This window comes from Cetorhinus maximus, unplaced genomic scaffold (genome assembly GCF_964194155.1).
Source record: "Cetorhinus maximus unplaced genomic scaffold, sCetMax3.hap1.1 HAP1_SCAFFOLD_798, whole genome shotgun sequence".
NCBI lineage: Eukaryota > Metazoa > Chordata > Chondrichthyes > Lamniformes > Cetorhinidae > Cetorhinus > Cetorhinus maximus.
In genome coordinates this window covers 1-125,000 of record NW_027596740.1, presented here as the reverse complement: position 1 = coordinate 125,000, position 125,000 = coordinate 1, and the positions used below count along the sequence as shown (strand labels likewise).

General features: G+C 52.7%; 3 protein-coding genes across 3 annotated transcripts in view; all 3 read left to right on the top strand.

Annotated features, from left to right (window-relative positions):
- LOC144674787 (alanine--glyoxylate aminotransferase 2, mitochondrial-like) overlaps positions 1-19,736 on the top strand; it is a gene marked incomplete at its 5' end in the record, with an annotated part of 48,650 nt that extends 28,914 nt beyond the window's left edge. Inside the window, 6 exons of the mRNA XM_078535986.1 lie at positions 4,501-4,593; positions 6,307-6,439; positions 12,277-12,365; positions 17,319-17,468; positions 18,218-18,316; positions 19,547-19,736. Coding sequence (XP_078392112.1) covers positions 4,501-4,593; positions 6,307-6,439; positions 12,277-12,365; positions 17,319-17,468; positions 18,218-18,316; positions 19,547-19,648 — 666 coding nt within the window. The remainder of the gene's footprint in view (positions 1-4,500; positions 4,594-6,306; positions 6,440-12,276; positions 12,366-17,318; positions 17,469-18,217; positions 18,317-19,546) is intronic.
- Positions 19,737-84,774: 65,038 nt separating this feature from the next.
- bxdc2 (brix domain containing 2) lies at positions 84,775-107,192 on the top strand. The gene is made up of 10 exons (XM_078535988.1): positions 84,775-84,992; positions 85,845-85,956; positions 89,011-89,054; positions 89,562-89,632; positions 92,883-92,932; positions 94,516-94,589; positions 94,678-94,728; positions 102,260-102,361; positions 104,351-104,479; positions 106,645-107,192. The coding sequence occupies exons 1-10, from the start codon at positions 84,852-84,854 to the stop codon at positions 106,891-106,893; spliced, it is 1,023 nt and encodes a 340-aa protein (XP_078392114.1). The 5' UTR covers positions 84,775-84,851; the 3' UTR covers positions 106,894-107,192.
- A 951-nt stretch (positions 107,193-108,143) lies between these two features.
- LOC144674788 (dnaJ homolog subfamily C member 21-like) lies at positions 108,144-123,888 on the top strand (the record flags this gene model as incomplete). The annotated part of the gene is made up of 4 exons (XM_078535987.1): positions 108,144-108,265; positions 113,861-113,954; positions 119,070-119,193; positions 123,740-123,888. Coding segments are annotated over exons 1-4 (464 nt in total), but the record flags the coding sequence as incomplete, so codon positions are not given.
- Positions 123,889-125,000: the final 1,112 nt, after the last annotated feature.

The following is a 125,000-nucleotide window of genomic DNA, read 5'->3' as shown; positions in this document are numbered from 1 at the left end:
GTTGGAGGTCAGTCATCTCAGCTCTAGGACATCACTGCAGGAGTTGCTCAGGGTAGTGTCCTCAGCCCAACCATCTTCAGCTGCTTCATCAATGACCTTCCTTCTATCATAAGGTCAGAAGTGGGGATGTTCGCTGATGATTGCACAATGTTCAGCACCATTTGCAACTCCTCAGATACTGAAGCAGTCCATGTCCAAATGCACCAAGACCTGGACAATATCCAGGCTTGGGCTGACAAGTGGCAAGTAACATTCACACCACACAAGTGCCAGGCAATGACCATCTCCAACAACAGAGAATCTAACCATCGCCCCTTGATGTTCAATGACATTACCATCACTGAATCCCCCACTATCAACATTCTGGGGTTTACCATTGACCAGAAACTGAACTGGACTAGCCATATAAATACTGTGGCTACAAGAGCAGGTCAGAGACTAGGGATCCTGTTGGAAGTAATTCACCTCCTGACTCCCCAAAGCCTGTCCACCATCTACAAGGCACAAGTCAGGAGTGTGATGGAATACTCCCCACTTGCCTGGATGAGTGCAGCTCCCACAACACTCAAGAAACTTGACACCGTCCAGGACAAAGCAGCCGCTTGATCGGCACTACATCCACAAACATTCACTCCCTCCACCACCGACACACAGTAGCAGCAGTGTGTACCATCTACAAGATGCTCTGCAGGAATTTAGCAAGGCTCCTTAGACAGCACTTTCCAAACCCACGACCACTACCATCTAGAAGGACAAGGGCAGCAGATAGATGGGAACACCACCACCTGGAATTTCCCCTCCAAGTCACTCACCACCCTGACTTGGAAATATATCGCCGTTCCTTCACTGTCGCTGGGTCAAAAGCCTGGAACTCCCTCCCTAACAGCACTGTGGGTGTACCTACACCACATGGACTGCAGCGGTTCAAGAAGGCAGCTCACTACCACCTTCTCAAGGGCAATTAGGGATGGGCAATAAATGCTGGCCCAGCCAGTGAAGCCCACATCCCATGAATGAATTAAACAAATCTTGTCTCCTGAGACTGCATTCCTCAAGATTCTGGAGACCACTGGCAAGCGACTAATTACCGATATAATTTCAGGTTTTTACCAAGTGGCTAGCTTCACCGAGCTATCACTGCCCCTGAATTTCACTGAGCTCCATCTTTCTCAGCTGTCCCAAGTAAATATTGCTTGTGGGCTCCATTGCCCACACTCTCAGCTGCACTGAACTATCAGTGGCTCCGAGGGTTTCTCGTAGCACAAACCTTTGCCACAGTGTAGAGCCACCAAACAGCTCCTGGGCCCCAGCTGCACAGCCAACACACAGCACTGCCGCTGCCTGGAATCTCTTCCCTGACTGACTCCACTGACTGACCCTTGTACGACTCTTCACTGACCCTTGAACTGCGCTGGGGAATCTACCTACACCCTCTCAGTGGGTCCCACCCCTGGTGTTAAGCAGGGACCACTGTAACAGCATTGGAACATCCTGTCCCTTAACTATTACAATCTCCACAGAGACACACAGATCAATGGATTTCTTAAAAATCGGGATTGTGTACAGTGGGAGTGAACGGGAAGGGGTTTGGGTCCATTGGGATTGTGTACAGTGGGAGTGAACGGGAAGGGGTTTGGGATTGGGATTGTGTACAGTGGGAGTGAACGGGAAGGGATTTGGGTCGATTGGGATTGTGTACAGTGGGAGTAAATGGGGAGGGGTTTGGGTCCATTGGGATTGTGTACAGTGGGAGTGAACGGGAAGGGGTTTGGGTCCATTGGGATTGTGTACAGTGGGAGTGAACAGGAAGAGGCTTGAGTTCATTGGGATTGTGTACAGTGGGAGTGAACGGGAAGGGGTTTGTTTCCATTGGGATTGTGTATAGTGGGAGTGAACAGGAAGAGACTTGAGTTCATTGGGATTGTGTACAGCGGGAGTGAACGGGAAGGGGTTTGGGATTGGGATTCTGTACAGTGGGAGTGAACGGGAAGGGGTTTGGTTCCATTGGGATTGTGTACAGTGGGAGCGAACGATAAGGGGATTGGGATTGTGTACAGTGGGAGTCAATGGGAAGGGGATTGGGTCCATTGGGATTGTGTACAGTCGGAGTGAACGGGAAGGGGTTTTGGTCCATTAGGATTGTGTAAAGTGGGAGTGAACGGGAACGGGTTTGGGCCCATTGGGATTGTGTACGATGGGGGTGAACGGGAAGGGGTTTGGGTCCATTAGGATTGTGTACAGTGAGAGTGAACAGAAAGGGGTTCGGGTCCATTGGGATTGTGCACAAAGGGAGTGAATGGGAAGGGGTTTGGGTCCATTGGGATTGTGTACAGTGGGAGTGAACGGGAAGAGGTTTGGGTCTGTTGGGATTGTGTACAGTGGGAGTGAACGGGAAGGGGTTTGGATCCATTGGGATTGTCCACAATGGGAGTGAACGGGAAGGGGTTTGGATCCATTGGGATTGTGTATAGTGGGAGTGAATGGGAAGGGTTTTGGGTCGATTGGGATTGTGTACAGTGGGAGTAAACGGGGAGGGGTTTGGGTCCATTGGGTTTCTGTACAGTGGGAGTGAACGGGAAGGGATTTGGGTCGATTGGGATTGTGTACAGTGGGAGTAAACGGGGAGGGGTTTGGGTCCATTGGGATTGTGTACAGTGGGAGTGAACGGGAAGGGGTTTGGGTCCATTGGGATTGTGTACAGTGGGAGTGAACAGGAAGAGGCTTGAGTTCATTGGGATTGTGTACAGTGGGAGTGAACGGGAAGGGGTTTGTTTCCATTGGGATTGTGTATAGTGGGAGTGAACAGGAAGAGGCTTGAGTTCATTGGGATTGTGTACAGCGGGAGTGAACGGGAAGGGGTTTGGGATTGGGATTCTGTACAGTGGGAGTGAACGGGAAGGGGTTTGGGTCCATTAGGATTGTGTACAGTGAGAGTTAACGGAAAGGGATTTGGGTCCATTAGGATTGTGTACAGTGGGAGTGGACGGAATGGGGTTTGGGTCCATTGGGATTGTGTATGATGGGGGTGAATGGGAAGGGGTTTAGGTCCATTAGGATTGTGTATAGTGGGAGTGAGCGGGAAGAGGATTTGGTCCATTAGGATTGTGGACAGTGAGAGTGAACGGGAAGGGGTTTGGTTCCATTGGGATTGTGTACAGTGGGAGCAAACGGGAAGGGGATTGGGATTGTGTACAGTGGGAGTCAACGGGAAGGGGATTGGGTCCAATGGGATTGTGTACAGTCGGAGTGAACGGGAAGGGGTTTTGGTCCATTAGGATTGTGTACAGTGGGAGTGAACGGGAATGGGTTTGGGCCCATTGGAATTGTGTACGATGGGGGTGAACGGGAAGGGGTTTGGGTCCATTAGGATTGTGTACAGTGAGAGTGAACAGAAAGGGGTTCGGGTCCATTGGGATTGTGCACAAAGGGAGTGAATGGGAAGGGGTTTGGGTCCATTGGGATTGTGTACAGTGGGAGTGAACGGGAAGAGGTTTGGGTCTGTTGGGATTGTGTACAGTGGGAGTGAACGGGAAGGGGTTTGGGTCCATTGGGATTGTGTACAGTGGGAGTGAACAGGAAGAGGCTTGAGTTCATTGGGATTGTGTACAGTGGGAGTGAACGGGAAGGGGTTTGTTTCCATTGGGATTGTGTATAGTGGGAGTGAACAGGAAGAGGCTTGAGTTCATTGGGATTGTGTACAGCGGGAGTGAACGGGAAGGGGTTTGGGATTGGGATTCTGTACAGTGGGAGTGTATGGGAAGGGGTTTGGGTCCATTGGGATTGTGTACAATGGGAGTTTACGGGAAGGGGTTTGGGCCGATTGGGATTGTGTACAGTGGGAGTGAACGGGAACGGTCTTGGGATTGGGATTGTGTACAGTGGGAGTGAATGGGAAGAGGTTTGGGTCCATTGGGATTGTATACAGTGGGGGTGAATGGGAAGGGGTTTGGGATTGGGATTGTGTACAGTGGGACTGAACGAGAAGGGGTTTGGGTGCATTGGGATTGTGTACAGAGGGAGTGAATGGGAAGAGGTTTGGGTCCATTGGGATTGTGTACAGTGGGAGGGAATGGGAAGAGGTTTGGGTCCATTGGGATTGTGTACAGTGGGAGGGAATGGGAAGAGGTTTGGGTCCATTGGGATTGTGTACCGTGGGAGTGAATGGGAAAGGGTTTGTGCACAGTAGGATGGTCAGGAAGGTAGTGGTGAATTGGGAGTGTTTCCTGGGATCCATTGCTGTCCTTGTGGATTGGTTCTGATATTTGGGGTTTATTTTCAGTATCTAGATGGCGAGTCTGCTGTGAATTACTCTGATGACAATACTGCATGGGTCTCACATTGTTTAATATGCAGGTTTTGAGCTGGTTTTTAATGCCAGTGTTTGTCACAATGTAAGAATATCAAATAATGATGGAACTGTATTTGGAACGTGGAGCTTGTTCACAATGGGTTCTCCGAGACTGGGATATAATGAATAAGGATTGGATTGTCTCTCCACAGGGTGTCAATGGGGTTGTGCAATATCCTAAAGGATTTCTGAAGGAGGTCGCTGAGATTATTCGAGAAAGAGGAGGATTATACATATCTGACGAGGTGAGAGATACACAGGAGTCATCATGGATCTTTCATGTGATGGTAATTTATTAATTAAGGGGAACATCTCACTGTGGATATTCGATATGGATATCAACTGAAAAATTCCTGGAATTGGGAATTCTGCAGAGTATTCTGTTCCGAATTCCAAGGTTTTGTCAGGAATTTCATAATATACTAAGAATGTTGGGGAATGTGGAAAGGTTTTTAATCCCATTGGAAGAGCAGCAGCTCCCCCAGTATCATTATATTATTGTTACAATTGGGAGATTTATAAGATTATTATGTTTTAACACTGCATCTTTTTGTTTATAAGGGTGTTATAGTTCGGGACTGTATCTTTAAATGTAAATGAAAGGGGTCATGTGACATGTGTCTGACAGTAAACCTTGGTTGTTTAATTGTTCGAGATCGGAAGACCCAGACTGTTTTATTGAGAGGGAGGTGGAAGATACTTACACACATGGATAATGACAGCAGTTTCTCAATCTATAATGAGCAGACCCAAAGTCCCAGAAAGGTGTTATTGATATTAAATTATAAACAGTTGCATTGCAAACTATCCCTTTATTTATAAGATGAAAGATAGTCGGGATTAAAGATAACTGGTTAACATTTCTACTTAGATACAAGGCTGTGTTTCCCATTGCCATGGAGAAGAGGGTAGTGGAAGCCATTTTGAGATCAGGTTACAGACTTCCCTATAAAACCCAGAAATATCACAGACAGAATGAAGTTGCAATTTTGTCTTGTGGTTCCTGCTGACCCTATCACTCACCATGTGGAGTGCAGATTGAAGGCTGTGTTCACGAGGGGTTAAAGGAGGCTGGATGATTTGCCTAGATTGGAGCTAAAGGAAGAAATCTACAGTGTAACTCTGAGTGAGAGAGAGTTCAGTGATTAGAAGTTACCCAGCTGGGAAAATAAAAAGGATCAAACCCATTTGAAGCTGGGAATAACTGTGAGTTTATGGTATAAGAACTGTAACTCCACACAGTGTGATGTACCATAATTAACAAGGTGTCATTTATTCCTATAGTTTATAGTACAAGTTGTCTACAAGAGAAAATGGTGTTTGGTCAATAGTGTTTTGTCTGTTATTTGATGCTATAAAATTTCTCTTTAAAAATGAAATCTTAATACATCATCCTCTCAGTTAATAACTGGAGGTTTGAATGTCTCTAAACCATTCTCAGTCTCAATGGAGATTGGAATATTATAAATAACTCATTACAACAGGTTAACTGGTTGTTTTCCTTAATCCTGTCAGCTATCTTCAGATAAACAGAGACCACATTTCAGATCGAATCCACTGACCAGGAGGCATAGCAGTAACAGGAACAGGAGGAGGCCATTCAGCCCCTCAAGTCTATTTGCCATATATCCACTTTTGTTCCATTTCTCCTAATAGTTTTGATTAACAGAAATCTAACAATCTCTGATTTTAAATGAATAATTGCTGATTGTGAATGGTTAAGGCGAGTGGGGGAGTTGGAGGGAGCAGGAAACAGGGGGCAGGGGAGGGGACAGGGACAGGCTGGGGGAAGGGGAGAAGGATGGTGATGATGGCAGGTCATTGGAAAGGGGTCTTGGCTGACTTGGACCCCTCCTGCCGTGTTGAGAGGGAAGGATTAACACCAGCCCCTCTGATTTGTCAAATCCGGTGAAGGCAGTGTTAGCTTGACCCATGACCTTGTGCAATGTCCTTCGCAGGTTCAAACTGGATTCGGCCGCTTGGGGAGCCATTATTGGGGTTTCCAGGCACACGGAGTGAAACCAGATATTGTCACCATGGCAAAGGGAATTGGCAACGGATTTCCCATGGGCGCAGTGGTTACCACACCTGGTGAGTTAATTGGGCACATGTAGTTCAAAGGTCAGGGGTTAAGTAGACTGAAGCCACCTGTGACAGGTTGAAGAATGGCCAACCCCTCCCAGTGAGTGAGAGCCAGACCATGAGATCCAGGTTCAACCTCAATCCCACAGGATTACAGAGACGCCAACGTCTAGACAACCAGCTATGAACATCAGGCAGGGGGGATGGGGAGAGGGTTGTGAGGGGACAAGGGATGGGGGGAAATTGGGAAAGGGGGTTTATAAGTAGCCCCTCTCTCTCCCGCTGGATGTTTCATGTCAGAGGTACTGATACTGAGAATGCCCTGTCACTCAATTCTCAAATTAAATATCAACCAAATCCTGGTCGAATAGTTCAGACAGCAGGAGATCCAATCCCAGCCTGGTCAGTTTGAAAATGTAAATATAGTTTTTTTCAGTGATTGCGACCATTTCAGCTGAGGCTTCTCAACATCACAGGTTTTGTAAGTGGTGGTGTTCCCATCTGTCTGCTGCCCTTGTCCTTCTAGATGGTAGTGGTCGTGGGTTTGGAAGGTGCTGTCAAAGGAGCCTTGGTGAATTCCTACAGTGCATCTTGTAGATGGTACACACGGCAGCTACTGTGCATCGGTGGTGAAGGGAGTGAAAGTTTGTGGATGTGGTGCCAATCAAGTGGCTGCTTTGTCCTGGATGGTGTCAAGCTTCTTGAGTGTTGTGGGAGCTGCACTCATCCAGGCAAGTGGGGAGTATCCCATCACACTCCTGACTTGTGCCTTGTAGATGGTGGACAGGCTTTGGAGAGTCAGGAGGTGAGTTACTTATCACAGGATTCCCAGCCTCTGACCTGCTCTTGTAGCCACAGTATTTATATAGCTAGTCCAGTTCAGTTTCTGGTCAATGGTAACCCCCAGGATGTTGACAGTGGGGGATTCAGTGATGGTAATGCCATTGAATATCAAGGGGCGATGGTTAAATTCTTTCTTGCTGGAGATGGTCATTGCCTGACACTTGTGTGGCATGAATGTTACTTGCCACTTGTCAGCCCAAGCCTGGATATTGTCTGGGTCTTGCTGTATTTGGAAATGGAAGCATCTTTGGAAAGAGAAAAAGAGTTAATGTGTTCGAGATAACCGTTCTTTAAAGGCCCAATAAAAGGTCATCGACCTGCAACGTTAACTCTGTTCTCCTCACCACAGATGCTGCCAGACCTGCTGAATATTTCCAAAGATTTCTGTTTTTATTTTAGGTTTCCAGGATCTGCACGATTTTCCTTTTCCGTGATTTATTCAGGAGAATTGGTATACACTCGGTGGGATAGTTTGGGGAGATTGGGTGTTGTGTACACTCGGTGGGACAGTTTGGGGAGATTGGGTGTTGTGTACACTCGGTGGGACAGTTTGGGGAGATTGGGTGTTGTGTACACTCGGTGGGGTAGTTTGGGGAGATTGGGTGTGGGGTACACTCGGTGGGATAGTTTGGGGAGATTGGGTGTTGTGTACACTCGGTGGGGTAGTTTCGGGAGATTGGGTGTGGGGTACACTCGGTGTGATAGTTTGAGGAGATTGGGTGTTGTGTACACTCGGTGTGATAGTTTGGGGAGAGTGGGTGTTGTGTACACTCGGTGTAATAGATTGAGGAGATTGGGTGCTGTGTACACTTGGTGTGATAGTTTGGGGAGAGTGGGTGTTGTGTACACTCGGCGTGATAGTTCGAGGAGATTGGGTGTTGTGTACACTCGGTGTGATAGTTTGGGGAGATTGGGTGTTGTGTACACTCGGTGGGATAGTTTGGGGAGATTGGGTGTTGTGTACACTCGGTGGGATAGTTTGGGGAGATTGGGTGTTGTGTACACTCGGTGGGATAGTTTGAGGAGATTGGGTGTTGTGTACACTCGGTGGAATAGTTTGAGCAGATTGGGTGTTGTGTACACTCGGTGTGATAGTTTGGCGAGATTGGGTGTTGTGCACACTCGGTGGGATAGTTTGGGGAGATTGGGTGTTGTGTACACTCGGTGGGATAATTTGGGGAGATTGGGTGTTGTGTACACTCAGTGCGGTAGTTTGGGGAGATTGGGTGTGATGTACACTCGGTGGGATAGTTTGAGGAGATTGGGTGCGGTGTACACGCCGTGGGATAGTTTGCAGAGATTGGGTGTTGTGTACACTCGGTGGGATAGTTTGGGGAGATTGGTTGTTGTGTACACTCGGTGGGATAGTTTGAGGAGATTGGGCGTTGTGTACACTCGGTGTGATAGTTTGAGGAGATTGGGTGTGGTGTACACTCGGTGTGATAGTTTGAGGAGATTGGGTGTTGTGTACACTCGGTGGGATAGTTTGGGGAGATTGGGTGTTGTGTACACTCGGTAGGATAGTTTGGGGAGATTGGGTGTTGTGTACACTCGGTGGGATAGTTTGGGGAGATTGGGTGTTGTGTACACTCGGTGTGATAGTTTGGGGAGATTGGGTGTTGTGTACACTCGGTGGGATAGTTTGGGGAGATTGGTTGTTGTGTACACTCGGTGGGATAGTTTGAGGAGATTGGGTGTTGTGTACACTCGGTGTGATAGTTTGAGGAGATTGGGTGTGGTGTACACTCGGTGGGATAGTTTGAGGAGATTGGGTGTTGTGTACACTAGGTGGGATAGTTTGGGGAGATTGTGTGTTGTGTACTCTCGGTGGGGTAGTTTGAGGAGATTGGGTGTTGTGTACACTCGGTGGAATAGTTTGAGGAGATTGGGTGTTGTGTACACTCGGTGTGATAGTTTGGCGAGATTGGGTGTTGTGTACACTCGGTGGGATAGTTTGGGGAGATTGGGTGTTGTGTACACTCGGTGGGATAGTTTGGGGAGATTGGGTGTTGTGTACACTCGGTGGGATAGTTTGGGGAGATTGGGTGTTGTGTACACTTGGTGGGATAGTTTGAGGAGATTGGGCGTTGTGTACACTCGGTGGAATAGTTTGAGGAGATTGGGTGTTGTGTACACTCGGTGTGGTAGTTTGGCGAGATTGGGTGTTGTGTACACTCGGTGGGATAGTTTGGGGAGATTGGGTGTTGTGTACACTCGGTGGGATAGTTTGGGGAGATTGGGTGTTGTGTACACTCGGTGGGATAGTTTGGGGAGATTGGGTGTTGTGTACACTCGGTGGGATAGTTTGGGGAGATTGGGTGTTGTGTACACTCGGTGGGATAGTTTGGGGAGATTGGGTGTTGTGTACACTCGGTGGGATAGTTTGGGGAGATTGGGTGTTGTGTACACTCAGTGCGGTAGTTTGGGGAGATTGGGTGTGATGTACACTCGGTGGGATAGTTTGAGGAGATTGGGTGCGGTGTACACGCCGTGGGATAGTTTGCAGGGATTGGGTGTTGTGTATACTCATTGTGATATTTTGAGGAGATTGGGTGTTGTGTACACTCGGTGGGGTAGTTTGGGGAGATTGGGTGTTGCGTACACTCGGTGTGATAGTTTGTGAAGATTGGGTGTTGTGTACACTCGGTGGGGTAGTTTGGGGAGATTGGGTGTTGCGTACACTCGGTGTGATAGTTTGGGGAGATTGGGTGTTGCGTACACTCGGTGGGATTGTTTGAGGAGATTGGGTGTTGTGTACACTCGGTGGGGTAGTTTGGGGAGATTGGGTGTTGTGTACACTCGGTGGGATAGTTTGGGGACATTGGGTGTTCTGTACACACGGTGAGATTGTTTGAGGACTTCGGGTGTTGTGTACACTAAGTGGGGTAGTTTGGGGAGATTGGGTGTTGAGTACACTTGGCGTGATAGTTTGGGGAGATTGGGTGTTGTGTACACTCGGTGTGATAGTTTGGGGAGATTGGGTGTTGTGTACACTCGGTGGGGTAGTTTGGGGAGATTGTGTGTTGTGTACACTCGGTCTGATAGTTTGGGGAGATTGTGTGATGTGTACACTCGGTGAGATAGTTTGGGGAGATTGTGTGATGTGTACACTCGGTGTGATAGTTTGGGGAGATTGGGTGTTATGTACACTCGGTGGGATAGTTTGAGGAGATTGGGTGTTGTGTACACTCGGTGGGATAGTTTGGGGAGATTGGGTGCCGTGTACACTCGGTGTGATAGTTTGAGGAGATTGGGTGCTGTGTACACTCCGTGGGATTGTTTGCAGAGACTGGGCGTTCTGTATACACGTTGTGATATTTTGAGAAGATTGGGTGTTGTGTACACTCGGTGGGGTAGTTTGGGGAGATTGGTTGTTGTGTACAGTCGGTGTGATAGTTTGAGGAGATTGGGTGTTGTGTACACTCGGTGTGATAGTTTGAGGAGATTGGGTGTTGTGTACACTTGGTGGGGTAGTTTGGGGAGATTGGGTGTTGTGTACACTCGGTGGGATAGTTTGGGGAGATTGGGTGTTGTATACACTCGGTGTGATAGTTTGAGGAGATTGGGTGTTGTGTACACTCGGTGGGGTAGTTTGGGGAGATTGGGTGTGGTGTACTCTCGGTGGGATAGTTTGAGGAGATTGCGTGTCGTGTACACTCGGTGTGATAGTTTGGGGAGATTGGGTGTTGTGTACACTCGGTGTGATAGTTTGAGGAAATTGGGTGTTGTGTACACTCGGTGTGATAGTTTGGGGAGATTGGGTGTTGTGTACACTCGGTGGCATAGTTTGAGGAGATTGGGTGTTGTGTACACTCGGTGTGATAGTTTGGCGAGATTGGGTGTTGTGCACACTCGGTGTGATAGTTTGGGGAGATTGGGTGTTGTGTACACTCGGTGTGATAGTTTGGGGAGATTGGGTGTTGTGTACACTCGCTGGGATAGTTTGGGGAGATTCGGTGTGGTGTACACTCGGTGGGATAGTTTGAGGAGATTGGGTGTTGTGTACACTCGGTGTGATAGTTTGGGGAGATTGGGTGTTGTGTACACTCGGTGTGATAGTTTGGGGAGATTGGGTGTTGTGTACACTCGGTGTGATAGTTTGGGGAGATTGGGTGTTGTGTACACTCGCTGGGATAGTTTGGGGAGATTCGGTGTGGTGTACACTCGGTGGGATAGTTTGAGGAGATTGGGTGTTGTGTACACTCGGTGTGATAGTTTGGGGAGATTGGGTGTTGTGTACACTCGGTGGCATAGTTTGAGGAGATTGGGTGTTGTGTACACTCGGTGTGATAGTTTGGCGAGATTGGGTGTTGTGCACACTCGGTGTGATAGTTTGGGGAGATTGGGTGTTGTGTACACTCGGTGTGATAGTTTGGGGAGATTGGGTGTTGTGTACACTCGCTGGGATAGTTTGGGGAGATTCGGTGTGGTGTACACTCGGTGGGATAGTTTGAGGAGATTGGGTGTTGTGTACACTCGGTGGGGTAGTTTGGGGAGATTGGGTGTGGTGTACACTTCGTGGGATAGTTTGAGGAGATTGGGTGTTGTGTACACTCGGTGGGATAGTTTGAGGTGATTGGGTGTCGTGTACACTCGGTGGCATAGTTTGGGGAGATTGTGTGGTGTGTACACTCGGTGGGATAGTTTGAGGAGATTGGGGATTGTGTACACTCGGTGGGGTAGTTTGGGGAAATTGGGTGTGGTGTACACTTCGTGGGATAGTTTGAGGAGATTGGGGATTGTGTACACTCAGTGGGGTAGTTTGGGGAGATTGGGTGTTGTGTACACTCGGTGTGATAGTTTGGGGAGATTGTGTGTGGTGTACACTCGGTGTGATAGTTTGGGGAGATTGGGTGTTGTGTACACTCGGTGGAATAGTTTGAGGAGATTGGGTGTTGTGTACACTCGGTGTGATAGTTTGAGGATATTGGGTGTTGTGTACACTCGGTGGGATAGTTTGGGTCAAATGGAACCTTCACTCTGTTTCTATTTCTGCGTTTCAGAGATTGCTGCTTCCTTGTCTGAGGCGATGACCTTCAACACATTCGGAGGGAACCCACTGGCCTGTGCGATTGGATCCACCGTCCTCAAGGTCAGATTCTCCACAAGCAATAATTCAGATTGAAGGAGAAGCTGACACCAAATGTGTGAATTTGCGCAGCGTGAAAGTGTGAGTGTTCAGTGTACACACATGCTGTGTGAGTGTGTGCAGTGCGAGTGTTCAGTGTACACACATGCTGTGTGAGTGTGTGCAGTGCAAGTGTTCAGTGTACACACATGCTGTGTGAGCGTGTGCAGTGCGAGTGTTCAGTGTACACACATGCTGTGTGAGTGTGTGCAGTGCGAGTCTTCAGTGTACACACATGCTGTGTGTGGGTGTGCAGTGTGAGTGTTCAGTGTACACACATGCTGTGTGAGCGTGTGCAGTGCGAATGTTCAGTGTACACACATGCTGTGTGAGCGTGAAAGTGTGAGTGTTCAGTGTACACACATGCTGTGTGAGGGTGTGCAGTGCGAGTGTTCAGTGTACACACATGCTGTGTGAGTGTGTGCAGTGCGAGTGTTCACTGTACACACATGCTGTGTGAGTGTGTGCAGTGCGATTGTTCAGTGTACACACATGCTGTGTGACCATGTGCAGTGCGAGTGTTCAGTGTACACACATGCTGTGTGACCATGTGCAGTGCGAGTGTTCAGTGTACACACATGCTGTGTGAGTGTGTGCAGTGCGAGTGTTCAGTGCACACACATGCTGTGTGACCATGTGCAGTGCGAGTGTTCAGTGTACACACATGCTGTGTGAGTGTGTGCAGTGCGAGTGTTCAGTGTACACACATGCTGTGTGAGGGTGTGCAGTGCGAGTGTTCAGTGTACACACATGCTGTGTGAGCCTGTGCAGTGCGAGTGTTCAGTGTACACACATGCTGTGTGAGTGTGTGCAGTGCGAGTGTTCAGTGTACACACATGCTGTGTGAGCGTGTGCAGTGCGAGTGTTCAGTGTACACACATGCTGTGTGAGTGTGTGCAGTGCGAGTGTTCAGTGTACACATGCTGTATGAGTGTGTGCAGTGCGAGTGTTCAGTGTACACACATGCTGTGTGAGCCTGTGCAGTGCGAGTGTTCAGTGTACACATATGCTGTGTGAGCATGTGCAGTGCGAGTGTTCAGTGTACACACATGCTGTGTGAGCCTGTGCAGTGCGAGTGTTCAGTGTACACATATGCTGTGTGAGCATGTACAGTGCGAGTGTTCAGTGTACACATGCTGTGTGAGTGTGTGCAGTGCGAGTGTTCAGTGTACACACATGCTGTGTGAGTGTGTGCAGTGCGAGTGTTCAGTGTACACATGCTGTGAGAGTGTGTGCAGTGAGAGTGTTCAGTGTACACATGCTGTGTGAGTGTGTGCAGTGCGAGTGTTCAGTGTACACATGCTGTGTGAGTGTGTGCAGTGCGAGTGTTCAGTGTACACACATGCTGTGTGAGCGTGTGCAGTGCGAGTTTTCAGTGTACACATGCTGTGTGAGCGTGTGCAGTGCGAGTGTTCAGTGTACACACATGCTGTGTGACCGTGTGCAGTGCGAGTGTTCAGTGTTCACACATGCTGTGTGAGTGTGTGCAGTGCGAGTGTTCAGTGTACACACATGCTGTGAGAGTGTGTGCAGTGAGAGTGTTCAGTGTACACATGCTGTGTGAGTGTGTGCAGTGCGAGTGTTCAGTGTACACATGCTGTGTGAGCGTGTGCAGTGCGAGTGTTCAGTGTACACATGCTGTGTGAGCGTGTGCAGTGCGAGTGTTCAGTGTACACACATGCTGTGTGAGCGTGTGCAGTGCGAGTGTTCAGTGTACACATGCTGTGTGAGTGTGTGCAGTGCGAGTGTTCAGTGTACACACATGCTGTGTGAGCGTGTGCAGTGCGAGTGTTCAGTGTACACACATGCTGTGTGAGCGTGTGCAGTGCGAGTGTTCAGTGTACACATGCTGTGTGAGCGTGTGCAGTGCGAGTGTTCAGTGTACACACATGCTGTGTGAGCGTGTGCAGTGCGAGTGTTCAGTGTACACACATGCTGTGTGAGCGTGTGCAGTGCGAGTGTTCAGTGTACACACATGCTGTGTGAGCGTGTGCAGTGCGAGTGTTCAGTGTACACACATGCTGTGTGAGCGTGTGCAGTGCGAGTGTTCAGTGTACACATGCTGTGTGAGCGTGTGCAGTGCGAGTGTTCAGTGTACACACATGCTGTGTGAGCGTGTGCAGTGCGAGTGTTCAGTGTACACACATGCTGTGTGAGCGCGTGCAGTGCGAGTGTTCAGTGTACACACATGCTGTGTGAGTGTGTGCAGTGCGAGTGTTCAGTGTACACACATGCTGTGTGAGTGTGTGCAGGGCGAGTGTTCAGTATACACATGCTGTGAGAGTGTGTGCAGTGAGAGTGTTCAGTGTACACATGCTGTGTGAGTGTGTGCAGTGCGAGTGTTCAGTGTACACATGCTGTGTGAGTGTGTGCAGTGCGAGTGTTCAGTGTACACACATGCTGTGTGAGCATGTGCAGTGCGAGTGTTCAGTGTACACACATGCTGTGTGAGCGTGTGCAGTGCGAGTGTTCAGTGTACACACATGCTGTGTGAGCGTGTGCAGTGCGAGTGTTCAGTGTACACACATGCTGTGTGAGCGTGTGCAGTGCGAGTGTTCAGTGTACACGCATGCTGTGTGAGTGTGTGCAGTGCGAGTGTTCAGTGTACACACATGCTGTGTGAGTGTGTGCAGTGCGAGTGTTCAGTGTACACACATGCTGTGTGAGTGTGTGCAGTGCGAGTGTTCAGTGTACACACATGCTGTGTGAGTGTGTGCAGTGCGAGTGTTCAGTGTACACATGCTGTGTGAGCGTGTGCAGTGCGAGTGTTCAGTGTACACATATGCTGTGTGAGTGTGTGCAGTGCGAGTGTTCAGTGTACACATGCTGTGTGAGCGTGTGCAGTGCGAGTGTTCAGTGTACACATGCTGTGTGAGCGTGTGCAGTGCGAGTGTTCAGTGTACACACATGCTGTGTGAGCGTGTGCAGTGCGAGTGTTCAGTGTACACATGCTGTGTGAGTGTGTGCAGTGCGAGTGTTCAGTGTACACACATGCTGTGTGAGCGTGTGCAGTGCGAGTGTTCAGTGTACACACATGCTGTGTGAGCGTGTGCAGTGCGAGTGTTCAGTGTACACATGCTGTGTGAGCGTGTGCAGTGCGAGTGTTCAGTGTACACACATGCTGTGTGAGCGTGTGCAGTGCGAGTGTTCAGTGTACACACATGCTGTGTGAGCGCGTGCAGTGCGAGTGTTCAGTGTACACACATGCTGTGTGAGTGTGTGCAGTGCGAGTGTTCAGTGTACACACATGCTGTGTGAGTGTGTGCAGTGCGAGTGTTCAGTATACACATGCTGTGAGAGTGTGTGCAGTGAGAGTGTTCAGTGTACACATGCTGTGTGAGTGTGTGCAGTGCGAGTGTTCAGTGTACACATGCTGTGTGAGTGTGTGCAGTGCGAGTGTTCAGTGTACACACATGCTGTGTGAGCGTGTGCAGTGCGAGTGTTCAGTGTACACATGCTGTGTGAGCGTGTGCAGTGCGAGTGTTCAGTGTACACACATGCTGTGTGACCGTGTGCAGTGCGAGTGTTCAGTGTTCACACATGCTGTGTGAGTGTGTGCAGTGCGAGTGTTCAGTGTACATACATGCTGTGAGAGTGTGTGCAGTGAGAGTGTTCAGTGTACACATGCTGTGTGAGTGTGTGCAGTGCGAGTGTTCAGTGTACACATGCTGTGTGAGTGTGTGCAGTACGAGTGTTCAGTGTACACATGCTGTGTGAGCGTGTGCAGTGCGAGTGTTCAGTGTACACACATGTTGTGTGAGCGTGTGCAGTGCGAGTGTTCAGTGTACACACATGCTGTGTGAGCATGTGCAGTGCGAGTGTTCAGTGTACACACATGCTGTGTGAGCGTGTGCAGTGCGAGTGTTCAGTGTACACACATGCTGTGTGAGCGTGTGCAGTGCGAGTGTTCAGTGTACACACATGCTGTGTGAGCGTGTGCAGTGCGAGTGTTCAGTGTACACATGCTGTGTGAGCGTGTGCAGTGCGAGTGTTCAGTGTACACACATGCTGTGTGAGCGTGTGCAGTGCGAGTGTTCAGTGTACACACATGCTGTGTGAGCGCGTGCAGTGCGAGTGTTCAGTGTACACACATGCTGTGTGAGTGTGTGCAGTGCGAGTGTTCAGTGTACACACATGCTGTGTGAGTGTGTGCAGGGCGAGTGTTCAGTATACACATGCTGTGAGAGTGTGTGCAGTGAGAGTGTTCAGTGTACACATGCTGTGTGAGTGTGTGCAGTGCGAGTGTTCAGTGTACACATGCTGTGTGAGTGTGTGCAGTGCGAGTGTTCAGTGTACACACATGCTGTGTGAGCATGTGCAGTGCGAGTGTTCAGTGTACACACATGCTGTGTGAGCGTGTGCAGTGCGAGTGTTCAGTGTACACACATGCTGTGTGAGCGTGTGCAGTGCGAGTGTTCAGTGTACACACATGCTGTGTGAGCGTGTGCAGTGCGAGTGTTCAGTGTACACGCATGCTGTGTGAGTGTGTGCAGTGCGAGTGTTCAGTGTACACACATGCTGTGTGAGTGTGTGCAGTGCGAGTGTTCAGTGTACACACATGCTGTGTGAGTGTGTGCAGTGCGAGTGTTCAGTGTACACACATGCTGTGTGAGTGTGTGCAGTGCGAGTGTTCAGTGTACACATGCTGTGTGAGCGTGTGCAGTGCGAGTGTTCAGTGTACACATATGCTGTGTGAGTGTGTGCAGTGCGAGTGTTCAGTGTACACACATGCTGTGTGAGTGTGTGCAGTGCGAGTGTTCAGTGTACACATGCTGTGTGAGTGTGTGCAGTGCGAGTGTTCAGTGTACACATATGGTGTGTGCAATGCAGCCGTGTGAAGCCAGACATTGACCCTGCGGCAGTGACTTTGCTGTAATAAGGTTTTTGTGGTGCTGATAGTGTGTTTCCTCTTTGAAGGTGATAGAAGCAGACGGTTTGATGTCAAATAGTGAAACGCTCGGGACACACTTACTGCTCCAGTTAGCGAAGCTGCGAGATGAGTTTGAGATTGTTGGTGATGTGCGAGGGAAGGGACTGATGGTCGGCGTCGAGATGGTCCAAGATAAGGTGTGTGGAGCCCCACCCTCCGAGCTGGTCCAGTGGAACTGTCAGTGAGAGTGAGGAGATGGGGAGTGGGAGTGCGGGTGAAGGTTGGGGTGGGGGTTGTATTTGGGAGAGGGAGTGGGGATTCAGGCTGCAGTTTGTGTCTGAATTCTGTACTTGCCTCAGTGAGTAGAGTGTGTAAAGGTGCTGGCAGTGTCTGTGCCGAGGGTACTGCTCTTGCCTACGACTCCCTGTCACCCTCTGATCCTTCTGCATTCACACTTTGTGCCTCGGTCACTCTCAGAGCCTCCTGGCCTTGCAGTCTCACCACACACAGCATCTGTTTTAATTTAATTCCTTTTTTAATATTCTTACTACATCCTGAACACAAGCTTATTAGAAATGACATATTTTGCCATTTAACTTTAACACATTTCTCCCTTTGCATATTCAAGGAACATTTTTAATTTCATTAAAACTATTGGAGAGGTTTTCTGACCAATCCCGGGTTTGTGTGGAGGTGGGTGGGGAAGGCCGAAGATTATCCTGCAGGGGTCCCGGGGATTTGGGGAGAGGGAGGTGGGCAGAAAGTGCAGTCGGATATGGAGCCAGAGTCTCAATCAAATGGGCTTTGGAGCCAGCAGACAGTATGGCCCACTAGCCCCCTGTGCCCACAGGGTGAATCATACTCCCTGTCCTTCCCGCTCTCCCAGACTGGGAACTTGGGGGATCAACTCTTCATTTATCACAATGATTTTTCTATCCATTCACAGGCATCTCAGAAACCTCTACCTACGCAAGAAATGGACCAGATTTTGGAGGATTGCAGAGAGATGGGACTCCTTCTGGGTAAAGGCGGAATGTATGGTCAGGTAATGAATTAAAACACACAGCACACAGAAACCAGCCTAGTTGGACATTATTGCTTTACTCTGTATCTAACCCCGTGCTGTACCTGTCCTGGGAGTGTTTGATGGGGACGGTGTAGAGGGAGCTTTACTCTGTATCTAACCCCGTGCTGTACCTGTCCTGGGGAGTGTTTGATGGGGTCGGTGTAAAGGGAGCTTTACTCTGTATCTAACCCCGTGCTGTACCTGTCCTGGGAGTGTTTGATGGGGACAGTGTAGAGGGAGCTTTACTCTGTATCTAACCCCGTGCTGTACCTGTCCTGGGAGTGTTTGATGGGGACAGTGTAGAGGGAGCTTTACTCTGTATCTAACCCCGTGCTGTACCTGTCCTGGGAGTGTTTGATGGGGACAGTGTAGAGGGAGCTTTACTCTGTATCTAACCCCGTGCTGTACCTGTCCTGGGAGTGTTTGGTGGGGACGGTGTAGAGGGAGCTTTACTCTGTATCTAACCCCATGCTGTACCTGTCCTGGGAGTGTTTGATTTGGACAGTGTAGAGGGAGCTTTATCTGTATCTAACCCCGTGCTGTACCTGTCCTGGGAGTGTTTGATGGGGACAGTGTAGAGGGAGCTTTACTCTGAATCTAACCCCGTGCTGTACCTGTCCTGGGGAGTGTTTGATGGGGTCGGTGTAAAGGGAGCTTTACTCTGTATCTAACCCCGTGCTGTACCTGTCCTGGGAGTGTTTGATGGGGACGGTGTAGAGGGAGCTTTACTCTGTATCTGACCCCGTGCTGTACTTGTCCTGGGAGTGTTTGATGGGGACGGTGTAGAGGGAGCTTTACTCTGTATCTAACCCCGTGCTGTACCTGTCCTGGGAGTGTTTGATGGGGACGGTGTAGAGGGAGCTTTACTCTGTATCTGACCCCGTGCTGTACCTGTCCTGGGAGTGTTTGATGGGGACAGTGTAGAGGGAGCTTTACTCTGTATCTAACCCCGTGCTGTACCTGTCCTGGGAGTGTTTGATGGGGACAGTGTAGAGGGAGCTTTACTCTGTATCTAACCCCGTGCTGTAACTGTCCTGGGAGTGTTTGATGGGGACGGTGTAGAGGGAGCTTTACTCTGTATCTAACCCCGTGCTGTACCTGTCCTGGGAGTGTTTGATGGGGACAGTGTAGAGGGAGCTTTACTCTGTATCTGACCCCGTGCTGTACCTACTCTTTGACACTCTCTCTCTATCTCTTGTTTACCTGTAGACATTCCGGATGAATCCTCCGATGTGCATCTCGCGCCAGGACATTGATTTCGCAGTGACTGTGTTTCGAGTAGCATTGCAGAGGCAAACCAGGGGGAGATAGTCAGAGCATCGCTCCGTGTAACTGAGATCGACACTGAAACAGACTTCACTTTCCTTCCACTGCCGATTAAACGCATTCTTCAATGTTAACATGGATTCTGCTGCAAGCACTAACTCTAACGCTCTAACTCTCCAGCCCTTGTCCCACTGCAAACAAATTCACTTTGTCTCACTGGCTCTGAGCGTGGGGGTTATACTGGCTTTAACTGATTTTAAAAATCTCATCCCTGTCTTCAAATCTGGCCATGGCCCCGCCACATCTTTGTAAACACCTCCAGCCCCTACACCCCTCCCTATCTCCGTAACCTCCTCCAGCCCCTACAGCCCTCCCTATCTCCGTAACCTCCTCCAGCCCCTACACCCCTCCCTATCTCCGTAACCTCCTCCAGCCCCTACACCCCTCCCTATCCCTGTAACCTCCTCCAGCCCCTACACCCCTCCCTATCCCTGTTACCTCCTCCAGTCCCTACACCCCTCCCTATCCCTGTTACCTCCTCCAGTCCCTACACCCCTCCCTATCCCTGTTACCTCCTCCAGCATCTACACCCCTCCCTATCTCCGTAACCTCCTCCAGCCCCTACATCCCTCCCTATCCCTGTAACCTCCTCCAGCCCCTACACCCCTCCCTATCTCCGTAACCTCCTCCAGCCACTACAGCCCTCCCTATCCCTGTAACCTCCTCCAGCCCCTACAGCCCTCCCTATCTCTGTAACCTCCTCCAGCCGCTACACCCCTCCCTATCTCCGTAACCTCCTCCAGCCCCTACAACCCTCCCTATCTCTATAACCTCCTCCAGCAACTACACCACTCCTTAATCTGTAACCTCCCCCAGCACCTACACACCTTCCTATCACTGTAACCTCCTCCAGCCCCTACAACCCTCCCTATCTCTGTAACCTCCTCCAGCCCCTACACCCCTCCCTATCTCTGTAACCTCCTCCAGCCCCTACACCCCTCACTAATCTGTAACTACCTCCAGCACCGACATCCCTCTCTATCCCTGAAACCTCATCCAGACACAACAACCCTCCCTATCTCTGAATCCTCCTCCAGTCCCTACAACCCTCCCTATCTCTGTAACCTCCTCCAGCCCCTACAACCCTCCCTAATCTGTAACCTCCACCAGCCCCTGCAACCCTCCCTATCTCTGTAACCTCCTCCAGGCCCTACAACCATCCCTATCTCTGTAACCTCCTCCAGGCCCTACAACCCTCCCTATCTCTGTAACCTCCACCAGCCCCTACAACCCTCCCTATCTCTGTAACCTCCACCAGCCCCTACACCCCTCCCTATCTCTAAGCTCCTCCGGCCCCCACAACCCTCCCTATCTCTGTAACCTCCTCAAGCCCCTACACCCCTCACTAATCTGTAACCTCCTCCAGAACCAAAAATCATTCCTATTCATGTAACCACCTCCAGCCCATACAACCCTCCCTATCTCTGTAACCTCCTCCAGTCCCGGCCTCCCTCCCTAATCTGTAACCTCCTCCAGCCCCTACACCCCTCCCTATCTCTGTAACCTCATCCAGCCCCTACACACCTCCCTACCTCTGTAACCTCCTCCAGCTCCTACACCCCTCCCTATCTCTGTAACCTCCTCCAGCTCCTACACCCCTCCCTATCTCTGTAACCTCCTCCAGCCCCTACAACCCTATGTCTGTAACCCTCTCCAACCCCTACACCCCTCCCTATCGCTGTAACCTCCTCCAGCCCCTATAACCCTCCCTAACCTGTAACTGCCTCCAGCCGCTACACCCCTCCTTATTCTGTAACCTCCTCCAGCCACTACACCCCTCCCTATCTCTGTAACCTCCTCCAGGATGGAAACCCCTCCCTACCTCTGTAACCTCCTCCTGCCCCAACACAATTCCCTATCTCTGTCACCTCCTCCTGCCCCTACTCCCCTCCCTATCTCTGTATCCTCCTCCAGCCCCTATAACCCTCCCTATCTCTGTAACCTCCTCCAGCCCCAACAACCCTACCAATCTCTGTAACCTCCTCCAGCCCCTACACACCTCCCTAATCTGTAACAGCCTCCAGCACCTACACTCCTCCCTATCTCTGTAAGATCCTCCAGCCCCTCCACCCCTCCCTATCTCTGTAACCAACTCCAGCCCCTACACCACTCCCTAATCTGTAACCTCCTCCAGCCCCTACACCCCTCCCTATCTCTGTAACCAACTCCAGCCCCTACACCCCTCCCTAATCTGTAACCTCCTCCAGTACCTACTCCCCTCCCTATCTCTGTAACCACCTCCAGCCCCTCACACCCTCCCTATCTCTGTAACCTCCTGCAGCCCCTACACCCCTCCCTATCTCTGTAACCTCCTCCAGCCCATACACGCCTCCTAAATCTGTAACCTCCTCCAGGATGGAAACCCCTCCCTATCTCTGTCACCTCCTCCTGCCCCTACTCCCCTCCCTATCTCTGTAGCCTCCTCCAGCCCCTACAACCCTCCCTATCTCTATACCCTCCTCCTGCCCATAACAACCCTCCCTATCTCTATGGCCTCCTCCAGCCACTAACAACCCTCCCTATCTCTATAACCTCCTCCAGCCCCTACAACCCTCCCTATCTCTGTAACCTCCTCCAGCCCCTACACCCCTCCCTATCTCTGTAACTTCCTCCAGCCCCTACACCCCTCCCTATCTCTGTAACCTCCTCCAACGCCTACATCCCTCCCTATCTCTGTAACCTCCTCCTGACCCTACTCCCCTCCCTATCTCTGTAACCTCCTCCAGCCCCTACAACCCTCCCTATCTCTGTAACATCCTCCAGCCCCTACATCCCTCCCTAATCTGTAACCTCCTCCATCCCTCACACCCTCCCTATCTCTGTAACCTCCTCCAGCCCCTAACAACCCTCCTTATCACTGTAACCTCGTCCAGCCCCGACACCCCTCCCTATCTCTGTAACCTCCTCCAGCCCCTACAACCATCCCTATCTCTGTAACCTCCTCCAGCCCCTACACCCCTCCCTATCTCTATAACCTCCTCCAGCCCCTACACCCCTCCCTATCTCTGTAACCTCCTCCAGCCACTACACCCCTCCCTATCTCTGTAACCTCCTCCATCCCCTACACCCCTCCCTAATCTGTAACACCCTCCAGCCCCTACACCCCTCTCAATCTCGGTCAATTCCTCCAGCCCCTACACCCCTCCCTATCTCTGTAACCTCCTCCAGCCCCTACACCCCTCCCTATTCTGTAACCTCCTCCAGCGCCTACAACCCCCCTTTATCTGTAACCTCCTCCAGCCCCTACACCCCTCCCTATTCTGTAACCTCCTCCAGCCCCTGTGCCCCTCCCTATCTCTGTAACATCCTCCAGCTCCTACACCCCTCCCTGTCTCTGTAAAATCCTCCTGCCCCTACACCCCTCCCTATCTCTGTAACCTCCTCCAGCCCCTACACCCCTCACTAATCTGTAACCTCCTCCAGAACCAAAAATCATTCCTATTCATGTAACCACCTCCAGCCCATACAACCCTCCCTATCTCTGTAACCTCCTCCAGTCCCGGCCCCCCTCCCTAATCTGTAACCTCCTCCAGCCCCTACACCCCTCCCTATCTCTGTAACCTCATCCAGCCCCTACACACCTCCCTACCTCTGTAACCTCCTCCAGCTCCTACACCCCTCCCTATCTCTGTAACCTCCTCCAGCCCCTACACCCCTCCCTATCTCTGTAACCTCCTCCAGCCCCTACAACCCTATGTCTGTAACCCTCTCCAACCCCTACACCCCTCCCTATCGCTGTAACCTCCTCCAGCCCCTATAACCCTCCCTAACCTGTAACTGCCTCCAGCCGCTACACCCCTCCTTATTCTGTAACCTCCTCCAGCCACTACACCCCTCCCTATCTCTGTAACCTCCTCCAGCCCCTACACCCCTCCCTATCTCTGTAACCTCCTCCAGGATGGAAACCCCTCCCTACCTCTGTAACCTCCTCCTGCCCCAACACAATTCCCTGTCACCTCCTCCTGCCCCTACTCCCCTCCCTATCTCTGTAGCCTCCTACAGCCCCTACAACCCTCCCTATCTCTGTAACCTCCTCCAGCCCCAACAACCCTACCAATCTCTGTAACCTCCTCCAGCCCCTACACACCTCCCTAATCTGTAACAGCCTCCAGCACCTACACTCCTCCCTATCTCTGTAAGATCCTCCAGCCCCTCCACCCCTCCCTATCTCTGTAACCAACTCCAGCCCCTACACCCCTCCCTAATCTGTAACCTCCTCCAGTACCTACTCCCCTCCCTATCTCTGTAAACGCCTCCAGCCCCTCACACCCTCCCTATCTCTGTAACCTCCTGCAGCCCCTACACCCCTCCCTATCTCTGTAACCTCCTCCAGCCCATACACCCCTCCTAAATCTGTAACCTCCTCCAGGATGGAAACCCCTCCCTATCTCTGTCACCTCCTCCTGCCCCTACTCCCCTCCCTATCTCTGTAGCCTCCTCCAGCCCCTACAACCCTCCCTATCTCTATACCCTCCTCCTGCCCATAACAACCCTCCCTATCTCTATGGCCTCCTCCAGCCACTAACAACCCTCCCTATCTCTATAACCTCCTCCAGCCCCTACAACCCTCCCTATCTCTGTAACCTCCTCCAGCCCCTACACCCCTCCCTATCTCTGTAAATTCCTCCAGCCCCTACACCCCTCCCTATCTCTGTAAGCTCCTCCAGCGCCTACATCCCTCCCTATCTCTGTAACCTCCTCCTGACCCTACTCCCCTCCCTATCTCTGTAACCACTTCCAGCCCCTGAACCCCTCCCTATCTCTGTAACCTCCTCCAGCCCCTACAACCCTCCCTATCTCTGTAAACTCCTCCAGCCCCTACACCCCTCCCTAATCTGTAACCTCCTCCATCCCTCACACCCTCCCTATCTCTGTAACCTCCTCCAGACCCTACACCCCTCCCTATCTCTGTAACCTCCTCCAACCCCTACACTCCTCCCTATCTCTGTAACCTCCTCCAGCCCCTATAACCCTCCCTAACCTGTAACTGCCTCCAGCTGCTACACCCCTCCCTATCTCTGTAACCTCCTCCAGCACCTACACCCCTCCCTATCTCTGTAACCTCCTCCAGCCCCTACAACCATCCCTATCTCTGTAACCTCCTCCAGCCCCTACACCCCTCCCTATCTCTGTAACTTCCTCCAGCCCCTACACCCCTCCCTATCTCTGTAACCTCCTCCAGCCACTACACCCCTCCCTATCTCTGTAACCTCCTCCATCCCCTACACCCCTCCCTAATCTGTAACACCCTCCAGCCCCTACACCCCTCTCAATCTCTGTAACCTCCTCCAGCCCCTACAACCCCCCTTTATCTGTAACCTCCTCCAGCCCCTACACCCCTCCCTATTCTGTAACCTCCTCCAGCCCCTACAACACCCCCTTTCTCTGTAACCTCCTCCAGCCACTACACTCCTTCCCATCTCTGTCACCACCTCCAACCCTTACACCCCTCCATAATCTGTAACCTCCTCCAGCCCCTACACCCCTCCCTATCTCTGTAACCTCCTCCAGTCCCTACATCCTTCCCTAATCTGTAACCATCTCCAGCCACTGCACCCCTTCCTATCTCTGTAACCTCAGCCAGCCCCTACACCCTTCACTAATCTGTAACCTCATCCAGAACAGACACCCCTCCCTACCCCTGTCTATCCTCCAGCCACTCTACCACTCCCAAATCTGTAACCTCCTCCAGCACCTACTCCCACCCCATCTCTGTAACCACCTCCAGCCCCTACACCCCTCCCGAACTCTGTAACCTCCTCCAGCCCCTACAACCCACCCTATCTGTGTAACCTTCACCAGAACCTTACACCCTCCCTATCTTTGTAACCTCCTCCAGCCCCTACACCCCTCTCTATCTCGGTCACTTCCTCCAGCCCCTACACCCCTCCCTATCTCTGTATCCACCTGCAGCCCCTACACCACTCCCAAATCTGTAACCTCCTCCAGCCCCTACAACCCTCCCTATCTCTGTAACCACTTCCAGCCCCTACACCCCTCCCGAATCTGTAATCTCCTCCAGCCCCTACAACCCTACCTATCTCTGTAACCTCCACCAGCCCCTACAACCCTCCCTATCTCTGTAACCTCCTCCAGCCCCTACAACCCTCCCTATCTCTGTAACCACTTCCAGCCCCTACACCCCTCCCGAATCTGTAATCTCCACCAGCCCCTACAACCCTACCTATCTCTGTAACCTCCTCCAGCCCAACAACCCTCCCAATCTCTGTAACCTTCTCCTGCCCCTAGTCCCCTTCCTATCTCTGTAACCTCCTCCACCCCCTATAACCCTCCCTATCACTGTAACCTCCTCCAGCCCCTACAACCCTCCCTAATCTGTAACCTCCTCCAGCCCCTACACCCCTCCCTATCTCTGTAATCTCCTCTAGCCCCTACACCCCTCCCTATCTCTGTAATTTCCTCCAGCCCCTACAACCCTCCCTAATCTGTAACCTCCTCCAGCACCGACACCCCACCCTATCTCTGTAACCTCCTCCAGCCCGTAGTCCCTCCCTATATCTGCAACTTCCTCCAGCAACGACGCCCCTCCCTAATCTGTAACCTCCTCCAGCACCGACACCCCTCCCTATCTCTGTAACCACCTCCAGCCCCTAGTCCCCTCCCTATCTCTGTAACCACCTCCAGCCCCTACACCCCTCCCTATCTCTGTAACCTCCTCCATCCCCTGACACCCTCCCTATCTCTGTAACCTCCTCCAGTCCCTCACACCCTATCTCTGTAACCTCCTCCAGTCCCTCACACCCTATCTCTGTAACCTCCTCCAGCCCCACACCCACCCTATCTCTGTAACCTCCTCCAGCCCCTCACACCCTCCCTATCTCTGTAACCTCCTCCAGCCCCTCACACCCACCCTATCTCTGTAACCTCCTCCAGACCCTACAACCCTCCCTATCTGTGTAACCTCCACCAGCCCCTCACACCCTCCCTATCTCTGTAACCTCCTCCAGCCCCTCACACCCTCCCTATCTCTGTAACACGCTCCAGCACCTAAACCCCTCCCCAATCTGTAACCTCCTCCAGCCCCTACACCCCTCCCTATCTCAGTAACCTCCTCCAACCCTCCCTAATCTGTAACCTCCTCCAGCCCCTACACCCCTCCCTATCTCTGTAACCTCCTCCAACCCTCCCTAATCTGTAACCACCTCCAGCCCCTACACCCCTCCCGAACTCTGTAACCTCCTCCAGCCCCTCACACCCTCCCTATATCTGTAACCTCCTCCAGCACCTACACCTCGTAATCTGTAACCTCCACCAGCCCCTAAACCCCTCCTTAATCTGTAACCTCCTCCAGCACCTACTCCCCTCCCTATGACTGTCACCTCCTCCAGCCCCTACACCCCTCCCTATCTCTGTAACCTCCTCCAGCCCCTACATCCCTCCCTATTCTGTAACCTCCTCCAGCCCCTACAACCCCCCCTTTCTCTGTAACCTCCTCCAGCCCCTACACACTTCACTAATCTGTAACCTCCTCCAGAACAGACACCCCTCCCTATCCCTGTCTATCCTCCAGCCCCTCTACCACTCCCAAATCTGTAACCTCCTCCAGCACCTACTCCCCACCCTATCTCTGTAACCACCTCCAGCTCCTACACCCCTCCCGAACTCTGTAACCTCCTCCAGCCCCTACAACCCTCCCTATCTCTGTAACCTCCACCGGCCCCTACACCCCTCCCTAATCTGTAACACCCTCCAGCCCCTACACCCCTCTCAATCTCGGTCACTTCCTCCAGCCCCTACACCCCTCCCTATCTCTGTAACCTCCTCCAGCCCCTACACCCCTCCCTATTCTGTAACCTCCTCCAGCCCCTACAACCCCCCTTTATCTGTAACCTCCTCCAGCCCCTACACCCCTCCCTATTCTGTAACCTCCTCCAGCCCCTACAACACCCCCTTTCTCTGTAACCTCCTCCAGCCACTACATCCCTTCCCATCTCTGTCACCACCTCCAACCCTTACACCCCTCCCTAATCTGTAACCTCCTCCAGCCCCTACACCCCTCCCTATTCTGTAACCTCCTCCAGTCCCTACATCCTTCCCTAATCTGTAACCTCCTCCAGTCCCTACATCCTTCCCTAATCTGTAACCATCTCCAGCCACTGCACCCCTTCCTATCTCTGTAACCTCGGCCAGCCCCTACACCCTTCACTAATCTGTAACCTCATCCAGAACAGACACCCCTCCCTACCCCTGTCTATCCTCCAGCCCCTCTACCACTCCCAAATCTGTAACCTCCTCCAGCACCTACTCCCACCCCATCTCAGTAACCACCTCCAGCCCCTACACCCCTCCCGAACTCTGTAACCTCCTCCAGCCCCTACAACCCACCCTATCTGTGTAACCTTCACCAGAACCTTACACCCTCCCTATCTCTGTAACCTCCTCCAGCCCCTACACCCCTCTCTATCTCGGTCACTTCCTCCAGCCCCTACAACCCTCCCTATCTCTGTAACCACTTCCAGCCCCTACACCCCTCCCTAATCTGTAATCTCCTCCAGCCCCTACAACCCTCCCTATCTCTGTAACCTCCACCAGCCCCTACAACCCTCCCTATCTCTGTAACCTCCTCCAGCCCAACAACCCTCCCAATCTCTGTAACCTTCTCCTGCCCCTAGTCCCCTTCCTATCTCTGTAACCTCCTCCACCCCCTATAACCCTCCCTATCTCTGTAACCTCCTCCAGCCCCTACACCCCTCCCTAATCTGTAACCTCCTCCAGCCCCTACACCCCTCCCTATCTCTGTAATCTCCTCTAGCCCCGACACCCCTCCCTATCTCTGTAATTTCCTCCAGCCCCTACAACCCTCCCTAATCTGTAACCTCCTCCAGCACCGACACCCCACCCTATCTCTGTAACCTCCTTCAGCACCGACACCCCACCCTATCTCTGTAACCTCCTCCAGCCCGTAGTCCCTCCCTATATCTGCAACTTCCTCCAGCAACGACGCCCCTCCCTAATCTGTAACCTCCTCCAGCACCGACACCCCTCCCTATCTCTGTAACCTCCTCCAGTCCCTACATCCTTCCCTAATCTGTAACCATCTCCAGCCACTGCACCCCTTCCTATCTCTGTAACCTCGGCCAGCCCCTACACCCTTCACTAATCTGTAACCTCATCCAGAACAGACACCCCTCCCTACCCCTGTCTATCCTCCAGCCCCTCTACCACTCCCAAATCTGTAACCTCCTCCAGCACCTACTCCCACCCCATCTCAGTAACCACCTCCAGCCCCTACACCCCTCCCGAACTCTGTAACCTCCTCCAGCCCCTACAACCCACCCTATCTGTGTAACCTTCACCAGAACCTTACACCCTCCCTATCTCTGTAACCTCCTCCAGCCCCTACACCCCTCTCTATCTCGGTCACTTCCTCCAGCACCGACACCCCACCCTATCTCTGTAACCTCCTTCAGCACCGACACCCCTCCCTATCTCTGTAACCTCCTCCAGCCCGTAGTCCCTCCCTATATCTGCAACTTCCTCCAGCAACGACGCCCCTCCCTATCTCTGTAACCACCTCCAGCCCCTAGTCCCCTCCCTATCTCTGTAACCTCCTCCATCCCCGACACCCTCCCTATCTCTGTAACCTCCTCCAGTCCCTCACACCCTATCTCTGTAACCTCCTCCAGTCCCTCACACCCTATCTCTGTAACCTCCTCCAGCCCCACACCCACCCTATCTCTGTAACCTCCTCCAGCCCCTCACACCCTCCCTATCTCTGTAACCTCCTCCAGACCCTACAACCCTCCCTATCTGTGTAACCTCCACCAGCCCCTCACACCCTCCCTATCTCTGTAACCTCCTCCAGCCCCTCACACCCTCCCTATCTCTGTAACACGCTCCAGCACCTAAACCCCTCCCCAATCTGTAACCTCCTCCAGCCCCTACACCCATTCCTATCTCTGTACCTCCTCCAGCCCCTACACCCATTCCTATCTCTGTAACCTCCTTCAGCCCCTACAACCCTCCCTATCTCTGTAACCTCCTCCAGCCCCTAAACACCTCCCTATCTCCGTAATCTCCTCCAGCCCCAACACCCCTCCCTATCTCTGTAACCTCCTCCAGGCCCTACACCCCTCCCTAACCTGTAACCTCCTCCAGCCCCTACACCCCTCCCTAGCTCTGTAACTTCCTCCAGCCACTACACCCCTCCCTATCTCTGTCACCTCCTCCATCCCCTACAACCCTCCCTATCTCTGTCACATCCTTCAGCCCCTACACCCCTCTCTATCTCTGTCACCACCTCCAGCCCCTACACCCCTCCCTATCTCTGTAGACTCCTCCAGCCCCTACAACCCTCCCTATCTCTGTCACCTCCTTCAGCCCCTACACCCCTTGCTAATCTGTAACCTCCTCCAGCCCCTACACCCCACCCTATCTCTGTAGCCACCTCCAGCCCCTACACACCTCCCTATCTCTGTAACTGCCTCAAGCGCCTACACCCCTTCCTAATCTGTAACCTCCTCCAGCACCGACACCCCTCCCTATCTCTGTAACTTCCTCCAGCACCGACACCCCTCCCTATCTCTGTAACCTCCCCCAGCCCCTACTCCACTCCCTATCTCTGTAACCTCCTCCAGCCCGTACACCCCTCACTAATCTGCAACCTTCTCCAGCCCATACTCCCCTCCCTATCCCTGTAACCACCTCCAGACCCTAGACCCCTCCCTATCTCCGTAACCTCCTCCAGCCACTACAGCCCTCCCTATCTCTGTAACCTCCTCCAGCCCCTACACCCCTCCCTATCTCTATAACCTCCTCCAGCAACTACACCACTCCTTAATCTGTAAACTCCCCCAGCACCTACACACCTTCCTATCACTGTAACCTCCTCCAGCCCCTACACCCCTCCCTATCTCTGTAACCTCCTCCAGCCCCTACAACCCTCCCTATCTCTGTAACCTCCTCCAGCCCCTACACCCCTCACTAATCTGTAACTACCTCCAGCACCGACATCCCTCCCTATCTCTGAAACCTCATCCAGACACAACAACCCTCCCTAATCTGTAACCTCCACCAGCCCCTGCAACCCTCCCTATCTCTGTAACCTCCTCCAGGCCCTACAACCCTCCCTATCTCTGTAACCTCCTCCAGCCCCTACAACCCTCCCTAATCTGTAACCTCCTCCAGCCCCTACACCCCTCCCTATCTCTGTAATCTCCACCAGCCCCTACACCCCTCCCTATCTCTAAGCTCCTCCGGCCCCCACAACCCTCCCTATCTCTGTAACCCCCTCAAGCCCCTACACCCCTCCGTTTCTCTGTAATCTTCTCCAGCCCCTACAACCCTCACTAATCTGTAACCTCCTCCAGTCCCTACACCCCCCACTAATCTGTAACCTCCTCCAGCCCCTCCCTATCCCTGTACATCCTCCAGCCCTTCTACCTCTCCCTATCTCTGTAACCTCCTCCGGCACCTACAACCCTCCCTATCTCTGTAACCACCTCCAGCCCCTGTGCCCCTCCCTATCTCTGTAACATCCTCCAGCTCCTACACCCTTCCCAGTCTCTGTAAAATCCTCCTGCCCCTACACCCCTCCCTATATCTGTAACCTCCTCCAGCCCCTACACCCCTCCCTATCTCTGTAACCTCCTCCAGCCCCTACACCCCTCACTAATCTGTAACCTCCTCCAGAACCAAAAATCATTCCTATTCATGTAACCACCTCCAGCCCATACAACCCTCCCTATCTCTGTAACCCCCTCCAGTCCCGGCCCCCCTCCCTAATCTGTAACCTCCTCCAGCCCCTACACCCCTATCTCTGTAACCTCATCCAGCCCCTACACACCTCCCTACCTCTGTAACCTCCTCCAGCTCCTACACCCCTCCCTATCTCTGTAACCTCCTCCAACCCCTACACCCCTCCCTATCACTGTAACCTCCTCCAGCCCCTATAACCCTCACTAACCTGTAACTGCCTCCAGCCGCTACACCCCTCCTTATTCTGTAACCTCCTCCAGCCACTACACCCCTCCCTATCTCTGTAACCTCCTCCAGCCCCTACACCCCTCCCTATCTCTGTAACCTCCTCCAGGATGGAAACCCCTCCCTACCTCTGTAACCTCCTCCTGCCCCAACACAATTCCCTGTCTCTGTCACCTCCTCCTGCCCCTACTCCCCTCCCTATCTCTGTCGCCTCCTACAGCCCCTACAACCCTCCCTATCTCTGTAACCTCCTCCAGCCCCAACAACCCTACCAATCTCTGTAACCTCCTCCAGCCCCTACACACCTCCCTAATCTATAACAGCCTCCAGCACCTACACTCCTCCCTATCTCTGTAAGATCCTCCAGCCCCTCCACCCCTCCCTATCTCTGTAACCAACTCCAGCCCCTACACCACTCCCTAATCTGAAACCTCCTCCAGCCCCTACACCCCTCCCTATCTCTGTAACCAACTCCAGCCCCTACACCCCTCCCTAATCTGTAACCTCCTCCAGTACCTACTCCCCTCCCTATCTCTGTAACCACCTCCAGCCCCTCACACCCTCCCTATCTCTGTAACCTCCTGCAGCCCCTACACCCCTCCCTATCTCTGTAACCTCCTCCAGCCCATACACCCCTCCTAAATCTGTAACCTCCTCCAGGATGGAAACCCCTCCCTATCTCTGTAAACACCTCCAGCCCCAACATCCGTCCCGAACTCTGTAACTTCCTCCAGCCCCTACAACCCTCCCTATCTCTGTAACCTCTCCAGCCCCTACACCCCTCCCTATCTCTGTAACCTCCTCCAGCCCCTACAACCCTCCCTATCTCTGTAACCTCCTCCAACCCCTACACCCCTCCCTATCTCTGTAACCTCCACCAACCCTCCCTAATTTGTAACCTCCTCCAGCCCCTACAACCCTCCCTATCTCTGTAACCTCCTCCAGCCCCTACACCCCTCCCATTCTCTGTAACCTCCTCCAACCCCTACACCCCTCCCTATCTCTGTAACCTCCATCAAACCTCCCTAATTTGTAACCTCCTCCAGCCCCTACAACCCCCCTTTTCTCTGTAACCTCCTCCAGCTCCTACACCCCTTCCCATCTCTGTCACCACCTCTAACCCTTACACCCCTCCCTAATCTGTAACCTCCTCCAGCCCCTACACCCCTCCCTATCTCTGTAACCTCCTCCAGTCCCTACACCCTTCACTAATCTGTAACCTCCTCCAGAACAGACACCCCTCCCTATCCCTGTCTATCCTCCAGCCCCTCTGCCACTCCCAAATCTGTAACCTCCTCCAGCACATACTCCCCACCCTATCTCTGTAAACACCTCCAGCCCCAACATCCCTCCCGAACTCTGTAACCTCCTCCAGCCCCTACAACCCACCCTATTTGTGCAACCTCCTCCAGCCCCTACAACCCTCCCTATCTCTGTAACCTCTCCAGCCCCTAACAACCCGCCTTATCTCTGTAACCTTCTCCAGCCCCTAGTCCCCTTCCTATCTCTGTAACCTCCTCCAACCCGTATAACCCTCCCTATCTCTGTAACCTCCTCCAGCCCCTAAACCCCTCCCTATCTCTGTAACCTCCTCCAACCCCTATAACCCACCCTATCTCTGTAACCTCCTCCAGCCCCTACACCCCTCCCTAATCTGTAACCTCCTCCAGCCCCTACACCCATCCCTATCTCTGTAGCCACCTCCAGCCCCTACACCCCTCCCTATCTCTGTAACCTCCTTCAGCACCGACATCCCACCCTATCTCTGTAACCTCCTCCAGCCCCTAGTCCCCTCCCTATCTCTGCAACGTCCTCCAGCAACGACGCCCCTCCCTAATCTGTAACCTCCTCCAGCACCGACACATCTCCCTATCTCTGTAACCACCTCCAGCCCCTACACCCCTCCCTATCTCTGTAACCTCCTCCAGCCCCTCACACCCTCCCTATCTCTGTAACCTCCTCCAGCCCCTCAAACCCTCCTTATCTCTGTAACCTCCTCCAGTCCCTCACACCCTATCTCTCTAACCTCCTCCAGCGCGTACACCCCTCCCTAATCTGTAACCTCCTCCAGCCCCTCACACCCTCCCTATCTCTGTAACCTCCTCCAGCCCCTCACACCCTCCCTATCTCTGTAACCTCCTCCAGCCCCTCACACCCTCCCTATCTCTGTAACCTCCTCCAGCCCCTCACACCCTCCCTATATCTGTAACCTCCTCGAGCCCCTACACCCATCACTAATCTGTAACCTCCTCCAGCCACCACACCCTTCCCTATCTCTGTCACCTCCTCCATCCCCTTCACCCCTCCCTATCTCTGTCACCTCCTCCAGCCACTACACCCCTTCCTATCTCTGTAACCACCTCCAGCCCCTACACCCCACCCTATCTCTGTAACCACGTCCAGACCCTACAACTCTCCCTAATCTGGAACCTCCTCCAGCCCCGACACCCCTCCCTAACCTGTAACCTCCTCCAGCCCCTACACCCCTCCCTATCTCTGTAACCTCCACCAGCCCCTCACACCCTCCCTATCTCTGTCACCGCCTCCAGCACCTACAACCCTCCCTATCTCTGTCACCGCCTCCAGCTCCTACACCCCTCTCTATCTCTGTCACCTCCTCCAGCCCCTACACCCCTCCCTATCTCGGTAGGCTCCTCCAGCCAATACATCCCTTCCTATCTCTGTAACCACCTCCAGCCCCTACAACTCTCCCTAATCTGTAACCTCCTCCAGCCCCTAGTCCCCTCCCTATCTCTGCAACTTCCTCCAGCAACGACGCCCCTCCCTAATCTGTAACCTTCTCCAGCACCGACACATCTCCCTATCTCTGTAACCTCCTCCAGCCCCTAGTCCCCTCCCTATCTCTGTAACCTCCTCCAGTCCCTCACACCCTCCCTTTCTCTGTAACCTCCTCCAGCCCATAGTCCCCTCCCTATCTCTGTAACCTCCTCCAGCCCCTCACACCCTCCCTATCTCTGTAACCTCCTCCAGCCCCTAGTCCCCTCCCTATCTCTGTAACCTCCTCCAACCCCTCACACCCTCCCTATCTCTGTAACCTCCTCCAGCCCCTCAAACCCTCCTTATCTCTGTAACCCACTCCAGCACCTAAACCCCTCCTTAATCAGTAACCTCCTCCAGTCCCTACACCCCTCCCTAATCTGTAACCTCCTCCAGCCCCTACAACCCTCCCTTTCTCTGTAACCTCCTCCAGCCACTACACCCCTTCCCATCTCTGTCACCACCTCCAAGCCTAACACCCCACCCTAATCTGTAACCTCCTCCAGCCCCTACACCCCTCCCTATCTCTGTAACCTCCTCCAGCCCCTACACCCCTCCCGATTTCTGTAACATCTTCCAGCCCCTACACCCATCCCTATCTCTATAACCTCCTCCAGCCCCGACAACCCTCCCTATCTCTGTAACCTCCTCCGGCCCCTACACCCCTCCCGATTTCTGTAACATCCTCTAGCCCCTACACCCATCCCTAACTCTGTAACCTCCTCCAGCCCCTACAACCCTCCCTATCTCTGTAACCTCCTCCAGCCCCTAAACACCTCCCTATCTCTGTAATCTCCTCCAGCCCCAACACCCCTCCCTATCTCTGTAACCTCCTCCAGGCCCTACACCCCTCCCTATCTCTGTAGGCTCCTCCAGCCAATACATCCCTTCCTATCTCGGTAACCACCTACAGCCCCTACAACTCTCCCTAATCTGTAAACTCCTCCAGCACCCTACAACCCGCCCTATCTCTGCAGCCTCCTCCAGCCCCTAACACCCCTCCCTATCTCTGTAGCCACCTCCAGCCCCTACATCCCTCCCTATCTCTGTAGCCACCTCCAGGCTCTACACCCCTCCCTATCTCTGTAATCTCCTCCAGCCCGTACACCCCTCCCTATCTCTGTAACTGCCTCCAGCCCCTACACCCCTCCCTAATCTGTAACCTCCTCCAGCAACAACTCCCCTCCCTATCTCTGTAACCTCCTCCAGCCCCTACACCCCTCCCTATCTCTGTAACCTCCTCCAGCCCCTACACCCCTCCCTATCTCTGTAACCCCCTCCAGCAACGACGCCCCAACCTATCTCTGTAACCTCCTCCAGCCCGTAGTCCCCTCCCTATCTCTGCAACTTCCTCCAGCAACGACGCCCCTCCCTATCTCTGTAACCACCTGCAGCCCCTACACCCCTCCCTATCTCTGTAACCACCTGCAGCCCCTACACCCCTCCCTATCTCTGTAACCTCCTCCAGCCCCTGACACCCTCCCAATCTCTGTAACCTCCTCCAGTCCCTCACACCCTATCTCTGTAACCTCCTCCAGACCCTAAACTCCCACTAATCTGTAACCTCCTCCAGCCCCTGACACCCTCCCTATCTCTGTAACCTCCTCCAGCCCCTACACCCCTCCCTAATCTGTAACCTCCTCCAGCCCCTACACCCCGCCCTATCTCTGTAGCCACCTCCAGGCCCTACAACACTCCCTATCTCTGTAATCTCCTCCAGCTCGTACACCCCTCCCTATCTCTGTAACTGCCTCCAGCGCCTACACCCCTCCCTAATCTGTAACCTCCTCCAGCACCGACACCCCTCCCTATCTCTGTAACCCCCTCCAGCAACGACACCCCTCCCTATCTCTGTAACCTCCTCCAGCCCGTAGTCCCCTCCCTATCTCTGCAACTTCCTCCAGCAACGACGCCCCTCCCTAATCTGTAACCTCCTCCAGCACCGACACATCTCCCTATCTCTGTAACCTCCTCCAGCCCCTACACCCCTCCCTATCTCTGTAACCTCCTCCATCCCCTGACACCCTCCCAATCTCTGTAACCTCCTCCAGCCCCTATAACCCTCCCTATCTCTGTAGCCACCTTCAGGCCCTACACCCCTCCCTATCTCTGTAATCTCCTCCAGCCCGTACACCCCTCCCTATCTCTGTAACTGCCTCCAGCGCCTACACCCCTCACTAATCTGTAACCATCTCCTGCCCCTACTCCCCTCCCTATCTCTGTAGCCACCTCTAGGCCCTACACCCCTCCCTATCTCTGTAATCTCCTCCAGCCCGTACACCCCTCCCTATCTCTGTAACCTCCTCCAGCCCCTACACCCCTCCCTAATCTGTAACCTCCTCCAGCAACAACTCCCCTCCCTATCTCTGTAACCTCCTCCAGCCCCTACACACCTCCCTATCTCTGTTACCTCCTCCAGCCCATAAACCCCTCCCTAATCTGTAACCTCCTCCAGCCCCACACCCACCCTATCTCTGTAACCTCCTCCAGCCCCTCACACCCTCCCTATCTCTGTAAACTCCTCCAGCTCCTACAGCCCTTACTAATCTGTAACCTCCTCAAGCCCCTACACCCCTTCCTATCTCTGTAACCTCCTCAAGCCCCTACACCCCTCCCTAATCTGTAACCTCCTCCAGCCCCTACAACCCTCCCTATCTCTGTAACGTCCTCCAGCCCCTCACGCTCTCCCTATCTCTGTCACCTCCTCCAGCCCCTACACCCCTCCCTACCTCTGTAGCCTCCTCCAGCCACTACACCCCTCCCTATCTCTGTAACCACCTCCAGCCCCTACAACTCTCCCTAATCTGTAACCTCCTCCAGGCCCTAACAACCCTCCCTATCTCTGTAACCACCACCAGCAGCCTACAACCCACCCTATCTCTGTAGCCTCCTTGAGCCCGTAACGCCCCTCCCTATCTCTGTAATCTCCTCCAGCCTGTACACCCCTCCCTATCTCTGTAACTGTCTCCAGCCCCTACACCCCTCCCTAATCTGTAACCTCCTCCAGCACCGACACCCCTCCCTATCTCTGTAACCTCCTCCAGCCCCTCACACCCTCCCTATCTCTGTAACCCGCTCCAGCACCTAAACCCCTCCTTAATCTGTAACCTCCTCCAGTCCCTACACCCCTCCCTAATCTGTAACCTCCTCCAGACCCTACAACCCTCCCTTTCTCTGTAACCTCCTCCAGCCACTACACCCCTTCCCATCTCTGTCACCACCTCCAAGCCTAACACCCCACCCTAATCTGTAACCTCCTCCAGCCCCTACACCCCTCCCTATCTCTGTAACCTCCTCCAGCCCCTACACCCCTCCCGATTTCTGTAACATCCTCCAGCCCCTACACCCATCCCTATCTCTATAACCTCCTCCAGCCCCTACAACCCTCCCTATCTCTGTAACCTCCTCCGGCCCCTACACCCCTCCCGATTTCTGTAACATCCTCCAGCCCCTACACCCATCCCTAACTCTGTAACCTCCTCCAGCCCCTACAACCCTCCCTATCTCTGTAACCTCCTCCAGCCCCTAAACACCGCCCTATCTCTGTAATCTCCTCCAGCCCCAACACCCCTCCCTATCTCTGTAACCTCCTCCAGGCCCTACACCCCTCCTTAGCTCTGTAACCTCCTCCAGCCCCTACAACCCTCCCTATCTCTGTAACCTCCTCCAGCCCCTAAACACCGCCCTATCTCTGTAATCTCCTTCAGCCACTACACCCCTCCCTATCACTGTCACCTCCTCCATCCCCTACAACCCTCCCTATCTCTGTCACCGCCTCCAGCCCCTACATCCCTCTCTATCTCTGTCACCTCCTCCAGCCCCTACACCCCTCCCTATCTCTGTAGGCTCCTCCAGGCAATACATCCCTTCCTATCTCTGTAACCACCTCCAGCCCCTACAAGTCTTCCTAATCTGTAACCTCCTCCAGCACCCTACAACCCGCCCTATCTCTGCAGCCTCCTCCAGCCCCTAACACCCCTCCCTATCTCTGTAACCTCCTCCAGCCCCTACATCCCTCCCTATCTCTGTAACCTCCTCCAGCCCCTAAATCCCTCCCTATCTCTGTAGCCACCTCCAGCCCCTACACCCCTCCCTATCTCTGTAATCTCCTCCAGCCCGTACACCCCTCCCTATCTCTGTAACTGCCTCCAGCCCCTACACCCCTCCCTAATCTGTAACCTCCTCCAGCACCGACACCCCTCCCTATCTCTGTAACCCCCTCCAGCAACGACACCCTAACCTATCTCTGTAACCTCCTCCAGCCCGTAGTCCCCTCCCTATCTCTGCAACTTCCTCCAGCAATGACGCCCCTCCCTAATCTGTAACCTCCTCCATCCCCTGACACCCTCCCAATCTCTGTAACCTCCTCCAGTCCCTCACGCCCTCCCTATATCTGTAGCCACCTCCAGGCCCTACACCCCTCCCTATCTCTGTAATCTCCTCCAGCCCGTACACCCCTCCCTATCTCTGTAACTTCCTCCAGCACCGACACCCCTCCCTATGTCTGTAACACCCCCCAGCCCCTACTCCACTCCCTATCTCTGTAACCATCTCCTGCCCCTACACCCCTCCCTAATCTGTAACCTCCTCCAGCATCTACTACCCTCCCTACCTCTGTAACCACCTCTAGCCCCTACACCCCTCCCTATCTCTGTAACCTCCTCCAGTCCCTCACACCCTATCTCTCTAACCTCCTCCATCCCCTACACCCGCACTAATCTGTAACCTCCTCCAGCCCCTCACAGCTCCCTATCTCTGTAACCTCCTCCAGCCCCTCACACCCTCCCTATCTCTGTAACCTCCTCGAGCCCCTACACCCCTCACTAATCTGTAACCTCCTCAAGCATCTACACCCCTTCCTATCTCTGTAACCTCCTCCAGCCCCTACACCCCTCCCTAATCTGTAACCATTTCGAGCCCCTACACCCCTCCCTATCTCTGTAACCTCCTCCAGCCCCTCACATCCTCCCTATCTCTGTCACCTCCTCCAGCCCCTAACACCCCTCCCTATCTCTGTAGCCACCGCCAGGCCCTACACCCTCCCTATCTCTGTAATCTCCTCCAGCCCGTACACCCTCCCTATCTCTGTAACTGCCTCCAGCCCCTACACCCCTCCCTAATCTGTAACCCCCTCCAGCACCGACACCCCTCCCTATCTCTGTAACCCCCTCCAGCACCGACACCCCACCCTATCTCTGTAACCTCCTCCAGCCCCTACAACCCTCCCTATCTCTGTAACTTCCTCCAGCACCGACACCCCTCCCTATGTCTGTAACACCCCCCAGCCCCTACTCCACTCCCTATCTCTGTAACCATCTCCTGCCCCTACACCCCTCCCTAATCTGTAACCTCCTCCAGCATCTACTCCCCTCCCTACCTCTGTAACCACCTCTAGCCCCTACACCCCTCCCTATCTCTGTAACCTCCTCCAGTCCCTCACACCCTATCTCTCTAACCACCTCCAGCCCCTACACCCATCACTAATCTGTAACCTCCTCCAGCACCGACACCCCTCCCTAGCTCTGTCACCTCCTCCATCCCCTGCACCCCTCCCTATCTCTGTCACCTCCTCCAGCCACTACACCTCTCTCGATCTCTGTCACCTCCTCCACCCCCTACACCCCTCCCTATCTCTGTAGCCTCCCCCAGTCACTACACCCCTCCCTATCTCTGTAACCTCCTCCAGCCCCTACAACTCTCCCTAATCTGTAACCTCCTCCAGCCCCTAAACCCTCCCTAATCTGTAACCTCCTCCAGCTCCTACACCCCTCCCTATATCTGTAGCCACCTCCAGCCCCTATACCCCTCCCTATCTCTGTAATTTCCTCCAGCCCTACACCCCTTCATATCTCTGTAACCTCCTCCAGCCCCTACACCCCTCCCTAATCTGTAACCATCTCCAGCCCCTACACCCCTCACTAATCTGTAACCTCCTCCAGCCCTACACCCCTCACTAATCTGTAACTTCCTCCAGCCCCGACACCCTTCCTATCTCTGTAACCACCTCCAGCACCGACACCCCACCCTATCTCTGTAACCTCCTCCAGGCCCTACACCCCTCCCTAACCTGTAACCTCCTCCAGCCACTACACCCCTCCCTATCTCTGTCACCTCCTCCAGCCCCTAGTGCCCTCCCTATTCTCTGTAACTTCCTCCAGCACCGACACCCCTCCCTATGTCTGTAACCTCCCCCAGCCCCTACTCCACTCCCTATCTCTGTAACCATCTCCTGCCCCTACACCCCTCCCTAATCTGTAACCTCCTCTAGCATCTACTCCCCTCCCTACCTCTGTAACCACCTCTAGCCCCTACACCCCTCCCTATCTCTGTAACCTCCTCCAGTCCCTCACACCCTATCTCTCTAACCTCCTCCAGCCCCTACACCCATCACTAATCTGTAACCTCCTCTAGCACCGACACCCCTCCCTCTCTCTCTAACCTCCTCCAGCCACTACACCCATCACTAATCTGTAACCTCCTCCAGCACCGACACCCCTCCCTATCTCTGTCACCTCCTCCATCCCCTGCACCCCTCCCTATCTCTGTCACCTCTTCCAGCCCCTACACCTCTCTCTTTCTCTGTCACCTCCTCCACCCCCTACACCCCTCCCTATCTCTGTAGCCTCCCCCAGCCACTACACCCCTCCCTATCTCTGTAACCACCTCCAGCCCCTGCAACTCTCCCTAATCTGTAACCTCCTCCAGCACCGACACCCCTCCCTATCTCTGTAACCTCCTCCAGCCCCTCACACCCTCCCTATCTCTGTAACCTCCTCCAGCCCCTCACACCCTCCCTATCTCTGTAACCCGCTCCAGCACCTAAACCCCTCCTTAATCTGTAACCTCCTCCAGTCCCTACATCCCTCCCTAATCTGTAACCTCCTCCAGACCCTACAACCCTCCCTTTCTCTGTAACCTCCTCCAGCCACTACACCCCTTCCCATCTCTGTCACCACCTCCAAGCCTAACACCCCACCCTAATCTGTAACCTCCTCCAGCCCCTACACCCCTCCCTATCTCTGTAACCTCCTCCAGCCCCTACACCCCTCCCGATTTCTGTAACATCCTCCAGCCCCTACACCCATCCCTATCTCTATAACCTCCTCCAGCCCCTACAACCCTCCCTATCTCTGTAACCTCCTCCGGCCCCTACACCCCTCCCGATTTCTGTAACATCCTCCAGCCCCTACACCCATCCCTAACTCTGTAACCTCCTCCAGCCCCTACAACCCTCCCTATCTCTGTAACCTCCTCCAGCCCCTAAACACCGCCCTATCTCTGTAATCTCCTCCAGCCCCAACACCCCTCCCTATCTCTGTAACCTCCTCCAGGCCCTACACCCCTCCTTAGCTCTGTAACCTCCTCCAGCCCCTACAACCCTCCCTATCTCTGTAACCTCCTCCAGCCCCTAAACACCGCCCTATCTCTGTAACCTCCTCCAGCCACTACACCCCTCCCTATCACTGTCACCTCCTCCATCCCCTACAACCCTCCCTATCTCTGTCACCGCCTCCAGCCCCTACATCCCTCTCTATCTCTGTCACCTCCTCCAGCCCCTACACCCCTCCCTATCTCTGTAGGCTCCTCCAGGCAATACATCCCTTCCTATCTCTGTAACCACCTCCAGCCCCTACAAGTCTTCCTAATCTGTAACCTCCTCCAGCACCCTACAACCCGCCCTATCTCTGCAGCCTCCTCCAGCCCCTAACACCCCTCCCTATCTCTGTAACCTCCTCCAGCCCCTACATCCCTCCCTATCTCTGTAACCTCCTCCAGCCCCTACATCCCTCCCTATCTCTGTAGCCACCTCCAGCCCCTACACCCCTCCCTATCTCTGTAATCTCCTCCAGCCCGTACACCCCTCCCTATCTCTGTAACTGCCTCCAGCCCCTACACCCCTCCCTAATCTGTAACCTCCTCCAGCACCGACACCCCTCCCTATCTCTGTAACCCCCTCCAGCAACGACACCCCAACCTATCTCTGTAACCTCCTCCAGCCCGTAGTCCCCTCCCTATCTCTGCAACTTCCTCCAGCAATGACGCCCCTCCCTAATCTGTAACCTCCTCCATCCCCTGACACCCTCCCAATCTCTGTAACCTCCTCCAGTCCCTCACGCCCTCCCTATATCTGTAGCCACCTCCAGGCCCTACACCCCTCCCTATCTCTGTAATCTCCTCCAGCCCGTACACCCCTCCCTATCTCTGTAACTTCCTCCAGCACCGACACCCCTCCCTATGTCTGTAACACCCCCCAGCCCCTACTCCACTCCCTATCTCTGTAACCATCTCCTGCCCCTACACCCCTCCCTAATCTGTAACCTCCTCCAGCATCTACTACCCTCCCTACCTCTGTAACCACCTCTAGCCCCTACACCCCTCCCTATCTCTGTAACCTCCTCCAGTCCCTCACACCCTATCTCTCTAACCTCCTCCATCCCCTACACCCGCACTAATCTGTAACCTCCTCCAGCCCCTCACAGCTCCCTATCTCTGTAACCTCCTCCAGCCCCTCACACCCTCCCTATCTCTGTAACCTCCTCGAGCCCCTACACCCCTCACTAATCTGTAACCTCCTCAAGCATCTACACCCCTTCCTATCTCTGTAACCTCCTCCAGCCCCTACACCCCTCCCTAATCTGTAACCATTTCGAGCCCCTACACCCCTCCCTATCTCTGTAACCTCCTCCAGCCCCTCACACCCTCCCTATCTCTGTCACCTCCTCCAGCCCCTGCACCCCTCCCTATCTCTGTAGCCTCCTCCAGCCACTACAACCCTCCCAATCTCTGTAACCACCTCCAGCCCCTACAACTCTCCCTAATCTGTAACTTCCTCCAGCCCCTACAACCCTCCCTATCTCTGTAACCTCCTCCAGCCCCTCACACCCTCCCTATCTCTGTTACCTCCTCCAGCCCCTAACACCCCTCCCTATCTCTGTAGCCACCGCCAGGCCCTACACCCTCCCTATCTCTGTAATCTCCTCCAGCCCGTACACCCCTCCCTATCTCTGTAACTGCCTCCAGCCCCTACACCCCTCCCTAATCTGTAACCCCCTCCAGCACCGACACCCCTCCCTATCTCTGTAACCCCCTCCAGCACCGACACCCCACCCTATCTCTGTAACCTCCTCCAGCCCCTACAACCCTCCCTATCTCTGTAACTTCCTCCAGCACCGACACCCCTCCCTATGTCTGTAACACCCCCCAGCCCCTACTCCACTCCCTATCTCTGTAACCATCTCCTGCCCCTACACCCCTCCCTAATCTGTAACCTCCTCCAGCATCTACTCCCCTCCCTACCTCTGTAACCACCTCTAGCCCCTACACCCCTCCCTATCTCTGTAACCTCCTCCAGTCCCTCGCACCCTATCTCTCTAACCACCTCCAGCCCCTACACCCATCACTAATCTGTAACCTCCTCCAGCACCGACACCCCTCCCTAGCTCTGTCACCTCCTCCATCCCCTGCACCCCTCCCTATCTCTGTCACCTCCTCCAGCCACTACACCTCTCTCGATCTCTGTCACCTCCTCCACCCCCTACACCCCTCCCTATCTCTGTAGCCTCCCCCAGTCACTACACCCCTCCCTATCTCTGTAACCTCCTCCAGCCCCTACAACTCTCCCTAATCTGTAACCTCCTCCAGCCCCTAAACCCCTCCCTAATCTGTAACCTCCTCCAGCTCCTACACCCCTCCCTATATCTGTAGCCACCTCCAGCCCCTATACCCCTCCCTATCTCTGTAATTTCCTCCAGCCCCTACACCCCTTCATATCTCTGTAACCTCCTCCAGCCCCTACACCCCTCCCTAATCTGTAACCATCTCCAGCCCCTACACCCCTCACTAATCTGTAACCTCCTCCAGCCCCTACACCCCTCACTAATCTGTAACTTCCTCCAGCCCCGACACCCCTTCCTATCTCTGTAACCACCTCCAGCACCGACACCCCACCCTATCTCTGTAACCTCCTCCAGGCCCTACACCCCTCCCTAACCTGTAACCTCCTCCAGCCACTACACCCCTCCCTATCTCTGTCACCTCCTCCAGCCCCTAGTGCCCTCCCTATCTCTGTAACTTCCTCCAGCACCGACACCCCTCCCTATGTCTGTAACCTCCCCCAGCCCCTACTCCACTCCCTATCTCTGTAACCATCTCCTGCCCCTACACCCCTCCCTAATCTGTAACCTCCTCTAGCATCTACTCCCCTCCCTACCTCTGTAACCACCTCTAGCCCCTACACCCCTCCCTATCTCTGTAACCTCCTCCAGTCCCTCACACCCTATCTCTCTAACCTCCTCCAGCCCCTACACCCATCACTAATCTGTAACCTCCTCTAGAACCGACACCCCTCCCTCTCTCTCTAACCTCCTCCAGCCACTACACCCATCACTAATCTGTAACCTCCTCCAGCACCGACACCCCTCCCTATCTCTGTCACCTCCTCCATCCCCTGCACCCCTCCCTATCTCTGTCACCTCTTCCAGCCCCTACACCTCTCTCTTTCTCTGTCACCTCCTCCACCCCCTACACCCCTCCCTATCTCTGTAGCCTCCCCCAGCCACTACACCCCTCCCTATCTCTGTAACCACCTCCAGCCCCTACAACTCTCCCTAATCTGTAACCTCCTCCAGCCCCTACACCCCTCCCGATTTCTGTAACATCCTCCAGCCCCTACACCCATCCCTAACTCTGTAACCTCCTCCAGCCCCTACAACCCTCCCTATCTCTGTAACCTCCTCCAGCCCCTAAACACCGCCCTATCTCTGTAATCTCCTCCAGCCCCAACACCCCTCCCTATCTCTGTAACCTCCTCCAGGCCCTACACCCCTCCTTAGCTCTGTAACCTCCTCCAGCCCCTACAACCCTCCCTATCTCTGTAACCTCCTCCAGCCCCTAAACACCGCCCTATCTCTGTAATCTCCTTCAGCCACTACACCCCTCTCTATCACTGTCACCTTCTCCATCCCCTACAACCCTCCCTATCTCTGTCACCGCCTCCAGCCCCTACATCCCTCTCTATCTCTGTCACCTCCTCCAGCCCCTACACCCCTCCCTATCTCTGTAGGCTCCTCCAGGCAATACATCCCTTCCTATCTCTGTAACCACCTCCAGCCCCTACAACTCTTCCTAATCTGTAACCTCCTCCAGCCCCTACAACCCGCCCTATCTCTGCAGCCTCCTCCAGCCCCTAACACCCCTCCCTATCTCTGTAACCTCCTCCAGCCCCTACATCCCTCCCTATCTCTGTAACCTCCTCCAGCCCCTACATCCCTCCCTATCTCTGTAGCCACCTCCAGCCCCTACACCCCTCCCTATCTCTGTAATCTCCTCTAGCCCGTACACCCCTCCCTATCTCTGTAACTGCCTCCAGCCCCTACACCCCTCCCTAATCTGTAACCTCCTCCAGCACCGACACCCCTCCCTATCTCTGTAACCCCCTCCAGCAACGACACCCCAACCTATCTCTGTAACCTCCTCCAGCCTGTAGTCCCCTCCCTATCTCTGCAACTTCCTCCAGCAATGACGCCCCTCCCTAATCTGTAACCTCCTCCATCCCCTGACACCCTCCCAATCTCTGTAACCTCCTCCAGTCCCCCCGCCCTCCCTATCTCTGTAGCCACCTCCAGGCCCTACACCCCTCCCTATGTCTGTAACACCCCCCAGCCCCTACTCCACTCCCTATCTCTGTAACCATCTCCTGCCCCTACACCCCTCCCTAATCTGTAACCTCCTCCAGCATCTACTACCCTCCCTACCTCTGTAACCACCTCTAGCCCCTACACCCCTCCCTATCTCTGTAACCTCCTCCAGTCCCTCACACCCTATCTCTCTAACCTCCTCCATCCCCTACACCCTCCCTATCTCTGTAACCTCCTCCAGCCCCTCACACCCTCCCTATCTCTGTAACCTCCTCGAGCCCCTACACCCCTCACTAATCTGTAACCTCCTCAAGCATCTACACCCCTTCCTATCTCTGTAACCTCCTCCAGCCCCTACACCCCTCCCTAATCTGTAACCATCTCGAGCCCCTACACCCCTCCCTATCTCTGTAACCTCCTCCAGCCCCTCACACCCTCCCTATCTCTGTCACCTCCTCCAGCCCCTGCACCCCTCCCTATCTCTGTAGCCTCCTCCAGCCACTACAACCCTCCCTATCTCTGTAACCACCTCCAGCCCCTACAACTCTCCCTAATCTGTAACTTCCTCCAGCCGCTACAACCCTCCCTATCTCTGTAACCTCCTCCAGCCCCTCACACCCTCCCTATCTCTGTTACCTCCTCCAGCCCCTAACACCCCTCCCTATCTCTGTAGCCACCGCCAGGCCCTACACCCTCCCTATCTCTGTAATCTCCTCCAGCCCGTACACCCCTCCCTATCTCTGTAACTGCCTCCAGCCCCTACACCCCTCCCTAATCTGTAACCCCCTCCAGCACCGACACCCCTCCCTATCTCTGTAACCCCCTCCAGCACCGACACCCCACCCTATCTCTGTAACCTCCTCCAGCCCCTACAACCCTCCCTATCTCTGTAACTTCCTCCAGCACCGACACCCCTCCCTATGTCTGTAACACCCCCCAGCCCCTACTCCACTCCCTATCTCTGTAACCATCTCCTGCCCCTACACCCCTCCCTAATCTGTAACCTCCTCTAGCATCTACTCCCCTCCCTACCTCTGTAACCACCTCTAGCCCCTACACCCCTCCCTATCTCTGTAACCTCCTCCAGTCCCTCACACCCTATCTCTCTAACCACCTCCAGCCCCTACACCCATCACTAATCTGTAACCTCCTCCAGCACCGACACCCCTCCCTAGCTCTGTCACCTCCTCCATCCCCTGCACCCCTCCCTATCTCTGTCACCTCCTCCAGCCACTACACCTCTCTCGATCTCTGTCACCTCCTCCACCCCTCCCTATCTCTGTAGCCTCCCCCAGTCACTACACCCCTCCCTATCTCTGTAACCTCCTCCAGCCCCTACAACTCTCCCTAATCTGTAACCTCCTCCAGCCCCTAAACCCCTCCCTAATCTGTAACCTCCTCCAGCTCCTACACCCCTCCCTATATCTGTAGCCACCTCCAGCCCCTATACCCCTCCCTATCTCTGTAATTTCCTCCAGCCCCTACACCCCTTCATATCTCTGTAACCTCCTCCAGCCCCTACACCCCTCCCTAATCTGTAACCATCTCCAGCCCCTACACCCCTCACTAATCTGTAACTTCCTCCAGCCCCGACACCCCTTCCTATCTCTGTAACCACCTCCAGCACCGACACCCCACCCTATCTCTGTAACCTCCTCCAGGCCCTACACCCCTCCCTAACCTGTAACCTCCTCCAGCCACTACACCGCTCCCTATCTCTGTCACCTCCTCCAGCCCCTAGTGCCCTCCCTATCTCTGTAACTTCCTCCAGCACCGACACCCCTCCCTATGTCTGTAACCTCCCCCAGCCCCTACTCCACTCCCTATCTCTGTAACCATCTCCTGCCCCTACACCCCTCCCTAATCTGTAACCTCCTCTAGCATCTACTCCCCTCCCTACCTCTGTAACCACCTCTAGCCCCTACACCCCTCCCTATCTCTGTAACCTCCTCCAGTCCCTCACACCCTATCTCTCTAACCTCCTCCAGCCCCTACACCCATCACTAATCTGTAACCTCCTCTAGAACCGACACCCCTCCCTCTCTCTCTAACCTCCTCCAGCCACTACACCCATCACTAATCTGTAACCTCCTCCAGCACCGACACCCCTCCCTATCTCTGTCACCTCCTCCATCCCCTGCACCCCTCCCTATCTCTGTCACCTCTTCCAGCCCCTACACCTCTCTCTATCTCTGTCACCTCCTCCACCCCCTACACCCCTCCCTATCTCTGTAGCCTCCCCCAGCCACTACACCCCTCCCTATCTCTGTAACCACCTCCAGCCCCTACAACTCTCCCTAATCTGTAACCTCCTCCAGCCCCTAAACCCCTCCCTAATCTGTAACCTCCTCCAGCTCCTATACCCCTCCCTATCTCTGTAGCCACCTCCAGCCCCTATACCCCTCCCTATCTCTGTAATTTCCTCCAGCCCCTACACCCCTTCATATCTCTGTAACCTCCTCCAGCCCCTACACCCCTCCCTAATCTGTAACCATCTCCAGCCCCTACACCCCTCCCTAACCTGTAACCTCCTCCAGCCCCTACACCCCTCCCTATCTCTGTAACCTCCACCAGCCCCTCACACCCTCCCTATCTCTGTTACTTCCTCCAGCCCCTCACACCCTCCCTATCTCTGTAACCTCCTCCAGCCCCTCACACCCTCCCTATCTCTGTCACCGCCTCCAGCACCTACAACCCTCCCTATCTCTGTCACCGCCTCCAGCTCCTACACCCCTCTCTATCTCTGTAACCTCCTCCAGCCCCTCACACCCTCCCTATCTCTGTCACCGCCTCCAGCACCTACAACCCTCCCTATCTCTGTCACCGCCTCCAGCTCCTACACCCCTCTCTATCTCTGTCACCTCCTCCAGCCAATACATCCCTTCCTATCTCTGTAACCACCTCCAGCCCCTACAACTCTCCCTAATCTGTAACCTCCTCCAGCCCCTAGTCCCCTCCCTATCTCTGCAACTTCCTCCAGCAACGACGCCCCTCCCTAATCTGTAACCTTCTCCAGCACCGACACATCTCCCTATCTCTGTAACCTCCTCCAGCCCCTAGTCCCCTCCCTATCTCTGTAACCTCCTCCAGCCCATAGTCCCCTCCCTATCTCTGTAACCTCCTCCAGCCCCTCACACCCTCCCTATCTCTGTAACCTCCTCCAGCCCCTAGTCCCCTCCCTGTCTCTGTAACCTCCTCCAGCCCCTCACACCCTCCCTATCTCTGTAACCTCCTCCAGCCCCTCAAACCCTCCTTATCTCTGTAACCGACTCCAGCACCTAAACCCCTCCTTAATCAGTAACCTCCTCCAGTCCCTACACCCCTCCCTAATCTGTAACCTCCTCCAGCCCCTACAACCCTCCCTTTCTCTGTAACCTCCTCCAGCCACTACACCCCTTCCCATCTCTGTCACCACCTCCAAGCCTAACACCCCACCCTAATCTGTAACCTCCTCCAGCCCCTAAACCCCTCCCTATCTCTGTAACCTCCTCCAGCCCCTACACCCCTCCCGATTTCTGTAACATCTTCCAGCCCCTACACCCATCCCTATCTCTATAACCTCCTCCAGCCCCTACAACCCTCCCTATCTCTGTAACCTCCTCCGGCCCCTACACCCCTCCCGATTTCTGTAACATCCTCTAGCCCCTACACCCATCCCTATCTCTGTAACCTCCTCCAGCCCCTACAACCCTCCCTATCTCTGTAACCTCCTCCAGCCCCTAAACACCTCCCTATCTCTGTAATCTCCTCCAGCCCCAACACCCCTCCCTATCTCTGTAACCTCCTCCAGGCCTTACACCCCTCCCTAGCTCTGTAATCTCCTTCAGCCACTACACCCCTCCCTATCTCTGTCACCTCCTCCATCCCCTACAACCCTCCCTATCTCTGTCACCGCCTCCAGCCCCTACACCCCTCCCTATCTCTGTAGGCTCCTCCAGCCAATACATCCCTTCCTATCTCGGTAACCACCTACAGCCCCTACAACTCTCCCTAATCTGTAAACTCCTCCAGCACCCTACAACCCGCCCTATCTCTGCAGCCTCCTCCAGCCCCTAACACCCCTTCCTATCTCTGTAGCCACCTCCAGGCTCTACACCCCTCCCTATCTCTGTAATCTCCTCCAGCCCGTACACCCCTCCCTATCTCTGTAACTGCCTCCAGCCCCTACACCCCTCCCTAATCTGTAACCTCCTCCAGCACCGACACCACTCCCTATCTCTGTAACCCCCTCCAGCAACGACGCCCCAACCTATCTCTGTAACCTCCTCCAGCCCGTAGTCCCCTCCCTATCTCTGCAACTTCCTCCAGCAACGATGCCCCTCCCTATCTCTGTAACCACCTGCAGCCCCTACAACCCTCCCTATCTCTGTAAACACCTGCAGCCCCTACACCCCTCCCCATCTCTGTAACCTCCTCCAGCCCCTGACACCCTCCCAATCTCTGTAACCTCCTCCAGTCCCTCACACCCTATCTCTGTAACCTCCTCCAGCCCCTACACCCCTCCCTATCTCTGTAACCTCCTCCAGCCCCTGACACCCTCCCAATCTCTGTAACCTCCTCCAGTCCCTCACACCCTATCTCTGTAACCTCCTCCAGACCCTAAACTCCCACTAATCTGTAACCTCCTCCAGCCCCTACATCCCTTCCTAATCTGTAACCTCCTCCAGCCCCTACACCCCTCCCTAATCTGTAACCTCCTCCAGCCCCTACACCCCGCCCTATCTCTGTAGCCACCTCCAGGCCCTACAACCCTCCCTATCTCTGTAATCTCCTCCAGCCCGTACACCCCTCCCTATCTCTGTAACTGCCTCCAGCGCCTACACCCCTCCCTAATCTGTAACTTCCTCCAGCAACGACGCCCCTCCCTAATCTGTAACCTCCTCCAGCACCGACACATCTCCCTATCTCTGTAACCTCCTCCAGCCCCTACACCCCTCCCTATCTCTGTAACCTCCTCCGGCCCCTACACCCCTCCCGATTTCTGTAACATCCTCCAGCCCCTAAACACCGCCCTATCTCTGTAATCTCCTCCAGCCCCAACACCCCTCCCTATCTCTGTAACCTCCTCCAGGCCCTACACCCCTCCTTAGCTCTGTAACCTCCTCCAGCCCCTACAACCCTCCCTATCTCTGTAACCTCCTCCAGCCCCGAAACACCGCCCTATCTCTGTAATCTCCTTCAACCACTACACCCCTCCCTATCACTGTCACCTCCTCCATCCCCTACAACCCTCCCTATCTCTGTCACCGCCTCCAGCCCCTACATCCCTCTCTATCTCTGTCACCTCCTCCAGCCCCTACACCCCTCCCTATCTCTGTAGGCTCCTCCAGGCAATACATCCCTTCCTATCTCTGTAACCACCTCCAGCCCCTACAAGTCTTCCTAATCTGTAACCTCCTCCAGCACCCTACAACCCGCCCTATCTCTGCAGCCTCCTCCAGCCCCTAACACCCCTCCCTATCTCTGTAACCTCCTCCAGCCCCTACATCCCTCCCTATCTCTGTAGCCACCTCCAGCCCCTACACCCCTCCCTATCTCTGTAATCTCCTCCAGCCCGTACACCCCTCCCTATCTCTGTAACTGCCTCCAGCCCCTACACGCCTCCCTAATCTGTAACCTCCTCCAGCACCGACACCCCTCCCTATCTCTGTAACCCCCTCCAGCAACGACACCCCAACCTATCTCTGTAACCTCCTCCAGCCCGTAGTCCCCTCCCTATCTCTGCAACTTCCTCCAGCAATGACGCCCCTCCCTAATCTGTAACCTCCTCCATCCCCTGACACCCTCCCAATCTCTGTAACCTCCTCCAGTCCCTCACGCCCTCCCTATCTCTGTAATCTCCTCCAGCCCGTACACCCCTCCCTATCTCTGTAACTGCCTCCAGCGCCAACACCCCTCCCTAATCTGTAACCTCCTCCAGCCCCTAGTCCCCTCTCTATCTCTGTAGCCTCCTCCAGCCCCTAACACCCCTCCCTAATCTGTAACCTCCTCCAGCACCGACACCCCTCCCTATCTCTGTAACCCCCTCCAGCACCGACACCCCACCCTATCTCTGTAACCTCCTCCAGCCCCTAGTCCACTCCCTATCTCTGTAACTTCCTCCAGCACCGACACCCCTCCCTATGTCTGTAACACCCCCCAGCCCCTACTCCACTCCCTATCTCTGTAACCATCTCCTGCCCCTACACCCCTCCCTATCTCTGTAACCTCCTCCAGTCCCTCACACCCTATCTCTCTAACCTCCTCCATGCCCTACACCCGCACTAATCTGTAACCTCCTCCAGCCCCTCACAGCTCCCTATCTCTGTAACCTCCTCCAGCCCCTCACACCCTCCCTATCTCTGTAACCTCCTCGAGCCCCTACACCCCTCACTAATCTGTAACCTCCTCAAGCATCTACACCCCTTCCTATCTCTGTAACCTCCTCCAGCCCCTACACCCCTCCCTAATCTGTAACCATCTCGAGCCCCTACACCCCTCCCTATCTCTGTAACCTCCTCCAGCCCCTCACACCCTCCCTATCTCTGTCACCTCCTCCAGCCCCTGCACCCCTCCCTATCTCTGTAGCCTCCTCCAGCCACTACACCCCTCCCTATCTCTGTAACCACCTCCAGCCCCTACAACTCTCCCTAATCTGTAACTTCCTCCAGCCCCTACAACCCTCCCTATCTCTGTAACCTCCTCCAGCCCCTCACACCCTCCCTATCTCTGTAACCTCCTCCAGCCCCTACAACCCTCCCTATCTCTGTAACCTCCTCCAGCCCCGAAACACCGCCCTATCTCTGTAATCTCCTTCAGCCACTACACCCCTCCCTATCACTGTCACCTCCTCCATCCCCTACAACCCTCCCTATCTCTGTCACCGCCTCCAGCCCCTACATCCCTCTCTATCTCTGTCACCTCCTCCAGCCCCTACACCCCTCCCTATCTCTGTAGGCTCCTCCAGGCAATACATCCCTTCCTATCTCTGTAACCACCTCCAGCCCCTACAACTCTTCCTAATCTGTAACCTCCTCCAGCACCCTACAACCCGCCCTATCTCTGCAGCCTCCTCCAGCCCCTACATCCCTCCCTATCTCTGTAGCCACCTCCAGCCCCTACACCCCTCCCTATCTCTGTAATCTCCTCCAGCCCGTACACCCCTCTCTATCTCTGTAACTGCCTCCAGCCCCTACACCCCTCCCTAATCTGTAACCTCCTCCAGCACCGACACCCCTCCCTATCTCTGTAACCCCCTCCAGCAACGACACCCCAACCTATCTCTGTAACCTCCTCCAGCCCGTAGTCCCCTCCCTATCTCTGCAACTTCCTCCAGCAATGACGCCCCTCCCTAATCTGTAACCTCCTCCATCCCCTGACACCCTCCCAATCTCTGTAACCTCCTCCAGTCCCTCACGCCCTCCCTATCTCTGTAATCTCCTCCAGCCTGTACACCCCTCCCTATCTCTGTAACCTCCTCCAGCCCCTAGTCCCCTCTCTATCTCTGTAGCCTCCTCCAGCCCCTAACACCCCTCCCTAATCTGTAACCTCCTCCAGCACCGACACCCATCCCTATCTCTGTAACCCCCTCCAGCACCGACACCCCTCCCTATCTCTGTAACCCCCTCCAGCACCGACACCCCACCCTATCTCTGTAACCTCCTCCAGCCCCTACTCCCCTCCCTATCTCTGTAACTTCCTCCAGCACCGACACCCCTCCCTATGTCTGTAACACCCCCCAGCCCCTACTCCACTCCCTATCTCTGTAACCATCTCCTGCCCCAACACCCCTCCCTATCTCTGTAACCTCCTCCAGTCCCTCACACCCTATCTCTCTAACCTCCTCCATCCCCTACACCCGCACTAATCTGTAACCTCCTCCAGCCCCTCACAGCTCCCTATCTCTGTAACCTCCTCCAGCCCCTCACACCCTCCCTATCTCTGTAACCTCCTCGAGCCCCTACACCCCTCACTAATCTGTAACCTCAAGCATCTACACCCCTTCCTATCTCTGTAACCTCCTCCAGCCCCTACACCCCTCCCTAATCTGTAACCATCTCGAGCCCCTACACCCCTCCCTATCTCTGTAACCTCCTCCAGCCCCTACAACTCTCCCTAATCTGTAACTTCCTCCAGCCCCTACAACCCTCCCTATCTCTGTAACCTCCTCCAGCCCCTCACACCCTCCCTATCTCTGTTACCTCCTCCAGCCCCTAACACCCCTCCCTATCTCTGTAGCCACCGCCAGGCCCTACACCCTCCCTATCTCTGTAATCTCCTCCAGCCCGTACACCCCTCCCTATCTCTGTAACTGCCTCCAGCCCCTACACCCCTCCCTAATCTGTAACCCCCTCCAGCACCGACACCCCTCCCTATCTCTGTAACCCCCTCCAGCACCGACACCCCACCCTATCTCTGTAACCTCCTCCAGCCCCTACAACCCTCCCTATCTCTGTAACTTCCTCCAGCACCGACACCCCTCCCTATGTCTGTAACACCCCCCAGCCCCTACTCCACTCCCTATCTCTGTAACCATCTCCTGCCCCTACACCCCTCCCTAATCTGTAACCTCCTCCAGCATCTACTCCCCTCCCTACCTCTGTAACCACCTCTAGCCCCTACACCCCTCCCTATCTCTGTAACCTCCTCCAGTCCCTCGCACCCTATCTCTCTAACCACCTCCAGCCCCTACACCCATCACTAATCTGTAACCTCCTCCAGCACCGACACCCCTCCCTAGCTCTGTCACCTCCTCCATCCCCTGCACCCCTCCCTATCTCTGTCACCTCCTCCAGCCACTACACCTCTCTCGATCTCTGTCACCTCCTCCACCCCCTACACCCCTCCCTATCTCTGTAGCCTCCCCCAGTCACTACACCCCTCCCTATCTCTGTAACCTCCTCCAGCCCCTACAACTCTCCCTAATCTGTAACCTCCTCCAGCCCCTAAACCCCTCCCTAATCTGTAACCTCCTCCAGCTCCTACACCCCTCCCTATATCTGTAGCCACCTCCAGCCCCTATACCCCTCCCTATCTCTGTAATTTCCTCCAGCCCCTACACCCCTTCATATCTCTGTAACCTCCTCCAGCCCCTACACCCCTCCCTAATCTGTAACCATCTCCAGCCCCTACACCCCTCACTAATCTGTAACCTCCTCCAGCCCCTACACCCCTCACTAATCTGTAACTTCCTCCAGCCCCGACACCCCTTCCTATCTCTGTAACCACCTCCAGCACCGACACCCCACCCTATCTCTGTAACCTCCTCCAGGCCCTACACCCCTCCCTAACCTGTAACCTCCTCCAGCCACTACACCCCTCCCTATCTCTGTCACCTCCTCCAGCCCCTAGTGCCCTCCCTATCTCTGTAACTTCCTCCAGCACCGACACCCCTCCCTATGTCTGTAACCTCCCCCAGCCCCTACTCCACTCCCTATCTCTGTAACCATCTCCTGCCCCTACACCCCTCCCTAATCTGTAACCTCCTCTAGCATCTACTCCCCTCCCTACCTCTGTAACCACCTCTAGCCCCTACACCCCTCCCTATCTCTGTAACCTCCTCCAGTCCCTCACACCCTATCTCTCTAACCTCCTCCAGCCCCTACACCCATCACTAATCTGTAACCTCCTCTAGAACCGACACCCCTCCCTCTCTCTCTAACCTCCTCCAGCCACTACACCCATCACTAATCTGTAACCTCCTCCAGCACCGACACCCCTCCCTATCTCTGTCACCTCCTCCATCCCCTGCACCCCTCCCTATCTCTGTCACCTCTTCCAGCCCCTACACCTCTCTCTTTCTCTGTCACCTCCTCCACCCCCTACACCCCTCCCTATCTCTGTAGCCTCCCCCAGCCACTACACCCCTCCCTATCTCTGTAACCACCTCCAGCCCCTACAACTCTCCCTAATCTGTAACCTCCTCCAGCCCCTACACCCCTCCCGATTTCTGTAACATCCTCCAGCCCCTACACCCATCCCTAACTCTGTAACCTCCTCCAGCCCCTACAACCCTCCCTATCTCTGTAACCTCCTCCAGCCCCTAAACACCGCCCTATCTCTGTAATCTCCTCCAGCCCCAACACCCCTCCCTATCTCTGTAACCTCCTCCAGGCCCTACACCCCTCCTTAGCTCTGTAACCTCCTCCAGCCCCTACAACCCTCCCTATCTCTGTAACCTCCTCCAGCCCCTAAACACCGCCCTATCTCTGTAATCTCCTTCAGCCACTACACCCCTCTCTATCACTGTCACCTTCTCCATCCCCTACAACCCTCCCTATCTCTGTCACCGCCTCCAGCCCCTACATCCCTCTCTATCTCTGTCACCTCCTCCAGCCCCTACACCCCTCCCTATCTCTGTAGGCTCCTCCAGGCAATACATCCCTTCCTATCTCTGTAACCACCTCCAGCCCCTACAACTCTTCCTAATCTGTAACCTCCTCCAGCCCCTACAACCCGCCCTATCTCTGCAGCCTCCTCCAGCCCCTAACACCCCTCCCTATCTCTGTAACCTCCTCCAGCCCCTACATCCCTCCCTATCTCTGTAACCTCCTCCAGCCCCTACATCCCTCCCTATCTCTGTAGCCACCTCCAGCCCCTACACCCCTCCCTATCTCTGTAATCTCCTCTAGCCCGTACACCCCTCCCTATCTCTGTAACTGCCTCCAGCCCCTACACCCCTCCCTAATCTGTAACCTCCTCCAGCACCGACACCCCTCCCTATCTCTGTAACCCCCTCCAGCAACGACACCCCAACCTATCTCTGTAACCTCCTCCAGCCTGTAGTCCCCTCCCTATCTCTGCAACTTCCTCCAGCAATGACGCCCCTCCCTAATCTGTAACCTCCTCCATCCCCTGACACCCTCCCAATCTCTGTAACCTCCTCCAGTCCCCCCGCCCTCCCTATCTCTGTAGCCACCTCCAGGCCCTACACCCCTCCCTATGTCTGTAACACCCCCCAGCCCCTACTCCACTCCCTATCTCTGTAACCATCTCCTGCCCCTACACCCCTCCCTAATCTGTAACCTCCTCCAGCATCTACTACCCTCCCTACCTCTGTAACCACCTCTAGCCCCTACACCCCTCCCTATCTCTGTAACCTCCTCCAGTCCCTCACACCCTATCTCTCTAACCTCCTCCATCCCCTACACCCTCCCTATCTCTGTAACCTCCTCCAGCCCCTCACACCCTCCCTATCTCTGTAACCTCCTCGAGCCCCTACACCCCTCACTAATCTGTAACCTCCTCAAGCATCTACACCCCTTCCTATCTCTGTAACCTCCTCCAGCCCCTACACCCCTCCCTAATCTGTAACCATCTCGAGCCCCTACACCCCTCCCTATCTCTGTAACCTCCTCCAGCCCCTCACACCCTCCCTATCTCTGTCACCTCCTCCAGCCCCTGCACCCCTCCCTATCTCTGTAGCCTCCTCCAGCCACTACAACCCTCCCTATCTCTGTAACCACCTCCAGCCCCTACAACTCTCCCTAATCTGTAACTTCCTCCAGCCGCTACAACCCTCCCTATCTCTGTAACCTCCTCCAGCCCCTCACACCCTCCCTATCTCTGTTACCTCCTCCAGCCCCTAACACCCCTCCCTATCTCTGTAGCCACCGCCAGGCCCTACACCCTCCCTATCTCTGTAATCTCCTCCAGCCCGTACACCCCTCCCTATCTCTGTAACTGCCTCCAGCCCCTACACCCCTCCCTAATCTGTAACCCCCTCCAGCACCGACACCCCTCCCTATCTCTGTAACCCCCTCCAGCACCGACACCCCACCCTATCTCTGTAACCTCCTCCAGCCCCTACAACCCTCCCTATCTCTGTAACTTCCTCCAGCACCGACACCCCTCCCTATGTCTGTAACACCCCCCAGCCCCTACTCCACTCCCTATCTCTGTAACCATCTCCTGCCCCTACACCCCTCCCTAATCTGTAACCTCCTCTAGCATCTACTCCCCTCCCTACCTCTGTAACCACCTCTAGCCCCTACACCCCTCCCTATCTCTGTAACCTCCTCCAGTCCCTCACACCCTATCTCTCTAACCACCTCCAGCCCCTACACCCATCACTAATCTGTAACCTCCTCCAGCACCGACACCCCTCCCTAGCTCTGTCACCTCCTCCATCCCCTGCACCCCTCCCTATCTCTGTCACCTCCTCCAGCCACTACACCTCTCTCGATCTCTGTCACCTCCTCCACCCCTCCCTATCTCTGTAGCCTCCCCCAGTCACTACACCCCTCCCTATCTCTGTAACCTCCTCCAGCCCCTACAACTCTCCCTAATCTGTAACCTCCTCCAGCCCCTAAACCCCTCCCTAATCTGTAACCTCCTCCAGCTCCTACACCCCTCCCTATATCTGTAGCCACCTCCAGCCCCTATACCCCTCCCTATCTCTGTAATTTCCTCCAGCCCCTACACCCCTTCATATCTCTGTAACCTCCTCCAGCCCCTACACCCCTCCCTAATCTGTAACCATCTCCAGCCCCTACACCCCTCACTAATCTGTAACTTCCTCCAGCCCCGACACCCCTTCCTATCTCTGTAACCACCTCCAGCACCGACACCCCACCCTATCTCTGTAACCTCCTCCAGGCCCTACACCCCTCCCTAACCTGTAACCTCCTCCAGCCACTACACCGCTCCCTATCTCTGTCACCTCCTCCAGCCCCTAGTGCCCTCCCTATCTCTGTAACTTCCTCCAGCACCGACACCCCTCCCTATGTCTGTAACCTCCCCCAGCCCCTACTCCACTCCCTATCTCTGTAACCATCTCCTGCCCCTACACCCCTCCCTAATCTGTAACCTCCTCTAGCATCTACTCCCCTCCCTACCTCTGTAACCACCTCTAGCCCCTACACCCCTCCCTATCTCTGTAACCTCCTCCAGTCCCTCACACCCTATCTCTCTAACCTCCTCCAGCCCCTACACCCATCACTAATCTGTAACCTCCTCTAGAACCGACACCCCTCCCTCTCTCTCTAACCTCCTCCAGCCACTACACCCATCACTAATCTGTAACCTCCTCCAGCACCGACACCCCTCCCTATCTCTGTCACCTCCTCCATCCCCTGCACCCCTCCCTATCTCTGTCACCTCTTCCAGCCCCTACACCTCTCTCTATCTCTGTCACCTCCTCCACCCCCTACACCCCTCCCTATCTCTGTAGCCTCCCCCAGCCACTACACCCCTCCCTATCTCTGTAACCACCTCCAGCCCCTACAACTCTCCCTAATCTGTAACCTCCTCCAGCCCCTAAACCCCTCCCTAATCTGTAACCTCCTCCAGCTCCTATACCCCTCCCTATCTCTGTAGCCACCTCCAGCCCCTATACCCCTCCCTATCTCTGTAATTTCCTCCAGCCCCTACACCCCTTCATATCTCTGTAACCTCCTCCAGCCCCTACACCCCTCCCTAATCTGTAACCATCTCCAGCCCCTACACCCCTCCCTAACCTGTAACCTCCTCCAGCCCCTACACCCCTCCCTATCTCTGTAACCTCCACCAGCCCCTCACACCCTCCCTATCTCTGTTACTTCCTCCAGCCCCTCACACCCTCCCTATCTCTGTAACCTCCTCCAGCCCCTCACACCCTCCCTATCTCTGTCACCGCCTCCAGCACCTACAACCCTCCCTATCTCTGTCACCGCCTCCAGCTCCTACACCCCTCTCTATCTCTGTAACCTCCTCCAGCCCCTCACACCCTCCCTATCTCTGTCACCGCCTCCAGCACCTACAACCCTCCCTATCTCTGTCACCGCCTCCAGCTCCTACACCCCTCTCTATCTCTGTCACCTCCTCCAGCCAATACATCCCTTCCTATCTCTGTAACCACCTCCAGCCCCTACAACTCTCCCTAATCTGTAACCTCCTCCAGCCCCTAGTCCCCTCCCTATCTCTGCAACTTCCTCCAGCAACGACGCCCCTCCCTAATCTGTAACCTTCTCCAGCACCGACACATCTCCCTATCTCTGTAACCTCCTCCAGCCCCTAGTCCCCTCCCTATCTCTGTAACCTCCTCCAGCCCATAGTCCCCTCCCTATCTCTGTAACCTCCTCCAGCCCCTCACACCCTCCCTATCTCTGTAACCTCCTCCAGCCCCTAGTCCCCTCCCTGTCTCTGTAACCTCCTCCAGCCCCTCACACCCTCCCTATCTCTGTAACCTCCTCCAGCCCCTCAAACCCTCCTTATCTCTGTAACCGACTCCAGCACCTAAACCCCTCCTTAATCAGTAACCTCCTCCAGTCCCTACACCCCTCCCTAATCTGTAACCTCCTCCAGCCCCTACAACCCTCCCTTTCTCTGTAACCTCCTCCAGCCACTACACCCCTTCCCATCTCTGTCACCACCTCCAAGCCTAACACCCCACCCTAATCTGTAACCTCCTCCAGCCCCTAAACCCCTCCCTATCTCTGTAACCTCCTCCAGCCCCTACACCCCTCCCGATTTCTGTAACATCTTCCAGCCCCTACACCCATCCCTATCTCTATAACCTCCTCCAGCCCCTACAACCCTCCCTATCTCTGTAACCTCCTCCGGCCCCTACACCCCTCCCGATTTCTGTAACATCCTCTAGCCCCTACACCCATCCCTATCTCTGTAACCTCCTCCAGCCCCTACAACCCTCCCTATCTCTGTAACCTCCTCCAGCCCCTAAACACCTCCCTATCTCTGTAATCTCCTCCAGCCCCAACACCCCTCCCTATCTCTGTAACCTCCTCCAGGCCTTACACCCCTCCCTAGCTCTGTAATCTCCTTCAGCCACTACACCCCTCCCTATCTCTGTCACCTCCTCCATCCCCTACAACCCTCCCTATCTCTGTCACCGCCTCCAGCCCCTACACCCCTCCCTATCTCTGTAGGCTCCTCCAGCCAATACATCCCTTCCTATCTCGGTAACCACCTACAGCCCCTACAACTCTCCCTAATCTGTAAACTCCTCCAGCACCCTACAACCCGCCCTATCTCTGCAGCCTCCTCCAGCCCCTAACACCCCTTCCTATCTCTGTAGCCACCTCCAGGCTCTACACCCCTCCCTATCTCTGTAATCTCCTCCAGCCCGTACACCCCTCCCTATCTCTGTAACTGCCTCCAGCCCCTACACCCCTCCCTAATCTGTAACCTCCTCCAGCACCGACACCACTCCCTATCTCTGTAACCCCCTCCAGCAACGACGCCCCAACCTATCTCTGTAACCTCCTCCAGCCCGTAGTCCCCTCCCTATCTCTGCAACTTCCTCCAGCAACGATGCCCCTCCCTATCTCTGTAACCACCTGCAGCCCCTACAACCCTCCCTATCTCTGTAAACACCTGCAGCCCCTACACCCCTCCCCATCTCTGTAACCTCCTCCAGCCCCTGACACCCTCCCAATCTCTGTAACCTCCTCCAGTCCCTCACACCCTATCTCTGTAACCTCCTCCAGCCCCTACACCCCTCCCTATCTCTGTAACCTCCTCCAGCCCCTGACACCCTCCCAATCTCTGTAACCTCCTCCAGTCCCTCACACCCTATCTCTGTAACCTCCTCCAGACCCTAAACTCCCACTAATCTGTAACCTCCTCCAGCCCCTACATCCCTTCCTAATCTGTAACCTCCTCCAGCCCCTACACCCCTCCCTAATCTGTAACCTCCTCCAGCCCCTACACCCCGCCCTATCTCTGTAGCCACCTCCAGGCCCTACAACCCTCCCTATCTCTGTAATCTCCTCCAGCCCGTACACCCCTCCCTATCTCTGTAACTGCCTCCAGCGCCTACACCCCTCCCTAATCTGTAACTTCCTCCAGCAACGACGCCCCTCCCTAATCTGTAACCTCCTCCAGCACCGACACATCTCCCTATCTCTGTAACCTCCTCCAGCCCCTACACCCCTCCCTATCTCTGTAACCTCCTCCGGCCCCTACACCCCTCCCGATTTCTGTAACATCCTCCAGCCCCTAAACACCGCCCTATCTCTGTAATCTCCTCCAGCCCCAACACCCCTCCCTATCTCTGTAACCTCCTCCAGGCCCTACACCCCTCCTTAGCTCTGTAACCTCCTCCAGCCCCTACAACCCTCCCTATCTCTGTAACCTCCTCCAGCCCCGAAACACCGCCCTATCTCTGTAATCTCCTTCAACCACTACACCCCTCCCTATCACTGTCACCTCCTCCATCCCCTACAACCCTCCCTATCTCTGTCACCGCCTCCAGCCCCTACATCCCTCTCTATCTCTGTCACCTCCTCCAGCCCCTACACCCCTCCCTATCTCTGTAGGCTCCTCCAGGCAATACATCCCTTCCTATCTCTGTAACCACCTCCAGCCCCTACAAGTCTTCCTAATCTGTAACCTCCTCCAGCACCCTACAACCCGCCCTATCTCTGCAGCCTCCTCCAGCCCCTAACACCCCTCCCTATCTCTGTAACCTCCTCCAGCCCCTACATCCCTCCCTATCTCTGTAGCCACCTCCAGCCCCTACACCCCTCCCTATCTCTGTAATCTCCTCCAGCCCGTACACCCCTCCCTATCTCTGTAACTGCCTCCAGCCCCTACACGCCTCCCTAATCTGTAACCTCCTCCAGCACCGACACCCCTCCCTATCTCTGTAACCCCCTCCAGCAACGACACCCCAACCTATCTCTGTAACCTCCTCCAGCCCGTAGTCCCCTCCCTATCTCTGCAACTTCCTCCAGCAATGACGCCCCTCCCTAATCTGTAACCTCCTCCATCCCCTGACACCCTCCCAATCTCTGTAACCTCCTCCAGTCCCTCACGCCCTCCCTATCTCTGTAATCTCCTCCAGCCCGTACACCCCTCCCTATCTCTGTAACTGCCTCCAGCGCCAACACCCCTCCCTAATCTGTAACCTCCTCCAGCCCCTAGTCCCCTCTCTATCTCTGTAGCCTCCTCCAGCCCCTAACACCCCTCCCTAATCTGTAACCTCCTCCAGCACCGACACCCCTCCCTATCTCTGTAACCCCCTCCAGCACCGACACCCCACCCTATCTCTGTAACCTCCTCCAGCCCCTAGTCCACTCCCTATCTCTGTAACTTCCTCCAGCACCGACACCCCTCCCTATGTCTGTAACACCCCCCAGCCCCTACTCCACTCCCTATCTCTGTAACCATCTCCTGCCCCTACACCCCTCCCTATCTCTGTAACCTCCTCCAGTCCCTCACACCCTATCTCTCTAACCTCCTCCATGCCCTACACCCGCACTAATCTGTAACCTCCTCCAGCCCCTCACAGCTCCCTATCTCTGTAACCTCCTCCAGCCCCTCACACCCTCCCTATCTCTGTAACCTCCTCGAGCCCCTACACCCCTCACTAATCTGTAACCTCCTCAAGCATCTACACCCCTTCCTATCTCTGTAACCTCCTCCAGCCCCTACACCCCTCCCTAATCTGTAACCATCTCGAGCCCCTACACCCCTCCCTATCTCTGTAACCTCCTCCAGCCCCTCACACCCTCCCTATCTCTGTCACCTCCTCCAGCCCCTGCACCCCTCCCTATCTCTGTAGCCTCCTCCAGCCACTACACCCCTCCCTATCTCTGTAACCACCTCCAGCCCCTACAACTCTCCCTAATCTGTAACTTCCTCCAGCCCCTACAACCCTCCCTATCTCTGTAACCTCCTCCAGCCCCTCACACCCTCCCTATCTCTGTAACCTCCTCCAGCCCCTACAACCCTCCCTATCTCTGTAACCTCCTCCAGCCCCGAAACACCGCCCTATCTCTGTAATCTCCTTCAGCCACTACACCCCTCCCTATCACTGTCACCTCCTCCATCCCCTACAACCCTCCCTATCTCTGTCACCGCCTCCAGCCCCTACATCCCTCTCTATCTCTGTCACCTCCTCCAGCCCCTACACCCCTCCCTATCTCTGTAGGCTCCTCCAGGCAATACATCCCTTCCTATCTCTGTAACCACCTCCAGCCCCTACAACTCTTCCTAATCTGTAACCTCCTCCAGCACCCTACAACCCGCCCTATCTCTGCAGCCTCCTCCAGCCCCTACATCCCTCCCTATCTCTGTAGCCACCTCCAGCCCCTACACCCCTCCCTATCTCTGTAATCTCCTCCAGCCCGTACACCCCTCTCTATCTCTGTAACTGCCTCCAGCCCCTACACCCCTCCCTAATCTGTAACCTCCTCCAGCACCGACACCCCTCCCTATCTCTGTAACCCCCTCCAGCAACGACACCCCAACCTATCTCTGTAACCTCCTCCAGCCCGTAGTCCCCTCCCTATCTCTGCAACTTCCTCCAGCAATGACGCCCCTCCCTAATCTGTAACCTCCTCCATCCCCTGACACCCTCCCAATCTCTGTAACCTCCTCCAGTCCCTCACGCCCTCCCTATCTCTGTAATCTCCTCCAGCCTGTACACCCCTCCCTATCTCTGTAACCTCCTCCAGCCCCTAGTCCCCTCTCTATCTCTGTAGCCTCCTCCAGCCCCTAACACCCCTCCCTAATCTGTAACCTCCTCCAGCACCGACACCCATCCCTATCTCTGTAACCCCCTCCAGCACCGACACCCCTCCCTATCTCTGTAACCCCCTCCAGCACCGACACCCCACCCTATCTCTGTAACCTCCTCCAGCCCCTACTCCCCTCCCTATCTCTGTAACTTCCTCCAGCACCGACACCCCTCCCTATGTCTGTAACACCCCCCAGCCCCTACTCCACTCCCTATCTCTGTAACCATCTCCTGCCCCAACACCCCTCCCTATCTCTGTAACCTCCTCCAGTCCCTCACACCCTATCTCTCTAACCTCCTCCATCCCCTACACCCGCACTAATCTGTAACCTCCTCCAGCCCCTCACAGCTCCCTATCTCTGTAACCTCCTCCAGCCCCTCACACCCTCCCTATCTCTGTAACCTCCTCGAGCCCCTACACCCCTCACTAATCTGTAACCTCAAGCATCTACACCCCTTCCTATCTCTGTAACCTCCTCCAGCCCCTACACCCCTCCCTAATCTGTAACCATCTCGAGCCCCTACACCCCTCCCTATCTCTGTAACCTCCTCCAGCCCCTACAACTCTCCCTAATCTGTAACTTCCTCCAGCCCCTACAACCCTCCCTATCTCTGTAACCTCCTCCAGCCCCTCACACCCTCCCTATCTCTGTAACCTCCTGCAGCCCCTACACCCCGCCCTATCTCTGTAGCCTCCTCCAGCCCCTAACACCCCTCCCTATCTCTGTAGCCACCGCCAGGCCCTACACCCCTCCCTATCTCTGTAACTGCCTCCAGCCCCTACACCCCTCCCTAATCTGTAACCCCCTCCAGCACCGACACCCCTCCCTATCTCTGTAACCCCCTCCAGCACCGACACCCCACCCTATCTCTGTAACCTCCTCCAGCCCCTAGTCCCCTCCCTATCTCTGTAACCATCTCCTGCCCCTACACCCCTCCCTAATCTGTAACCTCCTCCAGCATCTACTCCCCTCCCTACCTCTGTAACCACCTCTGGCCCCTACACCCCTCCCTATCTCTGTAACCTCCTCCAGTCCCTCACACCCTATCTCTCCAACCTCCTCCAGCCCCTACACCCATCACTAATCTGTAACCTCCTCCAGCACCGACACCCCTCCCTCTCTCTCTAACCTCCTCCAGCCACTACACCCATCACTAATCTGTAACCTCCTCCAGCACCGACACCCCTCCCTAGCTCTGTCACCTCCTCCATCCCCTGCACCCCTCCCTATCTCTGTCACCTCCTCCAGCCCCTACACCTCTCTCTATCTCTGTCACCTCCTCCACCCCCTACACCCGTCCCTATCTCTGTAGCCTCCCCCAGCCACTACACCCCTCCCTATCTCTGTAACCACCTCCAGCCCCTACAACCCTCCCTAATCTGTAACCTCCTCCAGCCCCTAAACCCCTCCCTAATCTGTAACCTCCTCCAGCTCCTACACCCCTCCCTATCTCTGTAATTTCCTCCAGCCCCTACACCCCTTCATATCTCTGTAACCTCCTCCAGCCCCTATACCCCTCCCTATCTCTGTAATTTCCTCCAGCCCCTACACCCCTTCATATCTCTGTAACCTCCTCCAGCCCCTACACCCCTCCCTAATCTGTAACCATCTCCAGCCCCTACACCCCTCACTAATCTGTAACCTCCTCCAGCCCCTACACCCCTCACTAATCTGTAACTTCCTCCAGCCCCGACACCCCACCCTATCTCTGTAACCTCCTCCAGGCCCTACACCCCTCCCTAACCTGTAACCTCCTCCAGCCACTACACCCCTCCCTATCTCTGTCACCTCCTCCAGCCCCTAGTGCCCTCCCTATCTCTGTAACTTCCTCCAGCACCGACACCCCTCCCTATGTCTGTAACCTCCCCCAGCCCCTACTCCACTCCCTATCTCTGTAACCATCTCCTGCCCCTACACCCCTCCCTAATCTGTAACCTCCTCCAGCATCTACTCCCCTCCCTACCTCTGTAACCACCTCTAGCCCCTACACCCCTCCCTATCTCTGTAACCTCCTCCATTCCCTCACACCCTATCTCTCTAACCTCCTCCAGCCCCTACACCCATCACTAATCTGTAACCTCCTCCAGCACCGACACCCCTACCTCTCTCTCTAACCTCCTCCAGCCACTACACCCATCACTAATCTGTAACCTCCTCCAGCACCGACACCCCTCCCTAGCTCTGTCACCTCCTCCATCCCCTGCACCCCTCCCTATCTCTGTCACCTCTTCCAGCCCCTACACCTCTATCTCTGTCACCTCCTCCAGCCCCTACACCCCTCCCTATCTCTGTAGCCTCCCCCAGCCACTACACCCCTCCCTATCTCTGTAACCACCTCCAGCCCCTACAACTCTCCCTAATCTGTAACCTCCTCCAGCCCCTAAACCCCTCCTTAATCTGTAACCTCCTCCAGCTCCTACATCCCTCCCTATCTCTGTAGCCACCTCCAGCACCGACACCCCACCCTATCTCTGTAACCTCCTCCAGGCCCTACACCCCTCCCTAACCTGTAACCTTCTCCAGCCACTACACCCCTCCCTATCTCTGTCACCTCCTCCAGCCCCTAGTGCCCTCCCTATCTCTGTAACTTCCTCCAGCACCGACACCCCTCCCTATCTCTGTAACCTCCCCAGCCCCTACTCCATTCCCTATCTCTGTAACCTCCTCCAGCCCCTACACCCATCACTAATCTGTAACCTCCCCCAGCCCCTACTCCACTCCCTATCTCTGTAACCACATCCAGCCCCTACACCCCTCCCTATCTCTGTAACCTCCTCCAGCCCCTCAAACCCTCCCTATCTCTGTAACCTCCTCCAGTCCCTCACACCCTATCTCTCTAACTTCCTTCAGCCCCTACACCCGCACTAATCTGTAACCTCCTCCAGCCCCTCACACCCTCCCTATCTCTGTAACCTCCTCCAGCACCTACACCCCTCACTAATCTGTAACCTCCACAAGCCCCTACACCCCTTCCTATCTCTGTAACCTCCTCCCGCCCCTACACCCCTCCCTAATCTGTAACCATCTCCAGCCCCTACACGCCTCCCTATCTCCGTAGCCTCCTCCAGCCACTACACCCCTCCCTATTTCTGTAACCTCCTGCAGCCCCTCAAACCTTCCTTATTTCTGTAACTTCCTCCAGCCCCTACAACCCTCCCTATCTCTGTAACCTCCTCCAGCCCCTCACACCCTCCCTATCTCTGTAACCTCCTCCAGCCCCTACAACCCTCCCTATCTCTGTAACCTCCTCCAGCCCCGAAACACCGCCCTATCTCTGTAATCTCCTTCAGCCACTACACCCCTCCCTATCACTGTCACCTCCTCCATCCCCTACAACCCTCCCTATCTCTGTCACCGCCTCCAGCCCCTACATCCCTCTCTATCTCTGTCACCTCCTCCAGCCCCTACACCCCTCCCTATCTCTGTAGGCTCCTCCAGGCAATACATCCCTTCCTATCTCTGTAACCACCTCCAGCCCCTACAACTCTTCCTAATCTGTAACCTCCTCCAGCACCCTACAACCCGCCCTATCTCTGCAGCCTCCTCCAGCCCCTACATCCCTCCCTATCTCTGTAGCCACCTCCAGCCCCTACACCCCTCCCTATCTCTGTAATCTCCTCCAGCCCGTACACCCCTCTCTATCTCTGTAACTGCCTCCAGCCCCTACACCCCTCCCTAATCTGTAACCTCCTCCAGCACCGACACCCCTCCCTATCTCTGTAACCCCCTCCAGCAACGACACCCCAACCTATCTCTGTAACCTCCTCCAGCCCGTAGTCCCCTCCCTATCTCTGCAACTTCCTCCAGCAATGACGCCCCTCCCTAATCTGTAACCTCCTCCATCCCCTGACACCCTCCCAATCTCTGTAACCTCCTCCAGTCCCTCACGCCCTCCCTATCTCTGTAATCTCCTCCAGCCTGTACACCCCTCCCTATCTCTGTAACCTCCTCCAGCCCCTAGTCCCCTCTCTATCTCTGTAGCCTCCTCCAGCCCCTAACACCCCTCCCTAATCTGTAACCTCCTCCAGCACCGACACCCATCCCTATCTCTGTAACCCCCTCCAGCACCGACACCCCTCCCTATCTCTGTAACCCCCTCCAGCACCGACACCCCACCCTATCTCTGTAACCTCCTCCAGCCCCTACTCCCCTCCCTATCTCTGTAACTTCCTCCAGCACCGACACCCCTCCCTATGTCTGTAACACCCCCCAGCCCCTACTCCACTCCCTATCTCTGTAACCATCTCCTGCCCCAACACCCCTCCCTATCTCTGTAACCTCCTCCAGTCCCTCACACCCTATCTCTCTAACCTCCTCCATCCCCTACACCCGCACTAATCTGTAACCTCCTCCAGCCCCTCACAGCTCCCTATCTCTGTAACCTCCTCCAGCCCCTCACACCCTCCCTATCTCTGTAACCTCCTCGAGCCCCTACACCCCTCACTAATCTGTAACCTCAAGCATCTACACCCCTTCCTATCTCTGTAACCTCCTCCAGCCCCTACACCCCTCCCTAATCTGTAACCATCTCGAGCCCCTACACCCCTCCCTATCTCTGTAACCTCCTCCAGCCCCTACAACTCTCCCTAATCTGTAACTTCCTCCAGCCCCTACAACCCTCCCTATCTCTGTAACCTCCTCCAGCCCCTCACACCCTCCCTATCTCTGTAACCTCCTGCAGCCCCTACACCCCGCCCTATCTCTGTAGCCTCCTCCAGCCCCTAACACCCCTCCCTATCTCTGTAGCCACCGCCAGGCCCTACACCCCTCCCTATCTCTGTAACTGCCTCCAGCCCCTACACCCCTCCCTAATCTGTAACCCCCTCCAGCACCGACACCCCTCCCTATCTCTGTAACCCCCTCCAGCACCGACACCCCACCCTATCTCTGTAACCTCCTCCAGCCCCTAGTCCCCTCCCTATCTCTGTAACCATCTCCTGCCCCTACACCCCTCCCTAATCTGTAACCTCCTCCAGCATCTACTCCCCTCCCTACCTCTGTAACCACCTCTGGCCCCTACACCCCTCCCTATCTCTGTAACCTCCTCCAGTCCCTCACACCCTATCTCTCCAACCTCCTCCAGCCCCTACACCCATCACTAATCTGTAACCTCCTCCAGCACCGACACCCCTCCCTCTCTCTCTAACCTCCTCCAGCCACTACACCCATCACTAATCTGTAACCTCCTCCAGCACCGACACCCCTCCCTAGCTCTGTCACCTCCTCCATCCCCTGCACCCCTCCCTATCTCTGTCACCTCCTCCAGCCCCTACACCTCTCTCTATCTCTGTCACCTCCTCCACCCCCTACACCCGTCCCTATCTCTGTAGCCTCCCCCAGCCACTACACCCCTCCCTATCTCTGTAACCACCTCCAGCCCCTACAACCCTCCCTAATCTGTAACCTCCTCCAGCCCCTAAACCCCTCCCTAATCTGTAACCTCCTCCAGCTCCTACACCCCTCCCTATCTCTGTAATTTCCTCCAGCCCCTACACCCCTTCATATCTCTGTAACCTCCTCCAGCCCCTATACCCCTCCCTATCTCTGTAATTTCCTCCAGCCCCTACACCCCTTCATATCTCTGTAACCTCCTCCAGCCCCTACACCCCTCCCTAATCTGTAACCATCTCCAGCCCCTACACCCCTCACTAATCTGTAACCTCCTCCAGCCCCTACACCCCTCACTAATCTGTAACTTCCTCCAGCCCCGACACCCCACCCTATCTCTGTAACCTCCTCCAGGCCCTACACCCCTCCCTAACCTGTAACCTCCTCCAGCCACTACACCCCTCCCTATCTCTGTCACCTCCTCCAGCCCCTAGTGCCCTCCCTATCTCTGTAACTTCCTCCAGCACCGACACCCCTCCCTATGTCTGTAACCTCCCCCAGCCCCTACTCCACTCCCTATCTCTGTAACCATCTCCTGCCCCTACACCCCTCCCTAATCTGTAACCTCCTCCAGCATCTACTCCCCTCCCTACCTCTGTAACCACCTCTAGCCCCTACACCCCTCCCTATCTCTGTAACCTCCTCCATTCCCTCACACCCTATCTCTCTAACCTCCTCCAGCCCCTACACCCATCACTAATCTGTAACCTCCTCCAGCACCGACACCCCTACCTCTCTCTCTAACCTCCTCCAGCCACTACACCCATCACTAATCTGTAACCTCCTCCAGCACCGACACCCCTCCCTAGCTCTGTCACCTCCTCCATCCCCTGCACCCCTCCCTATCTCTGTCACCTCTTCCAGCCCCTACACCTCTATCTCTGTCACCTCCTCCAGCCCCTACACCCCTCCCTATCTCTGTAGCCTCCCCCAGCCACTACACCCCTCCCTATCTCTGTAACCACCTCCAGCCCCTACAACTCTCCCTAATCTGTAACCTCCTCCAGCCCCTAAACCCCTCCTTAATCTGTAACCTCCTCCAGCTCCTACATCCCTCCCTATCTCTGTAGCCACCTCCAGCACCGACACCCCACCCTATCTCTGTAACCTCCTCCAGGCCCTACACCCCTCCCTAACCTGTAACCTTCTCCAGCCACTACACCCCTCCCTATCTCTGTCACCTCCTCCAGCCCCTAGTGCCCTCCCTATCTCTGTAACTTCCTCCAGCACCGACACCCCTCCCTATCTCTGTAACCTCCCCAGCCCCTACTCCATTCCCTATCTCTGTAACCTCCTCCAGCCCCTACACCCATCACTAATCTGTAACCTCCCCCAGCCCCTACTCCACTCCCTATCTCTGTAACCACATCCAGCCCCTACACCCCTCCCTATCTCTGTAACCTCCTCCAGCCCCTCACACCCTCCCTATCTCTGTAACCTCCTCCAGCACCTACACCCCTCACTAATCTGTAACCTCCACAAGCCCCTACACCCCTTCCTATCTCTGTAACCTCCTCCCGCCCCTACACCCCTCCCTAATCTGTAACCATCTCCAGCCCCTACACGCCTCCCTATCTCCGTAGCCTCCTCCAGCCACTACACCCCTCCCTATTTCTGTAACCTCCTGCAGCCCCTCAAACCTTCCTTATTTCTGTAACTTCCTCCAGACCCTACACCCCTCCCTAACTTGTAACTTCCTCCAGCTACTACACCCCTCCCTATCTCTGTAACCTCCTCCAGCCCCACACCCACCCTATCTCTGTAACCTCCTCCAGCCCCTCACACCCTCCCTATCTCTGTAACCTCCTCCAGCCCCTCACACCCTCCGTATCTCTGTAACTTCGTCGAGCCCCTACACCCCTCCCTAATCTGTAACCTCCTCCAGCCCCGACACCCCTTCCTATCTCTGTAACCTCCTCCAGTCCCTACACCCCTCACTAATATGTAATCTCCAGCACCGACACCCCACCCTATCTCCATAACCTCCTCCAGGCCCTACACCCCTCCCTATCACTGTCACCTCCTCCAACCCCTACACCCCTCCCTATCTCAGTAGCCTCCCCCAGCCACTACACCCCTCCCTATCTCTGTAACCACCTCCAGCCCCTACAACTCTCCCTAATCTGTAACCTCCTCCAGCCCCTACACCCCTCCCTAATCTGTAACCTCCTCCAGCTCCTACACCCCTCCCTATCTCTGTAGCCACCTCCAGCCCCTACAACTCTCCCTAATCTGTAACCTCCTCCAGCCCCTATACCCCTCCCTATCTCTGTAATTTCCTCCAGCCCCTACACCCCTTCATATCTCTGTAACCTCCTCCAGCCCCTACACCCCTCCCTATCTCTGTAACCTCCTCCATCCCATGACACCCTCCCAATCACTGTAACCTCCTCCAGTCCCTCACACCCTATCACTGTAACCTCCTCCAGCCCCTACATCCCTTCATAACCTGTAACCTCCTCCAGCCCCTCACACCTCCCTATCTCTGTAACCTCCTCCAGCCCCTCACACCCTCCCTATCTCTGTAACCTCCTCCAGTCCCTACACCCCTCACTAATCTGTAACCTCCTCAAGCCCCTACACCCCTTCCTATCTCTGTAACCTCCTCCAGCCCCTACACCCCTCCCTAATCTGTAACCTCCTCCAGCCCCTACAACCCTCCCCATCTCTGTAACCTCCTCCAGCCCCTCACACCCTCCCTATCTCTGTAACCTCCTCCAGCCCCTCATACCCTCCCTATCTCTGTAACCTCCTCCAGCCCCTCACACCCTCCCTATCTCTGTAACCCCCTCCAGCACCTAAACCCCTCCTTAATCTGTAACCTCCTCCAGCCCCTACACCCCTCCCTAATCTGTAACCTCCTCCAGCCCCTACAACCCTCCCTTTCTCTGTAACCTCCTCCAGCCACTACACCCCTTCCCATCTCTGTCACCACCTCCAAGCCTTGCACCCCACCCTAATCTGTAACCTCCTTCAGTCCCTACACCCCTCACGATTTCTGTAACATCCTCCAGCCCCTACACCCATGCCTATCTCTATAACCTCCTCCAGCCCCTACAACCCTCCCTATCTCTGTAACCTCCTCCGGCCCCTGCACCCCTCCCGATTTCTGTAACATCCTCCAGCCCCTACACCCCTCCATATCTCTGTAATCTCCTCCAGCCCCAAAAACCCTCCCTATCTCTGTAACCTCCTCCAGCCCCTAAACCCTCCCTATCTCTGTAACCTCCTCCAGCCCCTACACCCCTCCCTATCTCTGTAATCTCCTCCAGCCCCAACACCCCTCCCTATCTCTGTAACCTCCTCCAGCCCCTACACCCCTCCCAAGCTCTGTAACCTCCTCCAGCCCCTCAAACCCTCCCTATCTCTGTAACCTCCTCCATTCCCTCACACCCTATCTCTCTAACCTCCTCCAGCCCCTACACCCGCACTAATCTGTAACCTCCTCCAGCCCCACACCCACCCTATCTCTGTAACCTCCTCCAGCCCCTCACACCCTCCCTATCTCTGTAACCTCCTTGAGCCCCTACACCCCTCACTAATCTGCAACCTCCTCAAGCCCCTACACCCCTTCCTATCTCTGTAACCTCCTCCAGCCGCTACACCCTCCCTAATCTGTAACCATCTCCAGCCCCGACACCCCTCACTAATCTGTAACCTCCTCCAGCCCCGACACCCCTTCCTATCTCTGTAACCTCCTCCAGCGCTGACACCCCTCACTAATCTGTAACCTCCTCCAGCCCCGACTCTCCTTCCTATCTCTGTAACCTCCTCCAGCGCCGACACCCCTCACTAATCTGTAACCTCCTCCAGCCCCGACTCTCCTTCCTATCTCTGTAACCTCCTCCAGCCCCTCCACCCCTCCCTAATCTGTAACCTCCTCCAGCTCCTACACCCCTCCCTATCTCTGTAGCCACCTCCAGCCCCTATACCCCTCCCTATCTCTGTAATTTCCTCCAGCCCCTACACCCCTTCATATCTCTGTCACCTCCTCCAGCCCCTACACCCCTCCCTAATCTGTAACCATCTCCAGCCCCTAAACCCCTCACTAATCTGTAACCTCCTCCAGCCCGACACCCCTCCCTATCTCTGTAACCTCCTCCAGCACCGACACCCCACCCTATCTCTGTAACCTCCTCCAGGCCCCACACCCCTCCCTAACCTGTAACCTCCTCCAGCCACTACACCTCTCCCTATCTCTGTCACCCCCTCCATCCCCTACACCCCTTCCTATCTCTGTAACCTCCTCCAGCCCCTACACCCCTCTCTATCTCTGTCACCTCCTCCAGCCCCTAGTCCCCTCCCAATCTCTGTAACTTCCTCCAGCACCGACACCCCTCTCTATCTCTGTAACCTCCCCAGGCCCTACTCCACTCCCTATCTCTGTAACCTCCTCCAGCCCCTACACCCCTCCCTATCTCTGTAACCTCCTCCAGCCCCTCAAACCCTATCTCTGTAACCTCCTCCAGTCCCTCACACCCTATCTCTCTAACCTCCTTCAGCCCCTACACCCGCACTAATCTGTAACCTCCTCCAGCTCCTCACACCCTCCCTATCTCTGTAACCTCCTCCAGCCCCTACACCCCTCACTAATCTGTAACCTCCACAAGTCCCTACACCCCTTCCTATCTCTGTAACCTCCTCCCGCCCCTACACCCCTCCCTAATCTGTAACCATCTCCAGCCCCTACACCCCTCACTAATCTGTAACCTCCTCCAGCCCCGACACCACTCACTAATCTTTAACCTCCTCCAGCACCGACACCCCTCCCTATCTCTGAAACCTGCTCCAGCACCGACACCCCTCACTATCTCTGTAACCTCCTCCAGCCCCTACACCCCTCCCTAACCTGTAACTTCCTCCAGCCACTACACCTCTCCCTATCTCTGTCACATACTCCATCCCCTACACCCCTCTCTATCTCTGTCACCTCCTCCAGCCCCTACACGCCTCCCTATCTCCTTAGCCTCCTCCAGCCACTACACCCCTCCCTATTTCTGTAACCTCCTGCAGCCCCTCAAACCCTCCCTAACTCTGTAACTTCCTCCAGACCCTACACCCCTCCCTATCTCTGTCACCTACTCCATCCCCTACACCCCTCTCTGTCTCTGTAACCTCCTCCAACCCCACACCCACCCTATCTCTGTAACCTCCTCCAGCCCCTCACACCTTCCCTATCTCTGTAACCTCCTCCAGCCCCTCACACCCTCCCTATCTCTGTAACATCCTCGAGCCCCTACACCCCTCCCTAATCTGTAACCTCCTCCAGCCCCGACACACCTTCCTATCTTTGTAACCTCCTCCAGCGCTGACATCCCTCACTAATCTGTAACCTCCTCCAGCCCCGACACCCCTTCCTATCTCTGTAACCTCCTCCAGCCCCTACACCCCTCACTAATCTGTAACCTCCTCCAGCCCCGACTCTCCTTCCTATCTCTGTAACCTCCTCCAGCACCGACACCCCACCCTATCTCTGTAACCTCCTCCAGGCCCTACACCCCTGCCTATCACTGTCGCCTCCTCCAGCCCCTACACCTCTCTCTATCTCTGTCACCTCCTCCTGCCCCTACACCCCTCCCTATCTCTGTAGCCTCCCCCAGTCACTACACCCCTCACTATCTCTGTAACCACCTCCAGCACCTACAACTCTCCCTAATCTGTAACCTCCTCCAGCCCCTACACCCCTCCCTAATCTGTAACCTCCTCCAGCACCTACACCCCTCCCTATCTCTGTAGCCACGTCCAGCCCCTATACCCCTCCCTATCTCTGTAATTTCCTCCAGCCCCTATACCCCTTCATATCTCTGTAACCTCCTCCAGCCCCTACACCCCTCCCTAATCTGTAACCATCTCCAGCCCCTACACCCTCACTAATCTGTAACCTCCGCCAGCCCCAACACCCCTCACAAATCTGTAACCTCCTCCAGCCCCGACACCCCTTCCAATCTCTGTAACCTCCTCCAGCCTTTACACCACTCACTAATCTGTAACCTCCTCCAGCACCGACAGCCCTCCCTATCTCTGTAACCTCCTCCAGCACCGACACCCCATCCTATCTCTGTAACCTCCTCCAGGCCCTACACCCCTCCCTATCTCTGTAACCTCCTCCAGCCCCTCAAACCCTCCCTATCTCTGTAACCTCCTCCAGCCCCTCAAACCCTCCCTATCTCTCTAACCTCCTCCAGCCCGTACACCCGCACTAATCTGTAACCTCCTCCAGCCGCTACATCCTTTCCTAATCTGTAACCTCCTCCAGCCCCACACCCACCCTATCTCTGTAACCTCCTCCAGTCCCTCACACCCTATCTCTCTAACCTCCTTCAGCCCCTACACCCGCACTAATCTGTAACCTCCTCCAGCCCCTCACACCCTCCCTATCTCTGTAACCTCCTCCAGCACCTACACCCCTCACTAATCTGTAACCTCCACAAGCCCCTACACCCCTTCCTATCTCTGTAACCTCCTCCCGCCCCTACACCCCTCCCTAATCTGTAACCATCTCCAGCCCCTACACGCCTCCCTATCTCCGTAGCCTCCTCCAGCCACTACACCCCTCCCTATTTCTGTAACCTCCTGCAGCCCCTCAAACCTTCCCTATCTCTGTAACTTCCTCCAGACCCTACACCCCTCCCTAACTTGTAACTTCCTCCAGCTACTACACCCCTCCCTATCTCTGTAACCTCCTCCAGCCCCACACCCACCCTATCTCTGTAACCTCCTCCAGCCCCTCACACCCTCCCTATCTCTGTAACCTCCTCCAGCCCCTCACACCCTCCCTATCTCTGTAACTTCCTCGAGCCCCTACACCCCTCCCTAATCTGTAACCTCCTCCAGCCCCGACACCCCTTCCTATCTCTGTAACCTCCTCCAGTCCCTACACCCCTCACTAATCTGTAATCTCCTCCAGCACCGACACCCCACCCTATCTCCGTAACCTCCTCCAGGCCCTACACTCCTCCCTATCACTGTCACCTCCTCCAGCCCCTACACCTGTCACCTCCTCCAACCCCTACACCCCTCCCTATCTCAGTAGCCTCCCCCAGCCACTACACCCCTCCCTATCTCTGTAACCTCCTCCATCCCATGACACCCTCCCAATCACTGTAACCTCCTCCAGTCCCTCACACCCTATCACTGTAACCTCCTCCAGCCCCTACATCCCTCCCTAATCTGTAACCTCCTCCAGCCCCTACAACCCTCCCTATCTCTGTAACCTCCTCCAGCCCCTCACACCCTCCCTATCTCTGTAACCTCCTCCAGCCCCTCATACCCTCCCTATCTCTGTAACCTCCTCCAGCCCCTCACACCCTCCCTATCTCTGTAACCCCCTCCAGCACCTAAACCCCTCCTTAATCTGTAACCTCCTCCAGCCCCTACACCCCTCCCTAATCTGTAACCTCCTCCAGCCCCTACAACCCTCCCTTTCTCTGTAACCTCCTCCAGCCACTACACCCCTTCCCATCTCTGTCACCACCTCCAAGCCTTGCACCCCACCCTAATCTGTAACCTCCTTCAGTCCCTACACCCCTCACGATTTCTGTAACATCCTCCAGCCCCTACACCCATGCCTATCTCTATAACCTCCTCCAGCCCCTACAACCCTCCCTATCTCTGTAACCTCCTCCGGCCCCTACACCCCTCCCGATTTCTGTAACATCCTCCAGCCCCTACACCCCTCCATATCTCTGTAATCTCCTCCAGCCCCAAAAACCCTCCCTATCTCTGTAACCTCCTCCAGCCCCTAAACCCTCCCTATCTCTGTAACCTCCTCCAGCCCCTACACCCCTCCCTATCTCTGTAATCTCCTCCAGCCCCAACACCCCTCCCTATCTCTGTAACCTCCTCCAGCCCCTACACCCCTCCCAAGCTCTGTAACCTCCTCCAGCCCCTCAAACCCTCCCTATCTCTGTAACCTCCTCCATTCCCTCACACCCTATCTCTCTAACCTCCTCCAGCCCCTACACCCGCACTAATCTGTAACCTCCTCCAGCCCCACACCCACCCTATCTCTGTAACCTCCTCCAGCCCCTCACCACCCTCCCTATCTCTGTAACCTCCTTGAGCCCCTACACCCCTCACTAATCTGCAACCTCCTCAAGCCCCTACACCCCTTCCTATCTCTGTAACCTCCTCCAGCCGCTACACCCTCCCTAATCTGTAACCATCTCCAGCCCCGACACCCCTCACTAATCTGTAACCTCCTCCAGCCCCGACACCCCTTCCTATCTCTGTAACCTCCTCCAGCGCCGACACCCCTCACTAATCTGTAACCTCCTCCAGCCCCGACTCTCCTTCCTATCTCTGTAACCTCCTCCAGCACCGACACCCCACCCTATCTCTGTAACCTCCTCCAGGCCCTACACCCCTCCCTATCACTGTCATCTCCTCCAGCCCCTACACCTCTCTCTATCTCTGTCACCTCCTCCTGCCCCTACACCCCTCCCTATCTCTGTAGCCTCCCCCAGTCACTACACCCCTCACTATCTCTGTAACCACCTCCAGCACCTACAACTCTCCCTAATCTGTAACCTCCTCCAGCTCCTACACCCCTCCCTATCTCTGTAGCCACGTCCAGCCCCTATACCCCTCCCTATCTCTGTAATTTCCTCCAGCCCCTATACCCCTTCATATCTCTGTAACCTCCTCCAGCCCCTACACCCCTCCCTAATCTGTAACCATCTCCAGCCCCTACACCCCTCACTAATCTGTAACCTCCGCCAGCCCCAACACCCCTCACAAATCTGTAACCTCCTCCAGCACCGACAGCCCTCCCTATCTCTGTAACCTCCTCCAGCACCGACACCCCATCCTATCTCTGTAACCTCCTCCAGGCCCTACACCCCTCCCTAACCTGTAACCTCCTCCAGCCACTACACCCCTCCCTATCTCTGTCACCTCCTCCATTCCCTACACCCCTCTCTATCTGTCACCTCCTCCAGCCCCTAGTCCCCTCCCTATCTCTGTAACTTCCTCCAGCACCAACACCCCTCCCTATCTCTGTAACCTCCCCCAGTCCTTACTCCACTCCCTATCTCTGTAACCTCCTCCAGCCCGTACATCCCTCACTAATCTGTAACCATCTCCAGCCCCTACACCTCTCATTAATCTGTAACCTCCTCCAGCACCTACTTCCCTCCCTATCTCTGTAACCACCTCCAGCCCCTACACCCCTCCCTATCTCTGTAACCTCCTCCAGCCCCTCAAACCCTCCCTATCTCTCTAACCTCCTCCAGCCCGTACACCCGCACTAATCTGTAACCTCCTCCAGCCGCTACATCCTTTCCTAATCTGTAACCTCCTCCAGCCCCACACCCACCCTATCTCTGTAACCTCCTCCAGCCCCTCACACCCTCCCTATCTCTGTAACCTCCTACAGACCCTAGACCCCTCACTAATCTGTAACCTCCTCAAGCCCCTACACCCCTTCCTATCTCTGTAATCTCCTCCCGCCCCTACACCCCTCCCTATTTCTGTAACTTCCTCCAGCCCCGACACCACTCACTAATCTGTAACCTCCTCCAGCACCGACACCCCTCCCGATCTCTGTAACCTCCTCCAGCACCGACAGCCCACCCTTTCCCTGTAACCTCCTCCAGGCCCTACGCCCCTCCCTAACCTGTAACCTCCTCCAGTCCCTACACCCCTCCCTATCTCCGTAGCCTCCTCCAGCCACTACACCCCTCCCTATCTCCGTAGCCTCCTCCAGCCCCTATACCCCTCCCTATCTCTGTAACCTCCTCCAGCCCCTACACCCCTCCCTATCTCTGTAACCTCCTCCAGCCACTACACCCCTCCCTATCTCTGTAACCACCTCCAGCCCCTCCCTATCTCTGTAACCTCCTCCAGCAGCTACACCCCTCTGTGATCTCTGCGCTCCTCTGTCCAGCCTTTTGTCCATCCCCATTTTATTCGCTCTACCATTGATGGCTGTGCCTTCAGCTGTCTAGACCCCAAGCTCTGGAATTCCCTCCCTACCCCTCTATCTCTCTCTTTCCTCCTTTCCCTTCATAATCCTTAAACCCCAACTCCATGATCAAACTCAAATCATCTGCCCTGTGATCACCTTAATTGGCTCCATGTCAAATTTAGTTAATGTCCTGATGAAGTACCTTGGGTTCCTTTACACTCTGGGTGTTATGCAAATGTAAGTTGTTGTTTAAAGTGTCCATAACATGTTCTAATAAGCCCTCCCCATAGGTATTCCCTTCCTCTTATATTGCTTCATTTCCTGACACCAAATGCACCCAGGCTCCTGCCCCCTCACCACTTACCTGTGCTGCCCCCTCGCCACTTACCTGTGCTCCTGCCCCCTCGTCACTTACCTGTGCTGCCAGTTAGCCTCCCTGACCGCCCACTTATCCTTATAAAGAGACCAGAACAGTGTGTACCATTCCAAGCCCAAATTATCAACATTATCTACAAGGGGTTTTTTAATCAGCATCAACTGCTTGTGTAATTGAGCTTAATAAAAGATGTTTTTTCCTTTCAGTTATTCCATGGACCTTGTTTGTTGAGTGTTTCTCCTGTTATAACAGCCTGTTGCTTACTTAAAATGCAGCTTGAACACCTCAGCCTCAGGTTATTTCCTCACTCTGACCCTGGGGCTCTGTCCCAGGTAAGATCCATGTGGAGCTGCCCAGAATCTGCAGAGGGGAAGCTGGTCAATCTCCTCCTGTGAACTACCCGACTGCACAACACAGAGCGGAAACTGAGGAGCCAACTTTAATGGACACTTTTTAATTCAGTCTCAGGATGTCTGCATTGCTGACAAATCCAATATAAAAGCAAAATACTGTGGATGCTGCAAATCTGAAATAAAAACAGAAAATGCTGGAAAAACTCAGCAGGTCTAACAGCCTCTGTGGAGAGAGAAACAGAGTTAATCTTTTGAGTCTGTATGACTCTTCTGCAGAGCTGGGAGAAGAGTCATATGGACTCAAAACGTAAACTCTGCTTCTCTCTCCACAGAGGCTGTTAGACCTGCTGAGTTTTTCCAGCATTTTCTGTTTTTGTTTCAGTTATTCCCCAATCACTGGTTGCCGAGAAAATTCATCTTAGATTGGCAGAAAAATTCAGCTTAGATTGGCAGGAAAATTCAGCTTAGATTGGCAGGAAAATTCAGCTTAGATTGGCAGGAAAATTCAGCTTAGATTGGCAGGAAAATTCAGCTTAGATTGGCAGGAAAATTCAGCTTAGATTGGCAGGAAAATTCAGCTTAGATTGGCAGAAAAATTCAGCTTAGATTGGCAGGAAAATTCAGCTTAGATTGGCAGGAAAATTCAGCTTAGATTGGCAGGCCATATCTCTTGCTTGGATGACTGCAGAATCCCCAAACACATCCTTTATGGTTAACTGTCTCAGGTCAAACAACATCAAGGTGGTCACGACTGATGACACAAGAACACCCTTAAAAAAAGAACTGTACAAACTTCTGCATTGCAGAATCTTGGGAAAGCACCGGAGCCCCATGTGGAGGCTAGCACTGAAATTTGGTTCAGCGTGCTTTAAGGACCATCTACACCAAACTCGCAAAATTTGATGTGTCCAATGGAAGGCCAGAGGGGGTGCAGCTGCAAGAGTTCTCCCAATCACCAACAATGACATGAACTGGCAGTTCTGTGGGCGTCCATGCCGATCTCATCGGACTCTGTCATGAGAGGACCCACAGAAGACGATGAAATCGTTTACAGCTTTGACGCACTCAAATAGCAGGGAGTCTGCCCTGACTTCCCAAGGAGGCGGTGGTGAAGCCGCTGTCATGAGCCACTAACAGTTTGATACAACACCTTGCTGGGCAATTTCAGAGGCAACCACATTGCTGTGGGCCTGGAGTCACATGTAGGCCAGACCAGGTGGGGTCAGCAGGTTTCCTTCCCTAAAGGACATTAGTGAACCAGATGGGATTTTAAAGACAGTCCAACAGCCTTGTGGTCACTTTTACTGATCCTTAAACTAAATTCAAGTTCCAAATTAACCTGATAATCCAGGCAGTGAGCTCTGACCCGACCAGTCCAATAACAGAACTACTTCACTCCCACTGTCTGCCATTCCACATTCAACCAGTAGAGAGTGCTGCACCAAAAGAGGTGTTGAGTCAATCCCACATTTGAGTACAAAAACAGGAATGATGCTGAACTCTTCTTCCGCCGTCTTCGTCTCCGTGCTCACTTCTTTGGGCAGGAGTCCTCTCCCCGTTCAACGGATCCTTTTACCCACCTCCAATATTCTCCCTCCACCTGGACCCCTCCCTCTGGATTCTTACCTTCTCTTGATCTTTTCATTGAGAACTGTCGGTGTGACATTAGTCGTCTCAATTTCTCTGCTCCTCTCACCCATTCTAATCTGTCTCTCTCTGAACTCACTGCACTCCGTTCTCTCAGGTCCAACCCCAACATTGTCATCAAACCCGCTGACAAGGGTGGTGCTGTTGTTGTCTGGCGCACTGACCTCTACCTCGCAGAGGCTGAGCGTCAACTCGCAGACACTTCCTCCTACCTCTCCTTGGACCATGACCCCACCACTGAACATCAAGCCATTGTTTCCAGGACTGTCACTGACCTCATCTCCTCTGGAGATCTTCCTCCCACAGCTTCCAACTTGATAGTCGCCCAACCTCGGACGGCCCGCTTCTACCTCCTACCCAAAATCCACAAACAGGACTGTCCCGGCAGACCGATCGTGTCAGCCTGTTCCTGCCCCACGGAACTCATTTCTCGTTATCTTGACTCCCTTCTCTCTCCCCTTGTCCAGTCCCTTCCCACCTACATCCGTGATTCCTCTGACACCTTACGTCACATCAACAATTTCCAGTTCCCTGGCCCCAACCGCTTCCTCTTCACCATGGACGTCCAATCCCTCTACACCTCCATCCCCCACCGGGATGGTCTGAGGGCCCTTAGCTTCTTCCTCAAACAGAAGCCCGAACAATCCCCATCCACCACTACTCTCCTCCGTCTAGCTGAACTTGTTCTCACACTGAACAATTTCTCCTTTAACTCCTCTCACTTCCTCCAAATAAAAGGTGTGGCTATGAGTACCCGCATGGGCCCCAGCTATGCCTGTCTCTTTATGGGGTATGTGGAACATTCCTTGTTCCAGTCCTACTCCGGCCCCCTCCTACAACTCTTTCTCCGGTACATCGATGATTACTTCGGTGCTGCTTCATGCTCTTGTCGGGACCTGGAAAAATTTATTAATTTTGCTTCCAATCTCCACCCCTCCATCATTTTTACATGGTCCATCTCTGACACTTCCCTTCCCTTCCTTGACATCTCTGTCTCCATTTCTGGTGATAGACTGTCCACCAATATCCATTACCAGCCTACCAACTCCCACAGCTACTTCGACTACAGCTCCTCACACCCCGCTTCTTGTAAAGACTCCATCCCATTCTCTCAGTTCCTTCGCCTCTGTTCTGATGACGCTACCTTCAAAAACAGTTCCTCTGACATGTCCTCCTTCTTCCTTAACCGAGCTTTTCCACCCACGGTGGTTGACAGGGCCCTCAACCGTGTCCGGCCCATATCCCGCGCATCCGCCCTCACGCCTTCTCCTCCCTCGCTGAAACATGATAGGGACCCCCTTGTCCTCACTTATCACCCCACCAGCCTCCGCATTCAAAGGATCATCCTCCGCATTTCCGCCAACTCCAGCATGATGCCACCACCAAACACATCTTCCCTTCACCCCCCCTGGTGGCATTCCGTAGGGATCGTTCCCTCCAGGATACCCTGGTCCACTCCTCCATCACCCCCTACTCCTCAACCCCCACCTATGGCACCTCCCCATGCCCACGCAGAAGATGCAACACCTGCCCCTTCACTTCCTCTCTCCTCACCGTCCAAGGGCCCAAACACTCCTTTCAAGTGAAGCAGCATTTCACTTGCATTTCCCCTAACTTAGTCTACTGCATTCGTTGTTCCCAATGCGGTCTCCTCTACATTGGAGAGACCAAACGTAAACTGGGCGACCGTTTTACAGAACACCTGCGGTCTGTCCGCAAGAAAGACCCAAACCTCCCTGTCGCTTGCCATTTTAACACTCCACCCTGTTCTCTTGCCCACATGTCTGTCCTTGGCCTGCTGCATTGTTCCAGTGAAGCCCAACGCAAACTGGAGGAACAGCACCTCATCTTCCGACTAGGCACTTTACAGCCTTCCGGGCTGAATATTGAGTTCAACAATTTTAGATCTTAAACTCCCCCTCCCCCCATCCCCACCCCGTTTCTTCCCCCTCCCTTTTTTTTCCAATAATTTATATAGATTCTTCTTTTCCCACCTATTTCCATTATTTTTAAATCTAAAACTAATACTTTGTTAGTCTTTCCACCCCATCCCCACTAGAGCTGCACCTTGAGTGTCCTGTCTTCCATTCTTAATTAGCACTTTTCTTAGATAATATCACCACCTTCAACACCTCTTTGATCCTTTTGTCTGTGACATCTTTTGATTATCTGCTCATATCACTGCTTGCTTATCTCCACAATCATCCCACCCTCAACTTCTCTCTCCCCCCGCCCCCCCACCTTAGACCAGCTTATATTTCACCTCTCTCCTAAGTTTTTCCAGGAAATTCTGTTTTTGTTTTTGTATTTCCATTGGAGAAGCCTGACTTGTTCTCCTTGGAGCAAAGGAGTTCGACTGTGGAGGGCAGCGCACAGCCGGAAATCGTCACAAACACCAGCGACCGGCATCCGCCGGAAGTGCCCGGGGGAGGGTTGAGAGGGGACACGCCGGAAGTGCCCGGGGGGAGGGCTGAGCGTAGATACAAAGGAAGTGCCCGGGGGGGAGGGTTGAGCGGGGCACACCGGAAGTGCCCGGGGGGAGGGCTGAGCGGGGCACACCGGAAGTGCCCGGGGGGAGGGCTGAGCGTGGCACACCGGAAGAGCCCGGGGGGAGGGCTGAGCGGGGCATACCGGAAGTGCCCGGGGGGAGGGCTGAGCGGGGCACATCGGAAGTACCCGGGGGAGGGCTGAGCGGGGGCACACCGGAAGCCGCGGCCTCATGGTGATGGCGGCCAAGCGGCGGGCTGGCGGTGGGGCAGGAGCCGCCAAGCGGCGGCGGATGAGCCGGAGGGAGTCGGCGGGACCGGAGCCTGAAGCTCCCGGGGGCAGAGAGAACATCATCCCCGGCCCCGTGTCCAGGGTAAGCACCAGTTACATTGTTATAGCGCCTGTCACATCCTGAGTGAAATGGAATCCAGTGTATTTACACAGCAAGATCCCAGACAGTGAGGTGAGGTTGACCCAGATCGTCACCAATTCACATTGAGAGGGGATTTGATGGAGATTTTCAGAATCCCGAGGGGTCTGGACAGGGTCAATAGAGAGAAACTGTTCCCATTGGTGGAAGGATCTAGAACCAGAGGCACAGATTGAAGGTGATTAGTAAAAGAAGCAATGGAGACATGAGGAGAAACCCTTTCACACAGCGAGAGGTTAGGATCTGGAACGTAGGTCCTGAGAGTGTGAGGGAGGCCGGATTGTGCAGGGTTACGGGGAGAAGACAAGGGAGTGGCACTGGGTAAATGGCTCCTTCAGAGGGCCAGTGCAGACATGATGGGCCAAATGGGCCTCCTCCTGCCCCTGAACAATTCTACTGACCACAGAGGGCAGATGGGGCCTCAGTTTAACATCTCATCCAAATAACAGCACCTCCAACAGTGCAGCATTCCCTCAGTATTGACCCTCTAACAGTGTGGCGCTCACTCAGTGCTGACCCTGCTCCAAGAGTTCTCAATCTCCGCCTCAGTGAATAACGGAGGGCTGAGTTCAACAGATTTTTTAGATCTACAAGGGGGTCCAGGGTTGTGGGGGGGGCAGATAGGAAAGTGGAGTTAAGGCCACATTCAGGTCAACCATGATTTGTGGAACAGGCTTGAAGGGCTGAATGGCCACTTCCTGTTCCTATTTCTTCTGATTTTATGTTTTTGATGTGAGTTAGAATCTGGTTGAGAAAAACCATAACTGTTCCTGCCTTCAATTACCTTAACCACAGGGCAAATGGAAGAACAAGGAACGCGTTCTTATCTTCTCCTCTCGGGGGATTGATTACAGGGCACGCCATCTGATGCAGGACCTCCGCACACTGATGCCCCACTCGAAACCCGGTAACTGAAGGCATTTCTTCCTTTTAAATTACTGGGATAAGGACTCGCTTTGGGGGGATTTCAAATTGCAACTTTGACTGTTATTTTGGAAACATTTATCTGATGAATTGGACAGGAAGCTGAGTTTAGGGAGGGTTGTAAACGAGCTGGACTTACTTTTCAACATTAAGTTCAAGTTGTTGCTGGAGGGTTAGGGAGTGGTTTTGAGGGGTTTTTATTTGTTCATGGGTTTGATTTCAGGTGTGTTGTCACAGACGAATGACTATTGCTCAAACTATCAAACCCCTGACCAGCGCTTTTCTGACCTTCCTTTCTTTTTATTCATTCACGGGATGTGGGCTTCGCTGGCTGGGCCAGCATTTATTGCCCATCCCTAATTGCCCTTGAGAAGGTGGTGGTGAGCTGCCTTCTTGAACCGCTGCAGTCCATGTGGTGTATGTACACCCACAATGCTGTTAGGGAGGGAGTTCCAGGATTTTGACCCAGTGACAGTGAAGGAACGGAGATATATTTCCAAATCAGGATGGTGAGTGACTTGGAGGGGAACTTCCAGGTGGTGATGTTCCCATGTGTCTGCTGCCCTTGTCCTTCTAGATGGTAGTGGTCGTGGGTTTGGAAGGTGCTGTTGAAGGAGCCTTGGTGAATTCCTGCAGTGCATCTTGTAGATGGTAAACACTGCTGTCACTGTGCGTCGGTAGTGTAGAGAGTGAATGTGGTGCCAATCAAGCGGCTGCTTTGTCCTGGATGGTGTCAAGTTTCTTGAGTGTTGTGGGAGCTGCACTCACCCAGGCAAGTGGGGAGTATTCCATCACACTCCTGACTTGTGCCTTGTAGATGGTGGACAGGCCTTGGGGAGTCAGGAGGTGAGTTACTCGTCGCAGTATTCCCAGCCTCTGACCTGCTCTTGTAGCCACAGTATTTATATGGCTAGTCCAGTTCAGTTTCTGGTCAATGGTAACCCCCAGGCTGTTGATAGTGGGAGATTCAGTGATGGTAATGGCACTGAATGTCAGGAGGCAATGGTTAAATTCTCTCTTGTTGGAGGTGGTCAATGCCTGGCACTTGTGTGGTGAGAATGTTACTTGCCACTTGTCAGTCCAAGTCTGGATATTGTCCAGGTCTTGCTGCATTTGGACATGGACTGCTTCAGCATCTGAGGAGTCGGGAATGGTGCTGAACATTGTGGAATCATCAGCGAACATCCCCACTTCTGACCTTATGATGGAAGGAAGGTCATTGATGAAGCAGCTGAAGATGGTTGGGCCGAGGACACTACCCTGAGGAACTCCTGCAGTGATGTCCTGGAGCTGAGATGACTGACCTCCAACAACCACAACCATCTTCCTTTGCTAAAAGCAAAATACTGCGGATGCTGGAAATCTGAAACAAAAACAAAAATTGCTGGAAAAACTCAGCAGGTCTGACAGCATCTGTGGAGAGGAAGACAGAGTTAACATTTCGAGTCCGTTCTGATCAAAAGTCATATGGACTTGAAATGTTAACTGTATTCCTCCCCACAGATGCTGTCAGACCTACTGAGTTTTTCCAGAGTTTTTTGTTTTTGTTTGATCTTACTTTGTGCTAGGTATAACTCCAACTAGCAGAGAGTTTCCCCCCCTGATTCCCATTGACTCCAGTTTTGCTAGGGCTCCTTGATGCCACACTTGATCAAATGCTGCCTTGATGTCAATGGCAGTCACACTCACCTCACCTTGGGAGTTCAGCTCTTTTGTCCATGTTTGAACCAAGGCTGTAATGAGGTCAGGAGCTGAGTGGCCCTGGCGGAACCCAAACTGGGTGTCGGTGAGTAGGTTATTGCTAAGCAAGTGCTGCTTGATAGCACTGTTGATGATCCCTTCCATTACTTTCCTGATGATGGAGAGTAGACTGATGGGGCGGTAATTGTCCGGGTTGGGTATGTCCTGCTTTTTGTGTACAGGACATACCTGGGCAATTTTCCACATAGCCGGGTAGATGCCAGTGTTGTAGCTGTACTGGAACAGCTTGGCTAGAGGCGCGGCAAGTTCTGGAGCACAAGTCTTCAGTATTAATGCCGGAATGTTGTCAGGGCCCATAGCCTTTGCAGTATCCAGTGCCTTCAGCTGTTACTTGATATCACGTGGAGTGAATCAAATTGGCTGAAGACCGGTACCTGTGATGGTCGTTAGTAATCATGAAACCACTGGATTCACCATCTGGTTCACTAATGTCCTTTAGGGAGGAAATCTGCTGTCCTTACCTGGTTTGGCCTACATGTGACTCCAGACCCACAGCAATGTGGTTGATTCTTAAACACCCTCTGAAATGGCCGAGCCAGACAGTCAGTTGTATCAAACCGATACAGAAAAAATTGCAGCACTGTGGGTGTACCTACACCACATGGACTGCAGCGGTTCAAGAAGGCAGCTCACCACCACCTTCTCAAGGGCAACTAGGGATGGGCAATAAATGCTGGCCTAGCCAGCGAAGCGCAGGCCCCACTAAAGAATGAGAAAATACAGAGTTGTGTCTGTGGAAGAGCTTCTTGGGGGTGGGGTTTCCCCGGTTACGGTGGGGGGGATGGTTTCCCCGGTTATGGGGGGGGTGGTTTCCCCGGTTACGGGGGGGGGTGGTTTCCCCGGTTACGGTGGGGGGGATGGTTTCCCCGGTTACGGTGGGGGGGATGGTTTCCCCGGTTACGGTGGGGGGGGTGGTTTCCCCGGTTACGGTGGGGGGGATGGTTTCCCCGGTTACGGGGGGAGGGGTCTCCCCGGTTACGGAGGGCGTGGGGGGTCTCCCCGGTTACGTGGGGAGGGGTCTCCCCGGTTACGGAGGGGGTGGGCGGTCTCCCCGGTTACTGGGGGGGAGGGGTCTCCCTGGTTACGGAGGGGGTGGGCGGTCTCCCCGGTTACTGGGGGGGAGGGGTCTCCCTGGTTACTGGGGGGGAGGGGTCTCCCCGGTTACTGGGGGAGGGGTCTCCCCGGTTACTGGGGGGGGGCGGAGTCCCAGTGCTGAGCCACCTGGGGTCTCCAAGCCTTTTGTGGAACTAATGAAAGGTCTTTCCTCTAATTCCAGACACCAAAATGGATCGAAAGGACAAGCTGTTTGTTGTTAATGAGGTAAGTTGTGTGCTGGGAACTGCAATATGTGTGTGAATTACATGAAAGAGGCAGAATGCCTGGTCTTCGAATCCCCTGGATGAGCTGGAAGGCGCTGTTCCTGGGATACAGAGAGAGTGGGAGGAGCAGCATTGTGGTTGTTGATTGTGTAAAACTCAAACCCGTTTGCTGTGACACTGGGTCCACACCTTCAGGCTGCTGATAACTTCCTGGCCTTTCGCCAGCACTGAGCTGTCGCATACCTGTCCACAGGTGTGTCCCTACTCCCTGCGGTGAACTATAACCACAGGAGACCCAATAACCACAGGAGACACGGTGATCCCAGGAGGACAGTCTGTCCATGAGGGAGCAGATTGACCATACACACTGGCTCAGTGAATTGGGTCAGATCTCCTGACTCTGGGCAGATGTGCCCCAGCCAAAAAGGCAGTGATGAGACTGTCTATTGGGAACTGGTTTGTGAGCATTGAATCTGAGAACCTGCTATTGTTGATTCTTCCACAACAGATTTGTGAAATGAAGAACTGTAATAAATGTGTGTACTTTGAAGCCAAGAAGAAACAAGATCTGTACATGTGGTGAGTGAGAATCATCGTGTTATTCGAGTGATGGGATCAGGATCTGTGATGTGCTGAGTAAGCTGTGGGGAGGACACAAAGAGGCTGCAAAGAGATATGGACAAATTAAGTGAATGGGTAACAGGGTGGCAGATAGAGTAGAATATGGGCAAGTGGGAGGTGATTCACTTTGGTCAGAAGAATAGAAAAGCCGAATATTTTTGAAAGGTGAGAGACTGGGAAACATTTGCATTCAGAGGGACCTGGGTGTCCTTGTACATAAGTCACAAAAATAATATGCAGGTCCAACAAGCAATCAGGAAGCTAAATGGTTTGTTAGCTTTTTGTTATTCTTTCCTTGGATGTGGGAGTCACTGACTGGACCAGCATTTATTGCCCATCCCTAGTTGCATTCTCCATGGCAACGCCACTTGCCAACCAATCAGCACTCTCTTCACACTGGGTGTAAATTGTTGTTTCCCCCTTATATTGTTACTGCGAGTGTCCTGATGAGTGCAAGACGAAAAGCTTCAACATGTCTCTTTTTTCAGCAACACTCAAGTTCTCTACCACCAAACAGCTATCCCTAATTGCCCTTGAGAAGATGGTGGTGAGCTGCCTTCTTGAACCACTGCAGTCCAAGTGGTGTAGGTACACCCACAGTGCTGTTAGGGAGGAAGTTCCAGGTTTTTTACAAAGGGATTGGAGTATAAGAATAAAGTCTTACTACAATTATACGGGGCATTGGTGAGAGCACAGCTGGAATACCGTGCACGGTTTTGGCTCTTACCTAAGGAAGGATAGACTTGCCTCAGAGAGGGTACAGCAAAGGTTCACTAGATTGGTCCCTGGGATGAGGGGGTTATCCTTGGATGAGGGGCTGAGTAAATTGGGCCGATATTCTCTGGAGTTTAGAAGGATGAGAGGCAATCTCATTGAAACATATGAGACTCTGAAAGGGTTTGATAGAGTGGACACTGAGAGATTGTTTCCACTGGTCTGAGAGTCTAAAACCTGGGGGCACAGTCTCAGGATAAGGGGCTGATCAATTAGGATGGAAATGAGGGGAAATTACTTCACTCTAAACTCTGCAGTCCTGCCTCATCCGGTCGTGAATGGTGGTGGACAATTAAACAACTCACTGGAGGAGGAGGCTCCACAAATATCCCCATCCTCAATGGTGGAGGAGCCCAGCACATCAGTGTAAAAGATAAGGTTGAAGCATTCGCAACAATCTTCAGCCAGAAGTGCCGAGTGGATGATCCATCTCAGCCTCCTCTGGAGGTCCCCAGCATCACAGATGCCAGTCTTCAGCCAATTCAATTCACTCCACATGATAACAAGAAACGGCTGAAGGCACTGGATACTGCAAAGGGTATGGGCCCTGACAATATTCTGGCAATAGTACTGAAGACTTGTGCCCCAGAACTTGCCGCGCCCCTAGCCAAGCTGTTCCAGTACAGCTACAACACTGGCATCTACCCGGCTATGTGGAAAATTGCCCAGGTATGTCCTGTACACAAAAAGCAGGACAAATCCAACCCAGCCAATTACCGCCCCACCAGTCTACTATCCATCATCAGTAAAGTAATGGAAGGGGTCATCAACAGTGCTATCAAGCAGCACTTGCTTAGCAATAACCTGCTCACTGACGCCCAGTTTGGGTTCTGCCAGGGCCACTCAGCTCCTGACCTCATTACAGCCTTAGTTCAAACATGGACAAAAGAGCTGAACTCCCGAGGTGAGGTGAGAGTGACTGCCCTTGACATCAAGGCAACATTTGACCGAGTGTGGCATCCAGGAGCCCTAGCAAAACTAGAGTCAATGGGAATCAGGGGGAAAACTCTCTGCTGGTTGGAGTCATACCGAGCACAAAGGAAGACGGTTGTGGTTGTTGGAGGTCAGTCATTTCAGCTCCAGGACATCACTGCAGGAGTTCCTCAAGGTAGTGTCCTCGGCCCAACCATCTTCACCTGCTTCACCAATGACCTTGATTCCATCATAAGGTCAGAAGTGGGGATGTTCGCTGATGATTCCACAATGTTCAGCACCATTAGCGACGACTCAGATACTGAAGCAGTCCATGTCCAAATGCAGCAAGACCTGGACAATATCCAGGCTTGGGCTGACAAGTAGCAACTAACGTTCACACCACACAAGTGCCAGGCAATGACCATCTCCAACAAGAGTGAATCCAACCATCGCCCCTTGATGTTTAATAGCATTATCGTTACTGAATGCCCCACTATTAACATCCTGGGGGTTACCATTGACCTGAAACTGAACTGGACTAGCCATATAAATACTGTGGCTACAAGAGCAGGTCAGAGGCTAGGAATCCTGCAGCAAGTATCTCACCTCCTGACTCCTCAAAGCCTGTCCACCATCTACAAGGCACAAGTCAGGAGTGTGATGGAATACTCCCCACTTGCCTGGATGAGTGCAGCTCCCACAACACTCAAGAAGCTTGACACCATCCAGGACAAAGCAGCCGCTTGATTGGCACCACATCCACAAACATTCACTCCCTCCACCACCGATGCACAGTAGCAGCAGTGTGTACCATCTACAAGATGCACTGCAGGAATTCACCAAGGCTCCTTAGACAGCACCTTCCAAACCCACGACCGCTACCATCTAGAAGGACAAGGGCAGCAGATAGATGGGAACACCACCACCTGGAAGTTCCCCTCCAAGTCACTCACCACCCTGACTTGGAAATATATCGCCGTTCCTTCACTGTCACTGGGTCAAAATCCTGGAACTCCCTTCCTAACAGCACTGTGGGTGTACCTACACCACATGGACTGCAGCGGTTCAAGAAGGCAGCTCACCACCACCTTCTCAAGGGCAATTAGGGATGGGCAATAAATGCTGGCTCAGCCAGTGAAGCCCACATCCCGAGAATGAATAAAGGAAATGGTCAATTCCTGCTCTTATTCCTTATGTTGAAAGCTGGGTTTGGGGGAGGGTTAAACCTGGTTCACGGGGCTAAGCCAACCCTACCTGTTACCCTCCACATAAACCACAGTCAGGGCTTTTGGGAGAGTGTGGGGGCAGAGTTGGGGTGGGGGGGAGAGGGGGAGTAAGAGGAGGTAGAGTTGAGTGGAGGGGGTGGGGATTGAGGGGAGGAGGCGGAGTTGTTGTGGGGTGGGGTACAGGGCCTATGTAGACACGTTGTGTCGAGTCTGTACCTGTTCGGTTTGGGCAGTTTTTGATCTGAATGAAACAGCAGCTTCGAAATGATGCAAACGTTTTCTGTGTGTTTCAGGATCTCAAATGTACCACATGGACCATCTGCCAAATTTTTAATACAAAACAGTAAGTTTGCTGTTGTCTCTGGTTAGTGGGTTTAAAGTGTTTAAATGTTTCACTGCCCTGGGGAGGGATACTCAGGCTGCGGGCTGATATCTCAGGGTTAGTGACTATATTCCCAAGCTGCGTATGGCACTAACTCTGGCCCCAGGTACATCTCTCTTCAATGACAGGAGTCGGCAACCTTTGTCCCACATTGATGGAAGGGAATGTGACTTAGAGCTGAATTGTTGGTGGCTACAGATTTTCATCCCAAATTCCCACTGTGTGTGTGTGTGTTTGGAGGTGTCGACACTCCTCAGTGTGTGTGTGTGTGTTTGGAGGTGTCGTCACCCCTCAGTGTGTGTGTGTGTGTTTGGAGGTGTCGTCACTCCTCAGTGTGTGAGTGTTTGGAGGTGTCGTCACTCCTCAGTGTGTGTGTGTGTTTGGCGGTGTCGACACTCCTCTGTGTGTGTGTGTGTGTGTTTGGAGGTGTCGTCACTCCTCAGTGTGTGAGTGTTTGGAGGTGTCGTCACTCCTCAGTGTGTGTGTGTTTGGAGGTGTCGTCACTCCTCAGTGTGTGTGTGTTTGGAGGTGTCGACACTCCTCAGTGTGTGTGTTTGGCGGTGTCGTCACTCCTCGGTGTGTGTGTGTTTGGCGGTGTCGACACTCCTCAGTGTGTGTGTGTTTGGAGGTGTCGACAGCTCCTTTTCATTTGAGGTGATTGAGGTCAGTGAGGAAATGAGTTGCCTCAATGTGAGGGAGGGTGCTGATTGAGTCCAGAGGAGTTTGTTCAGGATAACTGTCTCAGGAAATGTATCACTAACCAGAGAATACAGATATCATTAGTAAAAAGGTCAGGGTGGATGAGGAGGATTTTATGATCCTGTTTGTTGTAATCCTGAATGTGTTTCCTTCAATGGTGCGGACGCAGAATGAATGAGGACATTTTAAAAAATACTTTACCCGCTGGTCTGTCGGGAAAGAGGAGGGCAGTGCAATTAATTGGAAAGCTCTTTCAAAGTGCTAGCACAGGCATGATGGCCTGAATGGCCTCCTCCCACCCTGTGATCGTGTTAGTACAGTCACCAGTCACAACAGGAGTTGATATCCTGAGTTGAGGCAGATCTCACTGTGACCCCTGGAGCCTGGGATTCTGGCTGGTATCCAGTCTCAGTGATTCCCCTCGTCTGGGTGTCAGAGTTACCATGTCCGATGGTGCATTGACTCCCTGCTGAAGACAGCTTTGAATCTCCTGTGATGATCACAGGCTCAGAGTACAATGAACATATGTGACCTGTGGCTCCTTAACATGTCTCTTTTCTGTCTCTCTCTCTCTCTCTCTCTCTCTCTCTCTCTCACTCTCTGTCCCACGTTCACTCTCTCTCCCTTCTTGCGCTCTCCCCCTGTGTATTCGCTGGCGCACTCTCTCCCTCACCTACATCCCCTGGGCTATCCTTATGCTCTCCCTGGTCTCCTATCCCACTGCCCTCTCCCTCCTGCTCTCCCTTTTGCTCACCCCCTCTCCCCTCCCACACCCCATTCTCCCCAATGTCCTCTCTCTTTCCCCCCTCCTCCCCTTGCTCTCTCTCCCTTGGTTTTTCTTGTAGTTCACACCCTGGATGAGTTGAAGATGACTGGAAACTGTTTGAAAGGTTCGAGGCCGCTGCTGTCCTTTGACCCGGTGAGGAAGCTGCTATTCTTCAATCTTTGTCATATTTCTCCTGGAGGCTGCATGTTTAACAGTTGTTTTCTCTTTCTCTTCTCAATAGACATTTGATAAAGAACCTCATTACAGTGTCCTCAAGGAACTCTTTATCCAGGTGAGTTTGTGTTTACCCTGTCTCTGATCTCGAGCACACGGAGGGAATTAGGGAGACACAGTCTGACCAACCCCTTTCCCCCGATAACACAGACCTACAGCACCTGCTCCAGCCAGTTTGTGCCCCTTGCTCAGCTCGCTCTGCCAGTGCGCTGCTCCAGCTCACTCTGCCAGTGCGCTGCTCCAGCTCGCTCTGCCAGTGCGCTGCTCCAGCTCGCTCTGCCAGTGCGCTGCTCCAGCTCGCTCTGCCAGTGCGCTGCTCCAGCTCGCTCTGCCAGTGCGCTGCTCCAGCTCGCTCTGCCAGTGCGCTGCTCCAGCTCGCTCTGCCAGTGCGCTGCTCCAGCTCGCTCTGCCAGTGCGCTGCTCCAGCTCGCTCTGCCAGTGCGCTGCTCCAGCTCGCTCTGCCAGTGCGCTGCTCCAGCTCGCTCTGCCAGTGCGCTGCTCCAACTCGCTCTGCCAGCGCGCTGCTCCAACTCGCTCTGCCAGCGCGCTGCCCCAGCTCGCTCTGCCAGTTCGCTAATCCAGCTCGCTCTGCCAGTTCGCTGCTCCAGCTCGCTCTGCCAGTGCGTTGCTCCAGCTCGCTCTGCCAGTGCGCTGCTCCAGCTCGCTCTGCCAGTGCGCTGCTCCAGCTCGCTCTGCCAGTGCGCTGCTCCAGCTCGCCCTGCCAGTGCGCTGCCCCAGCTCGCTCTGCCAGTGCGCTACTCCAGCTCGCTCTGCCAGTGCGCTGCTCCAGCTCGCTCTGCCAGTTCGCTGCTCCAGCTCGCTCTGCCAGTGCGCTGCTCCAGCTCGCTCTGCCAGTGCGCTGCTCCAGCTCGCTCTGCCAGTGCGCTGCTCCAGCTCGCTCTGCCAGTGCGCTGCCCCAGCTTGCTCTGCCCGTGCGCTGCCCCAGCTCGCTCTGCCCGTGCGCTGCCCCAGCTCGCTCTGCCCGTGCGCTGCCCCAGCTCGCTCTGCCAGTGCGCTGCCCCAGCTCGCTCTGCCAGTGCGCTGCTCCAGCTCGCTCTGCCAGTGCGCTGCCCCAGCTCGCTCTGCCAGTGCGCTGCTCCAGCTCGCTCGGGAAGGGAGATCTTACAGTGTCTAGGAGTGAAAGAAACACCCAAATCCTGAGAGAGAATTCTGACCTCTTCCTTCCAAACTGCTTCTTGACAGAAGTGCAAGTCACTCTTGCCATCTGCGAAAGTTGGGCCCAACCTTTTGCACCTGGAATTCAGGGTCACTGTTTAAAAATAAGAGGTCACTCGTTTAAGTTGGGGATGAGATTTTTTTTCTCTGAGTGTTTTGAATCTTTGGAACTCTCTCCCTGAAAAGCCGGTAGAAGGAGAGTCTTTGAATATTTTTAAGGCAGAAGTGGATAGGTTCTTGATTAACAAGGGGGTGAAAGGTTATCGGGGGGAGGTTACATTCAGAACATCCGAAACCTTATTGAATGGCGGAGCAGACTCGAATGGCTGAGTGGCCGACTCCTGCTCCCAGTTCATATGATCTGTAATCAGTGTACACTGTTACAGTCACACATCGATCTGTAATCAGTGTACACTGTTACAGTCACACATCGATCTGTAATCAGTGTACACTGTTACAGGCACACATCGATCTGTAATCAGTGTACACTGTTACAGTCACACATCGATCTGTAATCAGTGTACACTGTTACAGTCACACATCGATCTGTAATCAGTGTACACTGTTACAGTCACACATCGATCTGTAATCAGTGTACACTGTTACAGTCACACATCGATCTGTAATCAGTGTACACTGTTACAGTCACACATCGATCTGTAATCAGTGTACACTGTTACAGTCACACATCGATCTGTAATCAGTGTACACTGTTACAGTCACACATCGATCTGTAATCAGTGTACACTGTTACAGTCACACATCGATCTGTAATCAGTGTACACTGTTACAGTCACACATCGATCTGTAATCAGTGTACACTGTTACAGGCACACATCGATCTGTAATCAGTGTACACTGTTACAGTCACACATCGATCTGTAATCAGTGTACACTGTTACAGTCACACATCGATCTGTAATCAGTGTACACTGTTACAGTCACACATCGATCTGTAATCAGTGTACACTGTTACAGTCACACATCGATCTGTAATCAGTGTACACTGTTACAGTCACACATCGATCTGTAATCAGTGTACACTGTTACAGTCACACATCGATCTGTAATCAGTGTACACTGTTACAGTCACACATCGATCTGTAATCAGTGTACACTGTTACAGTCACACATCGATCTGTAATCAGTGTACACTGTTAGTCACACATCGATCTAATCAGTGTACACTGTTACAGTCACACATCGATCTAATCAGTGTACACTGTTACAGTCACACATCGATCCAATCAGTGTACACTGTTACAGTCACGCATCGATCCAATCAGTGTACACTGTTACAGTCACACATCGATCTAATCAGTGTACACTGTTACAGTCACACATCGATCTAATCAGTGTGCACTGTTACAGTCACACATCGATCTAATCAGTGTACTGTTACAGTCACACATCGATCTAATCAGTGTACTGTTACAGTCACACATCGATCTACTCAGTGTACACTGTTACAGTCACACATCGATCTAATCAGTGTACACTGTTACAGTCACACATCGATCTAATCAGTGTACACTGTTACAGTCACACATCAATCTGTAATCAGTGTACACTGTTACAGTCACACATCGATCTGTAATCAGTGTACACTGTTACAGTCACACATCGATCTGTAATCAGTGTACACTGTTACAGTCACACATCGATCTGTAATCAGTGTACACTGTTACAGGCACACATCGATCTGTAATCAGTGTACACTGTTACAGTCACACATCGATCTGTAATCAGTGTACACTGTTACAGTCACACATCGATCTGTAATCAGTGTACGCTGTTACAGTCACACATCGATCTGTAATCAGTGTACGCTGTTACAGTCACACATCGATCTGTAATCAGTGTACACTGTTACAGTCACACATCGATCTGTAATCAGTGTACACTGTTACAGTCACACATCGATCTGTAATCAGTGTACACTGTTACAGTCACACATCGATCTAATCAGTGTACACTTACAGTCACACATCGATCTAATCAGTGTACACTGTTACAGTCACACATCGATCTGTAATCAGTGTACACTGTTACAGTCACACATCGATCTGTAATCAGTGTACACCGTTACAATCACACATCGATCTGTAATCAGTGTACACTGTTACAGTAACACATCGATCTGTAATCAGTGTAAACTGTTACAGTCACACATCAATCTAATCAGTGTACACTGTTACAGTCACACATCAATCTGTAATCAGTGTACACTGTTAGTCACACATCGATCTAATCAGTGTACACTGTTACAGTCACACATCGATCTAATCAGTGTACACTGTTACAGTCACACATCGATCCAATCAGTGTACACTGTTACAGTCACACATCGATCCAATCAGTGTACACTGTTACAGTCACACATCGATCTAATCAGTGTGCACTGTTACAGTCACACATCGATCTAATCAGTGTACTGTTGCAGTCACACATCGATCTAATCAGTGTACACTGTTACAGTCACACATTGATCTGTAATCAGTGTACACTGTTACAGTCACACATCGATCTAATCACTGTACACTGTTACAGTCACACATCGATCTGTAATCAGTGTACACTGTTACAATCACACATCAATCTGTAATCAGTGTACACTGTTACAGTCACACATCGATCTAATCAGTGTACACTGTTACAGTCACACATCGATCTAATCAGTGTACACTGTTACAGTCACACATCGATCTGTAATCAGTGTACACTGTTACAGTCACACATCGATCTAATCAGTGTACACTGTTACAGTCACACATCGATCTAATCAGTGTACACTGTTACAGTCACACATCGATCTGTAATCAGTGTACACTGTTACAGTCACACATTGATCTAATCAGTGTACACTGTTACAGTCACACATCGATCTAATCAGTGTACACTGTTACAGTCACACATCGATCTGTAATCAGTGTACACTGTTACAGTCACACATCGATCTGTAATCAGTGTACACTGTTACAGTCACACATCAATCTGTAATCAGTGTACACTGTTACAGTCACACATCAATCTGTAATCAGTGTACACTGTTACCATAGAACACTACAGCACAGAAAACAGGCCCTTTGCCCCTTCTAGTCTGTGCCGAAATATTATTCCGCTAGTCCCATTGACCTGCACCTAGTCCATAACCCTCCAGACCTCTCCCATCCATGTATCTATCTAATTTATTCTTAAAACTTAAGAGTGAGCCCGCATTTACCACGTCAGATGGTAGCTCGTTCCACACTCTCACCACTCTCTGAGTGAAGAAGTTCCCCCTAATGTTCCCCCTAAACCTTTCCCCTTTCACCCTAAAGCCATGTCCTCTCGTGTTTATTTCTCCTAATCTAAGTGGAAAGAGCCTACTCGCATTTACTCTGTCTATACCCCTCATAATTTTGTAAACTTCTACCAAATCTCCCCTCATTCTTCTACGCTCCAAGGAATAAAGTCCTAACCTGTTTAATCTTTCCCTGTAACTCAACTCCTTAAGACCCGGCAACATCCTAGTAAATCTTCTCTGCACTCTCTCAATCTTACTGATATCCTTCCTGTAATTAGGTGACCAGAACTGCACACAATACTCCAAAGTTGGCCTCACCAATGTCTTATACAACCTCACCATAACATCCCAATTCCTATGCTCAATACTTTGATTTATGAAGGCCAGTATGCCAAAAGCTTTCTTTACAACCCTGTCTACCTGTGACGCCACTTTCAAGGAATTATGTATCTGAACTCCCAGATCCCTTTGTTCCTCCACACTCCTCAGTGCCCTACCATTTACTGTGTATGTCCTACCTTGGTTTGTCCTTCCAAAATGCAACACCTCACAGTTTTCCGCATTAAATTCCATCTGCCATTTTCTGGCCCATTTTTCCAGTTGGTCCAGATCTCTCTGCAAGCTTTGAAAGCCTTCCTCGCTGTCCACAACGCCTCCAATCTTAGTGTCATCAGCAAACTTGCTGATCCAATTCACCGCATTATCATCCAAATCATTGATATAGACAACAAACAACAATGGTCCCAGTACAGATCCCTGAGTCACAGACTTCCAGTCTGAGAAGCAATCATTCACTACCACTCTCTGTCTTCTCCCACACAGCCAATTTCGAATCCAGTTTACAACCTCTCCATGGATACCAAGTGTCTGAACCTTCTGAACTAACCTCCCATGTGGGACCTTGTCAAAGGCCTTACTAAAGTCCATATAGACAACATCCACAGCCTTTCCTTCATCTACTTTCTTGGTAACCTCCTCGAAAAACTCTACAAGGTTCGTTAAACACGACCTACCACGCACAAAGCCATGCTGACAATCCTTAATCAGCCCTTGGCTGTCCAAATAATTATATATCCGATCTCTCAGAACACCTTCCAATAATTTACCTACTACTGACGTCAGGCTCACTGGCCTGTAATTACCTGGTTTACTTTTGGAGCCTTTTTTAAACAACGGAACAACATGAGCTACCCTCCAATCCTCCGGCACCTCACCCGTGGCTCAGGACATTTTAAATATTTCTGCCAGGGCCCCTGCAATTTCTACACTAGTCTCCCTCAAGGTCCGAGGGAATATCATGTCAGGCCCGGGGGATTTATCTACCTTTATTCGCTGTAAGGCAGCAAGCACCTCCTCCTCTTTAATCTCTATATGTTCCATGAAACTACTGCTTGTTTCCCTTCCTTCCTTATACACTATGCCAGTTTCCTGAGTAAATACTGTTGCAAAAAAACTGTTTAAGATCTCCCCCATCTCGTGAGGCTCCACACATAGATGACCACTCTGATCTTCAAGGGGACCAATTGTGTCCCTTACTATCCTTTTTACTCTTAATATACTTGTAGAAACTCTTCAGGTTTACCTTCACATTATCTGCCAAAGCAACCTCATGTCTTCTTTTTGCCTTCCTGATTTCCTTTTTTAGTATTTTCTTACATTTTCTATACTCTACAAGTACCTCATTTGCTTCTTGTTGCCTATACCTGCTATATACCTCTCTCTTTTTCTTAACCAGATCATCAATACAGTCACACATCAATCTGTAATCAGTGTACACTGTTACAGTCACACATCGATCTGTAATCAGTGTACACTGTTACAGTCACACATCGATCTGTAATCAGTGTACACTGTTACAGTCACACATCGATCTATAATCAATGTACACTGTTACAGTCACACATCAATCTGTAATCAGTGTACACTGTTACTGTCTCAGATCGATCTGTAATCAGTGTACACTTAGTCACACATCGATCTGTAATCAGTGTACACTGTTACAGTCACACATCGATCTGTAATCAGTGTACACTGTTACAGTCACACATCGATCTGTAATCAGTGTACACTGTTACAGTCACACATTGATCTATAATCAGTGTACACTGTTACAGTCACACATCGATCTATAATCAATGTACACTGTTGCAGTCACACATCAATCTGTAATCAGTGTCTGCTGTTGTTGCCCAACCCTTGTTGCCCTTGAGAAGGTGGTGGTGAGCTGCCTTCTTGAACCGCTGCAGTCCATGTGGTGTAGGTACACCCACAGTGCTGTTAGGGAGGGAGCTCCAGGATTTTGACCCAGTGACAGGGAAGGAACGGCGATATATTTCCTCATTGTATATCTATTTCTAGACCACTAGATTTTTTTTTTCGGGGAGAAGACTCAGCTGTACAAAGCCCTGTTAGACCCACACCTGGAGTTACTGGGAGCAGCTCTGGGCCCCACACTTTAGGAAGGAGATATTGATCTTTGGGACAGTGCAGCGTAGATTTACCAGAATGGTGGGACTCCAAGGGCTACATTACTAGGAGAGATTACACAAACTCAGGCTGTATTCTCCGGAATTTAGACTGAGGGGTAATATTATTGAAGCTTTCAAAATATCAAGGGGAACTGATAGGGTCGAAGGGGAGAAACTATTCCCACTGTTTGGGGAGTCTGGAACTAGGGGGCAGAGTTTAAAAATGAGAGCCAGAGTTTTCAGGAGTGAAATTAGGAAACACTTCCACACACAAAGGGTGGGAGAAGTTTGGAACTCTAAAGGTATTAAGGGAAATGGGACAAAGGAGGGTATAAGGAGTTAGGTCACAGATCAGCCGTGATCTCATTGAATGGGAGAACAGGCTCGAGGGGCTAAATGGCCTCCTGCTGTTCCTAAGTCAGGATGGTGAGTGACTTGGAGGGGAACTTCCAGGTGGTGGTGTTCCCATCTATCTGCTGCCCTTGGTCCTTCTAGATGGTAGTGGTTGTGGGTTTGGAAGGTGCTGTGGAAGAAGCCTTGGCAAAGAACACAATACAGGAGAGGTAGAGTTTGTCAAACTGTTTCAGTGTGATACCCAAAGGACCGTGTGTTACTGTTCCCCTGTCCAGTCTGGTTTGGTATAACCCTTTCTCTTGCAGATCTTTTCAACGCCTCACTACCACCCGAAGAGTCAGCCCTTTGTTGATCACATCTTCACATTCACCATCACCGACAACAGGATCTGGTTCAGGAACTATCAGGTCAGTTCGAAGCTGTTTTTGAAATCCTGTAAGCCTGCAGTTATGAAGGCAGGAGGAGGCTTCACCTCACTGCAGTTTGGTGTGAGCTGGGGGGTTGTTGAACCTTGTCCCAGGTAGAGGGGCTGTGGGGGAGTCACTCTGGCAGTCTCTCCCAGGATATTTTGAGTAATTGAATCATCAAAGACCTGGGTTCAGCCTCACTGCTGGCTAGTCTTGTGACAGGGAGGCGCAGGATGATAACACCTCCTCCCTGCCTATTGGGGCACTGCTTCCACACTGGGGCTGTTTGTAGGGGGTGGTAGACAGTGATTGGAATGAGATGCTTGCGGTTCACAATTGGGCTGGTGTATGGACCTTTTGAGGAGGGGTTGAGTCGGTTGGGCCTGTACTCACTGGAGTTTAGAAGAATGAGAGGCGACCTTGAAAAATATAAGATTCTTGGGGGGTTTGACAGGGTAGATGCTGAGAGGTTGTTTCCCATGTGGGAGAGTCTGGGACCAGAGGCCATAATCTCAGAGTAAGGGGGCGCCCATTTAAGACAGAGATGAGGAGGAATTTCTTCTCTCAGAGGCTAGTCAATCTGTAGAATTCTTTACCGCAAAGGGCTGTAGAGGCTGGGTCATTAAGTCTATTCAAGGCTGAGATAGAAAGATTTTTAATCAGTAAGGGGATCAAGGGCTCTGGGGAAAAGGCAGGAAAGTGGAGTTGAGGATTATCAGATCAGCCATGGGCAGCAAATGCTGGTCTAGCCAGTAAATGCTGGTCTAGTCAGTAAATGCTGGTCTAGCCAGTAAATGCTGGTCTAGCCAGTAAATGCTGGTCTAGTCAGTAAATGCTGGTCTAGTCAGTAAATGCTGGTCTGGCTAGTAAATGCTGGTCTAGCCAGTAAATGCTGGTCTAGTCAGTAAATGCTGGTCTGGCTAGTAAATGCTGGTCTAGCCAGTAAATGCTGGTCTAGTCAGTAAATGCTGGTCTGGCCAGTAAATGCTGGTCTAGCCAGTAAATGCTGGTCTAGTCAGTAAATGCTGGTCTAGCCAGTAAATGCTGGTCTAGCCAGTAAATGCTGGTCTGGCTAGTAAATGCTGGTCTAGCCAGTAAATGCTGGTCTAGCCAGTAAATGCTGGTCTAGCCAGTAAATGCTGGTCTAGCCAGTAAATGCTGGTCTGGCTAGTAAATGCTGGTCTAGCCAGTAAATGCTGGTCTAGCCAGTAAATGCTGGTCTAGCCAGTAAATGCTGGTCTAGCCAGTAAATGCTGGTCTAGCCAGTAAATGCTGGTCTGGCTAGTAAATGCTGGTCTAGCCAGTAAATGCTGGTCTAGCCAGTAAATGCTGGTCTAGCCAGTAAATGCTGGTCTAGCCAGTAAATGCTGGTCTAGCCAGTAAATGCTGGTCTAGCCAGTAAATGCTGGTCTAGCCAGTAAATGCTGGTCTAGCCAGTAAATGCTGGTCTAGCCAGTAAATGCTGGTCTAGCCAGCGACACCCACATCCCGTGAAAGAATAAAAAAAGATCGCCCAAGTCTTCTAACCTGGACAATACAAACCTAGTCTCGGCAAAATACTGCTGATGCTGGAAACCTGAAATAAAAACAGAAAATGCTGGGAATACTCAGGTAAGGCAGCAGCAGTGGAGAGAGAAACAGAGTTAACCTTTCAGGTTAATGACTCTGCATCCTCAGAATGTAACCCTTTACCCCCAGTATCATTCTGTTGTGTCCACTCCCCAGCATGGGCCCAGACTTCAGGCTTTATCTCAGCTCATGCTTTTATCACTGTCGAGTTTTACAGAATCCTTACAGTGCAGAAGGAGGCCACTTGGCCCATCCTGCCTGCTCCGTCTCTCCGAATGAACAACTCACCTAGTGTCAGCCCCCCAGCCTTCTCCCTGTAACCCTGCACCACCTTCCTTTTCAAGTAACAGTCCAATTCCCTTTGAACTACCTCCCTTTTTAATCAGCTTCTCTGACTTGATTTCCTTTTGTCTCTTACAGATTATCGAAGAGGATGGAGCTCTGGTTGAAATTGGACCACGTTTTGTTCTAAACCTTATTAAGATTTTCCAGGGCAGTTTCGGGGGTCCGACACTCTATGAAAATCCCACCTATCGGTCTCCAAACATGGTAAGAGGGACCTCCCAACCCACTACAGGGAGAAATGTCTGACTCAGCCCAACTAAAACAAGCAAGGCTGCAGGGGAACTCTGAATCCTAGGAAATAGGAGCAGGAGTAGGCCATTCGGCCCATCAATCCTGCTGTTCCATCCTTCCTGCATCTACCGTCTTGAGCCCTGTAAGAATTTTGTAAGTTTCAATGAGGTCACCGCTCATTCTTTGAAATTCTAGAGAATACAGGCCCAGTCTCCTCAATCTCTCCTCATACGACAATCCCTCCATCCCAGGAATCAGTCTGGTGAACCTCTGCTCCACTTCCTCTCTGGTAACCGTATCTTTCCTAAGTTAAAGAGACCAAAACTGTACATAATACTCCAGGTGCAGTCTCACCAAGGCTCTGTACAATTGCAGCAAGACATCTTTACTCCTGCACTCAAATCCCCTCGTGATGAAGGCCAACACACCATTTACCTTCCTAATTGCTTGCTGTACCTGTGTGTTAGCTTTCAGTGACTCATGAACAAGGACACCCAGGTCCTTTTGGACACCAACACTTCCCAACCTCTCACCATTTAAGAAATACTCTGCCTTTCTGTTTTTTCTACCAAAGTGGATAACTTCACACTTATTCACGTTGTATTCCATCTGCCATGTTCTTGCCCATTCACTTAGCCTGTCCAAATCCTCTCAAAGCTCACATTTCTATAGAGCAACCAGCATCACAGAGCCCAGACAACCAGAGCATTTCCTATCCTAATTTACTCACTGCAAGGTCCCACAAACTGCAGTGAGTTAATACCAACTTCGTGATGTTGGTTAAGGGGTAGATGATAGCCAGAGAACAGGAAGAATCCCGCTGCCCTTCGAATAGTGCCATGGGATCCTTTACATCCACCTAAGAGGCAGACAAGGCCTGGGTGTGCCTCAACTTAAAGACAACACCGCCAATAATGCAGCACTCCCTCGGTACCAAACCTCCAACAGTGCAGCACCTGCTCAGTACTGACCCTCTGACAGTGCAGCACCCCCTCAGTACTGACCCTCTGACAGTGCAGCACTCCCTCAGTACTGACCCTCCGACAGTGCAGCACTCCCTCAGTACTGACCCTCCGACAGTGCAGCGCTCCCTCAGTACTGACCCTCCGACAGTGCAGCGCTCCCTCAGTACTGACCCTCCGACAGTGCAGCGCTCCCTCAGTACTGACCCTCCGACAGCGCAGCACTCCCTCAGTACTGACCCTCCGACAGTGCAGCACTCCCTCAGTACTGACCCTCCGACAGTGCAGCACTCCCTCAGCACTGACCCTCCGACAGTGCAGCACTCCCTCAGTACTGACCCTCCGACAGTGCAGCACTCCCTCAGCACTGACCTTCCGACAGTGCAGCACTCCCTCAGTACTGACCCTCTGAAGCGCAGCACCCCCTCAGTACTGACCCTCCGACAGTGCAGCACTCCCTCAGTACTGACCCTCTGACAGTGCAGCACTCCCTCAGTACTGACCCTCTGACAGTGCAGCACTCCCTCAGTACTGACCCTCTGAAGCGCAACACTCCCTCAGTACTGACCCTCTGACAGTGCAGCACTCCCTCAGTACTGACCCTCCGACAGTGCAGCACTCCCTCAGTACTGACCCTCTGACAGTGCAGCACCCCCTCAGTACTGACCCTCCGACAGTGCAGCACTCCCTCAGTACTGACCCTCTGACAGTGCAGCACTCCCTCAGTACTGACCCTCTGACAGTGCAGCACCCAACTCGTACTGTTCCTCCACTCTGTAGATTTTTGGACTGAGGGAGTTGAGGGATATGGGGATGGTGTGTGAAAGTGGAGTTGAGGCCCACGATTAGCCTTGATTGTATTGAATGACAGAGCAAGCTCAATGGGCTGAATGGCCTACTGCTGTTTCTTGTGTACGTGCACTTTTTCCGAATTGTTACGTGATGAATGTGAGCGAGTGTTTTATCAGGTCCTCTCGTTCTGGGTTCCAATTCTCCCTGCTCTGTCCTGGGATCTGACTCTGATTGTTCTCCCTCTTCCCTGGGTTCTCTCCCCCACCCCCCAGCCCCCCTCTCTCTGTTTCTGGGTTGTAACTCTCTCTCTCTCTCTCTCTGGGTTCTAACTCACTGCTCTCCCTGTTTTCTGGTTCTAACTTTCACTCCTGTGTCTGTCTGTAGCACCGACGGATTTTGCGGATAGCTGCTGCTGATCGCTTTCTGGAGAAACATCAGATGAAGGAGTTCCAGCGCATCCAGCAGACCGAGGAGCGTTTGACTTTACCCGAGGACCCCACTCAAGCAGTTTTTGATACGCCAGCTGATGAGAAATCATCCCTCAGCCAACTAGAACCTCCTCCAGAGCAACCCAGAAATCCAAACAGGAAAAAGAGGCCGTTCAAACGTCAAAGAATGAAACTGCGAAGATAGACGGACAGTCCATCCAGACTGGAATCACCCACTGGCAAAATTCCCATCCGAACCACCAGGGAATCGAAAAGTCCAGGAGCACCTGGCAGTTGCCTCCAATCTGATAGCACAACGACTGCATGGGAAATAAACATTAGCAAGTTCCTGAATCCCCTGTCAAACTGCAGAATCCCAGGTCAACTGCTATACTGGGAGGGGACTATGGGATGTGGTGGCAATAAAAGATTAATCAATTTAAAAAATATGTTTTAAAATTTTTTGACACATTCTTGATGCTGCAGTAAAATTGTTTCCTCGTTTTCCTGCCTGGTTATTTGTGTATTTGTCTCTCAGATTTGGGGGTTTGCAGATGGAGATGGACTGTCTCTCCCTGCACCCAGACTGGGCTTTTACCTGGTGATGGGGTCACAGGGAAGGGGGTGAGAGAGGGGAGAAAGGGGGGGTGGGGGGTGGTAAAGTGGGTGGGGGGGTAATGGGGGGGGTAAAGAGGGTGAGAGGGAGGGGAAAGGGGGTGAGAGAGGAGGGGGGGTGGGTTGCTGCCCCCTGGGCTGTGATGGTGAGAGGCTGGGGCCAGGGGATGGGGTGCAGAGGAGATTCACCAGGATGTTGCCTGGGATGAAACATTTAAGCTATGAAGAGAGGTTGGATAGACTTGGGTTGTTTTCGTTGGAGCAGAGAAGACTGAGGGGCGACCTGATCGAGGTGTACAAGATTATGAGGGGCATGGACAGGATGGATAGGGACCAGCTGTTCCCCTTAGTTGAAGGGTCAGTCACAAGGAGACATAAGTTCAAAGTGAGGGGCAGGAGATTTAGGGGGGATGTGAGGAAAAACTTTTTTACCCAGAGGGTGGTGACGGTCTGGAATGTGCTGCCTGGGAGGGTGGTGGAGGCGGGTTACCTCACATCCTTTAAAAAGTACCTGGATGAGCACTTGGCACGTCATAACATTCAAGGCTATGGGCCAAGTGCTGGTAAATGGGATTAGGTAGGTAGGTCAGGTGTTTCTCACGTGTTGGTGCAGACTCGATGGGCCGAAGGGTGTCAGTCTAACCAATCAGAGAGCGGGGGCGGGGTTAGGCTCGGCCCCGCCTGCTCAGTGAGGTCATGTGTGTGCGCCGGAAGTGAGGCTGTCAGAGCGGCTGCGACGCCTGATTTCCCCAGCGGCGATCGCACAGACTCGGAGACCCCGAGACCCGGCCCCCCCCGGAGACCCCGGGCCCCCCCGAGACCCGCCCCCCCCCCCCCCCCAGACCCGGAGACCCGCCCCCCCGGGATGCGGTGTCACTATGAGGAACTCGGTGTTCGCAGGGACGTGAATGAAGAGGATTTGAAAAAAGCTTATCGGAAACTGGCGCTGAAATGGCATCCGGGTAACCGGGGGGGAGGGGGAAACACCCCCTGGGGGGGAGGGGGGGTGGTAATTACCCCCTGGGGGGAGGGGGGTGTGGTAAACACCCCCTGGGGGGGAGGGGGGGGTGGTAAACACCCCCTGGGGGGGAGGGGGGGGGTGGTAAACACCCCCTGGGGGGGAGGGGGGGGGTGGTAAACACCCCCTGGGGGGGAGGGGGGGGGTGGTAAACACCCCCTGGGGGGGAGGGGGGGGGTGGTAAACACCCCCTGGGGGGGAGGGGGGGGGTGGTAAACACCCCCTGGGGGGGAGGGGGGGGTGGTAAACACCCCCTGGGGGGAGGGGAGGGGGGGGGTGGTAAACACCCCCTGGGGGGAATACTCCCACTCCACAGGTACAGGGTAAATACTCGCCAGTTGCGTGGGGAGCTGGTGGTGTCTGCCCCTCAGTTTGGGTGTGGTGCTGCACACTCTGCATTCCCTGTGTTTTCTTTTGTGTATTGTGTTTATCCAATTCCCCTTTGACAGTTATTGTTGAATCTTTTTCCACAGTTTCCCAGATCACATCTGGCCTTGTAAAATGTTTCCTCTTTTCTGGTCCTTTTTCTGTTCACCGTATATCTGTCTCCTTCTGTTCATCACATTTCTTCCACTGAAAACATTCTCTCTCCTATTTACTCCATCCACACTCTACATTGTCTTAAACCCGCCCATCAAATCTCCTCTCATCTTTCTCTTTAACATGAACAACTCCAGCTTGTCCATTTTCTCCCCAGAATTGAGTCCTCTCTCTCACTCTGTTACCTTCCTGGTAAATCTCTCTCTCGCTCTGTTACCTTCCTGGTAAATCTCTCTCTCACTCTGTTACCTTCCTGGTAAATCTCTCTCTCGCCCTGTTACCATCCTGGTAAATCTCTCTCTCACTCTGTTACCATCCTGGTAAATCTCTGTCTCACTCTGTTACCTTCCTGGTAAATCTCTGTCTCACTCTGTTACCTTCCTGGTAAATCTCTCTCTCGCCCTGTTACCATCCTGGTAAATCTCTCTCTCACTCTGTTACCTTCCTGGTAAATCTCTGTCTCACTCTGTTACCTTCCTGGTAAATCTCTGTCTCACTCTGTTACCTTCCTGGTAAGTCTCTGTCTCACTCTGTTACCTTCCTGGTAAATCTCTCTCTCGCCCTGTTACCATCCTGGTAAATCTCTCTCTCACTCTGTTACCATCCTGGTAAATCTCTCTCTCACTCTGTTACCTTCCTGGTAAATCTCTCTCTCACTCTGTTACCTTCCTGGTAAATCTCTCTCTCACTCTGTTACCTTCCTGGTAAATCTCTCTCTCACTCTGTTACCTTCCTGGTAAATCTCTCTCTCACTCTGTTACCTTCCTGGTAAATCTCTCTCTCACTCTGTTACCTTCCTGGTAAATCTCTGTCTCACTCTGTTACCTTCCTGGTAAATCTCTGTCTCACTCTGTTACCTTCCTGGTAAATCTCTCTCTCACTCTGTTACCATCCTGGTAAATCTCTCTCTCACTCTGTTACCTTCCTGGTAAATCTCTCTCTCACTCTGTTACCATCCTGGTAAATCTCTCTCTCACTCTGTTACCTTCCTGGTAAATCTCTGTCTCACTCTGTTACCATCCTGGTAAATCTCTCTCTCACTCTGTTACCTTCCTGGTAAATCTCTCTCTCACTCTGTTACCTTCCTGGTAAATCTCTCTCTCGCCCTGTTACCATCCTGGTAAATCTCTCTCTCGCCCTGTTACCATCCTGGTAAATCTCTCTCTCACTCTGTTACCTTCCTGGTAAATCTCTCTCTCGCTCTGTTACCATCCTGGTAAATCTCTCTCTCACTCTATACCTTCCTGGTAAATCTCTCTCTCACTCTGTTACCTTCCTGGTAAATCTCTCTCTCACTCTGTTACCTTCCTGGTAAATCTCTCTCTCGCTCTGTTACCATCCTGGTAAATCTCTCTCTCACTCTATACCTTCCTGGTAAATCTCTCCCTCACTCTATACCTTCCTGGTAAATCTCTCTCTCACTCTGTTACCATCCTGGTAACTCTCTCTCTCGCTCTGTTACCTTCCTGGTAAATCTCTCTCTCGCTCTGTTACCTTCCTGGTAAATCTCTCTCTCGCTCTGTTACCTTCCTGGTAAATCTCTCTCTCGCTCTGTTACCTTCCTGGTAGATCTCTCTCTCGCTCTGTTACCATCCTGGTAAATCTCTCTCTCACTCTGTTACCTTCCTGGTAAATCTCCCTCTCACTCTGTTACCATCCTGGTAAATCTCTCTCTCGCTCTGTTACCATCCTGGTAAATCTCTCTCTCACTCTGTTACCTTCCTGGTAAATCTCCCTCTCACTCTGTTACCATCCTGGTAAATCTCTCTCTCGCTCTGTTACCATCCTGGTAAATCTCTCTCTCACTCTGTTACCTTCCTGGTAAATCTCTCTCTCGCTCTGTTACCATCCTGGTAAATCTCTCTCTCACTCTGTTACCTTCCTGGTAAATCTCTCTCTCGCTCTGTTACCTTCCTGGTAAATCTCTCTCTCGCTCTGTTACCATCCTGGTAAATCTCTCTCTCGCTCTGTTACCATCCTGGTAAATCTCTCTGTCACTCTTACCAGGGGTCGGGTTGAGGCTGTCAGGGAGTATCTCAGAATTGTTATAGTGCAGAAGGAGGCCATTCGGTCCATCGTGTCTGCACCGGCCCTCCGAATGAATAACTCACGTGCTACCATTCCCCCACCTTCTCCCCAGAACCCTACACATTCTTCCTTTTCAGATAACAGTCCAATTCCTTTTTAAATGCTTCAAATGACCCTGCCTCCCCCACACTCTCAGGCAGAGCAGTCCAGACCCTAATCACTCCCTGCATAAGACAGTTTCTCACATATCACTTTTGCTTGTTTTGTCAAGTACTTTAAATCTGTTCCCCCTCATTGTAAATGCAGACCTGGTCCCCAGCTACAAATGGACCCCTGGCCCTCCAGCAATCTACAAGCCCCGTTGGAACATTTGGGGGAGAGTCATTTTTTTTCTCTGTCTCCATTGCTTCTTTAGTCTAATGCTTTAAATCTGTGCCCTCTCATTCCTGATCCATTTCCGAGTGGGAACAGTTTCTCCCTATCTACTCTGTCCAGACCCCTCATGATTTTGAACACCTTTATCAAATCTCCTTTCAGCCTTCTCCTCTCCAAGGAAAAGAAATTGGAGAAGTTGTGACTGTCTTCGTAACTGAAGTTCCTCATCCCTGGAACTATTCTCGTGAATCTTTTCTGCCCTCTCTCTAATACCTTCACATCCTTCCTAAAGTGTGGTGCCCAGAGCTGGACACAATACTCCAGCTGAGGCTGAACCAGTGTTTTATACAAGTTTAACATAACCTCCTTGCTCTTGTACTCTATGCCCCTATTAATAAAGCCCAAGATACTGTATGCTTTATTCACCGCTCTCTCAATCCATCCTCTCACCTTCAATAATTTATGCACATATACACCCAGATCCCCCTGCTCCTGCACCCCCTTTAGAATTGTACCCTTTATTTTATATTGTCTCTCCATGTTCTTCCTACCAAAATGAATCACTTCACATTTCTCTGCATTGAACTTCATCTACCACCTGTCCACCCATTTTACCAACTTGTCTCTGTCCTTTTGGAGTTCTACACTATCCTCCTCACAGTTCGCAATGCTTCCAAGTTTTGTGTGATTTGCAAATATTGAAATTGTTCCCAATACACCAAGGTCCAGGTCATTAATATATATCAGGAAAGGCAAGGGTCCCAAAACTGACCCGCATTTGTCCTTTTGAATATTAATTTTGTCCCAAATTATTGTTTCTAGGAGTTTCTCCACCACAGAAGTTAAACTGACTGGCCTGTAGTTGCTGGGCTTATTTTTACACCTTTTTTTTGAACAAGGGTGTAATGTTTGTAATTCTCCAGCCCTCTGGCCCCATCCCTGAGTCTAAGGAAGACTGAAGAATTATGGCCAGTGCCCCTGCAATTTCCACACTCACTTCCCTCAGTAACATTGGATGCATCTCATCCGGTCCCGGTGCCTTATCAACTTCAAGTACAGACAGTCCATTCAACACCTCCTCCTTATCAATTTTAAACCTTTGAGTGTCTGAATTTCCTCGTCTGTCACCATGGCCTGGGTAACAGCTGCTTCCTTGGTAGAGACAGATGCAAAGTATTCATTTAGTACCTCAGCCATGCCCCTGCCACCATGTGTAAATTCACTTTTAGGTCCCTAATCGGCCCTACTCCTCCTTTTATCACCCTTTTACTATTTTTATGCCTATAAGGAGACTTTTAGTTTCCCTTTTATGTTGGCTGTCAGCTCTTCTCATACTCCCTCTTTGCTTATTTGCTTCTTCACCTCCCCTCCCCATGAAGGTTCACTTCTATATTCAGCCAGGTTCTCAATTGTTTTATCTGTCATAAGCACACTTTTTCTTCTTTATCTTAATTTCTATCTCCTTTATTAACCAGGGAGCTCTGGATTTGTTTACCCAACCTTTCCCTTTCAAGGGAATATACCTTGACTGTGCCCGAATCATCTCTTCTTTGAAGGTAGCCCATTGATCAGCTACCATTTTTCCTTTGGCCCAAATCCGGTCTTACCCCATTGAAACTGGCTTTCCCCCAGTTAATTATTCTTACCCTGGATTGTTCTTTGTCCTTTTCTATCATCATCCTGAATCTTATGATACAATGATCACTGTCCCCTAAATGTTCCTCCACTAACACTTGATCCAATGACCCACCTCATTCCCAAGAACCAACTCCTTTCTCGTTGGTCTGGAAAAATACTGCAGAAGAAAATTCTCCTGAACGTACACTCGGAACTCTTTTTCCTCTTTGCCCATAACACTACTACCAACCTGATCTATATTTGGATAATTAAAGTCCCCCATTATAACTACTCATATTTTTGCATCTCTCTGTAATTCCCCTGCAGATTTGTTCTACATTCTTCTCACTAGTTGGTGGTTTATAGACTACACCGAGCAATGTAATTGCTCCCTTTTTGTTCCTTAGCTCGAGCCAAATTGATTCTGTCCTTGAACCCTCTGGGACATCCTCTTTCTCCAGCACTGCAATGCTCTCCTTAACCAATACCACCACCCCTGCTCCTTTCCTTCCTTTCCTATCCCTTCTGAACACCTTGTACCCGGGAATATTTAACACCCAGTTCTGCCCTTCCTTGAGCCAGGTCTCTGTTATCACCACAACATCATATTTCCACATGACAATCTGCGCCTGTAACTCCCCAATCTTATTCACTCTACTCCGTGTATTCACATACACGCACAGTAACCGTGATTTAGATTTTGTTACTTTCTCCCTTATTCTGACCCCAACTATTAAGTTACTATTCTCTATACAAGTGCTATCTAACTTTCCCAATACTCTGTGCACCCTGGTATTCCTCTCTGACATTATCGCCTGGTTCCCACACCCTTGCCGAATTAGTTTAAACCCTCCCCAACAGCACTAGCACTGTTGCCGGGCATCCTGGGGGTAATTGCACTCTGTAGTGGGTTGATTATGCATAAACAGGGATGATGTACATCTGCATTAATTTAAACATCGAACCTTTCTCTTCACAGATAAGAACTTAGAGAATCCGGAGGATGCTGCTGAGAGGTTTAAACTGATCCAGGCAGCCTACGATGTACTGAGTGACCCTCAGGAGAGAGCATGGTGAGTCCATGAAGGATCAGAGCATGTTACAGCACAGCAAGAGCCCATGGTGCCCCTGCGGGCTCTTTCATGGAACTATCCAGTCAGTCCCATTCTCCTACTCTGCCCCATCGCTCTGTAATTTATTCCCTTTCGAGAACTTAGTCACTTTTCAATCTGCTTCCACCATCCTTCCAGATCACAGCCTCATTGAGTGAGGAAATTTCTCATTTCCTACTTGTTCTTGTGCTGATTATTTGAAACCTCTGTCCTCAGGTTACAGACCAACCTCAGAGAATCATTTCACCCATTTTAGTCTATCAGCGCCTCTCATCATTTCACAGGTTCACCTTATCTGATCCAAGGAGAGCAATCTCAGTTTCTCCAGCCTTTCTACATAACAGAAACAGACAACACCAGAATAGAGAATAGAAAGTTAATAGGTAAAGTCGGGATAGGGGAGAAAGTAACAAAATCTAAATCAGGGTTACTGTGCATGTGTGTGAATGCACGGAGTACAGTAAATAAGATTGGGGAGTTACCGGCGCAGATTGCCGTGTGGAAATATGATGTTGTGGCGATAACAGAGATATGGCTCAAGAAAGGGCAGAACTGGGTGTTAAATATTCCTGGGTACAAGGTGTTCAGAAGGAATAGGACAGGAGGAGGGGTGGTGGTATTGCTCGGTGTAGTCTAAAGACCAGCAAATAGTGACAAGGATGTAGGAGAACAAATCTGCAGGGGAATTACAGAGAGATACAGCATTATAGAGTAGTTATAATGGGTGACTTTAAATACTCGAATGTAGACTGGGACAGTGGTAATGTAAAGGGTGGAGAGGGGGAAAAGTTCCTGATTGTGTTCAGGAGAATTTTCTACAGCAGTATGTGTCCAATCCAACAAGAAAAGATGCACTGTTGGACCTGGTTCTTGGAAATGAGGTGGGCCAAGTAGGTCATGTGTCAGTGGGGGAACATTTAGGAGACAGTGATCATTGTATTGTACGTTTTAGGATGATGATAGAAAAGGACGATAGGCAATCCAGAGTAAAAATAATTAACTGGACAAGAGCCGACTTCAATGGGGCAGGAAGGGAGCTGGGTCAGATAGACTGGTAGAAAATACAACTGAGAACCAAGTGGAACACAGAAGGTTTGGGGGAGGTGAAGATACAAATAAAAGAAGTGAAGAGGGATTATGAGAAAAGACTGGCAGCCAACATAAAGGGGAATCCCAAAGTCTCCTATAGGCACATAAATAGCATTAGGGTGGTAAAAGGAGGAGTAGTGTCGATTAGGGATCCAAAAGGGAATTTACACATGGACGAAGGGGCCATGGCTGGGGTATTAAGTGAATACTTTGCAACCGTCTTTACCAAGGAGGTAGATGCTACCCAGGCCACTGTGACAGACGAGGAAACTCTGTCACTAGAAGGGTTCAAAATTGATAGAGGAAGTGTTGAATAAACTGTTAGTACTTAAAGTTGACAAGGCACTGGGACTGTATGAGATGCATCCAAGGATATTGAAGGAAGTGAGAGTAGAAATTGTAGGGGCACTGGCCATAATCTTTCAGTCTTCCCTAGACTCAGGGGAGGTGCCAGAGGACTGGAGAATTGCAAACATTACACCCTTGTTCAAAAAAGGTTGTAAGGATAAGCCCAGCAATTACAGACCAGTCAGTTTAACTTCGATGGTGGGGAAGATTCTAGAAACAATTATTTGGGATAGAATTAGTAGTCACATGGAAAAATATGGGTTGATAAGGAAGAGCCAGCATGGATTTCTAAAGAGGAAATCGTGTTTAACTAACTTGCTGGAGTTTTTTGAAGAGGTAACAGAAAAGGTCGATGAGGGTAATGCTGTTGATGTGGTGTACATGGACTTTCAAAAGGCATTGGACACAGTGCCACACAGCAGACTTGTGAGAAAAGTTATTGCTCAGAATGAAAGTGACAGTAGCAACGTGGTTACAAAATTGGCTGAAAAATAGGAAGCAGAGAGTAATGGTCAATGGATATTTTTCGGGCTGGAGGAAGATTTGTAGTGGAGTTCCCCAGGGGTCGGTATTGGGACCCTTGCTTTTCCTGATATATATTAATAATCTAGATCTTGGTGTGCAGGGGACAATTTCAGAGTTTGCGGATGATATGAAGTTTGGGAGTGTTGTGAACTGCGAGGAGGATGGTGTGGAACTTCAAAAGGACAAAGACAAGTTTGTGGAGTGGGCAGATAGGTGGCAGATGAAGTTCAATGCGGAGAAATGTAAAATGATTCATTTTGATAGGAAGAACATGGACAGACAATATAAAATAAGGGGTGAAAGTTTGAAGGGTGTGTAGGAGCAGAAAGACCTGGGTGTATGTGTGCATAGATCATTGAAGGTGGCAGGACAGGTGGAGAGAGCAGTTAATAAAGCAAATAGTATCCTGGGCTTTATTAATAGGGGCATAGAGTACAAGAGCAAGGAGCTTATACTGAATTTATATAAGACACTTGTTAGACCTCAGCTGGAGTATTGTGTACAGTTCTGGGTGTCACATTATAGGAAGGATGCGAACACATTGGAGAGAGTGCAGAAGAGGTTTACGAGAATGGTTCCAGGGATGAGAAACTTCAGCTATGAGGATAGATTGGAGAGGTTGGGACTGTTCTCCTTGGAGAGGAGACGGCTAAGAGGAGATTTGATAGAGATGTTCAATATCATGAGGGGGCTGGACAGAGTAGATAGAAAGAAGCTGTTCCCACTTGTAAAAGGATCAAGAACGAGAGAGCACAGATTTAAAGTGATTTGCAAAAGAAGCAAATGTGACGTGAGAAAAAACTTTTTCACACAACGAATGGTTTGGGTCTGGAATGTACGGCCTGGAAGTGTGGTGGGGGAGGTTCAATCGAGGCATTCAAGAGGGCATTAGATGATTATTTAAATAGAAACAATTCGCAGGGTTATGGGGAAAAGGCAGGAGATTGGCACTAAGACATAATGCTCATTTGGAGAGCCGGTGCAGACAGGATGGGCTGAATGGCCTCCTGTGCTGTAACAATTCTGTGATAACTGGCTTGTTTTCAGTAAAACATTTTCACCTTGAGCAGCTGCCTGGTGTGTAATGCATGTGCGTGTGGGAGCTCACTGTGTGCATGTGTGTAGAGCTCTCTGTGAGTTGTGTGTGTAGGAGTTCTCTGTGAGTGCTCTGTGTGTGTAGGAGCTGTGTGTATGTAGGAGCTTTCTGTGACTCTGTGTGTGTAGAGCTCTCTGTGAGTCATCTGTGTGTATAGGAGCACTAAGAGTCGTGCGTGTTTGTGTGTAGGAGCTCTCTGTGAGTCATAGAAACTAGGAGCAGGAGTAGGCCATTCGGCCCTTCAAGCCTGCTCCACCATTCATTATGATCATGGCTGATCATCCAACTCAATAGCCTGCTCCCGCTTTCTCCCCATATCCTTTGATCCCTTTCGCCCCAAGAGCTATATCTAACTCCTTCTTGAAAACATACAATGTTTTGGTCTCAACTACTTTCTGTGGTAGCGAATTCCACAGGCTCACCATTCTCTGGGTGAAGAAATTTCTCCTCATCTCAGTCCTAAATAGTCTACCCCGTATCCTCAGACTGTGATCCCTGGTCCTGGACTCCCCCACCATCGGGAACATCCTTCCTGCATCTACCCTGTCTGGGCCTGTTAGAATTTTATAGGTTTCTATGAGATCGCCACTCATTATTCTGAACTCCAGTGAATATAATCCTAATTGACTCAATCTCTCCTCATATGTCAGTCCCGCCATCCCAGGAATCAGTCGGGTAAACCTTCGCTGCACTCCCTCTATAGCAAGAACATCCTTCCTCAGATAAGGAGACCAAAACTGCACACAAAATTCCAGATGTGGTCTCACCAAGGCCCTGTACAATTGCAGCAAGACATCCCTGTTCCTGTACTCGAATCCTCTGGCTATGAAGGCCAACATACCATCTGCCTTCTTTACCGCCTGCTGCACCTGCATGCTTACCTTCAGTGCCTGGTGTATAAGGACACCCAGGTCTCATTGCACATTCCCCTCTCTCAATTTATAGCCATTCAGATAATTCCCTCATCTAAATCATTAATATATATTGTGAATAGCTGGGGTCCCAGCACCGATCCCTGCGGTACCCCACTAGTCACTGCCTGCCATTCGGAAAAAGTCCCGTTTATTCCTATTCTTTGTTTCCTGTCTGCCAACCAGTTTTCTATCCATCTCAATACACTACCCCCAATCCCATGCGCTTTAATTTTACACGCCAATCTCTTATGTGGGACTTTGTCGAAAGCCTTCTGAAAGTCCAAATAAACCACATCTACTGGCTCCCCCTCATCAACTCTACTAGTTACATCACCGAAAAATTCCAGTAGGTTTGTCAAGCGTGATTTCCCTTCCGTAAATCCATGCTAACTCTGTCCGATTCTGCCACTGTTTTCCAAGTGCTCAGCTATTAAATCTTTTATAATGGACTCTAGAATTTTCCCCACTACCGACATCAGACTGACTGGTCTATAATTCCTTGTTTTCTCTCTACCTCCCTTTTTAAATAGTGGGGTTACATTAGCTACCCTCCAATCTGTAGGAACTATTCCAGAGTCTGTAGAATCTCGGAAGATGACCACCAATGCATCCGCTATTTCTAGGGCTAATTCCTTAAGTACTCTGGGATGTAGATTATCAGGCCCTGGGAATTTATCAGCCTTCAATCCCATCAATTTCCCCAACACCATTTCCCTACTAATACTGATTTCTTTCAGTTCCTCCCTCTCACTAAATCCTGTGTTCCCCAACATTTCTGGTGTGTTATTAGTGTCCTCCTTTGTGAAGACAGAACCAAAGTATGTATTTAGTTGGTCAGCCATTTCTTTGTTCCCCATTATAAATTCCCCTGTTTCTGACTCTAAGGGACCTACATTTGTCTTCACCAATCTTTTTCTCTTCACATACCCATAGAAACTTTTACAGTCAGTTTTTATATTCCCCACAAACTTACTCTCGTACTCTATTTTCCCCTTCTTAATCAATCCCTTGGTCCTCCTTTGCTGAGTTCCAAACTGCTCCCAATCCTCAGGTCATGTGTGTGCGTGTCGGAGCTGTTTGTCTCACCCTGTGTCCTGTATGCAGGTATGACAGCCATCGAGAGGCGATTCTGAAGGGGGGTCTGAATGGTGATTATGAAGATGACAGTGTGGATTTGCTGCAATATTTCACCACAGCGTGTTACTCTGGGTATGCTGATGATGAGAAGGTATGGGCAGCTCGTTACAGTCCGATGTTACTGTGGGTCCCTGGGGAGAGGAGGTTCCTGCTCCCTGTCTACAGAGAGGAGTCAGGCCTGTCTGAAGCTGCCCAGCGGTGACTCACAATTACTGTTCCTTGTGGGGAAAGCCACATTTCACCAGCAGGAGGCCCCGGGGATACATTGTCTGTTCAACTGTGTCCCTGAATGAATTGCAAATTCAGTGATAGAGGGAGCATAACCCTCACAGGGAATAGTCCTCCGCTGTGTGCCATTTACCCCTGGAATTCTGCCTCTCTGTGGTAGTGTGCTATTTACTCCTGGAATGCCTCCCATGTGTATTCAATCCCAGAACTCCCCCACTCAGTGATATTTTCCCTGAAGGCTCCTTTCTTAAAGGCATCTACCCCCGGACTATCCCCTCTCCTTCTGGTATTTACCTCCTGGAATGGCACTTTCCTTTGAGGTATCTACCCCTTGAATGCCCCCTCTACTCGGTACTTAGCCCTGGAATTGCCCCTCTCTAGTATTCACCCGTGCCCGGAATGCCCTTCCCTCTCTGGTATTTACCCTTGGGATGCCTGCCCCCACCCCCCCCAACCGTGGTATTTGCACCAGGAATGCCCCTGTGTGGTATTAATCACCAGAATTCCCCCCACATGGTCTTTACCCTCCTCCCCGGGGTGCCCCCCACATGGTCTTTACCCTCCTCCTCCGAGTGCCCCTCCCCGCGTGGTTTCTAACCCCTGAAAGCCCCCTGCCACCTCGACATTGTCACTGGATTTGCAATCCAGACTCCCAGGGTATTGCTCTGGCTCAGAATTCCACATGACAGATGGTGGAATTTGAATTCAACAAATATCTGGAATTAAAAGTTTGAGGATTACCATTGTCGATTGTTGTAAAAACCCATCTGGTTCACTAGCAAGCCACTCAGTTGTAACAAACCGCTACAAAGTCGCAAAAAAGGAATGAAACCGGACGGTCCACCCGGCATCGACCGAGGCACCGGAAACAACAACGGCATCTTAGCCCTGTCGACCCTGCAAAGTCCTCCTGACTAACATCTGGGGGCTTGTGCCAAAATTGGGAGAGCTGTCTCACAGACTAGTCAAGCAACAGCCTGACATAGTCATCCTCACGGAATTATACCTTACAGATAATGTCCCAGACACCACCATCACCATCCCTGGGTATGTCCTGTCCCACCGGCAGGACAGACCCAGCAGAGGTGGCAGCACAGTGGTATACAGTCGGGAAGGAGTTACCCTGAGAGTCCTCAACATCGACTCCAGAAACCATGAAGTCTCATGGCATCAGGTCAAACGTGGGCAAGGAAACCTCCTGCTGATGACCACGTACCGCCCTCCCTCAGCTGATGAATCAGTGCTTCCTCCATGTTGAACATCACTTGGAGGAAGCACTGAGGGTGGCGAGGGTACAGAATGTACTCTGGGTGGGGGACTTCAATGTCCATCACCAAGAGTGGCTCGGTAGCAACACCACTGACTGAGCTGGCCGAGTCCTAAAGGACATAGCTGTTAGACTGGGTCTGCGGCAGGTGGTGAGGGAACCAACAAGAGGGAAAAACATATTTGATCTCATCCTCACCATCCTGCCTGCCACTGGTGCATCTGTCCATGACAGTATGGGCAGGAGTGACTATCGCACAGTCATTGTGGAGATGAAGTCCCACCTTCACATTGAGGACACCCTCCATTGTGTTGTGTGGCATTACCACCGTGCTAATTGGGATAGATTTCAAACAGACCTAGCAACTCAAGACTGGGCATCCATGAGGCGCTGTGGGCCATCAGCAGCAGCGGAATTGTACTCGAACACAATCTGTAACCTCATGGCCCAGCATATCCCCCACTCTACCATTACCATCAAGCCAGGGAATCAACCCTGGTTCAATGAAGAGTGCAGGAGGGCAGGCCAGGAGCAGCACCAGGCATACCTCAAAATGAGGTGTCAACCTGGTCAAGCTATAACTTGCGTGCCAAACAGCATAAGCAGCAAGTGATAGACAGGGCTAAGTGATCCCACAACCAATGGATCAGATCTAAGCTCTGCAGTCCTGCCACATCCAGTCGTGAATGGTGGTGGACAATTAAACAACTCACTGGAGGAGGTGGCTCCACAAATATCCCCATCCTCAATGATGGAGGAGCCCAGCACATCAGTGTAAAAGATAAGGCTGAAGCATTTGCAACAATCTTCAGCCAGAAGTGTCGAGTGGATGATCCATCTCGGCCTCCTCTGGAGGTCCCCAGCATCACAGATGCCAGTCTTCAGCCAATTCGATTCACTCCACGTGATATCAAGAAACGGTTGAAGGCACTGGATACTACAAAGGCTATGGTCCCTGACAATATTCTGGCAATAGTACTGAAGACTGGTGCTCCAGAACTTGCCGCGCCCCTAGCCAAGCTGTTCCAGTAAAGTTACAACACTGGCATCTACCCGGCTATGTGGAAAATTGCCCAGGTATGTCCTGTACACAAAAAGCAGGACAAATCCAACCCGGCCAATTACCACCCCATCAGTCTACTCTAGATTAACAGTAAAGTAATGGAAGGGGTCATCAACAGTGCTATCAAGCGGCACTTGCTTAGCAATAACCTGCTTACTGACACTCAGTTTGAGTTCTGCCAGGGCCACTCAGCTCCTGACCTCATTACAGCCTTGGTTCAAACATGGACAAAAGAGCTGAACTCCCGAGGTGAGGTGAGAGTGACTGCCCTTGACATCAAGGCAGCATTTGACCAAATGTGGCATTAAGGAGCCCTGGCAAAACTGGAGTCAATGGGAATCAGGGGGGAAACTCTCCACTGGTTGGAGTCATACTTAGCACAAAGGAAGATGGTTGTGGTTATTGGAGGTCAGTCATCTCAGCTCCAGGACATCACTGCAGGAGTTCCTCAGGGTAGTGTCCTAGGCCCAACCATCTTCAGCTGCTTCATCAATGACCTTCCTTCCATCCTAAGGTCAGAAATGGGGATGTTCGCTGATTGCACAATGTTCAGCACCATTCACAACTCCTCAGATACTGAAGCAGTCCATGTCCAAATGCAGCAAGACCTGGACAATATCCAGGCTTGGGCTGACAAGTGGCACATCACAAGTGTCAGGCAACGACCATCTCCAACAAGAGAGAATCTAACCATCGCCCCTTGATGTTCAATGGTATCATCACTGAATCCCCCACTTATCAACATCCTGCAGATTACCATTGACCAGAAACTGAACTGGACTAGCCATATAAATACTGTGGCTACAAGAGCAGGTCAGAAGCTAGGAATCCTGCGATGAGTAAATCACCTCCTGACTCTCCAAAGCCTGTCCACCATCTACAAGGCACAAGTCAGGAGTGTGATGGAATACTCTCCACTTGCCTGGATGAGTGCAGCTCCCACAACACTCAAGAAGCTCGACACCATCCAGGACAAAGCAGCCGCTTGATTGGCACAAACATTCACTCCCTCCACCACCGACACACAGTAGCAGCAGTGTGTACCATCTACAAGATGCACTGCAGGAATTCACCAAGGCTCCTTAGACAGCACCTTCCAAACCCACAACCACTACCATCTAGAAGGACAAGGGCAGCAGAACTCGCTCCCTAACAACACTGTGGGTGTACCTACACCACATGGACTGCAGCGGTTCAAGAAGGCAGCTCACCATCACCTTCTCAAGGGCAATTAGAGATGGGCAATAAATGCTGGTCCAGCCAGGGAAGCCCACATCTCGTGAATGAATAAAAAAAATTACCTCCCAGAATGCCTGTGTGGTGTTTATTCCTGGGTCCCCGCTCCCTGTGCTATTTATACCCCTGAATGGTGCCACTGTTAATGTTATTTACCCCAGAATGCCCCCCCATGTAATATTTACCCCCTGGAATGCCACTCATGTATTTACCTTAGATTCTCTCTCCCCCCACCCAGTGCAGTGTCTACCCCTGGAATGTTCCCTCTCTATCCCCCCCAGAATGACCCCTCTCTGGTATTTACCCCGTAATGCCCCTTTGTGTGTTATTTAACCCCAGAATGCCCCCTCGCTACATGATATTTACCCCCTAGAATGCCTGCAGTATGGTACTTACTCTGGAAGGGCCCCCCCATCTGGTATTTACCCCCCTGGAACTTCCCCATCTCTTTGTGGTATTTACCCCCTGGAATGCACCCTCTCTGGTATTAACCCTCCAGAGCCTCTGTGTGCTTTTTACCCCTACCTGGAATGCCCTTCTTTCTGTGGCATTTGCCCCCGAATGCCCCCCTGTGGTATTGACCCTCTGCAATGTGCCCAATGTGTATTTATCCCACAGAATCCCCCCTCTGTCTATTTTCCCCCAGCAATGCCCACTGGTGTGCTATTTACCCTCTGTAATCCCACCTCTCTGAGCTATTTACCCCACAGAAAGCCTCATCCCTGGTGTTTACGGCCCAGAAAAGCCCTGCTCTCTGTGGAATTTACCCCCGAAATGCCTCCTGTGTGGTATTGCCCCGGGAAGAGCTCGCTCTTTGCTGACGATGGTAATTTTCTGCTCCAGGGTTTCTATACTGTTTATCGGCGGGTTTTCGAGGAGATTGTGGAGGAGGAGCTGGAGTCTCTACAGGAGCCTGATGAACTGACATGGCCGTCATTCGGAGATTCTCAGAGTGACTATAACACGGTAACTACACCTGACCATGGCACGAGGTAAGGGGCGGGTATGGAGGGGCACAAGAGGCTGACAGGAGGTGGGCTGCAGACTGGGTGGAAAGATGAGGGGAGGGGCTTTCAGGGAAGTGGGTGCAGGATTCGGGGGTGGGGGGGGGGAATTGAAGGGAAGGAGAATCTTTCCAGTTGATTGTGTTCGGAGCAGCTTTCCGAGGAGATCACTGCAATCTGTGCTCCCAGTCCACCCCCGCCCGCCTCGACACCACCCTGCGGAGTGAATGTGGATGTGGTGCCAGTCAAGCGGCTGCTTTGTCCTGGGCAGTGTCCAGCTTCTTGAGTTGTTAGAGCTGTACTCATCCAGGCAAGTGGGGAGTATTCCATCACACTCCTGACTTGTGCCTTGTAGATGGTGGACAGGCTTTTGGGAGTCAGGAGGCAAGTTACTCACCACAGGATTTCCAGCCTCTGACCTGCTCTTATAGCCACAGTATTTATATGGCTGGGTCCAGTTCAGTTTCTGGTCAATGGTAACCCCCAGGATGTTGATAGTGGGGGATTCAGTGATGGTAATGCCATTGAACATCAAGTGTGATTCTCTCTTGTTGAAGATTGAATGTTGCTGAAGGTTCAGTGTGATGGTGAGCTGCTATTGGTCAGTGCTGTGGGGGGGGTCAGTGTGATGGTGAGCTGCTATTGGTCAGTGCTGTGGGGGGGTCAGTGTTGAGCTGATCTATTGGTCAGTGCTGTGGGGGGGGTCAGTGTGATGGTGAGCTGCTATTGGTCAGTGCTGTGGGGGGGGTCAGTGTGATGGTGAGCTGTTATTGGTCAGTGCTGTGGGGGGGTCAGTGTGATGGTGAGCTGCTATTGGTCAGTGCTGTGGGGGGGGTCAGTGTGATGGTGAGCTGCTATTGGTCAGTGCTGTGGGGGGGGTCAGTGTGATGGTGAGCTGTTATTGGTCAGTGCTGTGGGGGGGTTCAGTGTGATGGTGAGCTGCTATTGGTCAGTGCTGTGGGGGGGGTCAGTGTGATGGTGAGCTGTTATTGGTCAGTGCTGTGGGGGGGGTCAGTGTGATGGTGAGCTGCTATTGGTCAGTGCTGTGGGGGGGTCAGTGTGATGGTGAGCTGCTATTGGTCAGTGCTGTGGGGGGGGTC

Coding starts and splice junctions, on each gene's coding strand:
- bxdc2 (XM_078535988.1), top strand. CDS start 84,852: ATGGTGATGGCGGCCAAGCGGCGGGCTGGCGGTGGGGCAGGAGCCGCC. Junction 85,957..89,010: donor GATGCCCCACTCGAAACCCG/GTAACTGAAGGC, acceptor CTCTAATTCCAG/ACACCAAAATGGATCGAAAG. Junction 104,480..106,644: donor CCTATCGGTCTCCAAACATG/GTAAGAGGGACC, acceptor GTCTGTCTGTAG/CACCGACGGATTTTGCGGAT.